At 35.0% G+C, this 122289-nt stretch overlaps 1 protein-coding gene across 3 annotated transcripts; it reads right to left on the bottom strand.

The window, feature by feature from the left end:
• Window positions 1-50350: 50350 nt before the first annotated feature.
• LOC141494885 (uncharacterized) lies at window positions 50351-100545 on the bottom strand. Of its 3 annotated transcripts, none has more exons than XM_074196025.1 (3): window positions 100420-100545; window positions 77110-77250; window positions 50351-52824 (listed from the first exon to the last, which is right to left on the bottom strand). In XM_074196025.1, the coding sequence occupies exon 3, from the start codon at window positions 52742-52744 to the stop codon at window positions 50468-50470; it is 2277 nt and encodes a 758-aa protein (XP_074052126.1). In that variant the 5' UTR covers window positions 52745-52824; window positions 77110-77250; window positions 100420-100545; the 3' UTR covers window positions 50351-50467. The 3 variants fall into 3 exon arrangements, with proteins under 3 accessions (XP_074052126.1, XP_074052128.1, XP_074052127.1); XM_074196027.1 differs by lacking the exon at window positions 100420-100545 and adding an exon at window positions 88956-89017; XM_074196026.1 differs by lacking the exons at window positions 77110-77250; window positions 100420-100545 and adding an exon at window positions 53620-53712.
• Between the last annotated feature and the right edge of the window lie 21744 nt (window positions 100546-122289).

Here is a 122289-nt window from a genome sequence, read left to right as displayed (position 1 = left end):
TGTCAGGAAAACTTCATACTAATTCACAAAGTGCTAGCACAACTGAACAACAAACTGGGAAGGGGAGGACAAACAAGAAGAGGTAAAAATTAATTATATTTGGAAGATATTGACACATGTGCCTAAATGCAAACAGCATAGGTCTTTTCCCTAAAAAGAGTTTCACCTTGTCTATAGACAGAGAAGGGTGGGTATCCAAGAACTACCTCTTCATTTCTTTGTTTATTCAACAACTTCATTTTTTTATCCTTGTCCGAAAATAGTTCCAAAGATTTACTAGTCCCAGTCAAGGAATGATTAAATACAGTCAATTTCATTTGAGAGATTAATGAAAAGAATAATTCTCCTTTCTCATCTAGGACTCAAATTACATTCAGTTAAACAAGTATGCTGAGTACTTAAGTGGAAGACAGATGCTGGGAATACAAAGACAAACTACCTATCTATATCTCTGTCTCTCTGTCTCTCAGTTTATCTGTCTATTTATCAATTGTTAGGTTCCCTGCTTTTGAAAAATTTACTATGGGGATAGAATGTCTACAGAAATAAAGTATATTCAAGTAATATATACAATGTATATTTATTATTGTTCTTTGCTTTAATTTATTGATTAATTATCTGATAACTCAGTCACTTGTATTATTAATTATTTATATGTTTGTATTATTATTTTGAGTATATTAATATATAAAGTAATTCTAGATATACAAATTGCAAATTATATTAAATTTATATGACACTTTGAGATTTGTAAAACACTTTGCAAACATTATTTAATTTTTTACTCAGAATAAACCTCAGAAGTCAGTACCATTATTATTCCCATTTTAAAGCTCAGGAGAAAGATACAGAAGTTAAGTGACTTGGCCAGCTAGCAAGTATCTGAGGCTAGATTTGCACCTATTTCTTCTAACTCTTGGTCCAGTGTTTTCAAAGGAAGAGAATGCTAATAAATCTAGAAAGCAGCAAAGTTCTACATGAAATGTAGAAATTCAATAAGGAAAATGTAAAGAGCTATACATTTTGGACATAATAAAACTGCTTATACAAATGGATGGAGCTGAGAGATTAAAAAAAACCCTAACAGTATAGGATGGCAGAGTTGGGTGAACAGAAATGGGAATAATGTGAATTGTGAAATGTTGCTGAGTTTTAGATCATATCATGCTTAGAGTGTTAGCCTAAGGAGATTATATTTTTTTGAGGAAATAAGTAGCTATTAAACTTTTTTGAAGAAGAGTACTAATCAGTTCCATTTTAGGCATATTAATTTGGATTAATTTGGAGGATGATTTGGAGAAAGGAAATTCTGAATTCCAGGGAACCAGTTCCTTGCTGACTAGAATGATCTAAGTAAGAGGTGATGGAAATCCAAATTAGCAGACCAGCTTGTGAGTAGAGAAAAAAGAATGGATCTAAGAAATGTTCAAAGTCAGATGACTTCATTGGAAGGAGTGACATAAACCACTTAGTATAACTATTTATCTCACTTAATCTTCACAATGCTTCTGTGAACTCTGAAAGGAAATCAAAAAAAGATGACAAACTAATGAAGTATGCTTCAAATTTTTGTCAAAGCATATTTATCAATCTTGTGAACATAGCTATAGATTAGACAGAGATGGGGTGGACATAGAGATATATTTAAGCAATTATTTTGTAATGGAAGAAATAAGTAATTTCCATATAGAAGATTTATATTTTATACTGAGTATAGGTCTTGATTATCCATTTTGAGGAGTTCCTTGATATGAGTCAATTCTAAAGTTACAAATTATTTTCTTTTTCTTCCCCAAAATTTCTGAGGTTTGGCATACTAAGTTAGAGTATGAGAAGAATTTGATCTCTTTGCTTTATGATCAAGTTCTTACAGAATATAACTCATTTTCCAAAGGTCCAAAATTGATGTTTTACAGTAAGAGATGGCGCCTCTATGTCCTGTGTGTTACATAAAACGTTTAATAGTCAACAAGAAAGATTTTATATGTCTCCTTCCCTAGTGCAGAGACTTGAGGTAGAAAGAGAGCCCCCCCCCACCCAAAGAAAAGATATTTATCCCCTAGACTGGCTCCCTCATTCCCTACCTGCTAGTCCTCTGAAACACTCCTCTGTCTTTGCCCCTTCTCCTTCTGATTTTCCAGAGTTACAACTGATTCCCTGAGGGAGCTGTTGCAATCTTCATTAAATTAACTGGAAATCTGCTTATAAGAACATGCTCTCTATGTGATGCAGTAAAGCAACCCCATAAGCCCTGACCTGTCTCACTGCAGAGAAAAGTCATTCTGAAACAGTTTGCCATTTTCTTATACTGCTAGAATTGAAAACTTTGACTTAGAGAGAAAATCCATTATAAAATATTGATATGGTTGGAGCCAAATGACATAAATGGGAACATCATAAGTGGAAAACTACTTGTAACTGTCATTCATACACTTTGCAGGGTAATGCATGGCAGTGGATTTGAAAAACATATGACAAGGTACTAAGCAGATGCCAAACAATGCGGCTAATGACTAAATAGCCCGCTTATTTTCCTCTGTAAAATAGAAACTGTTTTGAAGCTTAATTACAATGCAGAAAAAGATATAGGGTTTATATATGTGCTGGACTTTTTCAGTTAGCAATGCTTTGGGCTAGAGAAACTATAATGAAACTTTTATATAGTGGTGAACTTTATAGTACTATGTATAATGATGAGCTTGGAAACAAACAAAAATAAATTATCCGCCCCCCCCCAAAAAGATTCAGTAATTCTGGGTTTTTGCTCTAGCCAAGTATGCTACCATTTACAGTTCTTTTTCTTTTCTTACTGTGATTTTAATTATTGAATACTTAGCTATTTTTCATTTATGCCCTTTTTCCTATGAGAAATTGACAGGATAGAACTACTGAATACAACATGAATGGCTCCTTTGAGGCATCAGCAATGGAGAGGTAGATGAAAGGAAATTTGTTTTCCCCAACCAGTTGCTGGAAAGCAGTTATTCATTTTCTTTCTGCCCTGAGACTACTAGTCTCCTCTGTCTTTCTTCTTAAAAGAACACCTTGTAGACTCTTCCTTTGTTCAGCTGTACAAGCTGTTCAGTTCTAGCTATGCCATTGCTTAAGAGATCCAACACAAATTTTAGTCCTTTAAATGACTCAAACAGAGCCATGTTCTCCTAGTTTTGGGAGTTCTCTATTGGAATGCAATTTGTGACTTGGGCATGCCCACCCATTCAGTGAGATGCTTACCCATGTTCATGAGAACCCCTGAATATGCTAATAATAATTTTCCTCACTTTCTTCCAACATCTCAAGTGTACCAGTGGGGAACTAGAGCTGTCCAGTTATCATCTCTCACTCTTGTCATATAACCAGGTCATCTTTTCTTATTAGCATCAATGTTCTTGGTGATGTTTTTCTCCCAATTTGCTTCCTTCCTTTCTCCTGTCATCATGAGAAAACCAGTGAAGAATTCTAGATATCTTTCAATAATGCCTTACTCTTCCAAGATAGTCGAACCAACTTCTCTTTCTGTAATATAATTCCATAATGGTTTTCTTTATTCCTATTATTTTTTGGATCTCCTTGATGGCTAGATATTGCAGTCTACTCAAACTCCCCACTTACCTCTGCCTTGTCCACTATGTGATATTCATCATTAGATCTTTTGGAGCAGAAGCATTCCCACTGCCAAATAATAAGTTGTTATTCTTGGGACGGCTAGGTATCCTAGTGGTAGGTGGCGTAGTGGATAAAGCACCAGCCCTGGAACCAGGAGTACCTGGGTTCAAATCTGGTCTCAGACACTTAATAATTACCTAGCTGTGTGGCCTTGGGCAAACTACTTAACTCCATTTGCCTTGCAAAAAAAACCCCTAAAAAAACAAAGATGTTATTCTTGAAAAAATAGACCTTTGCTTTCAAGAGGAGTATGAAAATTACAAGGTTAATAAATGAGCTCCACTAATTCTTAAAAATAATCTAGCCTCCTTTTGTTTAAATTCATTTCCCACTTCCAAGTGAAATAAAGACTGTCCCATTTTAGAAATAGAGTTTTAGAGGTAACCTCCAATGTCCCAAGTTGAGGACTTGGGCTGGGGTTGGGGAGAGAGGGGCTGCAAGCCTGCATACAATGAAAATGGAGTATTGAGACCATCCCTTGAGATTAAAAAAGCTGGAGAAAGACAGTGGCTGTGGAGAAATGCAGAAAATGGCAAATATTGTGGAGAATGTATAACAAGCATGTGACTTTGGTTACAACCATGTATTGATGATATGTGCAGTTCTGAAAGTTGCTTGAAGTTTCTCCTCAACAGTGTTCTGGTGAACTGTCTCCTAGGCTCTTTATACCTTAACCCCTAAAACCAGTCTGGGTTAGGGTAAAAGTTCTTAACTTCAAGTCTATCAAATTATTTTTAATATCTTGATAGCTAATGTTTCAATAAAATCAGTTTCATTATCAAATTTTATTTTTTCTTTTACTGTTATACTAATTTTTTTCATTTATTTTTTTAATTTATTGAATAAAACAAGCATTTCTATAACTCAGTAAAATAAAAAAGAAGATTGCATATGAAACAACAAATTCACTATGTACAACTTACTATTCCTTTTAAATAGATTACAAAATTGTCATATTTTTCCCTTTTCCCTGTTTTATCTTCCCTTCCACCACTTCAAAAATGGCTAACATTAGATAAAAATAAGTAAAATTATCTAAAGTTATTCTATATGTACTGATATTTATCAGTTCTTCCTCTGGAAGCAGATTATATCTTTCTTCATTTTGATCTTAATATTTGAGTATTTATAATAGTCAAAATGATTTATTTGCACAGTCATTCTTTGTTGTTTGTTTTTGCAAGGCAATGGGGTTAAGTGATTTGCCCAAGGTCATATAGCTAAGTAATTATTAAGTGTCTGAGGTCTGATTTGAACTAAGGTCCTCCTGATTCCAAGGCTGGTGTTGTATCCACTGTGCCACCTAGCTGCCCCCATAAAGTCATTCTTAAAACAATATTGCTTGGTAAATGAATACTATGGAATACTATTGTTCTATAAGAAACTATAAATGGTTGGACTCTAGAGAAGCATGGAATGACTTATGGGATCTGATGCTGATGGAAGGGAGTAGAACCAAGAGAACAATGTACGTACACATTAGCAACAATATTATGAGATGAACAACATGGTTGGAAGCAGCTGCTCTTAGCAGTTGATAGAGCTAGGACAAGTGTATTAGACCAGCTATGGACAATATTACTCCCATCTAGAGGAAAAACAAAACAACACACATACACACACACACACACACACACACACACACACACCCCTTCAGAATCTGATGAACACTTTATAAAAATATAAAAATTATCTCTTTCCCGTAATACTTTCCCCCATACTGAAAATAATTAATCTGTAAACATATTTATCAAAAATATGTATGTACAATGCTAACCTGACTGTTCCCTGCTGGGGGCGGGGGTGGGTGGGAAGGGAGAGTAGAAGGAAATTTTGTAACTTAAAAATATGCTTGTGCATATGAATGAAAATAAATAAATAAAACAATATTGCTTTTACTGCATACAATATTCTCTTGATTCTGCTCATTTTGCTTTTCATTATTTCATGCAAGCCTTTCCATGTTTTTCCTAATATCACTGCACTCATCATTTTTCATTGGGCATTTATTTTATAAATTGTTCTGAAAACATATCCTATAAGCTTCACCTGCCAAAAGGTTCAATCAAATATAGACTTTAAAAAAGAGGAAGTGATAAAAATCACAGATAGATGAATGGAGAATACAGAAATGAATGCAACAGAGACTGGACAACAGAGTCCTCCTATATTCAAGAGCAGGATGATGAACAGCCAAAAAATGAACTATTTCAGATAATAATGAAAGACTAAGAAATTGTATGTGTATTTACCTATAAACAAAACTAGAAAAGAGTGTGCATGAATGGGTGGTCAAGACTATTTACAAAACAGAGCAACAAAGGCAAAAACATTCTAATTGCCAAAGATATAATGGGAAACGGGATGAATTTTGAAGGACAAAATAATCTCATTACCTCTTTTGCAAATCAAAATTATAGGTAATAGGAAAACACAGAGGAGATCCTTCTCAGAAGAAGAGAGCATGATATGGAGAAAACCAGAAAATAGATGGGAAGAAACAGGGAAGATAAAGAAGGACAAAAGTCTTTTAGATTTTTCCTTTAAATTGGTGGGAAGGTAAGGATAGAGTCTGAAGGAAATATGTCAAAGAGATGAATGTGAACTAGATTCCCCCAAGCAAAAAGGAAATACCCCTGAAGCAGAGGATAATGCAGCATTATCTTCCAGGGAGAAGCTCTTCAGAGGAAAAAAAAAGGATGTAAAGAGGTAGAAGATAATCCTAATCTCAGGAAAGAGAAAAAGTGTGGGCAGAGGGGGAGGAGGGAAAGATGAATGAGAAGCATTTGAATGAATGTGCCACAGAAGGAAATTTTAAACTAGCAATTTGAATTTTTAGTATCTGAAATTATGTGAAGGCCTGAGAGAGTTGGCTTACCTTTGAGAGACAAGGGTTGGTTAGCTGTTATCAAAAATCTTCAAGACTGTGATTTGGAAAGAGATTAGTTTTTTTTTAACTGTTGTTCCTAGGGGCAGAACTAGGAGCAGCAGTGGGCACAAATCACAAAGAAGCTTCATGAAAGCACATGTGTAACAACCAGCTCTCTGGCAGAAAAGAATGTTATAATTTAAATTTGCATTATTCATATTGTCTCCAGGACTTTCTTAAAAGTAGACAAAAAAAATAACTCAAACCCTGTTTTGTAGCATTTACTCATTTTCAAGGTTTAAATACTCACACTGAAAACTGAACAGTCACCTCTTTGGTGTCAGCAGTGCTGATTCAAGCACAATTGTAAAGAAAAACAACTTTGAAATAATTGGAACCGTCTAAAATTGCAATGAGAGACAGCTAGGTAGTACAGTGGATAGAACACCAGTCCTGGGGTCAGAAGGACCTGAATTCAAATTCAACTTCAAATACTTTACATTTACTTATCTGTGTGATCTTGCACAAGTCACTTAACCCCATTGCCTTGCAAAAACAAATAAAATAAAAAAATAAGATTGCAATGATTACCTTTGAAACACAGAGAACAATGGACCATTGGGATTGTTGAGATTACTTGGAGCCAAGTTTTGTAAATCTTTTGTTTGCATTGTTAAAGCCTGACCTTCAACCTGATCTGGATTGCATTCTTTTTTTGGTAAAACAGCTAGAGAATACAGGCACTGGAAACATGCTCAAGACCACCCACAAGAGACCCCTCCCCAAAAGGCAAAAAGCAGGACTTGAGTCACTCCCAGGTCACCACCCCTCCCATGGACCCTGAGAGAAGAGGAAGGAACTCACTCTCTTGATCTCTCCAAACTGCTGTTGAACTCTGAGCAGCCCATTTGCCCAGTTCAATTAGCCATCCACATCCACATCTTTTTCTTTTAAGTCTTCTTAACTTTCTTATCACTTTGTTTTGTGTTGCAACATTTTTTTTTGCAAGGCAATGGGGTTAAGTGACTTCCCCAACATCACACAGATAGGTAATTATTAAATGTCTGAGGTCATATTTGAACTCAAGTCCTCCTGAGTCCAGGGCCATTGCTCTATCTACTGCAGCACCTAGCTCCTTTGTGTTGTAACTTCTTTTAATACATCTCTATTTTCTTTCTATACCTACATTCCTGGGTCTGAATTGTAATTTGTCACAGGCTGATAATGAAACCTAAACAGCAATATTTGGATATGGTGAATTCTCTCTCTCTTTTTTTCATTTTTGCCTAGATTTTATTAAATTTTTTTGAATTTTACAATTTTCCCCCATCTTGCTTCCCTCCCCCCGACAGAAGGTAGTCTGATAGTCTTTACATTGTTTCCATGCTATACATTGATCAAAATAGAATGTGTTGAAAGAAAAATCATATCCTAATAGGAAAAATAGTAAGAGCAAAATTACATAAAACATAAAATAACTTTTCACATAATATAGAAGATAGCATTTTAAGATTCTGTTTTGATAAAGGTCTTTAACCAGTATATTGATATATACATAGCAGGATCTCTTTTGGGTTGAACTAGTTGATAGGAGTGTTTTCCAATTCTGAAACCATGTGAATCTATAATTCTAATCCCAAGAAGATGCAGCATCTTGTGATCTAAAGTATAATAATATTAATCCACTGATGGGATCCTTTAATAATCTAAGTCATTAGGAATAAAGAATGACTTCCTTTTACTGAGAATTCTAGTTTACATTTTTAATTTTAATATACACACAATCACGAGGTCTGCTACCTTTCTAGTGCATACATTTCTTACAAGAAAGAAAATCACTCATTATTTCTGATTCTACCCTTCTGTTTGAGAGGAGATATAAAACAGTTGATAGGTCATTTACTTTTTTGTCAGAAAACCTTAGGGTAAAATCCATCTCAAAAACTTAATAGCTGGGTGTTATAAATGGTCCATAATTATAAATACTTAGTCCAGAGTGATTAAAATAGCTTATTATTAATTAATTTTTTTTGCAGAAAAGGACCATTTTCCCTAACAGGAAAAAGACCCCAAATTGCAACAATTTCTAGTCTTATATGCAGTTTGGAAGATTTGCTTCTCCCTTTAGATCCAGTTGTTGGTCTAAATCATCAGGGTTGCAAGCTAATTAATATGCTCACTTCATACCATGAGGGGCAAAAGTGCTGACTTTTCAAAAACATAGTGCTAAATAAGTCTAAGCCATAGGCCTCAGTTTCTATTTCTCAAGAATCAGGTGAGTGTGAGAACCCAGATCTCTGGCTAGAAAAATTATGTCACCCTAGCCTTACAAAATGCAAACAAAGGTAGACCCTCCTGGGAAAGCTTAGGTACACCTCCCTTCTCTTCAGACCATCAAGTTTGACCAATTGTTATAAGAGTCAGCAGAAAAGAGGAGGGGGGAATGGGTTGTGGCTTTTGTGGTTTTTTAACCCTGCTTCAGCTTCTGTAATTTGGCTTTTCCTGCTCTCTCTCTCTCATAGAGACTTAGGAACTGCCCTGCTTCTTGCAAGAACCGAATTAAATTTTAACTCTTTGCTGCCACTTTGAGAGGACTCCGAGTAGTCATTTAAATTCCCTGCACAATACCATTCTCCAATATGCTTTCCCTGCCCTGGTCATTATTCTAATAAACACAGGGAAGTGTATAGTAATATGTATGAACTTCATTGAGCAAGCATACTTGCAAAGGTCACACACCCTAGGACAATTCTTGACCAGTTTGAGCTAGTTTTCAGCCTCCCCCCAAGTACGGTGACTTGATGTCAGATGAGGCAGTTTCACTCAGCTCAATGATGGGTCAGGATTATTTCTTTGATCACCTTTCCTTTTGTCTAACATCCCCCTTCCTGTAAATAGGTTTGCATCTTTTGGTTTACACAAAGACTAGACATTCCTGCATTTGGAATGTATTATTCTTCACAGGTATCTGTGAGAGCCTGACAATATTCTCCCTTATTCTGTGGAAAACAAAAACACTCAATACTTTCTCGAAAGGGTTGAAACTAGACTTATCTTCTATATCTCAGTTTTCTCATGTGTAAAATAAGAAGATTAGACTTGAAGGCTTTTATAATCTTTCTGGTTCTAAATTTATGATCCAATGAATTGTCCTACAGGATGACCATTTTCAGAACTAAATAGGGATAAATAAGAGTAACAGACAGAACTAGTAAACATTGCTAAGAAAAGTTGAGTGGAGTTTTAGGCAAAAAACCTGAAAAACTTATGCCTGCTTTTTCATCACTACTGTTATTTGAAGATTGGAAGTTGTGGAAAATAAGTTGGACTGCGAAATGAACAGTTAACCACAAAGATGTTTCTTTAGAAGAGGGTATAAAATTATGAAACAAAGGTAAAAATATAGGAATGAAAGATTGTTATCCAAGGAGAGAATGAATATATATAAAACAGTAAAGAAAAGACTTTCTTGGAGTCTTGGGAAATTGTTCAATAATTAAAGTCTAAAGAGAGTGTGAGGAGGGGGAAAAATCCTACCCATCCAGATATGTTAAATCTGATTGTTAAGGTCCTAGAGAGATGTCCCCAATTACAGAACAGAGTCACTCGACACGATGGAGATGCAATAGCAAAGGTTTATTAAACTAGCTCGAGCTAGGGTTCTGTCCTAGGTCAGGGCTAGGATCCTGGAACCCCGAGTAAAGTGAAGAGAAACCTTATATATAGTTTGGTAGGGGAGTTTCAAGCATCTGCCTGCAGATTGTCTTGAGATGGTGTGTCGTGGTCTTGTTGGATGCAGGCCCTTGGAGAAGGCCCCTGCTACATGGTCCTAGGGCTGACCAGGCTGAATCTTCAGGAGCTGATCTGGCAGAAACTCAGCTAGCTGACCAAGCAGGGACTTAGGGGCAGAATTTAGGCAAAAGTTCATAGGTTTCGACATTCAGGGTCTTACAGGCATTCAGGCTATTGTTTACAGATTTTGACATTCAGGATCTTACAAGCATTCAGACTAAAGTTCACAGATTTCGAGACTCAGGGTCTTACATGATACCACAGAAAATAGCACATACAAACTGAAGAGAAAAAAGTTGTATGAAGAACAATTCACAAGAAATAATATGCAGAGAGAAACATATAAACAAATGTACAAAATATGGCTATAAATAGGTTGAACTAATGTTTCTAATATCCTCACGTTGACTGATGATCTCATGTCTTCAGTTTGTTACCAGTAATAATCTATGCATTCTTATTTAAATTGCACCACTTCTGTCTCAAAAGTACACTACAGAAGATTCTCCAACACGTTAGAGATCTTTCTTTATGCAGAAAATGCAAATATGCAGGTGGAAAACTTTGGTTGTATAGCCATTGTTCCTCTTGTCAATGTCTTGTTAAGTGATTAACTGGTCTTTTTTTCTGTCATGCAATTCCTCATTGTTTTCCTTTAGATTTATTTTTTAGAGATCTCCATTGGTTACACATTGTAGACATAATATCCCTCTTCAATATTCTATGTAATATATCTCATTATCTTTTTAAGGCAGTTCTATATCACATCTCATTGACACATAATATAAGGAAATAAATTTAACTATATGTCATTTTAATTTTAAGGAATAAAACATTGGATTGTGCCTATGAAAGACAATATATTATTGAAAAGAAACAAAATACATAGAGAATTAGGGATTTTGTTTTATATTAATAAGATATTCAAGTTTAAGGAAATTCAAGTAATGAGAGAGGGCACTTAGTAGTGGAAGTCATCTGAATAGGGCTCAACAGAAGGAGAAGACATAATACTGTCATGAAAATGTACTTAAGAGGACCTGGAGAAAAGGGGAATTACATGGGGAATTTGGAAAATATCACAAGTCAGCCATGGAGACATGATTTGGTAGCAATGAGGGTTTTTCAGTTCTCTGTACATCTGTTGGAGTTCTCTATTTAAATGTTGATAAAAGGCAAGACTTATCTTACTTTAGAAAAGGTTTGTTAAATGAAAGAATTATTATTAAATTCTTCAAGAAGACTTAATCCTTTCAGGCTAAGACAAGGATCCATTGTTTTGTTGATAGAGGTTTGTTTTGTGCCTTGTAAAGCTATTTGCAAGTCTTTGCCTGGGAAAGGAAATGTATTTTACTAAAACTTCATTGACCTGAAAAAAAATGTAAAGGAAGATGCCTAGCTCTATGGGATCTAAAACTATATTTTAAAGTAGTAGTCATCCAAACTGCCTGGTACTGGTTGAGAAATAGAGTAATGGATCAGTGGATTAGGATAGTTCAAAAGAAACTGCAGTAAATGACTACAGCAATCTACTATTTGACAAACCCAAAGATACCAGCCTCTGGGGTAAGAACTCACTATTTGACAAAAACTGTTGGGAAAATGAGAATGGTATGGCAAAAACTAGGCATAGAACCACATCTCACACTCTATACCAAAATAGGGTCAAAATGGGTATAGGATTTAGACATAGTGATACCATAGATAAATTAATAGACCAAAAAACATTCTATCTGATCTATGGAAAAAGGATAACTTTATGTCCAGACAAGAATTAGAGCACATTAGAAACTGCAAAATGAATGATTTTGACTATATTAAAATATTTTTGCATTAATAAAATCAATGCTGCCAAAATTAGAAGAAAAGCAGAAAGCTGGGGAACAAGCTTCACAAACCTTGAGTTCTGGTAAAGGTCTCATTTCTAAAATATATAGAGAATTGAATCAAATTTATAAGAATACAAGTCATTCCCCATTTGATAAATGGTCAGAGGATATGAACAGACAGTTTTCAAATGAAGAAATTAAAGCTGTATATAATCATATGAAAAAATGTTCCAAATCAAGGATCCAACCTTTCTGGAAAGCAATATGAAACTATGCTCAAAGAGTAATAAAACTGTTCGTACCCTTTGAACTAGCAATTCCAATTCTAGATCTATATGCAGAAAAAATTAATTAAAAAAAATGGGAAAAGTACTTTATGTTCCAAAATAGTCATAGCAGCTCTTTTAGTAGTGGCAAAGAATTGGAAATTGAGGGAATGCCCATCAATTGGGGAATAACTAAACAAGTTATTGAATATTATTGTTCTATAAGAAACCATAAATAGTCAGACTCTAGAGAAGTATGGAGTGACTTATGGGATCTGATGCTGAGTGACGGGAGTAGAATCAATAGAACAGTGTACACATCAACAACATTATGAGATGAACAACCTTGATGGAAGCAGCTCCTCTCCATAGTCCAGAGAGCTAGGACAACTGTATTTGACTGGTTATAGACTATATTATTCCCAACCAGAGAAAGAAAAACAAAACAAAATGAAATACACAGAAAAAAAAATCCTTTCCCTATCTGATGAACACTTTATAAAAAACAGGTCATGTATCTCTTTCCCTTAATACTAATTCCTCATTCCAAATTACTAATTTGTAAATATGTTTAACAAAATGTCCATAAAATGCTAACCTGACTGTTCCTTGCTGAGGGGAGGGGGGTGAGAAATGATAGTGGAGGGAAATTTTGTTACTTGGAAATATGCATGTAGACATGGATTAAATTAATTAATAAAATTTAAAATTAGACAGTTCATTGATTTTATCTCATTTCTTGGACAATAGCATAGAGAGGGGACGGGAGATCAGTGTTAATGTAAGTTACATGGTCAGTGCAGATGGAGCTCATTAATTATAGAACATAATTCTCTTAATATTTCCCCTACTTCACTAGTAACTGCCTCACTGGGGATGCAACTTGTCAGTTCCAGTTGAGCAATATTTTCCTGTTTCCCTTCCTCCCTCTCTCCTTCTCTCCCTTCCTCTTCCTCCCTTCCTCCCTGCCTCCCTCCCTCCCTGCCTCCCTCCCTTTCTCCCTTCCTTCCTTCCTTCCTTCCTTCCTTCCTTCCTTCCTTCCTTCCTTCCTTCCTTCCTTCCTTCCTTCCTTCCTTCCTCTTACCTTCTCTTCTTTTATCCTCATAGGGAATCTTATACTAACATGTGGGTGCCATGTTCAAAGGAATATATATCTCCCCTCACTCCTTCACTTCTTTCCTCCCTCCCTTCCTCTGTCCCTTCCTTGCTGTTAGGGCCGAAAAGCCCCTCAGGAGCGACAGAGACCCCCAATCACCACAGAAGGCCAGACTTGATGCAAAAGCAGGAGGATTTATTAACCAGCGCTGGGGCTCAGTCAAGAACTGGCCTCGAGCTGCTCTCAGCACAGTCTTATTATGTCTGAAAACCACAAGGGGGATTTTGCTTTGTGGTTTAACGAGTTCCTGGGGGAGCTGAGTGGGGACGCGTTCTCAGCAGCTGAGTTCCTCGTGGTTTAGAGTTGTTTGTCTAACAGGATGTTTCCCAATGAGGAAGCGATACTTGGTCCTTAGGTTTCGTTTACCAAGAACTGACACTGTTATAGAAAATCGAAACTTAGGGAGACTTAGGGTGGGGGAGGAAGGTGGGCCTAGGAGAGCCGGTTCATGGCCGCTTCACTTGCTCCACAATGGGAATCTTGCATTTTTATGTGGGTGCTATGACAGAAGGAATAAAGATTTCTGGAATAGAACTCTGTTAGACCATACTTTGATAAGGCCCATCTGGATTCAAATGAAGCTACTTGACTATGTTTTATGAAAACCAATACGTACCATAATTCCCATGTATAAAATACTCTCCAGTAGAAGATGCACCTTAATTTGCGGGCCCAAAATTTGGAAAAAAAAAATCGTATTATATAAAGTTATTGAACTCAAGTTTTATTCATCATAAAATTCATACAACTCTTCATCACTGTCAAAACTCCCATCCATTAACTCATCCTCATCTGTGTTTGATGATGAATCACTATCTTAGGAGAGGCTCTGGCTGCTCTCCTGACTGTGCTGTGGTCTCTGGTCGACCACAAGCACTCCCTGGGGAAGTACCAGTTGTGTCCTCCTTTGAAATCAGTCAATTTTTTTTAAGGATTTTGCAAGGCAAATGGGGTTAAGTGGCTTACCCAAGGCCGCACAGCTAGGTAATTAGGTTATTATCAAGTGTCTGAGACCAGATTTGAACCCAGGTACTCCTGACTCCAGGGCCAGTAAATTATTTTTTATCAGAAATTCTTCTTGCCTCCTGTTGAACCATCGTTATGGACACAGGAATTGCCCTTTGCTCTTCAATTCATCTCTTCAATTCCCTCCCTTAACTCAGGCCATTTGATTTACAGTACGGTTTCTTCTTTCCATAGCCAATCTCTGATTGTTTTCTCTGTTGGAGGACCAAACTTATGTCCAGCAGCATGATTTCCAATCACTTTTGCAAATTGGATCACTTTGAATTTGAATTCAGCACTGAGCCATTTCTGGGCAGAACATGGCAAAAAAGTAGCCTAATATACCAGTAACAAATGAGAAACAATGAGCACAAAGACAAGTGCCAAAGAACAGGAAATGCAAGTGAAAAAGAATCTACAATCACACTATAAGACTTTTCCAATTTTTAGACCTCAAATTTTTCAAAAAAGGGGGATACAGTATATTGTGAGATCCAAGACCTAGTTTTCACTCTTGCTAAGTTTGAAGTCTATTGAGTATCACTTCTGGGCAGCTAGATAATGAAGTGGATAGAGCCCTGATCTTGGAGTCAGGAGGACAGAGGTTCAAATAGAGTCTCAGATATTTACTAGGTGTGTTACTTTGGGCAAGTCACTTAACCCTGATGGTTTTGCAACAGGGCTGTCTCCAGTCATCCTGATTCATATCTGGTCACTGGATCCAGATGGCTCCAGAGGAGAAAATAAGGCTAGTGACTTAGCATAGCCCCTCCCCCCCCCAAATCCAATTCATATCCTTGTCATGATATCATTTCCCTGATGTTATAGTCTTCTTGAATGAAAGACAAACATTCATTGCTTCTGGGGAAGTGAATCGTATTTGTGCAAATGAATCCTAACCTCCATTATGAACCCTAAAGAATCCATAACCTCCATGTAGACACCAAACTACTTTCAATTTCTCTGAAACACCACAACACCCTGCTTCTTTATCAGACACCCTACAAAAAGCAGCAACCAGCCCCTGCTGGAGTTTGTTCAGACCCAGTCTGCTTTTACTTCCTTCAATAAATAGCTTTGTATTCCCTTCCATTTGTATTACTGTCCTCCTTATACTAAGAGCCAACTTTTCATATTTGAAGTGAAGAGAGATATATTGATAGAAGGGTAGATTTTGGAAGGAGGTGTACCATTGTTTTTTCTTACTCTGCTTTTTAATTAAAAGTCTTTTCTCTGTCCTCTGTTCATATATTTTAGTCCAAGCCAATCCAGAAAGCATTTAAGACTGTAATACACTGTGTATGGCACAAAGATACAAAGATAAATAGAAAAACTGATGAGTTTTATGTTACCTTGCCGTATACTGAATAGTAAAATATAAAAGCAGACAAATACATACAGTCTCATTTGTGACAGAAAAGAACATCAGTAAGAACCAAGGCTATCAGAAAAACAAAAAAAAAACTTCTCTTCAGAGATGGTACATAAGTTGAGGCTTGAAGAAAGCTAGGTTTTCTGAGAGGAGGAGATAAGAGGCAGATAGAAAACAACCTCAAGAAAAGTACAGAGTTGAAAGATGGCATTCCACATTCAAGAAACAACACATAGAACAAAAAGGTGATGATGAAGAGTATGTAAAGGTTAATGTGCAATTTTTGTTGCTGTTGTTCATCCTTCATTTTCAATGTTGGGGTCATGGTACAGTGTGTCTGATTGTGACTCATCAAACCAATATGAGTTCAGAAGAGTCAGTCACTGGTTGGGCAAAAATATTCCATAAGAACATCTGGAATGGAGATAACTATATATTTGTGCAGCTCACATTCCTTTGGGCTGCTCCAGTTCTGCTTTGCTCATGGAGTACAGCACCTTGTTTAATGCAGGCACTCCATGATGTGTGGTCCTGTACCAGCACCTCCTATGTATCACAATCAATTATAAAGTTATTTTTTTTAGGATTTTGCAAGGCAAATGGGGTTAAGTGGCTTGCCCAAGGCCACACAGCTAGGTAATTATTAAGTGTCTGAGACCGGATTTGAACCCAGGTACTCCTGACTCCAGGCCCGGTGCTCTATCCACTGAGCCACCTAGCCTCCCCAATTATAAAGTTATTTAAACAAACTTTGAGAGTGTCCTTGTCTCTCTTATGAACATTTGCCCTATGCAAGTTCTCCATGAAATAATCTTATAGGTAAGCATACATTTGAAATTTGAATGAAATGGTCAGCGCATTGGAGTTGCTTTTGATTGAGTTAAATACTGTCTTCTTGATAATAAATGATCTACTTTGTTTTAAAAAATCATGTGTAGTTCTCGTTCATTAAAATAATAGTTTTTGAATTTTCCCATCATTCTGATGTTTGAAAATGTTCTTATTCAAATGATCTAGGTGATGCTGTACTATACCAAATCTCTGAAAGCCACCTACTCCTTTTCTGTTCCATTGTTGCTATGTTCTGAGTCAGCTTTCCTTCCAGATCATTTAAACCTGTTCATGCATGAACTGTTCATGCATGGAGAAAGAGTTTAATCTGTTGATGATAAGTCTCCTGATAGTTTTCTTGCCTTGAGATCACCACTTTTTTTATCTTTATAAAAAATGACTCAGCAGTCATGAGGTTGAAAGCAAATATATTTTTATGCAAAGGAAACAAGATGTACAAACATATCCTGAGCTGATTTTTTTTCTCTCATAATCTAATCCAATCCATTTCAATTAAAAAAACTCATTAAGCTATTTTTATTTGCTTTTATTTGCTTGACAACATAACTGATATGTCCTAAGCACTGTGAGCAGTTTTGGACCTGGAGTCAAGAAGACATGATTAAAATTTGATCTCAGACTCAATAATCTTGGGCAAGTCCCTTGACCCTGCTTGCCTCATTTCCTTTGCTGTGAAGTGAATTGGAGAAGAGAATGGCAAATTACTCCAATATGGGGTGGGGCTACCACCTTTGTTGAAGGAATATATTTAGCCTGGAGATGATGACTCTGTGATTGGTTCAGCACTCTGCACCACACATCATCTTTATCATTCTGTTATCCTGTCTCTTTAGTAGATTAGATAATCTACTAAAATATCAGAGCCTTTTGTCAGTATACAATCACAGTGTTTTTTTGCATTTAGGTAAGTGAAAGATAGTGTTGGTGATGAGAAGGTTGTAAGATACACATTTGCTTCTTTAACTGTTCCTGCCAAGGACTACATGTCAAGTCTGAGTGCCTGTGTCCTGGCTTTAAAGTCACTCAAAATTACAACTTCATACTCTTTCAGAACATTAAAAATGAGGGCCTCCAGGCCTTCAAAATGTTTTCCTTTGACATCATCGAGGGTTCATCATGGTGGAAACATATGTACTGATAATGGTGACAAGGTTCTTCCCCCAAAATGGCAAGAAAAATTACATGAAAATTTCACTCATTTTGGGAAGCATAAAGAAATGCTGAATTGATTAAATCAGATTATAAAAACTACACTAGCTTCAATGCACTCCTCATCATAGCAGCCATGTTGGAAAAAACATATCCAACTCTGACTTCAGTAAGTTGTTCTTTATTTGGCAACCTTATTTCATTCATGGTTGCTATTTGAATGCAGTCCCTGCTAAGGTTTCTCACAAAAGTTGTACAATTTGTTCCTGTTGTTTGTCTTTTGTTTTTTAGCAGTACAGTGATATTGTGGGGTGATATCTTGACTTGCACATGAATTAGATTTAAATGAGGCAGAATTGCACAAAACCACCGGCCTCTCTCTCTCTCACCACCTGCTCTCTTCCAGAATCATCAAAGTCCAGTTGCAAGATAAAAGTCAACAAGACTGGTGATGTCCTGGGATTCAGTGGATGACCATGGCAGCTTTGAAATGTAATTTAATATGTAATTAAAATAAGAAAATTGGTTGGAGTGAAATTGTAAAGGGTTATCTATATTAAGCTATGTAGTTCATATTTCTACTTTATGTTGTTGTTCTTTAATATTTTATTTTTCTCAAAATAACATGTACAAATAATTTTAACGTTTTATTTTCAAATTTTGAGTTCCAAATTCTCTCTCTTTCTCTCTCTCTCTCTCTCTCTCTCTCTCTCTCTCTCTCTCTCTCTCTCCTTCTCCTTTCCCAGTTGAAAACGCAAGCAATTTGAAGGGGGTGGAGCCAAGATGGTGACAGGAGAAGAGCCTGTCTTAGGTGCTCTCTATAATATTTCAAAACTTATAAAATAAGGACTCTAACTAAATTTTCAAGAGACAGAACCAACAGAGGGATCCAGTGAGGCAATTCTCCAACCCAAGGTAAGCTGGAAAACAGTGGAAAGGCTCTGCTCCATTGGGTTAGAAGGGTGGCCTTCCAGAGTGAAGGAACTTCAGCCTCCTGAAGGCAGCCCCAGGGTTCCTGGGATCCATGGCTCACAGCAGCGGGGACAGTTTCCTGACCTACATCCCAGGGAGCACCAGGTAGAACCTGGAAGATCAGAGGGAGGACCTCTGCCAGAGTGAGCCTGTGAAGCCCAGCCCTCAGAGCAGTGTGGCCCTGGCAGCCTGGATCCAGGAAACAGAAGCAGGCAGAGCATTAAGAAAGAGCCCTCAGCCCTGAGCCTTGAGTACTCAGCATACCTAAATTAGGGTAGTGGAGAGAGACTTCTGACGTCTGTCCTCTATACCTGGAACAAGACTCTGGGACTCTGACCACATTCAGATCCTGATCCCAGTCTAGGGAACTATAGAACAGCAGCCCCTCCACCTCAGCCCCATGGCAGAGGGGTACACTTGTGGTCATTCACAGACCAAAAGGGAAGACAGAGCCTAACACACTGAGATCCTTGTGGGGGGATGTCCCAATAATAATCAAAAGCTCAGGTAGCACCCCAAAACCAGATGCAGGATGGGGAAATGAGTAAACAGAGAAAAAAGAGGGACACCATTGAGAAATACATTGTCTATGATTCCAAGAAGGATCAAAATACTCAATCTGAAGATGAGGAAGTACAGTAAGCACTCTAACTAAATTTTCAAGAGACAGAACCCACAGAGGAATCCAGTGAGGCAATTCTCCAACCCAAGGTAAGCTGGAAAATAGTGGAAAGGCTCCACTCCACTGGGTTAGAAGGGTGGCCTGCCATAGGGAAAGAACTTCAGCCCCCTGGAGGCAGCCCCAGGGTGCCTAGGATAAAGACTGCAAGAAAAACAGAAATTAGGTTCAGGCTGTGACAGAGCTCAAAAAAGATTTTGAAAATCAAGTAAGGGGGGCAGCTAGGTGGCGTAGTGGATAAAGCACCAGCCCTGGAGTCAGGAGTATCTGGGTTCAAATCTGGTCTCAGACACTTAATAATTACCTAGCTGTGTGGCCTTGAGCAAGCCACTTTAACCCCATTTGCCTTGTAAAAACCTAAAAAAAAAAAAAAAGAAAGAAAATCAAGTGAGGGACACAAAAGAAAAAGTGGGAAAAGAAATGAGAAAGAAATGCAGGAAAAACATGAAAAAGAAGTCAGCAGCTTAGTCAAGGAGATCCAAAAAAATGCTGAAGAAAATAACATGTTAAAAACCAGCAAAGATCAAATGGATAAAGCAGTTCAAAAAGTTATTGGGGAGAAGAATGCTTTAAAAAGCAGAATTGGCCACATGGAAAAAGAGGTAAGAAAGCTCTCTGAGTAAAACAATTAAAAAAATATATTCTTATTTTGTACAAATGATGTTGTTTTTACACATTACTAAAGTATTCTTGTTTAAGAGTAAACATAATACCCCCTCCCCCAAAAAATATAGACCCACATGAGCGATAAAGGAAAGAGAAAAAAATTAAAGTTAAAATTACAAATAACAATAATAAAAATAATACTAGGTACAGCCAAAATAAAATAAAATAATAATAATAATCATAGTGGGGGGCAGGTGGCACAGTGGACAGAGCACCAGTCCTGGAGTCAGGAGAAACCGGATCCAAATCTGACCTCAGACACCCAACAATCATCAAGCTGTGTGGCCCCAAGCAAGCCACCCAGTCTCATTTGCCCTGCAAACCTCTCCCCCAATAATAATAATAATAATGATGATGATAATAATAATAATAATAATAATAATAATAATACAAAATGTGCTTCAGTCTATGTTCCAACACCTCCAGGTCTGTCACGGATCACATTCTTTATGATAAGTCAATCACTAAAGCTACTTCCATAGTTTTTGACTGTTGCCATTGCTGATCACAACTCCCTCCATTCATATTTCCCCACTGCTATATAGTATATTTTCTCTCTCCTTTCACTCTGTCCATTTTCTTAAATGTGCTGTAGGGTAGCTGAGTGGTGCAGCAGACAGATCCCTGGCTCTGGGGCCAAGAGGCCCCAAGCCCACCTACCCCTCCTTAGGCACAGCATCCACCTGGACCCTATGGTCCCAGACAGGACATCCAATCCCAGCCCCTTGCAAGAAGTAAAAAAAATGTGCTATATCTGACCACTCTCCCCCCACTGTCCATCCACTCCTCCATCTCTCACTTTTACCCCCCTTCCCCATGGCCCCTTTCTCTCTTTATTCTAGATGTCTATAACCCATTGAGTATATATGCTGTTTCCTCTCCTAGCCACCTCTGATGACAGCAAAGTTTCCCTCATTCCCGCCTTGCCTTCCCCCCTTCTATATCATTGCAATAGCTCATTCTAATAAAAAAAAAAGTTTTTAATATGAAATATCTTAGCCTATTACACCTCTCCTTTCTCTTACTGTCATATTTTTCTTTTAGCCATTGGATCCATTTTTACAATATACTATATCTTCAAAGTCAGCTCTCTCCTGTGCTTCATCTATAAAAGCTCCTTCTGCCTGCTCTATTAAATGAGAAGTTTCATAAGAGTATTAGTTTCATTTTTCTATTCAGGAATACATGTAGTTCATCATCATTAAGTTCCTCATATTTTCCTCTTCTCCTCCACTCTCTATGCTTCACCTGAGTCCTGTATTTGAAGATCAAACCTTCTGTTCAGCTCTGGCCATTCCAGCATGAACATTTGAAACTCCCCTGGTTGATTGAAAGTCCATCTTTTTCCTTGGAAGAGGACATTCAGTTTTGCTGGGTGGTTGATTTTTGGTTGCATTCTGAGCTCTTTTGCCTTCAGGAATATTATATTCCAAGCCCTATGAGCTTTTAATGTAGTTGCTACTAAGTCCTGTGTGATCTTGACTGCAGCTCCACAATATTTGAATTGTGTCCTTCTGGCTGCTTGCAATATTTTCTCTCTTTTTTTTAAGGTTTTTGCAAGGCAAATAGGGTTAAGTGGCTTGCCCAAGGCCACACAGCTAGGTAATTATTAACTGTCTGAGACTGGATTTGAACCCAGGTACTCCTGGCTCCAAGGCCTGTGCTTTTGCCCCAATATTTTCTCTTTGACTTAGGAGTTCTGGAACTTGACTATAATATTCCTGGGGGTTGGCTGTTTTTTGAATCTCTTTCTGGTGGAGATTGGTGGATTCTCTCAATTTCTATTTTGCCCTCTGCTTCTAGGATATCTGGGCAATTTTCCTTAGAATTTCTTTGAAAGTGATGTCAAGGTTCTTTTCCTGATCATGACTTTCAGGTATACTAATAATTTTTAAATTATCTTTTCTCAATCTGTTTTCCATATGAGTTGTTTTTTCAATGATAGGTTTCACATTTTCTTCTAACATTTCAATCTTTTGGTTTTGAAGTATTATGTCCTGACTTCTTGTAAAATCAGTAGCCTACCTCAGTTCCATTCTACATCTGAAGGATTTGGTTTCCTCAGAGAGATTTTTTATCTCCTTTTCCATCTGGGCAATTCTGCTTTTTAAATCATTCTTCTCCTCAATAACTTTTTGAAACATCTTATCCATTTGACCTATGTTGGTTTTTAATTTCTTCAACATTTTTTGGATCACCTTGACTAAGATACTGACATTTTTTTCATGTTTTTCCTGTATCTCATTTCTTTTCCTAATTTTTCTTCTATCTCCCTCACTTGATTTCCAAAATCTTTTTTGAGATCTGTCATAGCCTGAGCCCAATTTCTGTTTTTCTTGCAGTCTTTAGATGCAGGAGTTTATACTTCCTCATGTCCAGAATGAGTATTTTGATCCTTCTTGGGATCACAAAGTATTTCTCAATGGTGTTGCTCTTTTTTTCTTCTGCTTACTCATTTCTCCAGCCTGTGCCTTGTTTGGGGGTGCTTCCTGAGCTTTTGAGTATTATTGTGACACCCCCCCCCCAAACAAGGATCTCAGTGTGAGACTCTGTCTTCCCTTTTGGTCTGTGAATGACCACAAGCGCATCCCTCTGCTACAGGGCTGAGGTGGGGGGGGGGGGCTGCTGTTCTATGGGGGGGCCCTAGCCTGCGATTAGGATCTCAATATGGTCAGAACCCCAGAGTCCTTTTCCAGGGACAGAGGACAGACCTCAGCAGTCTCTCTCCACTCCCCTCCCTAGGCTCAGCACTCATGCCTGGGGGCCTGCTTGCCAGTTCCACCTGCTGCCGGTTCAACCGGCTACTGGTTCCACCTGCTTCTGGTTCCTGGATCTGGGCTGCCACAGCCACACTGCTCACTGAATGCTATGAGGGCTGGGCTTCACGTGCTCACTCTGGCAGAGGTACCCCTGCTGAATTCCCCAAGTTGTGCCTGGTGCACCTCAGGGTTTAGATCAGGAAACTGCCCCCGCTGCCGTGAGCCATGGCTCCCAGCCCCCTGGGGCTGCCTCTGGGAGGCTGAAGTTCCTTCACTCTGGCAGACCACTCCTCTAACTCCATGGAGCCAAGCCTTTCTGCTCTTTTCCAGGTTACCTTGGGCTGGAGAACTGCCTCACTGGATCCCTCTATGGATTCTGTCTCTTGAAAATCTAGTTAGAGTCCTTAGTTTATAAGTTTGGAAATATCGGAGAGAGATCACCTAAGAGATGATCCTCTCCTGTGGCCGTCTTGGCTCTACCCCAGGGAAACAAATCCTTCAGAAGTAGAATGGAACTAAAGGAAGCTGATCACTTTACCAGAAGTCAAGACAATACTTCAAAACCAAAAGATTGAAAAATTAGGAGAAAATGTGAAACATCTCAATGAAAAAACAACTGATCTGGAAAACAGATTCTCAGGAAAGATAATTTAAAAATTATTGGGATACCTGAAAGTCGTGACCAGGAAAAGACCTGTGACATCATTTTTAAAGAATTCCTATAGGAAAATTTCCCAGGTATCCTAAAAGCAGAAGGCAAAATAGAAATTGAGAGAATCCACCTATCTCCCCCAGAAAGAGATAAAAAAAATCATCCCCCAGAAATATTATAGCCAAGTTCCAGAACTCCCAAGTCAAAGAGAAAATATTACAAGCAGCCAGAAGGACACAATTCAAGTATTGTGGAGCTGCAGTCACGATCACACAGGACTTAGCAGCAACTGCATTAAAATCTCGTAGGGCTTGGAATATAATATACCAGAAGGCAAAAGAGGTTAGAATGCAACCGAGAATCAACTACCCAGCAAAACTGAATGTTCTCTTCCAGAGAAAAAGATGAACTTTCAACGAACCAGGGGAACTTCAAATGTTCCTGTTGGAATGGCCAGAGTTGAACAAAAAGTTTGATCTTCAAATACAGTATTCAGGTGCAACACAGGGAATGGAGGAGAAGGGTATAACATGAGGGACTTAATGATGATGAACTACATGTATTCCTGAATAGAAAAATGATACTGATAATACTCATAAGAAACTTCTCATTTAATAGAGCAGGCAGAAAGAGCTTTTATAGATGAAGCACATGAGAAAGCTGAATGTGAAGATATAATATATTGTAAAAATGGAGTCAATGGTTAAAAGGTAAATATAATGGGAGTAAGAGAAAGGAGAGGTAAATAGGCTAAGATATTTCTTATAGTAAGTTTTTTCTATTACAATGAGCTGTTGCAATGATATGGAAGGGGGGAAGGCAAGGGGGAATGAGGGAACCTTTGCTCTCATCAGAGGTGGCTAGGAGAGGAAATAGCATATATATTCAATGGGGTATAGACATCCAGACTAAGAAGGAGAGAAGGGGGACGGGGGAAGGGGGGGGTTATGTGAGTGATGGAGGAGAGGATGGACCATGGGGGGAAAGTAGTCAGATATAACACATTTTCTTTTTTTTACTTCTTGCAAGGGGCTGGGATTGGAAGTCTTTTCTGGGACATAGGGCCCAGCTGGATGCGGGGTCTAAGGTGGGGGAGGTATGTGGGTTCATGGTCTCTTGGCCCCAGGGCCAGCTACCCTACAGCACATTTAAGAAGAGGGACATATGGTAGTGGGGAAGTACAAATGGAGGGAATTGCAATCAGCAATGGCAACAGTAGAAAAATATGGAAGTAGATTTTGATGGACTTATTCCAAAGAATATGATCTACCTGCAACAGAGCTGGTCATGTTGGAACACAGACTGAAGCACATTTATTTTTATTTATATTATTATTATTATTATTACTATTACTATTACTATTACTAATATTATTATGTGGGGGTTGGTTGGAGGGGCAGATGGGGTTGTGGGTACCTTGTCAGGGTCACACAGATGGATGATTGTTGGATGTCTGGGGCCAGATTTGAGCTTGGGAGCTCCTGACTCCAGGGCCGGTGCTCTGTCCACTGTGTCACTTAACTGCCTCTATTATTATTATTATTATTTTAAATTTAAATTTTTCCTCTTACTTTATTGCTCATAAGGGTCTATATTTTTGGGTGGAGGGGGTATCATGTTTACTCTTAAACAAGAATATTTTAGTAATGTATAAAAAATCATTTGTACAAAAATAAAATAAATATAATAAAAGGAATGAGCTTTAAAAAAAGAGAGAAAGCAAGCAATTTGATATAGGTTATAATGTGTAGTCATGGAAAGTACATTTCCATTTAAGTCATATTGTGAAAGAAAACAGAAAAACCCCTAAGAAAATACAGTAAAATATCTGCAGTTAGACTCAATCTATTCTTTCTATGGAGATGGACAATATCTTTATTATAAATCTTTCAGAATTTTCTTAGATCATTGAATTGCTGAAAAATAGCTAAGTTTTTCACAATAGATTTCTTATAATATTGCTGTTCCTAAGTGCAATGCTCTATTTCTATTCCTTTATTTTTCATCACTTCATATGCCATATTTTTTCATTCTTTCCAATTTCATTCAGATAATTTATAACATTTATCTTTTCGCAAGCTTTTGAGTTCAATATTTTTTTCCACATTCCTTCCCTCCCCATAGTAGTGAAAAATCTGATATAGATCGTGCATGTACAATTGTGTTTAACATATGTCCATATTAGACTTAATCATGAAAGAAGAATTGGAACTAATGGGAAAAAAGATCAGGAGTGGGAAACAAGAATTTTTTTTTTTATTTTCCTCCATCTTGACTTCCCCCATTTGAGCGCTTCTTTCTACTTGCCGCTTATTCCTCATCATAGTTTTGCTTTTGATGGCTGCTTGCCTCACACCTTTTTCCTCCTACCTTGTTGTAGGGTAGGGTAAATTCCTAAACCCAATGGGGATGTACATCATTCCCTCTTTGAGCCAAATCTGTTAAATAAGATTTAGTCAGTGTTTACACTTTCCCTTCTTTCCTCTACTATAATAGGTCCTTTCAACCCTTCATGTGTTATTAATTATCCTGTAATGCTTCCAGTTTTTCCCAGTATAATCCTTTTTTTCACATCTTAATTGTTTTGTACATGTCTTGTATCCACACCCTCTGTCAAAGTATACTCCTTTCAACAACATAATAGAAGTACAATTCTCAAGAGTCATAAACATTATCACCATCAAGATCAATTTTCACACACACACTCTGTCCATATACCTCCCCTCCAACTGTTCTAATAGAAATGCAACTATCATGGGTTATATAATCATCACATCATGATGAATTAAAATTCACAACCTCTAATTATTTTTCTTTCAACTCTCCTAAAAGAAATGCAATTCTCAAGAATTATAGGTATTGTCTTTCCATTAGTATATATTCAATGTTTTTCTTTTTCATCTTGTTGACTGTTTTTCTTTCCATTCATCTTTTTACACATTCTTAAGTCTTGCTTCTGAAGAGCAAATTTTCTGTTCACTTCTGTTTTTTTTTTTTTTTTTAGGTTTTTGCAAGGCAATGGGGTTAAGTGGCTTGCCCAAGGCCACACAGCTTATGTAATTATTAAGTGTCTGAGGCCGGATTTGAACTCAGGTACTCCTGACTCCAGGCCCAGTGCTCTATCCACTGAGCCACCCAGCTGCCCCTCACTTCTGGTTTTTTTTTTATCAGGTAAATTAGAAAATCTTCTATTTTGTTGAAGATCTAGCTTTTCCCCTGAAATAATGTTCTGAATTTACAGGGTAGTTGTTTCTTGGTTATAATCCAAGCTCCTTGCCTTTAGGATTATCATATTCTAGGTTCTCTGATCCTTTAAGCTACTAAGTACTGTGTAATCATAACTGTGGTTCCCTGGTATTAAAATTGCTTCTTTTTGTCAGCTTGAAATATAATTCTGCTTTAGCTGAGAATTCTGAAATTTGTCTACAATATTCCTTGGAGTTTTTATTTTGGAATCTTTTTCTGGGGATGATTGATTATTTCAAGGACTATTTTATCTTCTTATTCTAGGATATTAAGCCAATTTTTCCCATGATAATCCCTGTATAACATCATCAAGGCTCTTTTTTCTTTTTTTCTATACATTGATAAATTCATAAATTATCTCTTCTGGATTAATTCAGGTCACTTATTTTAGCCTTTTAGTTTTCGTTGATGGAATCTTGGAGTCTCATAGAGTGTACAATTCTAATTTTTAGGGTTTTGTTTTTTCAATCAACTTTTGTGTTTCCTTTGCCAGTTGATTAATTTTACTTTTATAAAAGTTGATTTCTTTTTTTCATTTGACTAATTTTACTTTTAGAGTTATTGTTTCTTCAATCCATTTTTCATAATTCTAATGCATGACCCTCATTTCTTGTCTCCATTTTTCTTCTTTCCTTTTTCCTTGGTTTTTAAAATTCTTTTTGAGCTCTTCCAAGAAGTCTTTTTGGATTTGAGACAAATTCAAAAACTTCTTTGAGGCTTCATATAGGGGCATTTTGTCATTGTTTTTCTCTTCTGAGGTGATGTTTTTGTACCTATAAGAGTAGTATCTTTTTTTATGGTTAGCACTATTTTTGTAGTGTTTACTCATTTTGATAAATGAGCTCTGCTCCTGGGGCAAAGGGGATGGGGAACAGTACTAAATTCTTTGTGTTGGGGGTGGGGGGGCTGTTTCCTGGCTTGCCACTTGCCAATGGAATTTGAGGCCTTAGCAATTTGTTCTCTGTGTTAGGGTAGCTCAATGCAGTTCTCTCTGTTGCACCAGCATTCCCGGGACTTGAACTTTGCCTTTCAAGCTGTGATTGGGTCCCTCACTGCTAGCCTGCTATACCTAAGAACCTCCTACTGATTTTCCAGTTCTCCTGCCTATACTGGGCTATACTCCCCTTTCACCCACATGAAACAGACCTTTACTGAAGTTCCTCCATTTTATCTTTTTCTTTTTTTTAGGTTTTTCCAAGGCAAATGGGGTTAAGTGGCTTGCCCAAGGCCACACAGCTAGGTAATTATTAAGTGTCTGACACTGGATTTGAACCCAGGTACTCCTGACTCCAAGGCCAGTGCTTTATCCACTACACCACCTAGCTGCCCCTCCTCCACTTTATCTTGAATGAGAACTTGTTATCTTTTTGTTTCATGGGTTCTGTTACTTTGGAAACTATTTAGAAGCTTCATTTAAAGTTGTTTCAGGAAAAGCTCCAAAGTTTCCTAGCTTTGTGCCACCATCTTGGCTCTATTGCCAGAAGTCAAAATAAACTCTTGCTTATATCATCAGTGTTCTCCAGTCCTGGTCCACCAGGCATATTGCTATCTGCAAGGTCACTAGTTTCAAAAACATGAAATTTCAAGCTAGGCCCTGGACATCTGGCCCTGTTTTAGCGAAGCAACAAGCAGGTCAGATTTCTGTGTTGCGAAAGAATAATGGCAAATGAATCAGTAGTTAATATTTCAATAGGCAATAGGGAGGCACACAAAGACCTGAGGATGATGTGGTCAGACATATTTAAAACACAACTGTGACATGACAGTTGTGTGGGAAGATGAATCAAAAAGAGGAAAGATGACATTACCAGTCATTAGAAAAGGCAGAATGGTGTAATAGAGATATGGCTACAGAATCAGGTAGACCTAAGTTCAAATATGAGATACAGCATTTAATATCTATATGACCCTAGGCAATTCAATTAAACTTCCCTGAACTTCAGCTTCCATACCTTTAAAATAAGGGGCTTGAAAAATATGATCTCATATTCCTTCTATATTCATACTGTGATATTTATGTTTCTATGTACACATTTTATCCTCATATTTCTCATCTCTAAAATCAAGATGAAAGTACCTTATTCCACAGAGCTATTGTGGATCAATTGACATAGGTAAAGTGTTTTGCAAACTTTAAATCATTAAATTAATATCAATAATTATGATTATGATTATCATCAGCAACAGTTCAAGCAAGAAGTGATGTGTCTGAATGAATTTGATGTCCATGAGAGTGAAAAGGACAGATGTAAGAGCTGTTGGGGAGTTAGAATGGGCATAACTTGACAACTGCAACATCCCTAAAGCTTCCTTTTAATTGAAATAGTTTCCTTCTTCAGAACAATCTGACCCCAATTACTCTTAATTATTTTCTGTTGGGGAGTTTTAAGTATGTTGACTTAGTTAAAGCTGCTTTGAAGTAATGAGGGAAAAGTGCCTCTTATCTGCTTATTATAATACAGTACTGTGATAAATGTCTCCATAGCCACTTTGAAAGAGCTTCCTGAGGGTTTTTTGCCTGATAATTCAATTCTAGTGGAATATAAGCAGGCACTCCTGCTGGGTTGTCTTAGACCTGTGACCATCTGGAGGCCAGAGGCTAAGGAGTATAGCAACACCTCAGCTATTAACTCCCTGAATAACACTTTCATGGGTGACAGTTTTATTGGATTGTGGGAGAGAAGGTAGTTTGAAGACTCACTTTGATATAGTCTTTCAGTAGTACATTTAAAATAAAATTTAAAACACAAAATTTCTTTTGAGTTTTATTGAGGGCTGGCCAGTTGTACTTATTTGTACAATGAAGTGTTTTACTGGCAAAGTTCTGCAAAGGCACAAAGCCACTCATGCCATGCTGTAACACAGTTTACACTTCCCATGAACTCTCTCCAATAAACACTTCATTTAAATTTAATAAAGCAGTTAATAAAGCCATAAAGGTTAATTACTAGTTGAGAAAAAATATGACTTCACTTTGGTAAGCATGTGAGAAATGAATTGACTTGGTTTTGCAGTTAACCCCAGATGATACAGGCAATAAAACTAGATTATGTTTTTAACATACTAATTCTCAAAAAGCAGAATGGTAACCTTCTGAAATATGTAATCTATCACTAATCCATTTGACATGGCTCCAGACAGCACTAATCAAGATTAAATCACTTGGTCATAATGTGGATGTGATCTATCATTCTAAATGAGATGGATGCAATTTTTCATTGAGGTAGGAGCATAAACGCCCTACTGTAGGATGAAAATTTGGGTAGAGGAATTTGAGGGATTCAATTAATCCATGTTCTGATTCTGACAAAATAAATAGATCCTCACTTCACCTGATGATTCTGTCAAAAGTTAATCTTTATTTATGTTCTTATCTCAAAGTTTTTCTCTAATATTATAATACAACTTTTCTCAAAAATCATGAGATTCCAGTCAAAATAAGGAACCTCAGAAGTCATCTAATTTTAACCATAAGTGAATCAAAATCCCCTCTCCAAAGGAATCTCTGAGCAGTGATCATCTATCCCCCTGTTGAAGACCTTTAAAGAAGAAGCCATGACCTCGAGGCATATAGACTTTGTAGAGTATTGTTAGGAAATTTTATGTATATTGAGTAATAAACACTGTTACTCCAATTTTTGCCAATTATTCCTATTTCTTCATTCCGCTCACAAGCATATCTAATTTGCTCTGCCACATGACAATCCTTTAAATAACTGATACTCAAGTTAGATCTTCTCTAGACTGAATATCATCTGTTATTTCTATTGACCCAAGAGCCCCCTCACCACTCTAATCTTCCTCTTTTGGTCACACTGTAGTTTAATGAGATTACTATTATATGGCACTGAGCAAATAGTGAAGTTAAATGATTACTTCTTATTCCATTTGTGGAATTAGACAAATAACTACGTTCTTTGACTCTTATAAAGTATAGAGTCTGCTTATTTCATCCAGTTACATGTTTACTATTTTTTTTTAGCATTACCTTAATTAAAGAGCTTCATTTGGGAGTGTGCATTATGCTTGATAAGGAACTAAAGCTCAATGAATTCTCATTGCTTATTTTCCATTTCATTATAGGAAAAAAAGTAAGAAAAAAATTTTAAAAGCACCTTTGCTTTTCATGAAATCCTGTGACTGCCTCCTTCCTATCAGCATGATTTTTTAAAATTGATCTTTTATTTTTCCAAATACATGTTATGAAAGTTTTTCAGCTTTCATCTTTTTGTCTCTGTATATTTTTAAGTTACATAGTTTCCTTTTACATTCCCTTCCTCTCAGTAGTGAATAGTTAGGTGAATATTGTACATGCACATTTGTATTAAACATGTTTACAAATTAGTCTTTCTGTATGAAGAATTAGGATTAAGGGAAAAGAAATATATTAGAGAGATTTTTTAAAAAGTGAATTAGTGTTCTTCAGATTTTGAAGGGTTTTTGTTTTGTTTTGTTTTTCATCCTCTGGATGGGGATAACATTGCCCAAAGCTGTTCTAATAGGGTGTCCTAGCTCTCTGAACTGCTGAAATGAGCTGCATCCATCAAGGTTCATCAACTCACAATGTTGTTAATGTGTAGAATGTTCTCTTAGTTCTTCTCCCTTAGCTCAGCATCAGGTCCTGTAATTTATTCCATGCTTCTTTAGAGTCTGACTATTTATGATTTCTTTTGCAATAATAGTATTCCAGGGTGGCTAGGTGGCGCAGTGGATAGAGTACCAGCCCTGGAGTCAGGAGCACCTGAGTTCAAATGTGTCCTCGGACACAATAATTACCTAATTGTGTGGCCTTGGGCAAGTCACTTAACCCCATTGCCTTGCAAAAACATAAAAAAAAAATAACAACCTTAATATACCATGGGCAAACCCTCAATTTCCAATTCTTTGCCACTACAAAAAGATTTTTAGAACATATGAGACATTTCCCATTTTTAAAACTTGTTCTTGATATTGAGCTAGTATTGGAATTGTTGGGTATAAGAGTATGTTCAGTTTTATTACTCTTTGGGAACAATTCTATATTGTTCTCCAGAATAGTTGAAGCAGTTCACAACTGCATCAGCAATGCAATAAAATTCTAGTCTTCTCATAATCCCTCTAAAATTGATCATTTTCCCTTTTGGAATTTGATATGTATGAGGTGATACTTCTCAGTTGTTTAAATTGCATTTCTCTAATCAATAATGATTTGGAGGATTTTTATATGATCATCTGTAGCTTTAATTTCTTCATTTGAAAACTGTCTATTCATATCCTTTGACCATTTATCAATTGGGGAATGACTTGTAACCTTATAAATTTGGTATAATTCTCTATATTGTAGAAATGAGACCTTTATCAGAAACCCAGATGGTGAAGTTTCTTTCCCAGCTTTCTGCTTTCCTCCAAACTTTGGCAGCATTGATTTTATTAGTGGAAAAACATTTTAAATTTAATATAGTCAAAATCATTCATTTTGCAATTTACAATGTAATCTATTTCTTGGCTGATCATAAGTTTTCCCCTTTCCATAGATCTGATTATAGATAGAGTATTTCTCTATCTATTAATTTATCTATGAACTCAACTTTATGTCTAAATTCTGTACCCATTTTGACCTTATTTTGCCTAGTTTTTGCCATACTATTTTTTACAACCATTTCCCTCAATCATTGGGTTCTTATCCCAGAAGCTAAAGTCTTTGGGTTTGTCAAATACTAGATTACTGTAGTCATTTTACTACTGTTTCTTTTGAACCTATTCTAATCCAGTCATCCATTACTTTATTTCTTAACCAGTACTAGGTAGTTTTGATGACTGTCACTATATAGTATAGTTTTAGATCTTATAGAGGTAGGTCACCTTCCTTTACAAGTTTTTCCCATCAGTTCCCAATATATTCTTGACCTTTTGTTGGTAAAGATGAATTTTGTTACTATTTTTTTCTAGATCAGTAAAATAATTATTTGATAGTTCGATTGCTATGGCACTGAATAAGTAATTTACTTTGGGTAAAATTGTCATTTTTATTATATTAGTTTGACCTAACCATGTGTAATTGACATTTTTTTTCCAGTTATTTAGATTTGACGATATTTGGGTGAGAAATTACCTTGTAATTGTGTTCAAGCAGTTTCTGGGTTTACCTTGGGAGGTAGATTCCCAAGTATTTAATGTAGTCTGCAGTTAATTTAAAAGGAATTTCTCTTTCTGTTTCTTGGTCTTGGACCTTGTTGTTCCTGTGTAGAAATACTGAAAATTTATATGGTCTTATTTTGTATGCAGCTACTTTGCTGAATTTGGTAATTGTTTCAAGTAGTTTTTTTAGATGATTTTCTTGGGTTTTTCTAAGTATATCATCCTTTCATAATCAAAGAGTGAAAGCTTAGCTTCTTCATTGACAATTCTGATTCCTTCAATTTATTTTTCTTCTCTTATTTCTCAAGGTAACATCACTAATAATATATAGAATTTAATGGTGATAGTGGGAATCCTTATATCACCCTTGATCTTATTGAAAATACTCCTATTTAAAACTTTTTATATATAATATTTGTTGATGGTTTAGATAGATGTTACATATTATTTTAAGGAAACCTTCATTTATTTCTATACTTTCTAATGTTTTAATAGGAATGGATGTTGTATTTTATCAAAGGCTTTTTCTGCATCTATTGAGATAATTTTATGATTTCTGTTGGTTTTGCTATTGATATTTTCAATTATGTTGAGTGTTTTCCTAATAGTGAATCATCCCTGCCTATCTGATATAAATCCTACCTGATCTGGATATATTATCCTAATAATAACTTGTTGTAATCCCTTTGCTATAATTTTATTTAAGATTTTTGCATCAATGCTCAAAAGGGGATTGGTCTTTAATTTTCTTTGGTTTTTCCTGGTTATCAGCAAAATATTCATGCCATAAAAGGAATTTGGCAGAATCTTAATTCTATTTTTTTTGTTAAGTTTATATAGAGGAAATATTATTCCTTAAATGTTTGGTAGAATTTAGTTGTAAATCCATCTGGAACAGGAGACATTTTATTAGGAATTTTATTGATGGTTTCTTCAATTTCTTTTCTTGAAATGGGGTTATTTCCTCCTCTTTTAATATGGTCAGTTTGAATTTTATAAATATTCATCCATTGCACTTAGGTTATCCAATTTATTGGCATACAGTTCAGCAAAGTAGCTCCAAATTATCTCTTTAATTTCCTCTTCATTGGTCATTAGTTCACTTTTTTCCATTTTTGATAGTGTCAATTTGGTTATCTTCTTTCTTTTTTTTTAAAATCAGACTAATCAAAGGTTTATCCATTTTATTGGTTTTTCATAAAATCTATTCTTAATTTTATTAGAACAATGACTTTCTTCCTTTAGATTTTATTAATCTCTCCCTTGATTTTCAGGTTTTCTAACTTGTATTTCATTAGGGATCTTTATTTTTGTTTTTTTCCTAGCTTTTTAAGTTGCATACCAAATTCATTGATCTCTTCTTTCTCTATTGCATTCATATAAGCATTTAGAGATATACAATTTCCCCCAAAACTGCCTGGGCTTAAACCCATATGTTTTGGTATGCTATTATATTGTTATAATTTTTCTTGGATATAATTATTATTTCTATGATTTGCTGTTTGATGTATTCATTATTCAAAATTAAATTATTTAGTTTCAAATTTTTGATTTATCTTTCCATGACGCCATGACCCTTTATTACACGTAATTTTTATTGCATCATGATTTGAGAAATATGTATTAACTATTTCTGCCTTTCGGCATTGATTTTAAGGTATTCATGACCCTAGTACATGGACAATTTTGGCATAGGTTCTACGGACTTCAAAAAAAAGGTATATTCTTTTCTATCCCTATTCAGTTTTCTCCTGATGTCTATCATATTTAAGTAGGGGCACTTAGATGTTTCAGTGGATAGAATGGAATCAGGAGAAACAGGAATTTGAATCCAGTCTCTGACATTTACTAGCTATGTGTCTTTGGACAACTCACTTAACCCTGACTGCCCCACATTCAGTAACATCTTCAGTCATCCTCATTCATATCTGGCCACTGGACCCAGATGCTTCTGGAGGAGAAAGTGAGACTGGTGACTTAGCACAGCATCCCTCATTCAAATACAGTTCATGTGCTTATCATGGTTTCTCCTCCCTGCTTCGAAAATGAAGATTTTCGAAGGAAATTAACTTCCTTCTTGTTTATTTTGTGTTTAGATTTATCTAATTCTGAGAGAGGGAGATTGAGGTCCCCAATTATTAAATTTTTGCTGTTTATGTCCCTTTGTAATTCACTCAATTTCACTCTAGGAATTTGAATGGTATACCACTAAGTGTATACTTATTTAATAATGATATGGTATCTTTTAAGAAGTTGTTGTTTTCTTCCTTATCCCTTTTAATGAGATCTATTTTTGCTTTTGCTTTCCCTGAGATTAGGATCACTACGCCTGATTTTTTTTTACTTCAGCTAAAGCATAATATATTTTGTTCCATCCTTTTACCTTTACCTGGTGTGTATCTTTCTGCTTCAAATGTGTTTCTTTTAAACAACTTTATTACAGAATTCTGGTTTTTAATCCATTCTGCTATCAACTTCTGCTTTATAGGACAGTTCATTCCATTCGTATTTACAGTTAAGAACTATTTCTGTACTCCCCTCCATGCTATCTTTCCCTATTAAAATTTTTCTCTTTCCTTTCCTCTTAATCTTCCTAATCAAAGTTTTATTCCCTTTCCCCTTTAACTTTTCTTTTAAAATTTAATTTCCAGTTTATTTTACTTTTACCTTTGCCTTTCCTTTTATCAATCCCTTCTTCCCTTTTCTTTCTCTTCCCCCTTCCCCTTCCCTGTAAAGTAGGACTGATTTTTAAACTCAAGTGGGAATGTATCTTATTGCCTCTCTGGGCCAAATCTATTGAATATAATTTACTCAGTGCTCTCCCTCCCTTCTTCCACTCTAAAATTATAGATTTTTTATGCCTCTTTACTTGTTATTATTTATTAATTACTATTATTCAGGTACCATCAATCACAGCTTGATTAATTCATTACTTGATAAGCTTAAAATACTATCAAAGTACAATCACAGATTGATCAACTAATTGTTTGATAAGCAGCATTGCCTCAGGGTCAGTACATACCCTCCCTCTTCTATCACATTAGAAGTATACTTCTTAAGAGTCTTGAATCACATCAAAGTATAATCATTTTATATCTTACCTCCTTTTTAAGTACCCTCCAGGGATGCACTATCATCATGAGCCAAAGAATCATCCAAAGTCAAATCATTTCATGAACCATGTGTACACCTCCCCCATGCATGCTTTCTCCCACATTTCCCCCTTTAGCTCCCCAGGGTACTTAAACCCTTGTTAACTAAAGTATGATTTAAATCCAATTTTTCTAGGTTGATTCTCACCTTCTGCTCCTAAAGTCACTTCTGATTTAATTAACTATAGAATCTCAAAGTACTGGGACACTGAAAGTCTCTCTTAAGAACTTTACAATTGATTTTAATATATGGGAGACACTGGTTCAGGATGGTCCAGTATATGATGCTTTCATCAGAAAAAGTACTAAGCTTTTTGAGTAAAGCATAATTTAAGTAGATCAAAGGAATCTGGGACACCTAAGGTTAGAATAAACACCCCTGCTATTCATCAGGGTTTCTTGTCTCAAATGTAGTGATATCATCTTGATTCTTCAAGGGAGAGACAAGACTCAACCATACCCACATCCTCTAAGGCCAATCTCTTTGGCTATATTTAACCCTTTGATTTAGCTTAGAGAAATACACTTCTCAAGAACTATAAGTGTTATATCTTCCCTTATAGTGTTGAATACAATTTAATGATATTAATATTTGTTTTGTTTATTTTTTATGCATCTCTTGAATCATGTATTTAATGACTGGAGTCTGTTCAGTTCTGCTCTTTTTATTAGAATATTTTGAAATTCTTCTCTTTCATTAAGCATAGAACTTTTTCTCTGACAGGATATGCTGAGTTTTCCAGTATAATAAATTCTTGGTTGTAATCCCAAATCCTTTTACCTCCAGTATATGTTATCACAGGTCCTTTGGTCCTTCAATGTTGAGTCTGATTAAGTCCTGTATAAGTTTGTGCTTCCTTTGTTTTTAAATTGTTTTCTTTCTTATGCTTACAGCATTTTCCCCTTTATTTGATAATTTTGGAATTTGGTTATAATAGACCTTGGAGTTTTTATCCTGGGGCCTCATTCTGGAGGAGTTCTGTGTATTCCTTATTTTTTTGGAGGGGGGGGGTTGGTTTTTGCAAAGCACTAGAGTTAAGTGACTTGCCCATGAACACAGAGCTAGATAATTTTTTTAAATTCTCTGAGGTCTGATTTGAATTCAGGTCCTCCTGACTTCAGGGTTGGTACTCTATCCACTACACTACCTAGCTGATCCTCTGTTCATTCTTTCAATGAATATTTTGTCTTCTTGTTATAGTAGATTTGGACATATATGTGTGTGTGTGTGTGTGTGTGTGTGTATATATGATTCATATTTTCCCAGGTTGCTTGTTTTTCCTAAAAGATACATTTTCTTCAATTTTTTCAGCCTTTTCAATGATGTTTCATGGAATCTTATAGTCTCAGAGATTCATTGGTTTGTATTTGTTCGATTCTAATTTTTACTATTTTATTTTCTTCTATTAACTTTTGTGTGTCCTTTTCCAGTTAGTCAATTATTTTTTGAATTACATTCTTTTTTCCAGTGGGTTATTTTTACTTTTAAATTATTTGCTTTCTTTGATCAATTTTTCATAATCTTCTTACACAACTCTCATTTCTTTTTTTCCAATTTTCTTTTTCCTCTCAGGTTTTTAATTTTTTTTTAAATTCATGAACTTTTGGATTTGAATCCAATTCATAGATTCCTTTTGAGACTACATCTGTGGGTAATTTTTCAGTTTTCTTCTTAGGTGGCATTTGTATCATTATCTGCATGAAAGCTTTCTATAGTGAGTGCTCTTTTCTCTTTTTTGTTCACCTTGAGATGTCTGCTTGCTAATGCTGGAGTATAAGGAGTATAGACCCAAACTTTTTCTGCTGGGGCTGGGATCTGCTCCCTGGTTTATCATTGGCCAAGGTGTTGCCTATGAAGTCCAGACCTTGCCTTTGCAAAGATTTATTTCCTCCCTTATATTGAGGTTCTGACTATGCAGTGATTTGTTCACAATCTGATCCTGTCTTTTGCCCCACTGTTCCCAGGGTTCAGACTTTATTTGGGTTTGGGACCTTCCCTGCTGATTTACTATCTAGCTGCCAGAAGCTATGCTATTATCAAGTTGTTGGGACCTGGACTGCACTGTAGTTAAAAGACTCCCACTGGTTTTCCCACTCTCCTACTTTGCTGGGCTTTACTTCCCCTTTCCCCCCCAAAGAGACAGAGCTTCACTGAAGATTCTCCATGATTTCTATGTTGAAAATTTCTTTGGGTCTTCTCTTTTTCTTGGTGGGATCTGTAGCTTTAATGTCTATGCAGAGGTTTCATTTAGTTTTAGCAGGGAAAAGCTCTGGGTCACCTTCATGCTGTTGGGAACCATTGTGTATTGGGAATATTGTAAATTTTCACCTGATGCCTTTGAGCATCAGAACCTTGTTTGGCTAAATAGGGAGTGGGAGTAGATTAGAGACTGGAAAGGTATGTAAGCACTTATTCTGGTAAATAAATTGAGCACTTGGAAATCTTGGAGTACTTGTCTCCTTTGTAATAATTGTCTCCTGCCCCTCCAACACTTGCCTGGGGAAGATTGAAAGAGTCCAAGCATTGGAACGTAGCTATCTTGGCTCTGCCCTCAGAAGTCTCATGTTTACTTTCTAAAAAACAAGGAAAACTGTGCTGAGCTTTTCATAAGAGCTATCCTTATGCTGACTGGTATCAAAAAAATGTATTTGATAACTTTTGATTTGTCAAGTCTTTTACATGGTAATTATCCTGAGAGAAAGAATAACACTGCATGAGAAACTAGATGCTCCTCTGATCAGATTGGCATTTCAGACTACAGATAGATCATTGATAGATTTATTTAGTGTGAATTTATTAGGGTTCTGCTACCTGATTGCCCTTGGGGTAACTGATTAAATCTTGTGAGCATCCACTTCTTCCAACCCCATTAAACTTGAGAATAAAAAAAAAAGCTCCTTGAGAGCAGGAACATTCTTTTTCCTTTTTCTGAAATCTACTTCTTAGTATGATAACTTACAGTGGAAATTTTAATAAAACTTTATTAATTGATTTGAGTAGGCCTGAGAAATTGTGAATCTGGAGAGATCCCACAAAGGTAATGTTTCCCCTAAGGCCCATATTGAATAGCTAGTAAGAGATGCATCTGCCTTTTAATTTCTTTTTTCTTCCTTTTCTTTTTTAAGATCATCTTAATGACCAAGTTATCTTTTAAAACAACTGCAAGCAATTCCCAAGAAATGCCCTGTAAATTGCTGCAACTTGAACACAAAGTGAGGAATTCATGAAAAGGATTTGGTCCTCTGCTGTTTTTGTTTGACTATATCAGCACTTTAGTTATCACTTAAAGGTCTCAGCAGCCAAAATCAATTGATTAACAAATATAGAACCAGAGAATGTCAGGGCTGGCAGGAACCTTAGAAATCATCTATTTTATTTCACTCCTAGGATCCTACATTTAGAGCTGAATGGATCATTTCAAGCTATCTTTTCAAACCGTTTCATTTTACAGAGGATCTGAAACATAAGGAGACAAAATGACTTGCCTAAGGTCAAACAAGTAATAAATGGAAGAAACAAGTAATAAATGGAAGAAACAAGTAATCAATGGAAGATTAAGAATTTGAATCTCATCCTCTGACAGCAAATACAGCATACTTGCCACAGAACAATACTATCTCATTTGTTAAGATAAGGACATTGAAATGCAAAGAATGGAAGAGGCATGTCACATCTCATTCTGTTCTTTTATTAAAGATATTTTGGAGTAGAAATGGAAAGAGGAGGCAGTAGACATGATAAGAGGAAGGAATTGCCTAATTGAAGATATGGCACAATGAAGTACATTTGGTTATAGGGTTCTCAATCTATATGACTAACCAACCTCCACAACAGGAAAGTAGAAGGGAGAAAGGAAGGAGGAAAGGAAGAATCTTAGCTTCAATGAGATTACATTCTCAAGGAGGAGGAGACCACTCACAAAATAGAAAGTGATAGGTGAAGGTACCTGATGCAAAGACATTCTTCTGAAGTCCAGAAAGTCAAGGTCTTAAGAATCTTCTCACTCAAGAGTAGAAGGTGGAATTGGGTCCTTGACAGCAGGATGCTTAGAAAATACAAATCAAGCTACCAAACATTACTCAGTCCTTTCTCTTACAATTCAGTTTGTGAGGCATGAAGTGGACAGAAATAATAGTTGATATTTATAAAACATTTTCATGATTAAAATTGCTCTACACATTATCTCATTTTTTTCTTTCTAACAGATCAGAGAGGTAGGTACAATACCCTATTAATTTCACTTTGCAGATAAAGAAATCAAGACATAAAAATAAGCTTAATTTTCTATAATATTTTGTCACTGAATGGTCTGGGGGAATTAATTAAATTGTACAAAATGTGAAGATGTAAGCATGGTCTAGTCAAAAGAGTGCTAAAGTTGGTTCAAAAAGGTCATTTACAATTGATCTCATTGATCCACAATGGCCTCATTGGTTGAATGGAAATTATAATATGCGTACTATCTACCTCACTAAGATATCATGAGGAAAATATGTGCATAAAGTATTATGCAGGTATTAAAATGCTATATAACTATCAGCTATTTATTAATACTCATATCTAATAGGAGAGACAGTGGATGGAAAATTATAAAAGACCAAGGTCCAAGTCTTGTCTCTGGTCCATGCTAGCATGGTAACCATTGGGTTAACTCCTTAACCTCTCTGTGCTTTAGGAAATTAGACTCCGAGTTACAAATGAGTTAACTATTCATGGTAGTGGGATAATTTTCTACACTAATAGTTCCATCCAGCAATGAAATCATAAGGTTTAGAAGGGTAGAGGTGACCAGAATTTAACATAAAATTCTACTACCTAAGAATTTCCCAGATTTTTTATCATTTTACTTATCTTTATCTGCTCATTTAATATCTAAGCTGAGTCAGTCACAAGAAGTTTGTCAATTACCTAAGGTGCCCCCATAGTCTCAAGGTCAAAGCTGAAAAGATAATTTGGGTTTTTGACTCCTTGTCTTCAGCTTCATTTTTCACATCATTCTTAAAGGGGGAAAAATGTGTGTACCGCAGAATAGACTGAAAATCAGTCACCTACTTGCTCCCAGCTGGCACAGATGAGTCCCATCCTTATTGAAAGAGTAATTCAGGGTGAATATGTAAATAAGAAATTGTCTCCCCCCCCTTTTAAATAACAAAACTATTCCTTAACACATTATCTTTTATGGTTTTGCATCCTTACTTGGAAATTCATAACACTATCATAGCACCATCAGTCAACAGAAGATGAACTAGCTTGACAATTAAGAACACGGAAGACATTTCAATTAGATAAGAAAAATTTCTTAAAGCCAGAGCATGCTGTATACCTGTATCACATTGGACTCAAATTCAGCAAATTTCTGTTGAACTTCAAAGAATCATAAAATTTCATATGGATCATATAATCCAGTTGCTATTGGGCAAAATATAAGAATACTTCCATACCTCCAGGAAAGAAGATGCAATCTCTACCTTGAAATATGTTGTATTGAATAGTAGAGAAATTCAAGAGAAGAAAAGCACTGACCTTGAAACAGGGATTGAAGAGAGACTGGAGAAAGCAATACAAAGTACTAATTGAGATAGAAAGAAAGTTAGGAATTCAGCAAAGAGAATAAAAATATGGATGAAAAATAGTAGAAGAGAAGAAAGAGAAGGGTGAAATTAGAGGAAAAACATATTTTTATTTATGAATGCATATATTTGACAGAGGGCTGGAACTAGGGTCAGAAAGACAAGGGTTCAAATTTGCCCCCAAAATAGCTATATGACCATGGGTAATTCATATAATATCTGTCTGCTTCTGTATCATCTGCATAATAGGAGTAAATAATTGTAACTATATCCCATGGAGGATAAAAATGCCATATTATCTCCTCAGACAGACGGAGCAACTTATTCAAATTTACATAGATAATATTAACAGTTAAAAATGGTATGGGTAAAACTTTGAGTGACATAGCTTCGAGGAAATAAAGGAGAAGGTAGTTACAATATAATCCTCTCTGATAACAGAGCTATGGTATTATGTTCAGTTGTGGTCACCATTATTTTATGACAGTCATTGATGAGAGCTAGAAGGTAAATGGTAAAGGATCTCATTTCATATTAGGATACTTAAAGGAATTGAGGATAATTACTCTGAAGTAGAGAAGCCTGGGGAAAGGGGGGAGTGTTTAGAAATACAACTATCTTCAAGGATATGAAAAGCTTTTTTTTAAAAGAGGGATCAGGCTTATTTTTTGAACCAGAGTAGAGAACTAAGAACAAAAGATGACAATTTAAAAAAAAAGGCAAATTTATGCTTGATATTTGAATAGGGAAATTGTTAGAAATTAAAGCTATTCAGTGAAATCATCTTCTTACTGGAGATTTTTTTAAAAAAAGAGGTGAGATGACACTTTGCTTGGTGTGTCATATCATGGATTTTTTTTCAGATATGTTTTGGACTAAATTACAGCAGGAAATTTTAACTCTGAAATTCTGTTATTCTATGAATAATAAGAATTACAAATTACTATTAAGAGAAACTGTTATGACCCAGATTTTCAAAGATAATACTGAGGATAATCATGCCCTTTCTCAGAGGGCCTTAATATTAAATTCTTGGAAACTGACTGGTGGTTCAAATTGACTTTATTCTGACCTGTGTTCTTATTTACCTGCTTTTTATTGAAAATGAATTATCTTCCTGGGAATGGAGGTTACATAGGATGAAATGATTAAATCCCAGCTTTGCTGATCATTACCTGGGTGACCTTGGGCAACCACTTAACCTTGGTTATCCTTCATTTCCTTTCTTTTCTTTATTCCCATTCCCTTCTTCCCAGAAACTCAAACTCACTTAAACCCTGTCTGTCTTAATCTTATCTAATCTCTCATTTTCTATCCTCTAATCTTTAAACTCATAGATTCATTGAGAAGGGATTATTTTCCCACTAAAAATACTATTGTCTTGATCATATATTCTAGAAGTAGGGAAGAAATTTATTTTCATTGGCTAATTAAGAGAAGTAGCCTCAGTCAAGACACATGAACAAGAAAATTCAATGTATGAATATATGTTTAAACTTTTTTTAATATAAAATTTTAATATTGGAAAGTAATAAAGCTATTTCAAATGGAAAATGAGAACACACTCAAGAGGGGCTTGTACCATTACCAGGGAAATTACTTCAACTGCTCTCTAGCCAATTTATAGGTGTTTTATCTCCCTGACCTGGAATATTCTGGGGTTTTAGAATGAGAGCTCTGTAGAAGATAGATGAGTTTCCATGCTGTGTGTGCTGCTATTCTTTGAAAGTTTCATTTGTAAACTCTCCCTATAGGATCTCCAAATTTATTGGAGTCCTCCAATAAATGGTCCTCCAAATTTATTATTGTTCAGAAATTTGAAAGGAATCTCTATGGGAAGGGAACCAACTGAAAGAAGGACATACTTTTATATTTTTTCGTTCAAGAGAAAGTTTCTCATATCTTAGCTAAGAAATAACTTGTAATATCCTATAGTCCAATCTTCCAACTTGTCCAATAACCCTCTAAGAATCTGAGTGGGTGATTAATCATAGAAGTAGATGCCAAGTTAGAATGAAATGAAAAGAAACAAAAACATTCTATAGCTTGTGGCTGTGCCCAACAGTAGTGAGTACATACTGTATGCTGAGGGGAATAATTATTGTTTCTAAAGAGAAAAAAAACTTTATATAAGACAGAGACCATTGCTCCATAGTTCAAAATAATGATTTTTAATAATCTCATGTTTCAACCAAAAGATATTTAATTCATTCATACACATACACAACTTAATAACAAAATTTCTTATTTCTGAAAAGCCTTTGAAAGATAAGTTTCATAAAGATAAGCATCAAGCTTTCAGTATTTTTTTTTGCTATGCTGAGTGTGCTGGCCCCCACTAAATATCTCTGATGCCTCATCAGAGTTTGGTAATGACCTTATATTCTTGAAGGTTGTAAGACCAAGCTAGAAATATTTTGATCAAGGACTGTGGAGAAATGATGTCAATTGTCTGAGAATCTGTCTAGCTAATTTCATGGATTGTCATCAGCAGAAATTCATATTCTAGCTGACTAATTTATTTTTTACTTTAGTAATACATGTCATACTACTTCCTATTGATAAGTGATAGGAAATAGTTATCAATCTGTTAAGAATATTTAAGTGAGAGATGCTGGACGACAGCAGAAGGTAGAAGGGGTATGTTCCACATTAGTAAACTTTAGGTTCAAAAATAACAATTTATATTTGCCTCTACCATAAATGGTTATAAGAATGACCTGGGCTTTTTAGTTTTAACCATTTGGTATAAATCTAATGTAAATTGTTCTATAAATTCTGTAATGCTAGGGAGGCAATATTGATCATCCCTTAAATTGTGTATATTTTTATATATTTACAATATTCATCTCAAGCCATACTTCACATCCCATCCAAATCATCCAGCCAGCATCTAATCATCTTACCTATGCTTGCCTTCTTTCTGTATACAGGGGAAATACTGCCTTCTAGCTTCATATTCCAGAAATCTTGCCTTTTTTTTTTCTTACATCTAACAAAGTTAATATACTCAGTTTGGGGATTTTGCTGTGCAGCTGAGTTGTACTTTTTGAGTTAGTGAAAACTCACTAAATCCACTGTATCTAGCCAGCACCAAACCATACTTCCATGCATCATTTATTAGGACATCAAAGCTAAGCTAGTGAGAGCATCTTGCCATTTGCCCTCCATTTGCCCTCCGAAGTGCTCCCCTGCACTATACCTCATATATATTGCATTTCTTGTACTTGATCTGAAAAAGTAATTAAAATAATATGAATATTTTTATGGGAAGAACATGACAGTCTACTATGCCCTTTATTTCCAGTCACAATCTATCTTTATGGCCACATCCAAAACTCCCTTCTCAGTTCACTATTTGCCTTTATGTGTTTTTTCTTCCTTTTAGATACAATTTCAGCTCCACAAGGGTAGAGAGTATCTCAGTCCTGTAATTTAATCTCCTGATACATATTAGAGAGTTACAAAGATTTTTTGAATTATTGGCTTGAAGAAAAAAAGGCATTGTACTTCATAGGAGATATAGATTCAAATCTTATCTCTGATCCTTTCTCTGTAAACTTTAGTGTGACTTTAAAAATCTGTTTTCTAATTTGTTAAATGAGAATGATAATTCTTGTTCCACCTTTCAAAAAAGGTAGTGCTTGGGAAAGGATATTGTAAATCTTCCTTAAAATGCTATGTAAATATGAATTGTTGAGTATAGAATATATAGCTGTGTGGCTTTGGACAATTTGCTTCCTTTTTTTATGCCCCAGTCTTCACATCTGTGAAATGATCTCTGAGATCTCTTCTAGCCATAAATCCAATTGTTTTAATATTGCAATTGCCATTGTAGTTATTGTATATAATCACTGATATAAATATCCTTCTTCAATCACTAAGTCCCAATCATAGAGTCACTGATTTCATCTTCTAGTTTTGAGTTTACATCCTTAACTACATTTAATAAACCATTTAATAATTCCAAGTTCAAGGTTTTTTTTTTTCACAAACGCACAGGTACTCTTATATTTATTAAGGTCTCTCCTTCATTTCCAATAATCTGAATTTCCCTTTGTCAAAAAAATAACATGATAAAAGAATTTAAAATATACCTACCCCTCATAAAAAACTAAATATGTATATAATACGTAAAGGTATAAAGGGAATATCATATATGTATAGCTTTATAAATTGGTTTTATGAATCCCTGTGTATATGTCTCTTAGTCGTAATCCTTATCCTGTCACTCTGGACCTTTTTGAATTTGTTTAATTTTGTCTTTCAATTCTGTAATGTCCTATAGCACCAAAAAGGGTCTAGTTTTGACTTTTACTGAATAACCTAACTTAAGTAAAATATGACTTCATTGGTGAACTTTAGTTTCCACTTTTCATAAAGAGCAACTTTTTCTTCAATCATGGATCCTGCCTCAACTCCCAGTTAAAATAAATGAAAAATTCCTGGATGCTGATGTATTTTCAGGATAGCATTTTTCTTTAATTTTCTAAGTTTGCAGAGTAAAGGATCAGAGGTAAGAATGTTGTTTGTAACAATAGCAATTTTGGTTTGAGTAATTATGAATGACTAAGCTATTATGAGAAATAAGAATATTCAAATAAAATACAAAGGAGTATGAAGATGCAATCCATTTTGAGTAAAAGAACTGAAAAATGAATGGATATATTTTTATTATTTTACATATATTGTTAAATGTTGACCTCCGGTGTAAGGTTGGGAAGAAGGCAAGGAGGGAGCTTAAACACATGATGTAACCAAAAAAAAATGATTTTTTAAAATAAATTTGTCCAGTTAGAGAGCTTTTTAGTCTTATGGGAGTTTTTGTTTTTCTCTGTGTTACACAGATTTTTAGAAAGGCTGCTTTTGTGTATTAAAATCTGGTCCACCAGCGTCTACATTTTAAGGCTGATTGGTTTTTGTCTCCATTTTCAGAGAAGCAAGGAGACTAAACCAAATTCCAGCTTATATAATAAAACACCCAGCAAAATTTTATTTGTACCATTCTGGAAAGTCTCAATTAATAGGTTTACAATGCACTGAGAACTTTATTCAACTTCTGTATAATTCCTTTTTACGACTCATGTTAAGAGGACTGGCATCCAGCCATCCAGAGTGATCAGGGTATGTTAGGGTATTATTTGAAGGCCTATAATTTTCTATAATACAGAAAATTATGTTCTATTAAGAAATGCCTGTCTACAGATTCTTAGTATTGAAGTAAAAAATATTTTTTACTTTTTGCTAGCAACTTCAAGAAAACTTTCTTAAAATTAACTATTGAGGGAACCCAAGGAGGATGGCAAAGTGGAATCCTGTGAGATGGCAGTAGTGGTTGCTGTTACAGGTGCTACTGTAGCCAGGTGAGTAAAGGCAAACCAACTGGTGACCCTCTGCAGTACATGTGACTGTGAAGCTTGGGTCCTTTGAGGAAGAGGCCAGCAGCACCAGAACTATGTATAAGACCTAGCTAGCTGCTATTTAGAAATTGCCAATGGGAGAAATAGTCAGGAAACACTTTGATGCTTTTTTTTGGTGGAAGGTAAATGGGGTTAAGTGGCTTGCCCAAGGCCTCACAGCTAGATAATTATTAAGTATCTGAGTCCGGGTTTGAACCCAGGTACTCCTGACTCCAAGACTGGTGCTCTATACACTGTACCACCTAGCTGCCCGCCCCCACTTTGATGCTTTTTATGTGGAAACAAACACCCAGCAGGACGTATATGCTGGTTTGTCCAGTCTATCCCATGCTACTCGCTGAATGTACAGAATGCCAGTGTGCTTACGAAGCCTGATATTAAGCCCTGGGTCAACAATAGATTTCCTGCTGCTTACCTGGGAGAAACATGTTGAAGGGCAACTCTCGACCATTGCTGTCTCCATGTCCAATATGGAAATATTATCAAGAGAAGTTCTTGGACCTGCTTGTTCCAGCTTCAAAGTATTGAAGGAGAAATATTACAGAAATATTTGTCTAGCCTTTACTATAATGTTGAGGAATTATCTGTGTTTGTCTGATATTTCATGCAAGCCTCTGACTCCCTCTACATAGTTCAAATTTTTTTCCATAGTTCAACTTAACTCTCTCAAATTTGATTCACCAATAGAAAGCAATATCAACCTCTTCCTCCTACTCCTCCACCTCTCTGACTCTTAACCTGTCAAGGTGGATGACTGACTCTAGTCATGTTCAGGTGTGTCACTCTTTGACCCCTCCCCAAATTCTTCCAGCTCAGGAGATGGACTAGGCTCCCTATAAAGTTTTGGCCAACCTCCTCCATGCTGGATCCACATCCAACCCAGTCATGACTTGTGGCTATTTCCTTTCCCCTACCTCTTTTCCCTTAACTATACTTGTATTTTTGGATTTTTTAAAGTAACTTAATGAACATTATGTTCTAACTTATATATTTTTGTGCAAACTGTGAATTAAAATCTAAGTATTTCTTACTTCTCTGAGTTAAGAGAGTTGGTAAGTCTTCACAAAAATGACCCCACATAAATCCGTTCTGATGGTCATCTTCCTGAGCTTCACAGAGGAGTGTTTCAGTGTGTTACGTTGGAAGGATCTCAGTCACAGGCAGCCGTGGGACCACTGTCTTTTGGCCAGAGGGGGTCCCTGAAATGTCTGGGTTTCATGGGGGAGAGGGGAAGGGTTTTGTAAATAGAGTCTCCTATCGAATTAAAAAAAAACTAAATATGATTCTTTACTTTGACTTTCAGCTGTCGGAATCATAATTCATATTAAGTTTGGAGGAGAAATATTGAAAATGGTTTCTTTATTATCTATTTTATCTATTTTTATTAGTGCTTGAAAACACTGGGAATAGACTATTTCTAGATTGCATTAGGATTTACTACTTTTTTTCATGAAAATATCAATATTTTTTAATTTTGTTCATGTGATTTTATGCTTTTTTCATCCATCAGTCAAATGCATGCTTTCTAAAGAAGTATACCAATTATCTTTTTAATGGTAATATCTTGGAGAAATGATCTTTTAGAAACAAGCTCCTTTAAGTAGATAAATTTTAAAAAATACATATCCCTCTCCAGGTGGGGAGGGATCACACTTTAAGCTATGTCTGCTAAATGCTTGAAAGGCATCTCAACACAAGAATGGAGCACAAAATGGAAATAAGACTTTAGAGTATCAGGAACAAAGGGTGACATTATTTTGAAAGGTCCAAGGATAACAAGAAAAAGTTTTAACTATTTCACAAAATAAGTTCCAGGATTAATGTTGCCAAACAGTTTGACCATGACCACCTTTTTTGGGGCACTTTTGATAAATCAGAGGTCATCATTTACTATCTGTTTCAGATTAAATAAAACTACTGACAAGTGCCTCTCCTTAGAAATACCAGGGCAGTTGTTTTGCTGGATCCTTAACCATGCCCTTAGTAGTAAAATAAGATGAATGAGCAGGCACATCCTTTCTGTGTCCTAAAGTACCACTTATTATAGAAATGTCATGTTTGAAAGGAGTTTGATAAATAAGGCATCATCCTTTAGTGGACCTAATGTTTTCCTTACAGTTAGGAAGACAGAGGTTCAAATCCTATCTTTGGCAATGAATATATTGTCACAGGGCAACTAGATGTCAGTGTATGGAGAACTAGCCTTGTAATGAGGACTGGAATTTGAATCCAGCTTTTGACACTTATTAGCTGTGTGAACTTGGGCAAGTTACTTGATTGGTTGGCATCCAGGGCCATCCCCTGTTATCCTTATTCATATCTAACCACTGGACCCAGATGTCTATGGAGGAAAAAGTGAGACTGGTGACTTAGTACAGCATCCCTCTCTTAAGTCTAATTCATGTGCTTGTCATGGCACTTCTCCCTAATGTTGTGATCTTTGAGAATGAAGGATAAACATTATTATTATTATATATTACCATATTGTCACAATATTATGTCACTGAAATTTCCTGAACTTTGAGGAGCATGAAGATGAGGACATTTGTGAAAAAATAAATTGAGGTATTTATAGAAGTGGTTTTCAAAAATTGAAGTTTTTTAATATATCAATGATCAATCATAACAATGATAATGATGAGGAGATCCTGCAAAATAAAAATGGTTCTAGCTGTAAAAAAAAATGAACCATTTATGCTCAGGATTAAATTTACTCTTAACGAATCATTATCTGCTCCAATCTCTCATAGGATCTACCTATCTCATTACCTTGTGAGAAAAATTATTTTATAAAATTTAAAATATTATATAATTGTGAATTAATATTCTCCTGATCAATATACTTTTACTTTTTCCTTCCTTTGGGGTTCAGATAGAAATAGTTCTAGGATAAAATTTTCTCTGGCTTGCCTTAATCATAACCATCCCCACCTCTCATAATCATGTACTTCTCATTTGTTATTACATAAATGAATATGATTGAGCCATGTAGTAACAATTCTTATTTTAATAGCCATATGTAATTTCTTGTTATAGTTCCTCTGGCTTTCTGTTTGGTCAAGCCAATATTCTTATTAAATGCTCAGGCAATATATATTATTTAATCTTCTAAAAATTGTTTGACCAACTGAAGATTTAAATGTCACATAGTTTAAGGATAATTTTAAAACAAAATGCGAGTTATATATCTTTTATTCTATTAATATAACAAAATGAACTTATTTCCAATGATAAAAATAATGAAACAAGTCACTTCAGTCATTCGTACTTTGTTGGTTCATATGTTTTCTCTCAAAGAACTACCTATACTCACAGATTCTGCTGCCTTCAGCTTCTGGTCACATTTTTCCTGCTTTTTGATATGATTCAAGGAATCCTTGGGGGCTTGGGTTGTAGGGCTGATACATTTAGGGAGCCCTGATCTACAGTAGAAAGAAGACTGTTGGATCTGGTACATCTGAGCTGGAGTAGGAAATGAGTTAGGCATTATTTCATTATTTTCCTTCTCTGAATGTTGACTTTTGAATCTTCTTTTCTTTCCCATTATTTCATGTCGTGATGAGATGATTCCTGCACACAATGTCCCTGACTTCTTCAAGCACTGACAATTTGGTATATGATTCTCAGGATGGAGGCAGACATTGGGACTTTTTACTCTAAATGCTTTTTCTCTGTTGCAAAGATGTTGGTCTCTTAACCTAGGAGTAATAAGCTCTCTTGTACTAGCTAAAACAGTTCTCCTAAAAGGTTGATAGCCACCATCACTTTTATCACCTTCCTGAGCTTCACAGGATATAGTCAATAAAGGTTCACTTGTATAGCGTTCTCTCAAGCCCTTATCACTGTGATCTCTGATTGGTGACCTTCTCTTTTTATGGTGATGTGACAAAACGGGCTTGTCTTCAGTGCTTTGACGTAGACCTTTTTTAAGACAATTTTTGGGATCCCTGAACAATGAACTTTTCAACCTTCTGAGGGGTCGTGAATTTAGTTCTCTACCTTGACAGAATGGTTGATAATTTAACATCTCCTTCCTCAAGGCATTTTTTCTCTGGTCTTTCTGATTGAGCCTCCTATATGAATAGGCATTTTCTGAAAAGCAGCTCAGAGTCTGATCTTTCTTTTGTGATGTGTTTCCTAATAAGGGTTGTTGTGCTTCCTTTATCATGGAAGAGCTTCTTCGAAAGATCTTACCAAAGGAATCAGGATTTTTGTTCTTTTCTCGTTCTTTCTCCTGAGTCTTCAATGTCTGACAAATGTCCAATAAATTTTTTTCTCTTGGGTTAAAATTTGAAGTGGTTGAATTATCTGATATGGAGTAATTAGCTCTATTTTCTCCTAAAAACCTGTCTTCTTCAAACTGCAGCTTCCTCCCCTCTGTTTTTTCTTCAGAGGTGTATCTCTGGCTGCCAGATTCTAACAAACCTATAGCATCTCCACCCATTGATTTAAGATGAGAAATGTGGGTACAGCTCTGTGATGAAATCACACCTTTGCTATCTCCTGACTCAGACATGATTTGGGTTCTAAGGTGATGTTTATTTCTGGTCCTAGTAGACTCTCCTAGATTTTCTTCAGATAACTCAGATGCCATGTAATGCTTTGAGCTTGAGAGAGGCAATACTTCTTTATTCCATGGATCATGGACAGTTTTGGCCATCTCTGCATAATTTTCCAATGTTGGTAAAGTCAACTTGTCGTTAGTAGGTGAAATGGTGAATAGATTTCCTCTTCCATTTGAAGGAGAAGGACACTCATAAATGGCTCGCTGGTCATATGTTTTCATGTTGAAAGGTGACCGAGCAAAACTGATGAACTCATGTAAGAAGTGTTCAGTGAATTGCAAGAGATAGGGTCCCAAAATTTCAGTAAAGGTCTGGCTGTTTAGATCATGCTCAGTCATGTTCTGGAGGATGATAGTAAGGATATTTTTTGCTGTGTATCCATAGTCACCATAAATAGCTATCAGCTCACGTTTCAACCATGGGATTAGTCGCTGTAGACAGTTTGGGTTTCTCAGGAAATAGTCTGCTGAAATATGCCTATAGAATCCACCACCCCTGACATATAATACCCAAAGCCCAGAAAAATAAAGAGCTCTTCTGAATTTTATAACCACCTGTTCTTTAAAATATCCTGAAGACACTTCATGGGACTGATCTTGAATGTTCCCAGAACAATGTTTCAGAAGTTCTTGGATGGCTTGATATCTCAGAGGACTGGTCTGATTAGAGGCATTATCAGACAATACATTCTTGGAGCCAGGAGGATAATGTGAAAAAGAATCCACATAAATGTTCTTCTCTTCAGGAAGTACAGTAATGTCATTACCCAAAAGACACAATTCTTGCTTCTTGGTGTCACTCCCAAATCTAGAGGTTTGGGAAAGTGAATGACAACTTTGTCTACAGAAGGGATTTCTGATTTTCTTTGAAAATCTTTCATGAAAACTGTCACTAATGAAAGTGTTTGAGGTGGGATTAAAATCATTCCCATTCTGAGTTCCATTCACATAGATGGGATATTGACAAATAGGTAAAGGTCCTAATGACATTGTCCTCCAAAAAATCCTTCATTTAGTTCTCTATAAGAATGACTGATCAGTGGTTTCTTCTCACTTGTTAAGTCCTGAATCTATTGAAAGCAACCAACAAAAATCTATATATCACATAACACATTTCCGGAGTACATATAAAGGAAATAAAGGTTTATCAAATTTAAAGCAATAGACTAAACTCTAAAATTATTATATTATATAATCTTTTAGTCTGCTATGTATTCTATGTAAACATTAAAAACATTAATAAGTGTGAGTACTTTTATAAAATTTCCCAACAGATCACCATAGCCTGGGTTATATTTCTTTAGATTCATAGATTTATGCTTTCTTAACCATCTAGAACTATTCTTCTAACTGCCTTTTGAATCTTCTCTTAAACATTCTGTGACTGTTAGTCAACTTCTTTTTGCTTGATAGCTACCAGCAACAAAAACAAACAAAACAAAATAAGCATCACATTACATAGTTCAAATAATTCTACTCTAGTTGTTGGAAAGTATTCCCTTGTTTAAACTGAACCAAAATCCTCTTCTCTACAACTTCAACCCATCAACTCCATTGATCCTATTTATGCACAGAGCTACATAGAATAGTTACTTTTTCTGTATAACAACCCTTCAGATACTAGAAGACAGCTATCAATAAGATAAAAATTTCTTTCAACATTACATTGTCTTCAATTCTAAGAGCATATTAAATGTTTGGTAAAACATTTTTGAATTCATATTTAATCTGCAAATCATTGACATTGAAAGACATTAGTCTAACTCATAAAATAGGTTTTAAATCATTTCTCTTTTCTTCTGACCTTCCCTGCCTCTATTTTTAGGATATATTTAATTACTATAAACAAATATTTTGTAATTTACCAGGATCATGGAAGCATTTATCCCTCATGGGCAATAAAGCTACTGGAGCATTTAAGTTGTGTTAGTTTCTGTCCCTTATGTCTTCCATAGCGATGGAATCTAGAACATGCCATATTCTGGAGTTTTTTTTTTTCCTAGAAAGAGAAACCTCCTGACTGACACATTGCCCTCCATCTTAACAAATGCTTTCAAAGAGACATGAAATTTTAGAAATTTAAAATTCAGAATTAGATGACCTTTTTTTAATGGTTGATGCCATCTCATTACATTTTAAAAATAAATCACTATATTACCAAATTTATCTGGATTTGAATAATATTTTAGTTATATATAATGGAATATATATCATAGATGGTGGTGATGATGTTATAAAATCATTTCACTTGTGTCTGACTATTCATGATCCCATTTTGTATATTCATCACAAAGATACTGAAATGCTTTGTGATTTCCTTCTCCAGCTCATTTTATACATGAAGAATTAAGGATAACAGGATTAAGTGACTTGCCCAGGATCACACAGCTAGTAATCTGTCTTCAGCTGCCTTCCACCCAAGGAAGTATAAAAATTATTTGAGGACCAGAAAGATAAAGAAATCATAGCATATATATCTTCAGTGAAAATAAAGGAAATGAAAAATTGTGATTTAAGAATAAACAAAAGGATATTTCAAATCTATAATAAATTAGAAGTGATAATTCCCAATAGGACCTCAGAAATGCTATTAAAGCTACTCCACAAACTAATTCTAGTTTGCATTTCCTATTATGGTAACTAAATGGTTACTAGTTACTATGGCAACTAGGAAGTTTGCTTTCTTGTACAATGCAATGGGTGTGTACAAAACTCTGATGTTGTATGTCACTGATTAATGAGAGTTAAAAACAAGATAGTTGAAGACTCTTCCTTCTCCTCCATCCATAATCAATTAGATGTCATCTTGTCATCCTTCCTATCTATTATGTTGCACAATTTTTTACTGAAGAGAGAATGTATTTATGATATTAACTGAAATACCTCTCTTCCTTAGAATACTCTTGATTTCCTTTAAAATTTAACACAAACACCATCTTCTCCATGTAGTCTTTCCTCATACTTTCAGTTGCTGGCATACTCTCCTAGAAAAATGTTTTAATATTTATTATGCATAAATTTAAATATGTTTCGTCTTTCCCCAACTAGAAAGTAAATTCCTTGAGGACAGAAACTTTTATTAATTAATTTATTTATTTATTGTATTTTCAGTGTCAAGAAGAAAGTCTAATACAAATAAGGCCTAAATAATTGTTTATTGATAGTTTGATAGTTCAGAGTCTTCATCTATCACCTCTTGCCTAGATTATTATAATGACTGATTAGTCTCTCCCTACTTCTAGTCCCTTCCCTTTCTAATGATTTTTTAAAACAAAAAAACTGCAAATATTTCTAAAACAAGTCTTTTCATGCCATATTATTGATCAGAAATCTTACAAGTCTCCCTATCATTTCTATTTTTAAAAATACTAACTCTTAAGTCTAGTATTTAAAACACTTTATCATCAAGCATTTACCTACCTCTTCCAGGCTTATTTCTTTCTTATCTTCATGGAATTTATTTTTCAATCAAACTAGACCAATTTGATTTTCCCCATCATTAACATTTCATTTCTCACCATTGTAGTTTTGTATAGGTTGTTCCCCCATTAATGAAATGTATCACCCTTATCTTTCAGAATCCCTAGTGTATTTGTTTTGAAAAAAAATTTCTGCTTTATTTTATTTTCAGTTTCACCCCCTCCCTTTTTTCTTTCTCCTCCAAACCATTGAGAAGATGAGAATAAAACGTTTATTAAAAATTTGTAGTTTAAAAAAATTCCCATGTTATCTATATTGGAAAAAAAATAAACCAAGCAAACAAAGGTACAAAGAAAGTGCCTCAAATTATACTTTGCATCCATCATTTCTTTTTAAATAGAGATGGATACATGTTTCCTTATAAGTGTTTCGGAATTTTGGTTAGTCATTGATTAAAGTTTCTAAGTATTTCAAAGTTTATTATCTTTATAATGTGGTTACTATCGAATATTTTTTCTCCCAGTTCTTTTCACTTTTTTACATCAGTTCATAAAAATCTTCACAGCTTTTTCTGAAACCTTTCCATCCTCATTTTGTTGTACCCAAAGAGTGAGACGGAGACCAAAATTTGATAAGGTTGGAGATCTTTAATATTCCCGAGGACTGTCTGGGGATTGAGTACCCAGATCAGATAGTCCCTAAGTGTTCAGGGGACAGGGTTTTTATAGTGTTTTGAGGGGGGGGGGAGGAATTAGAGCAAGCAGGATACAGAAGCAAAGTCAGCAGTTAGATATATTATCTTGTTATACTAATACAAACATGTAAACATATGACTCAGTATAGATAGGGGTGAGAAAGGGTCAGGGTCTTTGTGTAATGATTGTCTGAGATGGGGGGAGTCAGGAATTTACTATCTTATGGTTCCAGTCGCATCTGGGGAAGGGGGAGGTAGTCCTGGAATTTAACAGATACAGCAAGACAATTAGGCTAACAAGGGTGCTTTGTAAATCTTTAGATAATTTTATGGTATATCCATGACCCCTTGTGTCCTATCAGACTATTTTCAGACCCAAAGGTGCCTAGCCAAAGTTATATTTCTAAGGAATTTCTCAGGGCCCAGAAGGATGTCAGGGACCCCTTTCTATACAGGAATTTCACAAACATTGATATTGTACTTCATTTCCTACTTTTTTTTTCAAAATAACTCAAACCCTTGAGTTATCATCTTCATAACCTGGATAAGCATGAACTACAAACATCTTTACAAAGGATCCAGGTATCATCATTACATCTCAATCCACCTATCGCTTTAAGTTGTCCAGGCCAGTTACATCAGAGATGAGACTCTCCTTAGATAGGATATAAACATACCACCCAATAGTCTTCCTCCTTTTCTTTCACTGGAGAACATCTGCACCCTGCCTCTCCTCCTTTTCACAGGGAGAAGGGCATAAGTAGGGGTGTCACACTTACATTATCAAGGGGAGGTTACAAAAACAGATCCCTAGGCTATACAATGTAGATATTGGTGAGAAATGGTAGAGATGAACTGGTCCAGTGTCTTTCCTTTCTTCTCTTCTCTCCTGGAGACCTCTGATGTCCTTCTGCATCTTCTGAATCTTTTCCAAAAAGTCCTTTCCAGCTCAGGTCACTAGTTGAGATTTTGTCTTCTGGTAAAGAATCTGCTTAACATTTTACTTAGATCAAAACACATGTATTCATCACAAGACAATGAGATTTTGGGGCTTATTGCAATTTACATTTTGCCTTATTGCCATATTGATGCACATACTTAATTTTAACACAATAAGCTTTCATTAGTGTTTTACTATATGAGCAAACTCCCAATGAGAATTGTCATACTGTCTTAAGCATGTAACATACATTCAACAATCATCTTAGTTCAGAGTACCCAGCATATGGTTTAAAAATAAAACAATCTTAGCCTTTGCTCTTATTACAATAATGGCTCAAACATCCTTAACCAAAATGAAATTTTTCAAAATATTCTCAAATATACCATTGATTTTCCTTTTCCTGATATACTTATCTGACTCACATTCCTTTCCTTAAGCTAGGCCTTAAAACTATAACTATCCTAAGAATTTCCCATTCTTCTTCTTACCTAAATATCCCTTCTAAAAATTAAAGAAACTTAATTCCTATCTTAACATGTAGCTGTTAGCAGATGTCAGAGCCACACACCTAACACACCTAACCTATCTCTGGCTAGTAGATCCAATTCACCTAAAATTTCTTTTTCTAGTTTGCTTAGTAACTAACTATGAAGATCCAGGATATTAAAGGGAAATTCCTTTATAGATATAAGTATTACATGTCAGTGTCCAGGCAGAGCCCACATGGGTAAGTCAAATGTCTTAGGCCAGATTTATTCTTCCAGGTGAGATATTATCCAAATGTCATTTTGGGGAAATCAAGTTAAAGGGGTCCAACCTCAGTCATACTGAGAAGCTGCCCCTTCAGCTGCCCATCCCAGTCACCTGACATCTTGGCTTCCTTGGCTGCAAGAACATGACATTTATCCAGTGGCATTTCCTTTTTGTTGACCATCCTGGTATCTGACATAAGAGAAAATCAATTAAAAGTCCCGTGATCTAAAACGGTTGTTTTACCTAGTTAGAACTTCCAGTGAATACAATTAGCTAAATTCCAATTATAATCTTAATGGAGTCCCAATTAATGAAACCCCCTACCTAAAGCCTGCATTATCCTTCCTGGGTCTTTGCCTAAAACCAGGTATTCTAAATATGACTGGTCCTACAGTCCTGTCTCCTACCTCTTACTAGAGACATCCCTTTGTCTGAAATCATATCTACTCTATCTTTATATAAAGATGGTATATCAGATTTCCCCTTGGCTACAGAAACCTCCATCTAGCCTGTTGTATCTTACCTCCTTTGTCCAGGAGATTGCACAGAGAAATATCAAATTATCTTGTGTTTATCTTTCCTATATTATATAGTGCTTTTACTTCAAAGCAAACAACCACCGCTTTGGAATATACATATATAGATCCAAAATATTCCCAATTCACATACATAGCTAGAAATTTCTATACATAAACTTGTTTACCTACTACCCATCCTCAACATACAAATGGTTATTTTTCCCAAAGCAATTGGGTTAAGTGACTTGACCAAGGTCACACAGCTAAGCAATCACTAAGTATCTGAAGCCTGACCTGAATCCAGGTCTCCTGACTCTGGGGCCAGTGCTCTATCCACTGAGCCACCTAGCCACCCCCTAACATATAATTTACTTTTCAGAATTCTTTAAAACCATTAAAACATCTTAGGTAGCCTTAAGTTTCCAGCATGTGTTATTAATTTCTGTGAGTAACAGAGTAACACACAAATTACTAGATTGTACAAAGCAATTCCTCCATTATTACATTATTCATGAACCCACAGATCTATTCCAGAAAGGGTCATACTTTTTCATATTTTCCTTCAAAGCAATCACCTTAAGCCCAGGATTTAATAATACAGTATTTTAAAAAAACATCCACAATAGATACCTAAATATTGTAAATATTATCTCTTTGCAGTTACAAAAGAACATCACATAACTGATAAAAACATCTTATTCATCAAGTTACTTTACAATAGGGCCCACAACTTCAATTTGTTCAGAAACCCCCATCAGCTGTCTGCAGTTACCAAGAGAGAAGTTCACATTCTTGACTTCTTTAAAATTAAACCTACATTGTTAATATACATTAAACATTAAGATTCTTATTTAAACATCTCATTTCCTTTAGAACAAAAGCAGAATGAATATCCCATGTTCTTTACACTTTTGTCTCTACCCAAATTCTCAGAATCCAATCTCATACATGACACATTTAAAACCCCAATGTAATTACAATTCAACTAACTTCCCAACAGCTTAGCTTGAGAAAAACTTTACCATACCTTATACAGAGAATCCAGCACTCACATTCCAAAAGCTCTATCCAAAATAAAAATACAATCGTTAGCATTATTAAACAACATTAAAGCCAATTAGAGCTTTTCCCCAGAAGATATAAGTAAACATCCCTGATAACCTAGGTATTTATCTTCTTAGTAACCCAATACCAATTTTCTTTAACCCAAAGGTGTTACAATAGTTTAAAATCCCAAATCATATAAGTCCTTGCAAAAGTTACAATAGTGTTAAAATAGTTTTAAAATAGTTTAATCCCAAACTAATTTAACCATCTAGGTTATTTTATTCCTCCCATTCTATACAAACTTTGTCAGAATGTTACAACGCTGATATCCTTTTTTTTTTAAACCATCAGAGTGCTTTCCAAAACTAGTTCAGAAACTTTAGAAACAATGAGAATCATCACTCAGGCCACATGGCCCACAGATAGTCATTAAACGTGATTTCCTTTCAATAAAGGAGTCTCTTAACCCCTGGATTTTAGATATTTTTTTTTCTTCTTTTCCAATCACATATGCCACCTGTGGAGGGGTCTTTCCCTTTAAGGCTTAAGTAGATGAGGATTTTTCTACCAGTTCCCCCACCATCCCCCTGCTACCCTCTTCTCCCGTTTTTATTCAGGGAAGGAATCTCCCGAGAGGGGAGTAGACTGCTTCAGGGGGAAGGGGAGCCAGGTCTAGGAATGTTCATTACCTTCCCTGCTATTGTATTCCCCCCCTTTTGATCTAGCAAAGGAATCTTCCAAGGGGGAACAGACTGGATGGGTGTGGGGGGTGGGGTATGGAAATTCAGGGGCTGAGGGCTCTAAATTTATCAAAACAGTAATAAGTGTAACACATCAAGTACTAGATTTCACAAAATAATCTTTCCATGATTACATTTATACCTGGACCTACGGATCTAGAGCAAGGTTCCACACATCATTTAAAATTTTCAGGGAACCCAGAGGATCATGCTTTGATAATTTCCCTCATTAACAATCATTAATTCCAGGTTTGACATCATTACAGTAAAATAATTTATATTTTCAAAAGCAGATCACATGCTTGACAGCACCTTTCAGCCTTATTGATGTCATCTAATTAGGGTTACATAATTTTTAATTTCCTAATCATTTCCCAAAGTCCCTCACATTTATTCAATATCATTGAAAAGGGTATCTGGCAGTTAAGATATAATGAAAACATTAAATTTTTAACCTACATGAAACAGAACATGCTGACATTTCATTCTCTTAAAGTAACCTAAAACAACAGGTTCTCTTAAAGCTAACCTTATAATTAATATCTTTTACTTGCAAACATCTTCTGAATTTTTGGTTTATACTTTATTTTATCTCTTCTTTCATGTACACTTCTATTTTCAAAGATAATAAGATATTCTATCAAAGTTAGTTTTACACAATAATTTCAAAAGCCCAATGTACACTTATTACCTATAACAGTGTTACATTTATATGTATAATTTCCTCTTTTTAACAGATAATAAACTACACTGATCTCACATATCAATTCCCTTTCATAAACATCAGGTGAAAAACAAAGCCTTTCACAAATTTTCTGGGCCAAAAGGACCTTGAGAATTATAACCCATTGGCAAGGTATTCTCTAGTTTTTTCCATAACAAAATCTTTACAAATGTGATAGGTGAAACTTCAATTCATTTATTATTACAAAACAATTTTAAAATCTCAAAAAGTATAGTTTAAATTGTTCTTATACAAAGCTTACTAATTGTACACATATTTCAATTGCATGTATGTTTTCTTTATTCTATAAAACTTTAAAATACAAAGAATTCTTAAGACCAATTGTTGCTAAAAAATTCCTTTTTATGACTACAAGATTTTCTCCATACTTCTTTTAAATCCCAAAAGTCATATTCAAATTAGCCTTAAATCATTTTCTTTTCAAAAGCCTAAAAAGTTTGCAAATTTTTCTTATCTTCATCAGTGCAATTAACAAAATCTTTACAAATGTGATAGGTGAAAGTTCAATTCATTTATTATTACAAAACCAATTTTAAAATCTCAAAAAGTATAGTTTAAATTGTTATTATACAAAGCTTACTAATTGTACACACATTTCAATTGCATGTATGTTTTCTTTATTCTATAAAACTTTAAAATACAAAGAATTCTTAAGACCAATTGTTGCTAAAAAATTCCTTTTTATGACTACAAGATTTTCTCCATACTTCTTTTAAATCCCAAAAGTCATATTCAAATTAGCCTTAAATCATTTTCTTTTCAAAAGCCTAAAATGTTTGCAAATTTTTCTTATCTTCATCAGTGCAATTAACAAAATCTTTACAAATGTGATAGGTGAAAGTTCAATTCATTTATTATTACAAAACCAATTTTAAAATCTCAAAAAGTATAGTTTAAATTGTTATTATACAAAGCTTACTAATTGTACACACATTTCAATTGCATGTATGTTTTCTTTATTCCCTAAAACTTTAAAATACAAAGAATTCTTAAGACCAATTGTTGCTAAAAAAATCCCTTTTTATGACTACAAGATTTTCTCCATACTTCTTTTAAATCCCAAAAGTCATATTCAAATTAGCCTTAAATCATTTTCTTTTCAAAAGCCTAAAAAAGTTTGCAAATTTTTCTTATCTTCATCAGTGCAATTCTAACTTCTCAGTGCTCTCACTTATAAGATCTTTCTATCCTCACTGACAATATTTCTTAATATTAGAACATTCTATTTTCTGGAAATTGGAGATCCCCTACATTTTGAGATATCAAAGTGATATGTACCAATTCTTTACCTTTACTGTTTATAATTATTCACTCCAGATTCTTCCCAAATACATGATCCACATTCCAATCAGTGTAAAATATTAATTTCCTCTTGTTTCGTTATTCTAAAGCTAACTCACAAGTCTGTCCTGACTCCTATGACTCTGGAGAGGCCATAAATCATCAGAATCCAAACTGGAACATACTCTTTTCAAACCCCTTAATTCAATTTACATGTATGTTTAGATTAGCACATTATAGGATCAATAAAAACATAATAAAATTAACATTTACCCAGCAATTCCTTTCATATCAAACTTTTCACTTTATAGGGTTTATTATTTTTCTAATCAATTTATTGCCAAACATTGCAAAAAGTACCAATTTAATGCAATTTTTAAATCACCCCAACCTCATCTAAACACATATCTCCCTATAGACTTACAGTTCTAATACTTTCTTCTTTTCTTACAATGATTTGTAAACCATTTTCCAAAGTTCCCAAAATACATCTTTAGTGTACAATGTCAACCCTGCTCAAACCTTCTGTCTACATACTTTTACCACTTTCTATACTTAACAAATATTTCAAAAGAAACCCCAATTATCTCTAAGTCTGGATTTTCTTTCCAGTACTTTCAGAATCTCTTACTCAAACTATACAACTCACATTTTCTACCATTCCTTTTCATTAGCTCTTCTTGACTTTAACTCATACTATTCCAAACTAGAGTCACATAGCTTATACAACTAAATCACAGATATGATTCCACTTTTCACAATGCATTTTCCATTCTAAGGTTTTAATATTTAACATTTCTGGATCACAACTGCTAAAATCCTGGAGAAGGTAGTCATTCAAAAATCCCTTAACCTAATTAGAATATTCCCTGACCCCTTCTTAAAATAGAGTAAATTGAATAACTTTTATAGAGAGACCATTTTAGATTCTTTCTGGGGGGGGGGGAGTTGTCTTCTATTCTTCAACCATTACATGTCCCATAATTTTTTGTAATAACTAACAATATCTGAATCTATATTGATAAACTCTTGAAGCTCTACTCTAATGATGCCATATCATTCTGGAAAAAGATTAATTATTTAGTTTCCCTATACGGGCATCTAGGTAACCACATTATGCACTTTAGGATTAACCTGACTCTCTTGTCTTTCTGAAATTTATTTTCCCTATTTTCAAATTAAAATAGCATTTCTTTCTATGATTTCTTTGTTTAACATATTTGGTAATATTTGCTGTTTCTTGTATGTCATGAAACTTCCCTGATGTCATGGCCTTCAAGGGGGAGGGACAAAACAACAAGAAAAAAGGGGAGAAAAAATTAAGGAGAGCAGAAAATGTGGAAGTAATGATAAAGTCCTATTGATTAATTAAAGAGAGGGATATAGAAATAGAGACTGCTGTTTGTAGTTTCTAATGCTGAGTGTCTCAAATTTTAAAATTTTTTACAATTTTTCTGCAATTGATCAGTGATCCGTACCCTGTATGGGAAATGTTAGTCTATTAAGACTAAAGATCAAAATGGATGCTGACCATTCCCTAGGAAGAGGCATACTTTACCCTATAATGGATTGGCAAATCTGTACAATAAATATTGGAGATTTATATCTTCAGAGATGGAAAAAAAGTCACACAATTCAAAGGAAGGTTGAATGATGATTCTTTTCCTGAAGGTTTGAAGTGTATATTTATGTGCATATTGGTGTATCTCTCTCTCTCTCTCTTTCTCTAAATATATGTATATACTTGCATACACTTTTCCTATGCAAGTGTGCATATATTTAGAGAGAGAGAGAGAGAGAGAGAGAGAGAGAGAGAGAGAGAGAGAGAAAGAATAAAAGTCAGACAGACAACAGTATACAAAAAGGAGACAGAAGACAGATAGCTAGGATGCTGGACATGGAATCAAGAAGACTCAAGTTAAAATTTGTACTAAGACATTTCCTAGCTGTGTGACCCTAAGAATGTCTTTGTGTTTACCATAGCTTCTTCATCTGTAAAGATACACTCATACCTTCCTTCAAGGTTGGATCAGTCTATATCACATTCATTCATTAGACATTTATTGAATATTTCTTACTAACTTGTGCTGATCAGTTGACCTTTTTGAGACTCACTCTTCTATAAAATGAACTAGATTATATGGTTTCTAAGCCCTTTTTTCAGCTCTAAATCTTTGATTCAAAGATTGAACCAAAATCTCTTCTGGTTAAATCTCCAACAATAGTCATCAATATCAAGATGCTTTATGGCCCTTTTTGTAGTTGGGTTACACTAAAGTTATGGATGCAAGATTCATATTTTGAGAGGAATCATATAATAGATGTAAAAAGCAAAAACAAAAAATAAAAATCCAGGAAATCCTGAATTCAAAAGTTCTGCTTTTGCTTCCACTGCCTGGTGGAGGTGGAACTAAGTAAGTCTTCACATCAATAAAATGAGGAGTTGGAAAGCTATGATCTCTAAAATCCTTTCCAGTGCTAAAATTCTATAACTGTTCCTACTGGAATCTCTTGTGGATTAAAATTTGACTCTTACAAACTTCTCCATGAGAATGAAGGCCTCAAAGTTCCTTAATGGTGGTAAGGACACTTTAGTTCTGTTCACACTAAGCCAAGATATTTAGTCTCATTTTCATCTTGATTATGGTCATTTAAAATAATTTTCTAACAACTCAAATTTTGAAGAGCTATCTGCCTATAGAAAAAAATATATATCTTAACTCCTGTGTAGAAATATGGAAAGAGAGAGATCTGGCACAGATTTTATAACATAATTTCTGTAATTACTAAGTCAAGTTATTATAACCATAAAAATGTTCCTTCAATTCCAAATTGTGGCAGTAATTAGTGCTTGATAACTTGGATAAAGCCATCTCCTGTTCTAGAAAATATGTGAAATTGAACCCAAATAGGGTTACTTTAGAAATCATTAAAGTTTTGGGCCAACACAAGCACTGAGAGCCCTTTAAGCAAAGGGAATATCCTTCCTGACTATGATGGATGGTCCTAGTTGCAGATTATGCCCTTGTCACACTTAAACTAATCTGTCTTCCTATTGCTAGACGCTCTTCATTTTCTGGGGCAGCAGTCATCAATTTACATGAAGGGGCACCAAGAGAAATACATAGTGCATTTATCAACCTTGTTCATAGTGTACAAACTACTCCTTCAAACTGAGTGTAGAGTCACATTTCAATTGCCCTTCAACCCTTCAGAACAATAAAGGACTTCAATATAAATCTTCTCCATTACACATCTCATTAAGGAGGGGTGGATCCAAGATGGTGGAGAAAAGGCAGTAATTCACATGAATTCTCCCCAAAAAACTTTTCTTTTTTACATTTAAATTTCTTTATTATTCCAAATACATTCAAAGGTAGTTTTCAGCATTCACTTTTTTTTGTGAAAGATTTTGAATTTACAATTTTTCCCCTAATCTTGCTTCCTTCTTCCCACCCCTTCCACAGAAGGCAGTCTGTTAGTCTTTATAATGTTTCCATGCTATACATTGATCTAAATTGAATGTGTTGAGAGAGAAATCATATCCTTAAGAAGAAAATAAAATATAAGAGATAGCAAGAGTACATAATAAGATAACATTTTTTTTTTTTAAATTAAAGGTCTTTGGTCTGTGTTCAAACTCCACAATTCTTTCTCTGGATACGTATGTCAACATTCACATTTTTGTAAGATTTTGGGTTGCACATGTTTCTCCCTCTCTCTTTTCTCTCCCCCACCTTAACAGCAAACACAATCTGATATAGATGTATATATCATACACATAAAAATCATATACATTTACATAGTTATTCATGTATAATTATGTTAAACACATTTCTATATTAATCATATTTGGAAGAGGAATACAAACAAAAAGGAGCAAAAAACCATGAGAAGTCAAATAAAAAGCAAAAACCAAATTTTTTTAAATGAATTCTTTCTCTGGATATGGATGACATTTCAATCATAAATCTTTTAGAATTGTCTTCAATAATTGTATTGTGAGGAGAGCTAACTAAGTCCATCATATTTGATTATCACACTATGTTGCTGTTAATGTGTACAGTGTTCTCCTGGTTCTGCTCACTTCTCTTGGTACTAGTTCATGTAAATTTCGAGATTTCTAAAGCCCTTCTAAAGATATTAATGGCATAAAACAACTCCTGGAGGAAAGAAACCAGGGGAAATAATTTTCCAATAAAAGACAATTTAGAATGTCAACAGGGAAAATCTGTCCCATCTGGGTGAGAGCAGAGCATAATCCAGTACAGGCCATGCCAGCACAGACCCATTCCAAACAAGGGAGCTACAGAATCAGAGACAGAAGCAATATCAGCTTTTCCTGGAGATCTCAGTCCACAGACAGTAATAGTGCTGAACAAGTGGTCTAAAGAAAATTGCAGGGGTGTCTTTGCTGGCAGTGAGACAGGACTCTGTTGTTTTGGTCATATTCAAATCTAGATCTCAGGCTTAGTTGGTCCCAGAATGAAAAGGAGTACTAGCACAATGAAGCTTATGGCCACAGTGGAATAGTCCCTCCTTACACATACATACATACTCCCCCCCACACACACATATATGCCTATGAATTGATCTTAGAGAATTAAAAGAAAAATTGGGAAACAAAATGAGAGTGGTACAAGGAAAACAAGTCAACAGCTTGATAAAGGATACACATACACACATACACACACACATACAAACACACAAACACATAGATATAATCCTAAAGAAAATAACACTTAAAAACAAAAGATTGGGCAAAATGATAAAAGAGGTACAAGAAGCTATTGAGAAAAAGGATGTCTTAAAAAGTAGAATTGACCAAAAGTGTAAAGAATTACAAAAGTTCACTCAAGAAAATAATTCTTCAAAAACAAGAATTGAGCAAATGTAAGTTAATGACTTTATGAGAGATCAAGAAGCAATAAAACAAAACCAAAAGATAGGAATAAAATAGAAGACAAATGAAATACCTCAATGGAAAAACTTAGAAAATAGATTCAGAAGGGATAGTTTTTAAATTACTGAATTATCTGAAAGTCATGATTAAAAAATAGCCTAGGCATCATCTTTCAAAATATTAATAAGAATATGCTTAGAGGGACTGGCAATCAAAACAACATGAAAAGATTTTTTTTTAGCTTGACAATTTAGCTACAATTCGGAGTATAGGACCATGGAAGGATAAACCAAAAATTAATTGAAAACTAAATAACTTAATTTTATAGGACAAGTAGGTCAAACAACAAATCATAGAAATAATCAACCATTTCATCCAAAAGAAATGATAATACAGAAGCTTCATTAAAAATCTTTATGGGGTGCAGTCAAAGCAGTTTTGTGAGGAATTTTCTTTTATCTTTAAATGCTTATATGAATAAAATAGAGAAATGGGAGATCAATGAATTGAGCATGCAAATAAAAAACCTAAAAAAAGAACAAATAAAAGATCCCCAATTACATACCAAATTAGAAATTCTGAAAGTAAAGGAAGAGAGATTAATAAAATTAAAAGCAAGAAAACCATTGATACAATTAATAAAAGTAAGATTTGGTTTTATGAGAAAACCAATATATTTAGATAAACTTGGTTAATCTGATTAAAAAAGAGAAGAAAACAAATTAAGAGTATTAAAAGTGAAAAGGGTGAACTCACTACCAATGAGGAGGAAATTAAAGAGATAATTCAGGGCTATTTTGCCCAAACATATGCTATAAATTTGAAAATATCAGTGAAATGAATATTTACAAAAATGTCAACTTCTCAGATAAACAGAAAAGAAAATAAAATAATTGAATAACCCCATTTTAGAATAAGAAATTGAAGAAACCATCAATAAACTCCCTAAGAATAAGTCTCTAGGTCCAGATGGGTTTACAATTGAATTCTACCAAACATTTAAGTAACAATTCATTCCATTCTAAATTTTATTTTAAAATAATAGAAGAAAAAGAAGTTCTCTCAAATTCCTTTTATAATATCAATACATTGCTGATTCCTAACACAGGAAAAACCAAGCCAAAATAAGTTATAGATTAATTTCCCTAATGAACACTGATGAAAAGAGATTATAGCAAGTTATTTGTAGGATTATTCACCATGATCAGTAAGTATTTGTACCAGGTGGGCAGTGATGGTTCAATATCACAAAAACACTCATCATAATTGTATATATCAATAACAGAACAAACAGAAATCATATGAATATCTCTGAAGATGCTGAAAAAACCTTTGAAAAATTCAGTATTCATTGCTATTAAAAGCAATACAGTATAGCAATAAATGGAGTTTCCATTAAAAATAATTAGTATCTATGTAAAGCCACGAACAAATAATATTTGTAATGGGGAAAAACTAGGAGCATTTTCCATAAGATTAAGGGTGAAACAAGGATACCCATTATCACCATTATTATTCAATATAGTATTAGAAATCCTTGCATTGGGGGCAGCTAGGTGGTACAGTGAATAGAGTAGCAGCACTGGAGTCAAGAGGACCTATGTTCAAATCTGTCCTCAGATGCTTAATAATTAACCCCATTGCCTTGCAAAAACTAAAATTAATAAACAAACAAATAAAAAATGTTAGCTTTAGCAATAAGAGAAGAAAAAGAAATTGAAGGAATTAGAATTGTCAATGATGACACCAAACTTTCACTTTTTGCAGATGATAGGATGGTATACTTAGAAAACTTAGAAAATCATCTTAAAAACTCTTGAAACAATTAATAAATTCAGCAAAAAATCAGGATATAAAATAAAACCACAGCAACCCTCAGTATTTTAATATATGAACAGCCATGCCCAAGAACAAAAGATAGAAAGAGAAATTCAATTTACAGTAACTGCAGACAACAATAAATACTTGGGAATATATCTCTGAAGACAAATCCAGAAATTGTATGAACACAATTACAAAGCACTTTTCACACAAATAAAGTCAGAGTTAAAAATGGGAAAAATCTCAAGCTAACATAATAAAAATGACAATTCTACCCAAATTAAATGACTTATTTAATGTGAAACAATCAAACTACCAATTAACTATTTTATAGAGCTAGAAAAAAATAGAAACAAAATTCATGTGAAGCAACAAAAGGTCACGATTATCAAGGGAATGATAAAAAAATGTAAATAAAGGTAACCTTGCTCTATCAGTTCTAAAACTGTATTATAAAGTGGCAGTCACCAAAACTACCTGGTACTGGTTAAGAAATAGAATAATGGACCTGTAAATAAGGATAAGTTCAAAAGAAACAGCAGCAAATGACTCCAGAAATCTAGAGTTTGACAAACTCAAAGGATTAGTTACTGGGATAAGACCTCACTATTTGAAAAAATTGTTGGTAAAACTGGAAAATCGTATGGCAAAAACTAGGCTTGGACCCATATCTCACACTCTATACCAAAATAAGGTCAAACTGGGAACAGAATTTAGAGATAAAAGGTGACGCCATAAACCAATTAAGAGATCAAGAAATAACCTATTTGTCAGATCCATGAAAAGAGAAAAAATTTGTGACTAAAGAAGAAATAGAATACATTATAAATTGGAAAATGGCTGATTTTGATTATTAAAAATTAAATAGTTTTCACTAATAAAATCAAGGCTGCTAGGGTTAGAATGAAAACAGAAAGCTGGGAGATAATTTTCAAAGCTAAATGTTCTAATGAAGATCTAAATTCTAAAATATATAGAGAATTGAATCAAATTTATTAGGTTATATATCTTTCTTCAACTGATAAATTGGTCAATGGATGTTTTCAAATGAATCAGTTAATCATATGAAAAAATGCTACAAATCATTACTGATTAGAGAAATGCAAATTAAATATAATGTAACACTTCATATCTATCAGCTTGACTAAGATGACAAAAAGTGAAATGAGCAATGTTGGAGAGATTGCAGTAGAATTGAGATATTAATGTACTGCTGGTGAAGTTGTGAACTGATCTAACCATTCTGGAGAGCAATATGGAATTATGTCCAGAAAGCAACAAAACTAAATATATCAGCAATACAAATACTAGACCTATAATGCAGAAGGAATCATAAAAAATGGGAAATGTTCTACATGCTTCAAAATATTCAACAAAGAATGGGAAATTGAGGAGATGCTCCTCAATTAGGGAATGGCTAAACAAATCACAGTATATAAATGTTTTGGTGTACTATTGTTCTGTAGGAAATTGTGAGTGGTCAGACTCTAAAGAAACATAGAATAAATTTCAGGAAATGATGCTGAGTGAAGAGAGCAAATCCAAAAGAACATTATATACCTTAACCACAACATTGTGAGTTTATCAACTCTGATAGCTGCAGCTCCTCTTAGTAGTTTAGAGAGCTAGGACAACCCTGTGAGACCTGTTATAGACAATGCTATCTACCATCCAGAGAAAGAAAACCAAACCAAACCAAAACAAAAAAACAAACAAAAAAACACAGAATCTGAATTAACACTATACTACATCCACTTTTTAAGACTTTTTCTTTCCTATCTCATAGTTTTCTTTTTTTCCCTTCCGTTCTAATTCCTCACACAGAAAATGACTAATATGAAAACATTATAAATACAAATGTACACATACAATTTTAACCATTTTTGCTACTGTGGAAAGGGGGGGCAAGGAAGGGAGGGTGGAAGGAAATTATGTAATTTATAAATATGCATATGTATATGGATGAATATTGAAAAACTCATAACATGTAATTGGAAAAATGAAATAAAGTACAAATTGGGGGGAAAGTAAATAAATTTACTTAAAAAGTGCAACAATGGCTTATACCAAAAAAACTCCTTGAAATTTAGATTTGGGCAAATAGAAGCTAATGCAACATCAAGAATCCATCAAACAAATGTAAAATACTTTATTGGAAAAATAGCTGACTTACAAAATCAATCCAGAAAAGACACTATCTACCTCATTGGACTAACTGAAAATTGTAATGAAAGAATGGCTTGTCAGCCTCTTCAAGAATTTATCAAGGTAAACTGCCTTGATATCCTGGAACCAAAGAATAAAATAGACATTGAAAGAATCCACCAATCACTTCAAAAAAGAGCTATCAAAAGAGACACTCCAAGGAATATTGTAATCAAATTCTAGAACTATCAGGTCAAGGAAAAATACTTCCAGTTACCCTAAAGAAAGAATTCATATATCAGGGAGCTAAAATCAGAATTACACAGGCCTTAGAAGTGGCAACATTAAAGGATCAGGTCATGGAATATGATATTCTTCAATGCTAGCATTAGACTCACCAACCTGATGAAATTAAGCAAAATATTTCAAGGAAAAAAATGTTCATGCATTGAAATAGAAGAATTTCAAGCTTCTAAAAGGTAATCAGAAATGAACAAAAAAATTTGATCTCCAGGGTGGAGTCAAGAAAATGAGTGAAGGCAGGAATTCCTGGAAACTCCTTCCCCCCAAAAAACTTCAAAATCCCTCAATTTATGACTCTAGCCAAGATTTAGAGGGACAGAACCCACAGAAAGATGGAGTGATACAATTTCCCAGTCCAAGACAAATTAGAAGTTCTGCGGGAAACATCTGTTCTATGGGAAACATCTGTTCTACCAGGATCGGGGGCTAGAAAAAGTCACTGCAAGTGCAGCTGCATGAAGCCAGGCTGAGTGCCTATATCCCTGGGGGCACCTGGGTGTGTAGCAGAGGGGGTGGTTTCCAGACCTTCTGGCACAGGGATCATCTGGGAACAGGTTGAAGAGAACTCTGCTGCACCAGAGTGAGTGGGGAGCAACCCCAAGCCTCACGGCAGCCCTGCAGTGAGAACCTGTAGCAAGAATCAGGGAAACCAGTCTGTGCTGCCAGAACACAGCCGACTGATATAAGGGGCTCAGGGAGGAGAATGCAGAGGTCTCTCTGCTCTCCCTGGGGCAGGACTCTGCTGTTTGCCACACTAAGATTCAGGTTGCAGTTTGGGCTACCATGTTACCATAGCTGAGCAGGGACTCTCCTTACAACTCCAGGGTAGAGGGGAGGGTCTGTGGTCATCCACATACCAAAGCACAGGCAAGAGAGCAGTCAGAGCCTCTCATAAAACCTTGGAGCAATTAAAGTCTCTTTGGATTGTGCCCCAAAGCCCCAAAGCCTTGGAATTACAGTAAATCAGTCCTAGGCTGAGGAAATGAGCAAACAAAAGAAAAAGAAGAATCTGACTATAGAAAATTACCTTTGGTCCCATGGAAGATTCAGAAGATGACAAAACTGAAGCTTCTGTACCCAAAACCTCCAAGAGAAATAGAAAATGAGTTCAGGCTATGGATGAGCTTAAACAAGACTTTAAAAAGCAATTATGGGAGGTAGAGGAAAATTTGGGAGGAGAGAGTGATGCAGATAAATCATGAAAACCAAATCAGCAGCATGGTGAAAGAAATAAAAAAATATACTGAAGAAAATAATATGTTAAAAACCAGTTTAGGCCAAATGGAAAAAGCAACACAAAAGGCAAATGCAGAGAAAGCAGAATTGGCCAGCTGGAAAAGGAGATAAAAATCTCTGTGAAGAAAAAAAACTCCTTCAATGCAGAATATAACTAAAGGAAGCTGATGACTTTAGTCATTAGGAAGAAATAAAAATATTTGAAAAAATATAGAAGAAAATATGAAATATCTCTTTGGAAAAACAACCAACCTTGAAAACAGATCCAAGAGAGATAATTTAAAAATTAGGCTACCTGAAAGTCACAAATAGGAAAAGACCCTAGACTTTATTTTCCAAGAAACAATACATCAAAATTGCCCTAAGATCCTAGAAGCAGAGGGTAAAATAGAATTTGAGGGAATTCATTGATCACCTCCTGAAAAAGATCCCTAAAGATAAATTTCCAGGAATATTATAGCCAAATTCCAAAACTCCCAAGTCAAAGAGAAAATATTAAAAGCTGCCAGAAACACACAATTCAACTACCATGACTCCATAGTCAGGATTATTCAGGATTTGGCAGTGTCTACTTTAAGGACTCATAGGACTTCGAATATGATATTCTGGTAGGCCAAAAGATCATGATTTACAACCAAGAATCAACTACCCAGAAAAACTGAAAATTCTCTTTCAGGGGGAAAAGATGAACTTTCAATGAAACAGGGGACTTTCAAACTTTCCTATTGAAACAACCAGAGGTGAACAGGAAGTTTGATCTACAAGTACATGACTCTGGTGAACCATAGAGACGGTGGAGAAGAAGGATTAACTATGAGGACCTTAATGATGTTGAACTGCTTGTATTCCTGCATGGGAAGAAGACACTGATAACTCATATGAATTTCTCATTTATAAGATCATTTAGAAGGAGCATATTTAGACATGTCACAGGAAGGAACTGCCTATAATGGTATAATGTAGTAAAAAGATGGAGTCAATGGGTGATAAAGAAAAGTACTGGAAGGAAGAGAAAGGAGAGGAAGAAGGGGCTAAGATGATTTACATAAGAGTCAAGAAAAAGCTTTTTTCAATGGAGTGGAATGGGGGAAAGGCGAGGAGGAATGAGTTACTCTTCATTCTCATTAGAAATAGCTCAGAGAGGAAATAACATACACACTTAATCATTTTATTAATAGGGTATAGAAATCTATCTTACCCTAGAGAAAAATGAGAGGAAAGGGATGGAATAAGGAGGAATGGGGGGAGGGAAGGGGGAACAGGTGATAGAAGGGAGGGAAAATCATCTGAGAGGATACTCAGATATAACATGCTTTTGAACAGGGACAGGGTGAAAGGAGAGAGAGAGAATAGAATAAAAGAGAGTAGTAAGGAACAGAGTGGAGGGAAATACAGCTATTAATAGCAACTGTGGGAAAAATATTAAAGCATCTTTTTTGGTGGACTCATGATACAGAATGCAATTCATCCCAGAGACAGAGTCATTGGAATATGAACACAGACTGAAGTACATTTTTTTCTCTCTCACTATTCTTAAGGTTTCTCATATTTTGGGGGTGGAGGGGAGTTTACTTTTGCTCTCACAAGAAGATTATTGTAATAATATAAAATGAATAAACTAAAAAAATTGTTCTCTAACATCAAGATCCAAAGAAACTTTAAAATGTAAAATAAAAATATTAGTAATTTAATGGAGTTGAATTATTTACATCTCTACATGAAAAAAATGATACCTATAAGTCTTAAAAATTGTACCACTAATAGTACAGCTAGAAGTAATGTACACAGATTGACAGTATGGAAATAAGGTAAATTTAAAGAATGACATAAAAATAGAGAAAGGGAACTAAAGTGGGAGAGGTAGAATGGAGTAAATTACTTCATATGAAGAAATCAGAAAAACTTATACTGGAAGTTAAGATGAAAAGTAGATGATGGACACTGGTTGAAACTTTCTTCAGTATTGTCTCAAAGGGAGAATAACAAATACAGTCAGTTGAATATAGAGATATATCTTATCCAACAAGAAAGTAGGCAGGGAAGAAATGAGGGTTGGTGACAGAATGGAGGGAAGATTAAGATAAATAATAGACTGAAGCAAAACATTGATGAGGAGGGAAGGGGTGAAAGGAAAGAGGACAAACAAGAGGAAAACTAGTTAGTGATCATAATTATGAATGTGAAAGAGATGAATTCTCCATAAAATAGAAGCAGATAGTAGAGCTGTTCAAAAACCGGAATCCTATAATATGTTGTTATCAAAAAACACACTTGAAGTAGATACATACACATAGAGTAAAGTAGGGATTGGAGCAGAAAGTATTGTTCTTTAGTTGAAGATGGAAAAAATGGGTAGCAATTCTGATCTCAGAAAAAAGTACAAAAACAAAAACAGAGCTAATCAAGAGAGATAAGGAAGGAAACTACATCTTGCTAAAGAGATACCATAGATAATGAGGAAATATCAATAGTAAAAATATATGCATCAAGGTGTATAGTATCTAAATGCTTAAAAGAGAAGTTAATTGACTTACAGATTCATGACCATAAGAGAGAGAATATTAGAAAATGTAAAATAAATTTCTATTAAATTAATTTTTTGATTACGTTAAACAACTTTTACACAAACAAAACTAATGCAGCAAAAATTAGAAGGAAAGCAAAAAACTGGGAAACAAAGTTATCTGATAAAGGTTTTATTTCTTAAATATGAAAAGAAATGAATCAAATTTATAAGAATACAAACTGTTCCCCAAATGAGAAATCCTCAAAGAATATGCACAAGAAGTTCTCAGATGAAGAACTCAAAGCTATTTTAGGCATATGAAGAAGTGCCCTAAATCACTTTTGATTAGAGAAATATAAATTAAAACAATTCTGAGTAATTGTGTAAAAAAAGGAGAATGATAAATGTAAAGACAGAATGTAACAAAACTAGAATACTGATGCATTGTTGTTGGAGTTGTAAAGTGATTCAACCATTCTGGAGAGCAATTTGCAACTATGGCCTAAGGGCAATCAAACTATACCCTTTGACCTAGCAAAACACTATTAGATTTTTATCCAAAAATATCATTAAAAAAAGGAAAAGGACCTACAAGTGAAATAATTTTTTTCAGGTGGGCAAAATATTGGAAATTGAGAGTATACCTCTGTGGAAATGAATTTAATGAATTACATTCAATTACATTCAATGGATTACATCAAAGAAATGATGATTAGGCAGATTTCAGAAAAAAACCTGGAATGTCTTATATTGACTGATGCAAAGTCAAATGAACAAACCAGTAAAACATTTAATCAGCAACATTGTATCAGCAACATTGTATGATGATCATATTTGAATGGCTCAACTCTTCTCAGCAACACAATAATCCAAGATTAATTACAAAGCACTAACAAAAGAAATTGCTGTTCACATCCAGATAAAAAAATTGGTGGGCTCTGAATGTAGAAATAAGCATACTGTTTACTCTTACTTTATTCTCATGTTTTTTTTTTTAATCTGTCTCTTCTTTCACAACTATGAATTTCTTACCATTTTATGAAGAGGGAAGGGGAGGGAAAAAATTGGAACTCAAAATCTTATAAAATGAATGTTAAAAATTTTCTTAATGTGTAATTTGGAAACAAAAGCTATTAATATTGTGTTTTAAATTCAATTGTGGAAAATAAAATACTACTTTTTTAAAAGGACATCTCATTAAGGTTTTAACATATGCCTCTCTCTAAGGGATAACAAGATTGTTTTTTGGCCCAGGTTTTGATTCCTTTCAGAGAAAACGACATAATGGTGATGCAAACACCGGCAGTAAATTTGAGCAAATAATTTGGGATCTATTCAGTTTTGTGTGTGTACACAATGTCCAGGATAGAATCAAGGGGCATCAGCTGATATCAGGAAGGTGCCTTAAAGCATCAATTCTTAACCTGAGCTTTGTGAACGTGCATTTTTTCTTAATAAAATTGGATAAGTGTATTTCAATATAATTGGTATTTATAATTCAATATAATACATATGCACATGGATGAATGTTGAAAAACTTTCATAACATGTATTTGGAAAAATAAAATATAATTTTAAAATTAAGTAGAATGACTTGCAAAAAATAAAATAAAATGAAATATTAATCTTAGACGAGCAACATAAACTTTGCCAGACTACCAAAGAATTAATGACATTTTTTTAAAAAGTTGAGAATTATTGTCTTTAAGGTATAAGAACAAAAAGAATAAACAAGGAGGAAAAACCAGGTTTTCATTCTTCTTGAACCAAAGAGATACTAAAGAAAAGATAATTCAGAAAAAACAAAGGAATGATTTTTGTATTGTTGACTGGAATTATCAGATCTCATTCTCACATCTAATCAAATGGCTCATCTCCAGAAACACATTCTCCAATTTAAAAATCAGCTCAGAAACTGAAAAGTCTTCAGAGTCCCCTCCCCCAAGATCCCCTCCTTCTCTTTGATTGGAGGCGTTGGAAAGTGGGCATTGGATATTTTCCCCATAGTATTTAAATATGGTACCCAGGAAATTTTCCTCTTTATTTTCCACTTCAATTTTTTTTTTATTTTTGTATTTTAAGTACCTACTCACTACAAGTACTGAGTATACTTTCTAGCATAAATTGGTGATTTAAAAATTGTTAAAGGATCTATTGATAAAACTGAACTTTGAGTCAGAAGACCTCATATCTTATGCTTGTTCTGCCACTTTCACCTATATGTCCCTGGACAAAGTTGTTTCATTTCTTGGATTCAAATTCTTCATCTATAAAACTTGGGGCACTTTTTCTTACATTACCCATTCTCCATAAAGCTGTTCTTAGTAAGGAGTTTTATAAACTTCAAAGTATGAATCATCATCATCATCAGCATCAGCATCAGCATCAGCAACAGCAGCAGCAGCAGCATCAGCAGCATCATCAGCGTCATCATCAGTTTCCTAAATAAAACAAACCATCACAGAAGGTTGAATTTAATCTTATCACAGGTTAGATGTTCTCCATTATTGGTGGAGGGGTTTTTTTGTTTGCTTGCTTGCTTAATTTTTAAGGAGCATTATCAAATTCCAGGATATGACTGACATATCTTTGTTTTGAATTTTTTTTGATGATTGACATGTCTTTCAGAAGGCCCATCTTTTCCACCTCTGTTGTCCCCAATGTCATTTTCACACAAGAATTCTTTTCTGTTAAAGCAATCTATAATTAGATTCAAAAAGAAAAATCAGGGAAAGCAACCAGTTGATTTAAAAAGTAACATTAGTCTTCCTCTAGAATGGTTCCTGAGATCTCTCACTTCATTAATTAGAAGACTATCAACTTCAAAAATAATCCTGATATGAAATTTCTTCTGACAGTAGAAACTCCCACTTATTATTACACTATTGATATTATGTGCCTGAAAGTAAAAGGAATTCTTTGCTCTTGCCAATCATGTTTAATTTACTTGAAAACTTTCCTAAGCCTATTAAATCATCTTACAAATTGAAAAGACTAGGAAAGCAATCTTTTCTCTCATGTCACAATAGCAGACATTCAGAAAAAGAGCCAACTTGTTCTCCTGCTTGTGGAAACAAGTAATTGAAAATTTTTATTTTATTGAAAATTTTTTTTTAAAACTATCTCATTGAGAAATGGAATGCATTTAGATTTGGCATCAGGAGTGACCTGTATTTGACTCTTGCTTTGGACACATTACAGAAATTTAGACAGTGCTTTAAAGTTTGCAAAGTACTATAGAGAAGTAAAATTTTGCATTTCAGCCTTAATTGGTTTGAATTCATGTGAAATCATTATTGTTATTTTTTCTAGTAAAACTGGAACTCAGAGAATCTAAGTATTTTGATTAACGCCACACAGCTAGTAAATTTCATTTGTACTGGAACCTATTATACTGATGTTTAGTATTGCTGTATTTGTCATTTTATTAACAAAAGATAACTTTTATAGCTCAGAAGTTTTTGCCATGAGACAATTGTAATTTTATGGAGAAGGGCAGGTTAAGAGAAAACTTTTTCCTTCCCTTAGTATCTTGGCACCCTCCTTCAGCTATGGTCCAAAGGAAAGTATTTATGTAAGAGTATATGCTGATCAACACTACTTGCAGATTCCACCTACATTATTTATTCCTATTCTTATACTTAAACATTTAATATTGAGGTGGGTACTCTCTCAAAATGGACAGATTTCAAAACATGCAGAGTATATCTTCGTATTCCTGCAATGAGAGGCTAAACATCAGATACTTTATTCCTTTCATTTTAGAACATAGAAGACCAAAGCCAGAAGGTGATTCACTGTCTGTTAGTTTTGTGACAGAGTAGAATATAGGTCTTCTATTAGTCAAATTAATCTTCTCTAAAATATTCTCTTCCTCAAGACTTAACTTCTTTACTAAAGAAAGTCATAAAAGCAGTCAGTTGCTATGGGAGGTTAGAGACAATGAGATTAGATAAGACTATCAATTCATTTCACTAAAGCAAATAAAGTATTTGAAAATAGAACAAATTCTGAGGGTTAGAGTTAAGGAAGTGATTTCTTAGTCATGTTGAGAATGGAAAAAAGTCACACATGTCTTGGATTATATGATAGGAATGAGGAATTCAGTTAATATAACCTGGTTTTCATCTCCCACCACTTTCCCTCTGACTAAACTGTTTCCAAAGTCTGGAATGCACTCATTCCTCACTTCTACTTTAAAGCTCAGCTTTAAATATAAGCTCAACTGCCAATTTTTGCACATGATCTTTTCTGATACCCCTAGGTCCTAGTGTTCTTTTCACTTCAAATTCCTTCATATTACTTTGTATAAATTCTACATATCCTCAACTGTGTATTTATTGTGTATCTCAAGTTAAATGTAAATTCCTTAAAGGCAGACTCCATTAAAAAAAATGTGTATTTGTATTTGTAGTAATATGTGTGTGTTGGATTTGGATTTGTTGAACTTGAGATTATACATTAGAAAAATTATTAGAAAACAGTTGTGGGGCAGTTAGGTGGCACAGTAGGGACAACTAGGTGGCACAGTGGATAGAGCACTAGCCTTGGAGTCAGGAAGACCTGAGTTCAAATCCATCCTCAGACACTTAATAATTGCCTAGCTGTGTGACCTTGGGCAAGTCACTGTTAACCCATTGCCTTAAATAAAAATTAAAAAAAGAAACCAGTTGTGATCTCTCTATTTGGAATGAATGTCCCCCAACTGAACCAAAGTTTGCAAAGGTATCTTTCTCATATTTTCTTACAAAGACTATGAAATTCTAGCCTGGCTGAAAAATTTCTCACTTCAAGTTTTCATTTTTTGAGAGACATTTTTCAGCAGTGAACCAATAAGTAAGAGGTTAGTGCATTACTTTCTTCCAGAATACTACATCAAGCCCTAAATCCTAGCAGTGAGACCACTATTTGGGAATCTCCTCATCCCCTACAATAGAAAAGGGAAAACCTCATGTCTCTTTCCCATTATGTATCTTCAGGAATTGCTCTCAGAGACTGGGTAGAAACTTTTCTTCCTCTTTTAGGTAGAATAGGAGCTAATAACCCTGCATGGAAACTTAGAGTATTCTTATTTTGAATATGTTCCTTCTAAAAAGGATTCAGAATCATGGTTGTCATCCTGATTCATATCTGGACACTGAATCCAGATGACTCTTGAGGAGAAAGTGAGGTTGGTGATTTAGCGTAGGCCCCACACTCAAATCCAATTCATGTGCTTGTCATGTCATCACCTTCCTGATGTCATGGTTGTCTTTGAGAATGAAGGACAAGCATCATACATATATACATAATATATACATATTTAAACACATAAATAAATGTGTGCATATGTACATATGTGTACAACTATATTGTGCATATATACATACACATATGTATTGTATGAATGCCTATGTGTGGGTATATATACATATATGTCTATGAATATAAACACATGCATATGATTTTCTGGGGAAAGAATCTATTATTTCATCATATTGGCAAATTTCTTTCTGGTGTGAAAACTCACTCTATTGTCAATTAGACTACAATTTTGAATCTTAAATATATATTCAATATCCTGAATATTTACGTGACTTGTCCATTTTCTTGTAACTCATAAGTTCATATGAAGGACTTAAACCTAGATCTTAATCTATATATTCCATTCTGACTCTAATAAATTATATACAATATACTCTTTGTAATTATAGATGTATATATTTGTCAAAACTTGAACCACAAGGGAATGTTTTGGTTTCTTTAATTTTAGCAGTGCTATTCTACTTGACTGTAACCTAAACTGCAATTGTTTGATTATTCTGATCAAAGGTATCATATAAAAAAAGTGGCTATATAGAGAGAACAGAAGGGGATGACTATTCCTTTTAGATATATGAGTTTTGTATCTCAGAAAGTTATGATTTTTAGTTTTGGGGATGATTAAGAAACTGTTAAGCATCAAAGTTTTACTCATGCTAAATGAGGTTAGTCCTAGGGTCCTATTTTAGAGTCATCTGTAAGTAGCCAGAACTATACTAAAGTATCTTCCTTTGTTCCTACCATTTCCTGTACTCAAATCAGGTTTTGGTTCATGTAGTCAGTAATGGTGTATATCAGTTTTTACTCAAGGGCAGCAAAGTAATCCAGGGTGATTATTTTGTAAAAATGGACACTTTTGAAAATGTTTGAACAGAGCCCTATTTAAGAGGAAAGGACAGCAGCAGATCCCCAAAATAATAACGATAATGATGCCAGCATTCACATCAAGCTAATTAACAGCTTGAAATGTCTAACATTGAAAGCATCACATTATTATCTCAGTCCAAAGTCTCGACCATCAACAGTTTTGTAATGAAGTTGGCATGAAAACAGGCATGCATATAACTTCAGGCAAAAGGCTAATTGAGAAAGACACAAATACCACCAGACCAGCTTGAAAATGGCCATTGAAAACAAACGTAATTAGACCTTTCATTATGAAAAAAAAAGAGAGTAGCTGTGTCCATTCAAGAGTGAAACAATTAAGACATTTTGTTTGTGCTTTGGAATAAATATGCTCACTGCTTTCTAGTTTGTTTCCATTTACTTACTTTTAGGTTCAAGTTTTATCCAGTCAAAACATGTCTAAAAGCTTGGAAAGGAAGAAAATAAACTTTTAGGAAACAACTCCTAGTGCCAGCACTTTAGAAATATTATTACATTTGATTCTCACAAAAGTCCTGGGGCATCAGTGTTATGTCAGTGTTATTATTTTTATCCTCATTTTATAATTGAGGAAAGTTAGGAAGACAGAGATTAAGTGACTTGCCTAGGATCTTACTACTAAATACTTATCTGAGGTCATCTATGAACTCAAATGATTACAGATCCAGGTCTTTATCCACTAGTCAAAAGACTGTCTGTGGGATGCCAATAAGGATTTGTAAGTGAAAAAATATTGGCAACCAGTTATTTGGCTTACATGTTCCCCACCTATCCAGCTTGGGATTCTTTATAGAATCTATTTTCAAGAGAAAAGAAGGCTATTTTAGTTGGAGCCATAACCACTAGCAGTTCTGTGGCAGAGAGACATAAGTGAAGTCAAGGTTTGTGTTTAAAGGAGAAGCATACACAGAGATTGGTATTTAGGCTTAGAAGTAACTTTGAGGATTTCCTTTGTATTTTGGGTGAAGGCTGCTTTTTCACTCATTTCTTGTTTTCCTTGGAAATATTTTGTGTCATATTTTTGTAAGAAATAACAATTTATAGGTTCATACCCTATATACATATTCAGAGATGTTCACAGTTGAAGCTAAGAGTAGGGAGAGAACTTCTGACTTATGGGATGGTTGTACTTACATAAAGAATCTGGTATACAACTGGTAGTGGACTTGAAATTTGAAGAGGTAAAAGAAACTCTTTTTCTTAGAGAGGCCTTTTATTTCATCACACATTTATTTTATCACAAGCAAACATATATATTTATATATGTCCTGTCCTTTTTCTCCCCATATCCAGAAGACTATTACATACTCTGAAGATAGAATTGCCATTATTTTTTTTCAGATTTATACCTTTGGTTCCCAGCAAAATATGCTACATTTGAAATAGTAGGTGCTTGAAACATTACCGAGGTGAATTGATTTTTTTTTCTATGATGAGTTTGTTTTGGTAAGGACATTATAGCCTGACTAAACAGAGTTCCTATTCCTTTCCTGGAGGTAACAGGAAGTTTATTTTTACAAAGTAAGATGTGGTTGGGCAGGTGGGTTTTTACCATGCTAACCAACTGTAATATCATTCCTCTCCACTGTGTTTAAACAAAACATTCATATCTGGGAGTGATATTTTAGACCCAGGCCATGAAGTCTCACTTAAGAGTCTCAGAGTGAAGAAATCAATCATACTCAGTTTTGACTAATATGCTGACTGATGTGACATCACCTAGCTTTATCATGAGCACAGCACAAGGACAGTCTTAGTCAAGAATTACTCTTTTTAAAATTTTTTTAGTTAGGTTTTTTTAATTTTTTTTTTTTGCAAGGCAATGGGGTTAAGTGGCTTGCCCAAGGTCACACAGCTAGGTAATTATTAAGTGTCTGAGACCGGATTTGAACCCAGGTATTCCTGACTCCAGGGCCGGTGCTTTATCCACTGCGCCACCTAGCTGTCCCTCTTTTTTAATTTTTAAGAAAGATTTTATTTATTTTGAGTTTTACAATTTTTCCCTTATTCTTGCTTCCTTCCCCCCACCCCCCACAGAAGGTGGTCTGTAAGTCTTTACATTGTTTCCATGGTATACATTGATCTAAGTTCAATGTGATGAGAAAGAAATCATATCATTAAGGAAGAAAAATAAAATATAAGAAATAGCAAAATTACATAATGAGATAATGTGTCTTTTTCCTCCAGAATTGAAGGTAATAGTCTTTGGTCTTTGTTCAAACTCCACATTTCTTTCTCTGTATATAGATGATATTTTCCATTGCAGATAGCCCAAAATTGTCCCTGATTGTCACACTGATGAAATGAACAAATACATCAAAGTTGATCATCACCCTCATGTTGCTGTTACAAATGTTTTTCTGGTTCTGCTGATCTTGTTCAGCATCAGTTCATGCAAATCCTTCCATGCTTCCCTGAATTCCCATCCTTCCTGGTTTCTAATAGAAGAATAGTGTCCCATGACATACATATACCACAATTAGTTAAGCTATTCCCCAATTGAAGGACATTCACTTAATTTCCAATTCTTTGCCACCACAAACAAGGCTGCTATGAATCTTTTTGTACAAGTGATGTTTTTACCCTTTTTCATAATCTCTTCAGGGTATAGACCCAGTAGCGCTATTGCTGGATCAAAGGGTATGCACATTTTTGTTGCCCCTTGGGTGTAATTCCAAATTGCTCTCCAGAAAGGTTGGATGATTCACAGTTCCACCAACAATGTATTAGCGTCCCAGATTTCCCACATCTCTTCCAACATTGATCATTGTCCTTTATGGTCATATTGGCCAGTCTGAGAGGCATGAGGTTGTACCTCAGAGATGCTTTAATTTGTATTTCTTTAATAGGTAATGATTTAGAGCAAATGTTCACATGACTATGGATTGTTTTGATTTCCTCATCTGTAAATTGCCTTTGCATATCCTTTGACCATTTGTCAATTGGGGAATGGCTTGTTTGTTTTGAAAATTTGACTCACTTTTCTGTATATTTTAGAAATGAGTTCAAAGGTTACTCTTTATTGAATTGGTTGGGGAGGGATTGGGAATAGAGAATAGGTACACTCTGTATTCTAAAGAAAGATGTGGAGATCCCAAAGAAAGACTTAATTACATAGTTCCTTTGAGATACTTAGTTATTGTTCCCCCCAATTCTCTAATTAAGAGACAATGCTGGATAATGGAAAGCTAAATGGGACAATGAATATAGAATATAGAATATAGAATTGGGATTAAAATCAGGGAGACATCTTTCTGACTTCACATCTGTCTTCAGATTTGTGACCCTGGGCAAGTCACTTTAACCTTGTTTTTCTCAATTTCTCTTCTGTAAAAATGAGCAGGGAAAGGAAATGGTAAAATCATCCTGCTAACTTTGCCAAAAAACCCTAAATGGGGACATAAAGAGTCAGATATGCCTGAAGCAACTGAAAAACAACAAGCAGAATAATTGATAGTATAAATCAGCCTTGGATTGAGGGACACTGATTCAAATTTTGCCTCTGACACATACTGATAGTATATTCATAGAATTCTCTAGGACTACTTTTTAGAAATAGCTATAAAACTGCCTTATTTAAGAACATATCCACACTAAGAGCTGCCCACTTGAATGAGATTATACATATTAAAAATTCCTATAGTAATAAGTTATAGTGATTTGTAGAGTGGATTTTCTTCAGTATAATTGTTATAGCAATAAATTAACCCTAAAATGAAGGACTTACCTGTTAGAAATTCAGACACAGCCCAGGACAACAAATTATAGCTACTTTATTTTTTTTTTGTCCCAAGACTGTCCCTAAGGAAGTCTTACAAACTATTCTGGAAGATAGTAAATATGAGAGACTATAGTTTTCATTCAACTATGAGCTCCTCCAAAACAAGAAGTATCTTTTGTCTTATCAAAAAATTAATCTCTGAAACCTGGAAAAATGTTTAACATCTAATAAGCAATGTACAGTATGACCTGACTGATTGGAAAGGTCAACCATTTCCAGATTAGACACATTTGAAGAGTCCCTCTTTTAAATCACATAATATTTGTAAAGCTTTCCTTACCTGTGTATTCTACATAACTTTCCCCATACCTCAATATCTTAAGGTCTTTCTGAATGACTGACAAATCAACATATTTTATTTTCCCTTTCCATTTCCTCATTTTTTTCTTGATATGGAAAGTTTTATTACATTTTCTCCTTCTAATGTTTTAACATAATATTTCCTGAGTAAACTTTTTACTCTTTTCTAGGTTTACCCCAAGGTATGAAATTTTTTAATCATTATTTTGAATTATTATAAATGCAACATCCTCAATTTATGAAGTTGATGGAAGCCAAAGAATCTTCTATGCCATTCTTTTAACTACACAAAATTGTCACTGAAATATTCTTTAATTCTCATCCATATAAAGCAACTTTAATATAAAACCATTTGGAATTATCTACATCCTTTTTCTCAACTTAAGAGCCATCTCCTAAACAAGACCTTGCTTAATCTTGCTAGTTCAATTAATTTCAGTTTAATAGCCACTTTTTCATTTCCGACTAGGTGATGGGTACTATGTTCTCATTTTACACAAAATGACTTTGCAATATTAGCATCTCTTAGGGTTGTTTGGTCAGGGAGTTCCAAGAAGAACAACATGGGTCCCAAGAAAGAATAGAATCTTAGTGGGTATCAAGAATAGTGTGAGAGTACTTCAGATGCAACATATATATATATTTAAAAAAGAGGAGGGATTGAGTGGAATATTCCCAATAAAACCACTTCAGGGTTAATATTCCTCGTGAAGTCCTCTCAGGGTTATGAAACTTTTGAGAAAGAACGAACTATTATTCTTAAACTATCTAGAAGAAAGCCCCTTGTATTTCAAATTGGAGGGTCACGCTCCTAACTTTTAATAAGACTTATTTTACTCATTACTAGAAGGAGAGTAGATTTTTTTCTCATGAGAAAGATTTTGTCATTCCAAATGACACTTGTAATGTCACCTGTTTTCTCGATAAGGAACTGGGAGGATAATTTACTGTTTCTAGGCCTTGCATTCCAAGACAAGTTACATTACTTCTATAAGATAGTTATAATCCTGAAGGTTTATTCTCACCATCTGGATGGTGACGTAATGTTTTATAAAAACCTTTCATTATTTTTTTTGTTGTTGGGGTAGATTTTCCACAAGTAGAATGTAACTCTGAAGACTAACCAATGAATCAACAGAGAGAGAGAGGATAGGAAGGAGGAGAGGATTGTGTTAGGCCATATGATCTTGCTTAACGGTCAATTCAATTCAGGGCAGCCCCTTGCTCTTCACTACCTTTGTGAGACTTGGAGTGTTCCCTTTTTTGCTCAGAGGAGTCTCTCTATATTTTTTAAGTGGATTTTTATCCCACACATCTCTAACCAAGTAGAAGCTATACTTTTCCTAGACTGGCCTTCCTTTTTTTCTCTTTCTCTCCTGTTTGTCTTCATTTCCCACTCTTTCCCTCTTCATCTTTTTTCCTTCTCTCTCTTTCTTCTACTCCCCCACTTCTCTTTCTTTCCCTTCCTTTCCCTCCCTCTAAAGCATTTTTGTATATATTTAGCCTTCTCATTTAGTAAGTTCAGGTCTATTTCACATGTCTGCTTCTTCATTTTCCCGTCTTGAATTTTCTTTGCAAAGATACTGGAGTGGTTTGCCATTTCTATCTCCAGCTCATTTTCTAGATGAAAAAATGGAAGCAAATAGGGTAAGTGACTTACATACAGAGTTGCACAGCCAGTGAGTGTCTGGGACCAGATGAATCTTCCTAATTCCATACTTGACACTCTAGCCACTGTGTCACTTTTGTATTCTCACCATCTAGCAAAATGTCTGGCACAGATTTTGTTTGTTTTGGAATTAGAGCTGTAATTTCAATGGCAGCAAAAATTCCCATTGAGGACAGATCCCTTACCAAGACAGATGACTACCAACTCTGCCATGGAGTTTCTTAAGGCATTTAGAGGTATAATGAAACTTCTTCAAAGCCATGATCAGTGTATGTCAGAGACAGGACGCAACTCATTTCATAACTGGAGTTATATACACATATGTACACATACATGCACACATATGAACATAGATATCATTTAATCTATACCTTTGAATGGAATCAAATAACTTGAGGCCTATTATTTTAATCAGCTGAAGACAAAAGTAGTCTTAGAGGAAGAAACTAATGATATGACATAAACAGATTCTAAGTCTTCAAAGTAAGGAAACCTCTGTGCTAAGATTAATGTTTGTACAAAATAGTGTTAAAGATGGATAGTAAAAATGTCATTATCTTCATTTTACAGATGGGGAAACTGAAGCTCAGAAAGGAAAAGTTACTTGTTCAAGATCATCCATTCTTAAATATTAGAATCTGGATTAAAACTTTAATCTCTTGCCTATAGGATCAAGGGTCTTTTCTTGACAAGAAACCACTTTTGCTCCTTAAAATTTTTTAAAAAGGTTATATATAAATAAATAAGTAAATACTCATTTGCCTTACTGAAAGAGATTTTAGTATTAATTACATTCAGGTACTTTTTTCCTTCCTATAAGCACAGCTAATGATAGAATGCTGACATCAGGAAAATCTGAACTCAATGTCAATTTAAAAGAGATGATATCAATTGCCAAACCTGGAGACACTTGTAAGCTCATCATACAATAATGGAGCTGGTTAACAGCATCCATTTTTTTTTGTTGGAAATAACTGAACCAAGGAGCCTGGGGCAAAGCAATTATTTGGAAGTTTTCATTTTTTGAAATTTTAATTACCAAAAGAAACCACACTAACATTATGTCTACATTGTGCTGTGAATTTAATTTAAAGGGATGCATGAGTACTGGTCTAGAATAACAATCACAAAAGCATAAGAGAAATGGAAAAAAAAGACAAATTTTCCTTTGTGATCAAGCATATAAATATTTTACAACAAACAAATAAAAAACTGTATTTTATCTATATCACATATGAAAAGCACTTCCATAGAAAGAGTCCAATGGGTTCAAACTTAGAAGAGTTGGATTTGATTTAAAGCAAAGCTCTGCTATTTTTTACTGTGTGGAAATAGACAATTAGTTTCAACTCCCCTATCATAATTTTCTTATATATAAATTATATTAATCATGGCTCATATTTATGGAACAATTCAATGTTTCTAAAGGGTTTTATGTATTTTAGTTTTGTCTGAATAGCCAATTTTCAAAAAGATATCAGGTATTTTTTTCAAAAAGTTAACCATTCTACTGATAAAGGAACAAAGACATAGATTAAATTTTTGTCATGAATCAAAAAGTGTCATTAAGTGTCAAGGAAATTAGCTGTCATAGTAGAAAGAATATCAACCCTGGTGTCAGTAAGACATGGACTCAAATGTGATTTCAGGCAATTATACTAGCTCTGTGATCCTGGAAAATTTACTAAATCATATTTGTCTCGGTTTCTTCATATGTAAAATGACCTGGAGTAAATGGCAAACCATTATCTCTTCTAGCAAAACCCTAAGTGGGAACATGAAGAGTTGGACAAGATTGAAAAATAACTGGACAACAGCAACAAATTTGCTGTTGCTACATCCTTTTCTACCTATTATGCAATACTACATGAAGGAACTGGACAGAATCAGTGCTTTGCAATCTGAGCGTCTCAGAGGCATTAATGTAAGAAGTTTGTGAATTCTTATGCATATCAGAATTAATGCAATATATATGTTAACAATATTTTGAGAAGAGCTGTCCCTTCAAAATAAAAAAAAAAATTGTTCCATCTAAAACATCTTTATCCAGCTCACAGAAATTCTAGCCTTCGCTGTATTCTCATCTGTCTCCTTACTTTAACTTTTCAATCCAGACACAACCCATTTGGATTTTTTCTGTAAATAATAACAACAAAATAGCTCTGCAAATAATTGAACTAAAAGAATGAAGACTTAATACTTTGTTTTACCTTGTCAATGCTCCCCAGCTGCATATAAAAAGTCATCATGATGCAGTTTCTTGAATCCTGAATTTCAAGTGAATAAAGCCTGGGTTCAAACCTGACTAATCAAAGCTATCTGTAGTCAAATAAAAAAAAAAACATACTCTAAATCACAACTGATTAGAGAAATACAAACGAAAAGGAGCCTGAGGTACTACCTCAAACTCATCAGATTGACTAAAATTACAGACAAGTAAAATGACAAATGTCGCAGGAGAAAGAGGGAAAAAATGAATCTAATGCACTCTTGTGAACTGCTCCACTCAACTTGGGAGAACAATTTGGAACTATGCCCAAAGGGCTTATAAAATTGTACATACTCTGACCAATGATACCATTACTAGGACTTTTTCCAAAAGAGATGAAAGAAAAAGGGAAAAGATCTGTATGTACAAAAATATTTATTGCAGCACTTTTTGTGGTGGTTAACTCAGAATCGGAAAATAAAGGGATGCCCATAAAGTGAAGAATGGATGAACAAATTGTGGTTTATGATTAAGATGGCATATTATGATGCCATAAAAATTGATAAGATTCAGAAAAACCTGGAAAGATATATTATCTGATTCAAAATGGAGTAAACAGATCAAGGAGAAAATTGCACATAGTAATAGCAGATTTATAATGATTATCAAATGTGAATGATTTAGCAATTCTGAATAATTCAGTGATCCAAGAGAATTCTAGAGGACTCATGATGAAAAGTAAAAGTACTAGGCACTCAGAGAGAGAGAAATGATGACATCTTTTCAATCCATTTTTCTTGCTATTTTTTTTTGCAATTGACTAATATGGAAATATGTTTTACATGATTTCACATGTATAATTGGTATCATATTGCTTTCTTTCTCAGTGGGTGGGAAAACTGGAATTTAGATTTTTTAAAAAATGGACATTCATAACAAAAAATAATACATTTATTTAAAAATACCTATCTCTATCTTATGATAGTTATTCTGGATAATTCACTTAATCTCTCTTAGTCTCAGTTCCCTCATCAGTAAAATAGTATCTGTAATATTATTTCATGGGTTGTTAAGAGAATTTTAAAACCACCATATATTATGATTTGTATTTATTAAAGTGCTATAGAAATCTCTATTTTCATCATCATTATCATCATAATCATCAATAGAAAAAATGCCATATTGAAATGATTCTTTTTTTAATTAAATGAGTAGAAACTTCTTTTCAAATTTAACTGCCTGTTTTGTATTTGATATCCATAGCATTTATCAATTCAATTTCAGTAATGCTTATAGAGTATCATCTTATATCATTATTGGCACATATGTACTAAGAGTTCCATCATCTCACCTTTTAAAGAACTTCTTGCTAGGCTAGTAATCTAATTCTGTCTGTTTGTCAGTCAATCAGGTTTCGTTAAATATTTACTGTGTGCCAAGGACCATATAGGTATTATGTTCTCTGGATATAAAAACACCTCTCACCTCCTGAAGGGAAAAAAATAATAAAAAACACAACAAAAACCGGTCCAAGTTCTCAAGGAGATAATATTTAAATGACCAAATGATTACTTTTAAAATGGTCAAATGAAAGGAAGATTATACATAAAAAGGAAGTCATTGAGTATTTTTTCCCCTTTATTTCTTTTTTTTTGGGGGGGTGGATATTCCTGCTCAGATTATGGTGGCTAAATTTAAAGACTGAGAAAGGACTTATTTGGGCCCCTCCTCCTTTTCATTATCCCTTCTTCAAGGCTAGAATTTATTTTGCTTCTGATTAATCCTTGGTTCTGTGTCTATCTTTACAAGCTTCCTCTATCCCTGTTGAGTTGAATACATTCCTACAGGAGACTCTGCATGTGAATTCTGCTCTCTTTCAACCAATTTAAATCAAAGTGAAGTTCAAGTGATGCCTGTTCCATGCATTCCTTTTATGTTTTCATATACTTCTTCTTGTGCCCCTCAATTATGTATGATCTTGCCTCTTCCTTTCCATTTCTCCCTAATGTAGCCTTTCCTCCTTTTATTTCTTTTTACAGTTTTATCAAAAAAAACTAAAATTATTTATGTCTTCTATCTAATTTAACTATGTTTTACCCCCCTATGTCAATAGGATTCTGAAAGAACCTCCATCCCACCTTAAGCAGCAGTTTATCATTATATGGTCTTTATAAGGTTATTTTTTATATTGATTTTTTCATGTTTCTTTTGTCTCCCATATCTATATTTCAAAGATCCTTTTAAGTTCTAATCTTTCAAAAGAAAGGTTTGAAGCCTCTTATTCATTGAACTTTCTCTTTTTTAAATTGTAAGATAATATCCAGTTTTGTCGGGTTTGTTGTAGATAGCTTTTGCCTTTTAAAATATGATAATATTTGTCCTCATTTTCAAAGACCACCATGATATCAGCGAGGTGATGTTAAAACATGCACATGAATTGGATGTGAATGAGGGGAGGTTGTACTAAGTCACCAGCCTCACATTCTCCTCCAGTCATCTGAACCCATAGACCAGATATGAATTAGGAAGACTGGAGATAACCTTGAATCTAGGAAATCAGGGTGAAGTGACTTTCCCAAGGTCACACAGGTAGCAAAAGCATCTGAGGTCACATTTGAACTCAGATCCCTCTGACTTCAGAGCCAGTTCTCTACCCACTGCACTGTCTTGCTGCCCTATGTTTATAGTAATCACTGCTAAATATTATACAGTCATTACTATTCTTCTTAGATATTTGAATTCTTTTCTCTTGGATGATTGCTGCATTTTTTTTCTTTTCTGGAGATGATAAGTAGATCATCTCTGTTTTCCCACTGAACTATTTTTATATCTGGACAATTTTCTTTAAAGACATCTTAAAGTAGGATGTACTATTGTGAGGATTTCAAATATTTCATAGATTCTTAAGATAATTTTTGTTGATCTATTTTCTAAATCACTTGTTTTTGATATATATATATATATATATATTAAGATATCCTCTTTTTGCTCAATCATTTGACTTTGTATTATAATTCTTATTGATGTTTGTCCTTCAGTCTCAAAGAAGACATGATCAGGGAGGTGATGCCATGACAAGCATATGAACTGGATCTGAGTGAAGGGGCACTGTGCTAAGTCACCAGTCTCACTTTTTCCTCTATCTCAGGATGACTGGAGATGGCACTGAATTTGAGGCAATCAGGGTTAAGTCACTTGCACAAGGTCACTCAGTAAATGTTGGATTCGAACTCTCATCCTCTTGACTCCAAGATCATCTAGCTATCCTATATAATTCTTATTATCTAATTTTTAACAAAGTCTGGTACTTAATGGAAGATTTTTGTACCTATTGTGTTGATGTTGATTCTTTTTTTCTAAGTCTCTTCTTCATAGTTCTCATTTAATTTTGAATCATTTCAAATAATTCTAAATTTTCTTTTGGACAAGCTAGGGTTTTTAGTTCTTGTGCTTTGAATATAAGTGCTATTGATTTATTTTCCTCTTCTGACTTTGTGTCATTCTGGCACCCTAGAAGTCCTTTTTTGACTTTTTTATTCATTTTTATTGCTAAGGCCTCAGATGTGAATCTGACCCTTCCTGTGTCCCAGACCTTACTGAACCCAGACTCTAGCTTTCCTTGAGAATCAGACTAAATTAAGATTTTGAATTGTGCCATTTTCTTCATTACAAACATGAAGATTCTCATCTGCTGTGACTGTCCTTAGTTTAAATCCTTTTCTTTAGAAGAGGAAAGAGAAAAAGACTGTTTTTTTTTTTTTTTAGAAGTTCATTTCTTCTACAACCAGGTAATTTATCCTATTCTCTCTCTCTCTCTCTCTCTCTCTCTCTCTCTCTCTCTCTCTCTCTCTCTATACTGTGACTTTTTTTTTATCTTTTCACTGAAGATTTTCCTCCCCATCCTGAAGCTTTGTTTCTTAGTTTCAGACTTGAAACTTTTATTTTCACTTGTGTTCTTTAGAGGATCTGGATTCATATGATTATTTAGGGGGTGGGGATGTTGATAAAGATGGTTTGTGTGGTAATCAGATTATTGGTTATCTATGAACTCTACTCTGCCACCTTGATAGGACTTTCTATCCATGTCTACCTAAGGACCTGATATTATGAAGACTTATTCTTCCTGCTAGGGAGAAATAATCCAATTTTCTTACATTTCTGGACCCCACTTTCAACATTAAGTAGGATGAGAATCAAAATTCCCAGTATTGTGGAAATTTGTTCTTCTTATAATTCTGAATACTGATTTGAGAGTTAAATGATCAGGTTCAAGTGGGATATTTCAGAAGGTGAAGTGGACTTGAATTTCAAATTCTGACCGCCGTACTTGCTTAACCATACGCAAGACATTTCATCTCTTTGAATTTCTATTTTGTCATCTATAATTTAGGGAAAATAACATTTCTACTTCTTACCTCTCTGAAACTTTGTTAACTTGTGAGGCAAATACTTCATAAACCTTCAAGTGCTAATAGAAATGGGTCTTATCAGCCAACTATGGTTATCGTGATTATACAATATAGTGATTATACAATCCAGATTTTTTCCTCTAATTTTTTCTGCCATCATTTCCATGAAATACCAAAATATTTTGGAAATTTCATTATTTGGAGAAATTGGAGAATGAATGAAATCAATAAATGTTGCAGTAAAAGTTTATATAGCAAAAGGGGGAAAAAGATGGGGTCTCACTTAAACAACAACTGCTTAAAAATACACTGATAATGGCTTATATTAAATAGCTATGATTTCTAATATGTAAAAGGAGTTCTCTTTATGATATAATTATACAAATGATATTCTTTGTTTATGACTTTTGCTAATTGCATAAGGTTTCAGATTAAAACAGAATCGCCTCCTTGAAGTTCAAAAATGACTGACCCAGTCATCCACCCATACAGGTTTCATGAAAAGTAAGTGAAAAATATATACTGTTCAGAAAATATTATGACATAAAGATGGATGGGAAAACCACTGAGTTAGACTCAAAATTAGCAGGAAACACTGAAATCTGTATAGGGGACTTTTAATGATTTAAGGCCCTCTGTGTCAAATAATCCTATTTTTTCCACCATAATTCCACAACTATATGGCTACAAATTACTTTGTGCCACAGTCCCTGAAGATTCAGAATTCTGAGGAATCCAAAAGGAAATGAAATATCATATGGTGGGTCTAAACTGACAACAGTGTTTTCTCAATGATGATTTGTATTTAAGTTGAGTAATATTGTCGAACATATAATTAAAGAAAAAATGCCACTTAGTGAGAATGAAGGGCTATTGGGGGATAGTCAAAATGCCTCATATGCATACACATAGACATATATATATATATATATATATATATATATATATTATAATATATGCATATATACCAAATACAGCACATTAAAAAGAACTAGTGGAATCCTCCAGAAAATTTATGGAAGGACATGGGCACATGGGCCAGAGTCACACAAGAAGAGAAGTTGTAGCAATTCAATTCAATAAACATTTACTAAGCATAAAATTAGAAAAATAGTACTGTGTCAGGTTCTAATCCTTTAAAGAGAATAAACTAAATAGTACCTATTCTCTAGAATAATCCTTGCATTTTCCCATGGGATAAAATATATAAGAGACAAATATATGCAAGGTACTTAAATGTAAAGATAAATTAATTTAAAGATTAAAGAGAGCACTAATGGCTAGGGAAGTCAGGAATACTTTATTGAATTATATATATATATATATAAAATTGAAAAATAATATATATATATATATATATATTATTTGGAATAATATAAAATTTATAGCCTGAACTGAACTTTGCCAAAAAGCTGGGAATTCTAAGAGCCAGACATTGAGGTGGGAGTTCATCAAAGGCATGAGGAATAACTTGCACAAAGTTGTGGAAGATAAAATGTCCTTAATTGAACTTTTTGGCATAAAAATAGGATATATGAAGAAGTATTCTACAGACATAGAAGGAAAGCATCTAAATGTCAAATTGAGGAATTTCTGTCTTGTCCTAGAATCTTTTGGGAGCCACTAGAGATAATAATAATAATAATAATAATAATAATAATAATAATAATAATAATAACAATTGACATTTTATTTGAAGAACACCATGATATCAGAGTGATGAAGTCATGAAAAGCCTGAGAAATGGATTTCAGTGATGGGGTACTTTGCTAAGGGGTCACCAGCCTCACGTTCTCCTCCAGAGTCATCTGGATCCAGTGGCTAGATATGGATCAGGATGACTGGAGATAGACCTAGATGTGAGGTCATCAGGATTAAGTGACTTGCCCAAGGTCATACAGCTAATAAGTGTCTGAGATCAGATTTGAACTCAGGTCTTCCTGACTTCTGTGCCAGTACTCTAATCAAAGTTCCATCTGTCTGGATAGTTGAATGTTGCAGTAGATAGATCACCAGACTTGGACTCTCAGGAGGACCTGAGTTCAAATGTGACCTCAGTTCTTTCTCCATTATAGTATAGATTATAAACTCATTATTTTCATCCCTAAACCCTTCCTCTTTCTAGCTTCTTGAGTTGAATTAGTCAAACCCTCTTTCTAGCCATAGAGGTTGGCAACCTTAGAATCATCCTCGACTCTTTTCTTTTCCTCCCCCCACCAGGTCAAATCAGTTATAAAATGCTGCTAATTCTACTTGCAGAGTAAATCTCAAGATTATTACCTGACTCTATAGTACAATTTATCCACCATCCTAGAGAGGTTCCTCATCTCTTCCCTAGACCTAATTAATTCATTAATATCTAGATTGGTGTCTCTGCTTCAAGTCTTTTTTTCTACATAACTGCCAAAATACTTTTCCTAAAGCATAGACCTGACTACAGTATTCACCTGTTCATTAATCTCTAGTAATTTTAATAAGCATTTCTTTTTGTGGGGCAATGGAGTAAAGTGTCTTGCTCACAATTACAGTTAGAAGTTTCTGAGGTCAAATTTGAACTCAGGTCCTCCTGAGACTCCAGGGTATAGAGAATGTATTGTGACTGATACGACATTGAGAATTGATCAGTATATTTCTAGTGGTCAAACTTGATCCACAAGTATTCAGAACTTCAAATCCATCTGAAAGCCAGCATTACTGGAACAACAGAGCTAACTTTACTGCCTATGATATTAGGCGAGCACCATTAGTAATTAGAAATGTTTTTTAATTATTATATTTCAATATTTTTGTCAAAAATGAATGCAGGGGGAGCAGCTAGGTGGCACAGTAAATAGAGCCCTGACAGTGGAATTAGGAGGACCTGAATTCAAATGTGGCCCTGGACACTTAATTACTTAGCTGTGTGACCTCGAGCGAGTCATTTAACACCATTGCCTTGCAAAAAATAAAATGAATGCAGGGAACTGAATGTTCTTCCATATAAATTCATATATGAGAAACTTTAAAAATCCTTTATTCCTAATTTGGTTAATAATTATTTGGAAAATAGGTTACAGTAAATTCTATAGTGTTAATTGGAAGATTGAAAATATTAATGGTAAAGGAAGGGAAAAGACAGTTTCAAGGATCTTTGTTCTCTCTTTTATCAAGGAAATCTGTATGAACAGGTTATAAACACCTGGAGTTATGGGAGGTTTAATGGAAAGGAAAACACTGATGGGCCATTAAATCTAGCAGCCAATATAGCTCAGTTTAAGTATCTGATATTAAAAGTAAAGAGTATTCAGAAAAGAAACTCAGGAGTTAGCCTTGCAGAATTGCCACATGGGTCCTTGCTATAAATCATTAGTTTGTAAACCTCCTAGGACAGTCTGGATCTCTTTTCTGCTGTTTTATAGACAATCTGGAGGAAGCAGAGTAAACATGTCATTATTCAAATTCTCTTTTTAAACCTAAATAGAGGGACAAAGTAAGAGAGTGGAAAGAATGCCAGATTGAGTTTCCAAAGCTTTAGAGTCTACTCCAGATTCTGCCCTTGATTCAAGGGTTGATATCAGAGAAGTTAGTAGACCTCACTAGTCTTTTCCTTTCATGCAAAAATGATTGGAGGTGGTGGTGGTGGTCCTTGAAGGGGACCCTGACAACAGGGATGTGGTGCCATGGCATACACGTATGTGTGTGTGTGTGTGTGTGTGTGTGTGTGTGTGTGAGAGAGAGAGAGAGAGAGAGAGAGAGAGAGAGAGAGAGAGAGAGAGAGAGAGAGAGAGAGAGAGATAGAGAGAGAGAACTGTCTAAAATCACCATCCTCATTTTCTCTTCTCATGTTATATGAGCATAGTGGTCAGATATGGATCAGTGATGACAAATCTAGGTGGTGCCACCCCATAGGTTCTTAGTGAAGAACTCAAGACTGACTCTGGAGCTATGAAAGCTCAGGTGTTTTTTTTTTTTTTTTAAATTCACAGACCTACAAAGTTCATCACAGGTCTGTAAAGCACAAACAGTTCACAGAATAACTTCATTAAGAAGAGACAATTATGTAAAGACAGAATGAATAACAAAGGTTGAGGAAAAAGAGGGAAAGAGAGAAAGGGGAGCAGTCATAAGAGATGACTGGGCTTGAACCAAGTGAGTCTAGTGTGGATGGGAATGGGGGACAAACATTTATAGTCTTGCTCACTTCCTGTGCAAGGAAGAATTAGGAAAAGGGGATCAAAGGGTGACTCACCTTCTCTATCAGACTTGGGTCAAGGACCCCCACTTTGCAAGCCTGAGAGGCAGGAAGCTGGAGGAGCAGTAGAGGGATGGAATGGGATTGCTCTTATTTTGGAGAATTTACATTTAACAATGAAATTATATTGAACAATTGGAGAGAACTTGCATCTGATAGGGCTTATACTGAACAATCTGGACCAGAGGAACCTCTGAAAAAATACGATACAGGTACAAATAATATTTTCTTAATATCAAAAAAAAAAAACCTGGACAGAGATTTCTCCTTCAACAAATGAACAAAAGGAAATAGCCCTGGAAGAAATGGGACACCTTGGTCTTTATAAGCTGGGGTCTTTAAAAGGTCTTAGTGCCCATTCAATGATTCAGGCTAGTAGGAAAAAAAGAAACAAAGAATGACCTCTTTAATTTAGTCAGGAAAAAGGAAAATCAATCTGGGAGAGGAAAGACCCTCAGGGTTTTTGCCCAAACCAGAAACAGTTGCTATTTACATTCACTATATGGCAATCTGAGCCCAAATAATTTCCTAGTGGGACTTGGCCTGCGACCTTCTGTTGGCAAGTCTATGAGAACCAGGGGGATTTGAGACCTATAAACCCTTAGATATCTGGCTAGGTTTCAGCTATCAAAATTTACATTCTTTTGGTCAGAGTACCAGGCATGTGGACAGAAAGAAGGGAAAAGAGAGAAGAGGAGGGAAGGAGGGGGAAAGTACCTTAACTACGATAAATTCTATGATTGTACTTTGTGCGTGCATTCTACAATCAAAGTAAAATATGGGCTTTCTCATATGTAGAGAAATATTTACATACATTTTTTTCACCAATTTATTTTTAACAACAGTTTTTTTGTGAAAAAACTGAATCTTTAATTTATTTATGTGTTTAGCAGTAGGCATTCCTTTAATTATAAAGGGGTTTTAGATTGATTTGTTTGTTTTTCCCCCTGAAAGTAAGATAGGCAGTCTCTCTCAGACTCCAGACATTTATAATCATGAATTTCCCAAACCTTATTTATCAAAAACACAATTGAATTAAAGTAATCAAATAAATAACTAGAATTTGGATTCAAAGTTACTATTTTTAAATAACTTAAAGTCAATAAACAATTGAGGTACATATTAGCCAATTTAACACCAATCCTTAAGGATTTTTTTTTCTTCTTTATCCATTCATACTTAATCTAGTAATCAAAAGTACATTCTAGAAGAGTACCTTCACACTGACTGATCTAACTTAATTATTAGCCCACAAGAAAATTCTGCCTTGATATATACAGATACTGGTTTTGATGATTTTGTTTAATATGAAGGGGAAATTCATTTTGTTGTTATTCAGTGAAAATGTACTGAGTTTAAATTTCTCAAAATTATCATGTAGATAAGACTTCAAAATTTTAAGTCCTAAGAGAATCAGGGTTCATCAAGTCTAACCTGTGGCTCATCAGGTTAACTCTTCTACAATATAGCACTGATGCTATCATGCAACCTCATTCTCACACTTCTGATCTCTGTAGCTCTCCTTGTCATATCCCTATTCAAATTGCCTAACACTAAGAGTATCATAGCTGTATATTCTAGGAGTTTGTCTGTATTTAACAAATAGAAAACAATGTCCCTGAAAAAATCATAATTTGGTTAAATATAGAAGACATACAGACCAAAATCAACTAAGAATAAAATGAGGCAACATCACTATAGGATTTTAGAGTTGAAAGGATAGGATCTCATCTAACCTTTTGTGTGGGACCCACAGTCTTTCCCTTTGCTTTAGCCCCACAGAAAAGAACGTTCAATTATGTAATAATATTATCCTGTGCACTGTGAACAGTGAAGTGTACTGCATTTACAGTCTTTATATATGGAAGCAGCACTGTTCTGAGGGGGTGATGGAGGGTGAGGGGAGGTAATTACAATGAAATATAATGAATTATAACTTTTTGAAGAAAGCAGGCTGATGCTAATCTAATGATCAATGGCCACATTTGGTAATTACTTCTGCACATTATAACTCAAATTTCCATTTACCTTTCTTAACTAAAGCAATTTATGGGTTACTGTAGTGGATGCACATGAAATATGTAGCTATTCTAGATAGTACTGGTAGACTGTTTACTTCCTCAGATGTCAACGAGCCATTACTCAAGACTTTCCCAGTCACATTCAATTAGATTACACTTCATTTTCACATTTATCTTCAGTTTCTTCACAGACACTTAAACTAATTTACTTCATAGTCTGGAAAAAAATTTAAAAGTACTGTTTGATACCATTAAAATTATTGACTTTTGCTCAAAGTCATTTGGTATAATTTTTATAATGGAAAATTATTGCCATTATGATTTGCTTATTCTATGATATTTATCAAATTTCTTTTGTATAGCATTCAATTCAGTGAAAATATACACATAACCAAAAAAAACCCCATGTCTTTATAAACATTCTGTTTTTATTCACTTTTAAATTTGTCTGTCTTTATACTTCTGCTTCATTCCTTTTCAAATAATGAATGTTCAGATCTCAGAAATGGAATCACTGAATCTCAGTAAATTTTGGAAAGGGCAGTTAGGTGATGCAGTGGATAGAGTACTAGTCCTGAAGTTGGAAAGACCTGAGTTCAAATTTGGCCTCAGAAATTTACTAGCTGGGCAAGTCACTGAATCTCAATTGTCTTCGAAAAAAAAAAAACAGTGGGGGAAATTTGTTTAGGCAGATTATATCTATCAATATTTATCATTAAAATTAAAATGTCTATGAGATATGATAATAGTTTTGACTGTAAAGCTCATCTAGAATCCCTCTACCATACTTCAGGAATAACTCACCTTAAATATTGAGAAGTTAAGTGACTCAATCATAGTTCATAAGACAGTCTGGACCAGGACTCAAGCACAAAACTTCCTGGTTTCAAAGCAGGGCCTCTCCCCATTATGACCCGTTGCCTCCTTAACCACTTGCATGCCACAAACAGATAAAACAAAGGTCTATGATTTCATACTTTTGGAAACTCCCTCCACTTATGAAGATTGTACCTGTCCATATCTTGTGGTAGAATTAAAGCTTCCCTTGATCTTCCCCATAGTCATACAGCTAATAAGGAGCCAGAGGTAGATTTCGAAATTTGGTTTCACTTGGTAAACAATTAGCAGTTATCCACTATAACATACCGTCTCTTAACAGTTATAATGAAAGGAATTTTGAGAAAGGCTAACCCCAGTCCAACAAGAAAAACTGATGCACTTGGTTTGTCTCTTGGCACAACAAAATAAATAAGAGAAATCCCATTTTCTGATCCAATGCTCAAGTTCTAATATTTAGTAGCCAGCAATCTTTGATCCCTAGGCTGGATGACAGATGAATTATTTGGCAGTTAATGAGACTGGAGAACTAAACCAGAGGGAGTGTTAATTGGGAATCTGTGTAAATGCTTCCCTGCTAACAAGTCAATAGGTTCTACTGCTCTGAATTGGTATTGAGATCAATGCTTCCTAAAGGAAGTCATAAGCACTGTTGCTTTAGTTTTTTAAAGATTTGGATAGTTTACACTCTCAGGTTGGCAGATCACTGGTAAGCCAAAGTGACTTCAATACAGAAAGTAAAACAGCCAAGAAGGGAGGTTGGCCAACAGCAAGGATGATGACTTTCTTTGCTGTTGATCTGAATTCATCTTTGGTGGGGAATTGGTGTTTATTTCTCAACAACACAATACTGTGCATGTAGTTAATTGCAAAAGAGGTTTTCCTTGGATGACATGTATGTTGATAGAATTGTCTCAACAATGACAATGACAAAAAACTGTTGAAAAAAATTTATTGTTCTACAATAAGGTAATTTTTGTAAAGATGTGTAACAAAATTCCAAGAGGTCTTGGTCTGAACTGCATTCTAGGGAACTTAAGTTTCTAAAGATCCTAGGAGTTGTATAGTGGGGGGAATATGAGATGAAGACTTTGAGAGTTTTTCCCTACATCATGAATTTTTGAGGTTACAAAGAGGCAGATAGATGGTATAGTGGACAGAATACTGGATCTTTAGAATCAGGAGTATTTAAAGTAAAAAATCTAGTCTCAGATACTTATAGGCTGTACGATCCTGGGCAAATCATTTAACATCTGTTTGTCTCCAGTTTTCTCAACTATAAAATGGGGATAATAATATTTCCATTTCAGGATTATTATAAAGATAAAATTGAGAAATTATTTGTAAAACCCTTTGCAAAGTAGAATATAAATATTATCTATAAGATAGGTGGTAGGATCTTCTCCATGCCTATAATATGTGCAATTACCTTCCTCAAAACACAAATCTCCAAGGGAAATCATGACAAATAAAAATGAAACAAATGGGAGGTATGTGATTGTGACTTTTATTTTCATCATAGATGCTTGCTTGGGTGGTGGGAACGCTGATAGAAAAATAGTCAGCAAGGACCTGTCTACCCTTAACTTATTTCTGCTCACCAACCACCCCCCCCCCTTTACTTCAGAGGAGATGGATGAGGACCTGTTACAAGTTATATATTTTTTATTGTTAAGTTACTTCATATTACTATTCTAGACTTATTTCCCCAAAGCATGTAAGGTTAACTATGTGCATTGCATTTTTCTGCATACCTTGTTAGCAACATGATGGTTCAAGACAGTTCTAGGAGCTACATATCAATCATCATTGTCATTATAAGGGCAGCAAGGTGGTGCAGTGGCTGTAGCACTAGTCCTAAAGTCAGGAGGATATGAGTTCCAATCCAGACTCAGACATTTGATATTTACTGTGTGACCTTTGGCAAGTCATGTAACCCTGACTGCCTTGAATCCAGGATCATCTCTAGTTGTCCTGATTCATATGTAGTTATTGGACCCAGATGACTCTCGGGGAGAAAGTGAGGCTGGTGATTTAGCATAACACCCCCTGACTAAAATCCAATTCATCTACTTGCCATGTCATCACCTCCCTGATATCATAGTCATCTTTGAGAACAAAGGACAAACATCACCACCACCACCACCACCACCACCACCCTCATCATCATCATCATCAGGAGCCACAGGGGAAAATCCTTTGTATTCCTCGGGAGTTGGCATTCCAAACCTTAGATAACTGTTAAAGAATTTTTCTGTTTCTTATTTGGAAATTTTTTCAGTCATTCATTATTTTCCCAAACTACAATTCTAAGAGAAGAATTACTACTAAGGGAGAAGGGGAAACTTTTAAGTCTGCTTCATCAGACAGGAGCCTAACTTAACAACCCTGAGTTTTACACATGTAAAAAAAAATGATTTTACATGACAATAGCTTTTTAATTAATTTGTATGAGAAAGGCAAGTCAGCATAATTCAATAGCAGTGGTTCATGAGTCTGAAAACCAAAGTTCAACTCCTATTTCTACTCATTACTAGTTTGGGAACCTTGGGCAAGTCTTTTAACTCTGGAAAACTCAGATTCCTTATGTAATTATGAGGGGCTTGATTCTTAGAGTTCCTTTTATCCTTAAGTCACAATTGGACATAATTGAAAAAACATTGGAATTACAAGGCATGAGTTTGAAGGTGGGAGAGTGGTGGCTAGTGGGATCAGGAAAGGGCTGGTGGAGGGGTAGGCAGTTCAGCAGAGATATGAAGAGAACCAGGGATTGTGAGAGGAGAAGATAAAGAGGCTGTTACAGGCTTATGTACAACCTATTTAAAGTCAGAGTGATTAAGTGTCTGATATGAATAATAAAATGGCAAGTGTGACTGGAATGTAAAATACATTATAGGTAGTAATTCCTAGTCCTATGTCCAATAGCTTGACATCCAAAAGAATTCAGGGAGAAGAACAATATAATATGCAAAACTATGTCTCCCAGGCCAAAGACATTAAATTCAAGAAACATTTACTAAATCCCTACTGTAAACAAGAATATTCTAGGTATTGGGCTAGAATTGTGAATGATTTAAATTCTTTTTGAAAGGTTTGTTTGTTGATTAATTGATTAATCAGGAATTTTAGAAACTGGGATAATTTTCTCCACTTATAAGAACCATAATACTGTGGATATATTATGATTTCTTTGAATAGAAGTGTTTTTTATGATAAAATATTTAAGACTTCATGCTCAAATCCTACTTTAATGGATTTTCAGAGTTATTTAAAAAAGAATAAAAACCTAGATTCAGCAATGTTCAAGTTTTGTAGGTTCAAACCATTTCCCTTTTTCATATTAGTAAATTTAACAACAGATTTTTGGTTTTCACTATGTACCACTCAGTGAACTCATATAAATCAAAATTTGAAGGTGTTGTTTTAGAGTTAGAAACCCCTATTTATAACATGTCATTAAGATTTAAACTCCTGCTGAACACAGTAAAAAATGTAAAAATTTACTATTTTTCAATATCTGGAAATTATATTCCATGGAGGTCACCTTGTGAAAGTTATTAACAAACCACAACAAAGACTAATAATACTTAAATTTCTGTTGTGCTTTGCAATTTAAAAAGCATGTCAGTATACATTATCAATCACATTTGTTCCTCATAGAACCCTATATGATAGAGATCTACAGAGGACCTCAAAATGACTAAATAACCAAAACAAGCACATAATACATATAAATCTGAACTAAAATGTAAGACTTCTCTTTCCAAATCTGGTATTACTATTGTGTTGCTGCTGTTGCTGCTACTGCTACTACTACAGCATGTTCTTCTGCTAATTCTATAATAATGAGGCATCAGGGTTCTTTTAATTAGGAAAGTAATTTTTATACTCATTAGATGACATCACTTCCTACTTTACTCAGAAAAGCAAGGCCCTTGACATCAACTTCCTTAACTTCCACCCATAAACATCTGTATTTCTTGCCATCTGAAACTATCTTCTCCTCTTTTATCCTTTTTTTCTAACAAAAAAATTAGCCTGTCCCTTTATCAGATGTGAGCTCTCTGCATGAGCTACCTGAACCAATTTCTATCATCTTCTCTATTTTGTGTTTTTATGTATGAGTGATTCTCACATGATGGGAAAGGTCAAACTATGGGACTTCCTTGAACTCTCTATAGACTTTGACATTGATCAGTCCCAACTACTGAATATTCTCTCCCCCCTTTGTTTTTGAAAAACTCAAATTTTCCTGAGAGAAAGGAGATAATAAACAAATTGCAAACCTAACATGGAGGCATGGTAAACCAATGAGAAGTAAATTCAATTATCCATGTATCTACTATGCTAAATGCCCCAGACTAAGTTTCTAGGAATTTCTTAATATTTCTTGATGATAATTTTATCCTTCAAAAGTTAGAACCAAGGGCATAAATTTCTCTTCTAAATCGTTCTTACTAATAAGAAATTGCTTACTGAAAGTGGAAAATATGGGAATCTTGGAGGTGGAAAGATGGGGGAAAAGTAGCCACTCCATCTTTGTTTTTAATGATACTAAAGATTGCCATTGTCTCAAGATTCCCAGGTTAAAACTTGTATTCATCTTAATTCTGATTTCTCAAAGCATCTACCCATTATCATAAGGCTTTTGGTGATATTTAATGTGCTGTTAAATAAAGACTTGCTATTTATTCTCTGACTAGTAAATCAGTATACTTATGACATTTATATTATCAGACTTCACTTTAGGTAAACTTCTTTGGGTCAGTAAATGTTTTTTAATGTTTTCCTTATTTATTTCCTTTGGTGACTTCTCATTGATAAATATATGAAATAAGCTAAATAATATATATACAAGAGATGCATATGACCAAATGGCATATTTAAAATATGAACTTCCAAGATTCCATCTTGCTACAAGAATTTGTGCTGTTATCAAAAGATGCAAGGCTGCTCCTATCAAACAAATCCTTCATCCACACCAAACTTATTATTTGGTTGATGATATTAAACTTATTATTCTGTTGAGAACTATTAGAAATGGACCTATAGGCCACTTGCAGCCTTTAACCTTTCCAAGTGAAGTCTAAATGAGATTAAAATGTAATTGGGAAATAACAAAATAAATAAACATAAAAATATAGATATTAATTTAAAAGCAATATATGGTCCACAAGGGATCCCTACTCCTCTTTTCTATTTGAATTTGATGCCAGTGCTTTAAAAAGCAATGAATCTAGTGGCAATAGGAAGGTGACAGAGGAGTAATAAAGACAATAATTTCTACAGTAATTTTGTGAAGGAAAGGAATGATGACTGATAGACTTGAAAGTCTTCATAGCAGACATGGGAAATGAGCTCAAGCTTGTAGAAAGAGGTAAAAATTAGAAGAGCAGAGGGGAGTAAGGAGAACATTTCAGAAAAGAAAAAGGAAAAGGAAACACAAAGCCTAACAGTGAAAATGTGTCTGACACAGTATGAGAACAATGAAGAAAGCAATTAGGCTAGAGGTTATTGTCTAATTGAGTGGAGGGAAATGGGCTTGCAAAGGGAGTTTGCCTCCAGATTGCACACACATGTACATGTGTGTATAAAGATAGGGGAAGGAATTAAATGCCAGATTAAAACATATGGCCTTTAATCTGTAGGCAAAGGGGAGTCATTGTCAGAATTTGATCTTTGAGAAGGGTTTGAAATTATTCACATAAATGACTGATAATCTTTTAAAAGTATTTTCTATTCCTAGAGGCATACATGCTTTTTAGGATTTAAGTAGCTTGCCCAAGGCCACCCAGCTAGGTTATTATTAAATGTCTGAGGTCAGATTTGAACTCAGGGACTCCTGACTTCAGGGCTGGTTCTCTATCCACTGTGCAACCTAGCCGCCCCAAGGCGTACATTTTTTATTTTTATTTTTATTTATTTTTTTAGATTTTTCAAGGCAATGGGGTTAAGTAGCTCGCCCAAGGCCACACAGCTAGGTAAACTATTAAGTGTCTGAGACTGGATTTGAACCAAGGTACTCCTGACTCCAGGGCTGGTGATTTATCCACTGCACCACCTAGCCACCCCAGTATACATTTTTCAATAGGTGGGCAAAATAATATGGCAAAAGCATAGATTTCTAGCTATAGAAGCAGATCTTTGTTCAGTCCTTTATCAATTTTGTTTGTGGCCCCCCCATTTAGGGTTTTCTTAGAAAAATACTAAAGTGGTTTGGCATTTCCTTCTCCAGTTCTATTTGCAGATGAGGAAACTTAAGCAAACAAGGTTAAATGGTCATATAGTTAGTAAGTATAAGGTTGGATTTTAACTCATATTTTCCTGACTCTTGGCCTAGAATTCTATCTGCTACTCCATCTAATTGCTCCTCATAGAATCAGATAGAAGTATATAATTTAGTTTTGGGATAAGGAGTTTCTTTTCTGCCTGTGTTCAACACCAGGCCTTCCTCAGCATGTCCCATGTGGAAGCAACAGTTTGTGATGGATACAGCAATGAATTTGTCATTTCATGTACTGATTTCTAATTTTGATTTCTATATGATCTTGAACAAGTCACATAATATGTAAAAAATGGTAATTGGATGAGATTAATTCTAATGTATTTCCACTGTCTAGTTAGAATACTCCTGATCTTTTGGGACATATTAATCTGAAAGGTTATGTTAAAATCTTCAGGGTTATTAAAAAAATTCTGTTCACATATAGAAAATAACCTGCCTATGCTCAGATATACAGACAAAAGGAAAGGGTAAGCACACTAGTTATCAGACATTGTGTGGTATATCTATCAATGTACATTAATTTACCAAAACATTCTTGAATCCTGCCAATTATTCATTAGAAGCAGCCATTAATATGCATTTCTTGGGTTCCTTTTATAGGCACAAACTAAAATAGTAAAGAAATGAAGTTTGCATATTTAAAGATTTTAAGTTTCTTGGGGAGATATAATACAATGAGATAGAATAGCTTAGTGATGATCACGAGCAAGATACTTTATACTTGAAATTAAATGATTCTTTTTTCAGATGAAAGGAATCATCTAAATAAGTTATAAAACATTTTCCCCCTCAGCTTTTCTTCTTTCATTTTTTTAATACAAAGACTTACATTTGAAAGGAAATTTTAATTAATATATCCTCTCTTTTTTTAAATTTATTTTTTATTCTCATTTTGTACAAATGTTTTTCTTTACATTAATAAAATATACTTGTTTACAAGTAAACAAAATACCCCTCCCCCATGAATATAGATAAACTTGCTTGGGCAAAAAAGTAAAGGGGGGGAGAAAAAAATTAAAATTAAGAAAAATAATAGTAATAATTGTAGGTATGGCCAGGTTGTGCAATGGACAAAGCGCCAGCCCTGGAGCCATGAGCACCTGAGTCCATATCCAGCGAGTCCATATCCAGCCTCGTAAACCCAATAATCACCCAGCCATGTGACATGCAAGCCACCCGATCCCCACTACCCTGCAAAAACCAAAAAGAAGAAAAAAAAAGACCCAAAATAAAATAAAATAGTAATAATAGTAGGGGTGGTTGGGTGGCAGACAGAGCATTGGCCCTTGAGCCAGGAGCACCTGGGTCCGAATCCGGCCCCAGACACCCAATGATCACCCTGCTATGCGGCCCCAGGCAGGCCACCCAGCCCCATTTGCCCTGCACCCTCCACCAAATAATAATAACAAAAAAATGTGTTTCAGTCTTTGTTCCAACACCATCAACTCTGTCGTGAGTAGATCACATTCTTTATGATAAGTCCATCACAAAAGTTAATTCCATATTTTTCCAACGTTGCCATTGCTGATTGCAACTCCCTTCTTTCTTATTTCTCCACTACCATGTACTATATTTTCTCTCTTCTTTCACTCTGACTCTGTTGTAGGGTTGCTGAGTGGCGCAACAGACAGATCCCTGGTCCTGGGGCCAAGAAGCCCTGAGCCCCCATACCACCCCTTAGGCCCAGAATCCACCTGGCCCTATGGTCCTGGGCAGGCCATCCAATCCCAGCCCCTTGCAAGAAGTAAAAAAAGAAAATGTGTTATATCTGACCACTGTCCCCCCATGTTCCATCCTCTCCTCCTTTATTCACATCCCCACCCCTTCCCCCTGCTCCCCCCTCCTTCTTACTCCAGATGTCTATACCCCATTGAGTATATTTGCTGTTTCCTCTCCTAGCCATCTCTGATGAGAGCAAAGGTTCCCTCATTCCCCCTTGCCTCCCCCCTTCCATATCATTGCAATAGCTCATTGTAATAAAAAAAAATCTTATTATGTGAAATAGCTTGGACTATTGCCCCTCTCCTTTTTCTTTCTCCCATTCCATTTCCCTTTTTTTCTTATTGACTCCATTTTTACACCATATTTTATCTTCGAATTCAGCTTTCTCCTGTGCTTCAACTATAAAAGCTCCCTCTACCTGCTCTATTAACTGAGAAGGTTCATATGAGTATTATCAGTGTCATTTTTCTATGCAGGAATACATGCAGTTCATCCTTATTAAGTCCCTCATATTTCCCCCCTCTCCTCCAATCTCCATGCTTCACCTGAGTCCTGTATCTGAAGATCAAACCTTCTGTTCAGCTCTGGCCATTCCAAAAGGAACCTTTGAAATTCCCCTGGTTCATTGAAAGTCTATCTTTTTCCCTGGAAGAGGACATTCAGCCTTGCTGGGTAGTTCATTCTTGGATGCATTCTAAGCTCTTTTGCCTTCCGGTTTATTGTATTCCAAGCCCTAAGAGCTTCCAGTGTAGCTGCTGCTAAGTCCTGTGTGATCCTGACTGCTGCTTGTAATATTTTCTCTTTGACTTGGGAGTTCTGGAACTTGGCTATAATATTCCTAGGGGTTGGTTTTTTGGGATCTCTTTCTCGGGGGGGTCTGTGGATTCTCTCCATTTCTATTTTGCCCTCTGCTTCTAGAATATCAGGGCAATTTTCCTGTAGTAATTCTTTGAAAATGATGTCAAGGCTCTTTTCCTGATCATGACTTTCAGGTATTCCAATAATTTTCAAATTATCTTTCCTAAGTCTGTTTTCCATATCAGTTGTTTTTTCAATGAGATATTTCACATTTTCTTCTAATTTTTCATTTTTTTTTTTGATTTTGAAGTATTGATTCCTGATTTCTGGTAAATTCATCAATCTCCCTGAATTCTGTTCTTTCTCTGAAGGATTTATTCTCCTCAGAGAGTTTTCTTATCTCTTTTTCCATCTGGACAATTTTGCTTTTTAAAGCATTCTTCTCCTCCATAACTTTTTGAACTGTTTTAACCATTTGACCTAAGCTGTTTTTTAGCATGCTATTTTCTTCAGCATTTTTTTGGATTTCCTTGACTAAGCTGCTGACTTCATTTTCATGTTTTCCCTGCATCTCTTTCCTTTCTTTTCCCAGTTTTTCTTCCAACTCCCTCATTTGATTTTCAAAGTCTTTTTTTAGCTCTATCATAGCCTGAGCCCAATTTCTTGTTTTTCTTGGAGTCTTTAGATGCAGGAGCTTGTGCTTCCTCATCTTCAGACTGAGTATTTTGATCCTTCTTGGGCTCATTTGCAAAATATTTCTCAATGGTCTTCCTCTTGTTTCTTTGTTTGTTCATTTTCCCAGCCTAAGCCTGTTTTTTGGGGGTGCTTCCAGAGCTTTTGGGACACTCCCACAAGGGTCTCAGTGTGTGAGGTTCTGTCCTCCCTCCTGGTCTGTGAATGACCATAAACGCCCCCCTCTCCACGGGGCTGAGGTGGGTGGGGGGGCTGCTGTTCTCTGGGGGGGTCTAGACTGGGATCAGGATCTGAATGTGGTCAGAGCCCCAGAGTCCTGTTCCAAGGGCAGAGCACAGAGCTCTGCAGTCTCTCTCTCTTCACTCCCCTCCCTCAGCTCAATGGGCTCATGCCCTGGGGGCTCCTGCTTAGGGGCTCCACCTGCTTCTGTTTCTGGGTCTAGGCTGCAGAAAGACCAGGCTGCTTGCTGTGTGCCCTGAGGGCTGGGGTCCACGTGCTCACTCTGGCAGAGGTCCCCCGCTGTTCCCCCACTTTGTGCCGGTGCTCCCCGGGGTGCAGCTCAGGAGACTCCCCCGCTGCTGTGAGCTGAGGCTTCCAGCTCCCTGGGGCTGCCTCTGGGAGGCTGAAGTTCTTTGGCTCTGGCGGGCCGCCCCTCCAACCCCGGGGAGCAGAGCTTTTCTGCTCTTTTCCAGGTTACCTTGAGTAGGAGAACTGCCTCACTGGGTCCCTTTGTGGGTTCTGTCTCTCAAAAGTTTAGTTAGAGTCCTCAGTTTATGAGTTTTTATCAGAGAACTCCTAAGACTTGATCCCTTCTTGTCTCCATCTTGGCTCCGCCCCCCATATCCTCTCTCTTTTTATCCTGATGACTAATTGAACTATTTTTTAAATGAAAATATCTATTTAACTTATCTTGAATTCACAACTTGTACTGATGGGTTAAAGACGGATTTTTCTTCCTGGGCTGTTTTGTAATTAGAGAAGAAAATGGAAAATAACATATCTTTAGCCTAGGTTTTTATCCCTGGTACCTTTACAATTACATTGTACATGGATTGTTGCTGCTCATATTTAAAAACAATAAATGGTCTGATCATATATTGAAAGTAAAGTACTTTCTCTCAGACAACCAAAAAAAATTTTTAAAAGGACAAGGTAAATGTGGTAGTTATGGCCCAAGGGGATTGATTTTGCAGAATAACAGTTAATTTATTTGAGGATTTGCTGCTTAAGTACTATGCTGCCTATTCTCAAGTTTCCCAGGATTGCTTATTTGCAATTAAATGAGCATATTTGTTCCTCAAATTCTTGAAGTTTATTGCAAATTACCTTAAAGTTTCCTACAGTGAGTTCAAAGTTTTACAGTTTTTTTTTTTTGTTCCTACTGATTTGAAAGTCTTCCCTCTTCTAGGCACAACTTCAGATCAAAAGCATTGTACCCTGAAAGCTACTTCCAAAATCAACATGTTATCTGATAATAAATATAAGACCTGGGATATCTTTAGAGATAATGCCAGGAATTTATAGCAGAAGCATCCAATAGGTGGTTGGCAAGAACTCGAACCCTGGAACTTGGAGAGTTAATTTTGCTTAGGCAAAAACATCAATTTTATTAATTTAAAATGTCTGACAAATATTTGCTTTCTGTATTTAAGTTACAAGTTAAGGCAAGGAGAAGAATCATTCGGTTCATAGAGAAGTATATCCCTAATAGACCAATCAAGCATCTGAATATGAGTCATTTTTCACAGATTATTATAATAAACAGAAAATACATAATCATAGTAGGTTGAATATGCCTTGAGGCTGTTTATTGTGTATTAAGTCAGGGGAGACTGACTGGTTAATATGCTAGACATTCATTGGCTTGGGAGTTTGAAGACAGCAAATGATTCTTTTTGTCTTTGGTTGTCCTAAGACTAGAAATGATATAAAGAAAAACAAAGTCTAAGATTTGGCAGTCTATTTAACTCTAATAGGGAAACATCCTAAAATATCATTACTCATATCAAGAAATTAAATATCTTATTCCTTCTTCACTCTGACACTATAACCTCCTAGAAATCACAGTAAAATCCATATAGGTAAATGAGATAGCCAGTTTTTGTTTATTTATTTTAATATCCCTGGCACTTACTGCCAATTCACATTGTAGATATCCAGCATTAACCCCTAATAACAAATTTCACTGTATCAAGGGTCACTTGGTTTGCCCACATCCTGCAGGGGAAAGATTCATTTTTGTGGAGGTATTGCCATAACTGAAAAGACACAAAGATCCTGGATTTCAGAGGAACCCTCCCTCCTGTTATGTCCTCCTTGACAGCCCTCTGAATAGGTATATCTGATATCCAGCCCCATCCTAAATTGAGGGCCACTCCCTTCCTTTGATGGATAAGTTAGAAGTATTTTTTTTTCAGATCCCCCCTTCTGATAGTAAAATTGTATCTAAAAAACAAAAACCAAAAAACTTTTCAAAGCTGTATCTTTGGAGATCTGGTTCTCTAGCAAGATTGCCCATGTATACCTGCATAATCTACAAACTTAGAAAAATATTAATAAACATTTATGTTGACCCAATTTTTTTTGTCCTTTTTTGAGGCCAAACTCTTGAGGTTAATATTTGTCCTTTCTTAGGACAAGCTCTGAAGCTTAACAGATATTTAATTTAATTATTATTTTTAAGACCAAACTCAAGGAATTGCTCAGCAGTAAACACTTCCTGTATAAATGAATGATTCTTATTATAGCTATAGTTTCACCCTAATTTGTTAAGTTTCAAAGCTTATAAGGGAGGAAAGAATTTGGAGAACTTATTTTCAGTACCTTGAAAATAGGAAAAAGTAATTACAAGCTGAGATTTTTAGATGAAAAGCAACTATTATAACTTTATAAAATATTAACCCATGGAAGCTTAATTTTACCCTGTAGCTGCTAATTACTTTTTCAGTAAGCACACCTGCTTTTCTTTTTCAAAAATCACCTTCAGATTCCCTCTGAGCAGGAGCTTGGAAGGGAACACCTCCCAAAGTGTTAATGAGGTACTTTGCTATTTCATTACTTGATTCATTTTCAAGGGATAGCATTCCATTAGCAGATAAACTGTTGTTCTCTGAACTAGTGACTCAGTGTTTTTTTCAAATAGGGCTGGGGAAAATTGCAACATTAATAACTATTTAAATTTCAAAAATAAAACTCTCCAGGTTAAAGAAAAATGGCCTTTATTAGATAGAAATTAAAATCTAGGTTAGTGTATTAGAGACTGACAGATGCATATTCCTATTTATTATTATTGATAGGAAGATTCCACCAAGTCCTTTTCCATCCTATCTTTCTTTTGGTTTATAGCGAACCCTGGATTCTAAAAGACTTTGCCAGTAGAGAAGCTCAGACATTTTTAGACTTATTAGAAAGGTTTTGAGTATTTCCCTAACAATAGATTGTTTAAATTCAGGGTCCAATCTGTCCAAATGACTTAGCCTGGGATGTAAGGAGAGAGAGTGATTTGGGGAGAGCACCCAAGGAGAAAGAAAGAAAGAAAGAAAGAAAGAAAGAAAGGAAGGAAGGAAGGAAGGAAGGAAGGAAGGAAGGAAGGAAGGAAGGAAGGAAGAAAGAAAGAAAGAAAGAAAGAAAGAAAGAAAGAAGGAAGAGAGAGAGAAAGAGAGAGAAAGAGAAAGACAGAGACAGAAAGAGTAAGAGACAGAGAGGGAAGGAAGGAAGAGAGGGAGGGAGAGAGGAAGGAAGGGAGGGAGGGAGGAAGGAATGGAGGAAGGGAAGATGGGAAGAAGAGAGGGAGAGAGGAAGGGAGGGAGGGAGGAAGGAAGATGAAGTGTGTTTATATTATATATTCTATAATTAGATTGATTTATTTTATCCCCACAACATCTCCTCATCATCCACCTTCCACTCAGACATGAGATCACAATCTGGAAGACTTTATTATTTTATCTCCAGACGTACAAACCTAGAGCCCCATTATCCTGCTTAGAGAGTACTTCTCTCTCTAAGAGAGAACCCACTATTTCTGGCTAGGTCAACTCTAATCATTCTTCACTACCAACTTTCCATTCCTCCATCTCCTAGGTAACTGCATTATGGAGGTACCAGTTACTTTCAGTCATTCAATAAATCAAAAATTTTTTATTAACCATAGACTATTTGCCAACTTTGTCCTAAGCTCTAAAGATAAGAAGAAAGACAAAAGCATTCCTATAAGGCTAATAACCATCCTTTTTCTTTGCACACAGAACCTCATCTTTCCAGTTATACAATTATAATCAAATCAATTTTATTTATATTGGAAATGATATATCAATTTATTCCTCTGTGACTTCATTTACTGTAATTTACCAAGCAACAATGGGGGATGGAGGCACCGATTCTCTTTATATGTCATCATCTCTAGTAGAATGTGATGCTTTGGGGGCATTGAAACTGTTTTAGTTTTATCCATAATGCCTAATAAATTGACAGTCCTTTATAAGATCTTTTTTTATTTATTCATTCAAATCACTTATTTAGAACCAATTGACTTGAAAAGCAACTTTACAGAAGTCTCTAGCAAAGTTGCTCTGGGGTCTGTGTCTATCCATTTATCCTGTGTTACTCATCATTTTTTTCATTAAATCAATAACTTGGATAAAGATATCAATGTAGCTTAAAATTTTATTAACTTTTTCCTTTGCCACCAAATCTTACAATTCACTGATTTTGAATGTATGGTCAATTAAATCCTAATGATCTTTTTTTTACCAAGGGTCATAAAAACAGAACCTTCTGAAATGTACAGTTGAAGTTTTGTAAAGCATGAGTTCCTGAGTTTTCACTCATTCTCCCCCTTCTCCAAGTAGTCCTAAAATGAACCATCCTTCCCTATTTTCAACATCTATTCCCAATTAGGTAAATTCCTAGATATTTGTATTATTATATCTTTACTTTAAATTACATCAAATATAAGTTCATATCACTCGATCACCATGGTTTTTTTTAATAAATAGATTAAATAGTGATGAATTTCATTTTAGAAATAGGTGTTTGGAAGCAGCTGGATGGTGACAAAGTGGATAGAACACTTGACTAGACCTCAGGAGGACCCGAGTTCAAATTCGAGGTCAAGCACATAACAAGCCTTAGGCAAGTCACTTTACCTGATGGCCTTGCAAGAAAAAAAAAAAGAAAGAAATGTGTGTATACATGTTAAAGTTTGCAAGAATGAACACTTTGATAATATTAAGCCAGTGTGATTTATATAATGACAAAAACATCTTGAAATGCTATTCAGAGTTTAAAATGAGAGATTCTTCTAATCAAGGATTATACCTTGATAAATTAAAGAAATAGTTTTTATCTTTTTTTGAAACTGAAGAATATTTTCTGAAATCTCTGAGTTGCAAATGAATGAAGACATTCAACAAGTAAAACTCTAGGAGTTCTAAATTTGATTTCTAACAATGAATTTTTAAACCCAGATGCAATAGTTATTTTCCTGGGTGTAGTGCAATCTGTTTAATTTACCCACATCTACATCCCACAAGTTGTACCTTGAGAAGAAATTACACATTCTTCCTTCCACTGGGAAATCAGAGTAATTCTTTTTTATAATATTAGTAGGTAAAACTTTGGCAAATAAATTTTTAAGTGATTGGATCTTATTCTCTTTTCTGTAGATCAGGATAGTAAAGATGATTCCTCTCTGGCCATCTTATTTCATTTGACTACAAATTAAAATAAATTAGCATCTGGGCTAATGATAGACAACAAAATCACCTGTTAAACTCTGATTTCTTTCTGTATGCTACAGTAATACTAGAGGCATCTTTTAAATCTATGATCTAGATTGGTTCATTCAAACAAGGAAAGGCATCTCAGACAAATAAAGCAAACTGACAGCAGGGTATTCCAGCTTAGCACTTTGTAGCAGACTGAAAGGTTATGCTGCTTACCTCTATCATGCGGTGGGCAGCAGGGAAGAGTTCTGAACAGTAGGACAGGATGGAGAAGCTCATCAGCTCTCTGATTTTCTGGGTTAATACTTCCAGGCCTTCTAACATTACTCTGTGTGAAGTATTCTCCTTCCTTCCTTTTTCTCCCCTCCCCAATTCAATTATAAAAACCAAAAATTCATCCTAAAGCCCAATAAATGAATTTTGGATTATGAGCCTCATTCCAAAAACTCATCCTAAAGCCCAATAAATGAATTTTGGATTATGAGCCTCATTGCTTTTTCTTCATTATAGAAGGAAGCAAAAATAGAATTAACTATTATAATCTACTTTAGCCTCAGCTACTTATTTTAGACAAAGAAAGTCTATCATTTAGATCCCAAAATTTTGGAACTGTTAGGGATATTGGAGATAATAGCTCTAACTATCTTGTCTTACAAGAATGGACAGGTAATAGAGGCAATGTGGTGAATGGGCCAAATCTGTTCAAGTGCATTTCACTGAAATACTGACACACAAGGTGAGTACCTTGGCTTCCTTTTCTGGGCCAGTTACATCTGAGGAATTAGATGTCTCTCTCCTAAAGTCTCCATTCCACTGTATTTCTCCCACAATGCTTTGCCCTAATTCCATTTAACCAATTAATATAAACCAACTTTTACAAAAAGAATATTTACTTCTAAGATATAGTAAGAATAACAATATCAACATTTCTTCCCATTACCTTGAATGATACACTTTACTCTCTACTACTTTGGCCTCTGGGAAGAGGGAGGTCACTTATTACAGTTTCTATACAACATTGGTTCCACCCAGTTAATATCTAAAATCAATACTGCTTTGAGATAAGACTTTGCCTTATATAACACTGGACTGGGCCTCAAATATTGTTCTTCAAAACTGTGCCTGTTGCTCACAAATATCAGCAAAATACTAAAGTAGTGAACCATCTGTCTTTGCAAAACTTGCACAATTGTACCTTCCAATCTCCTTTATTTAAATTGACGGAACAAGCAAAAGGGCAAAGAACTGGCTGGGATGAAGAAGAATAAAGTCCTTTTCCCTTAAAGCTTTGTTTCTCAGCAGATTGTTGAGAGATTGGAAGAAATAGAACCAAGAAAAAGGATGAGGCTAACTAGTGCCTTCTAAGTTCAGCCATTTTTGGCAAAGTGTTCCGGTCAAAATGGTCTCTATTTACCATATGGTTAGGAGTCTTGAAACTAGAATGTCTTTGAAAATTCCAATTTCCCATGGGAATCTGACCAAACACTATGCACATGAGCACAGACAAACACACACACACACACACACACACACACACACACACACAGGCACTCATAGATTCAAATATATATATATATATATGTATATTACATATATATATATATGTATATTACATATATATATATATATATATGCATCCATATCTGTCTGTCTGTCTATCTATCTATTTTCTATCTATGGACTGGTCTAGGTTCCTATTATCCTCACCATGGACTCTCAGCTTCATGTCAATGCAGAATGCTCATATACCATTGTTATTCATCTGTCACACAAGTCTCAACTATGACTCCAAGAAGCTATAAAATGTCTGCTCTGGCATCCAAATACAATCTTTTACATTAAGCTTTTTCTGATTGTCCCAGCTTTTAATGTCCTTTTTTTCAAATTACTCTATAGTTAACCACTTTGTATGTGTGTGTGTATATATATATATGTATATATAGTTGTATTTTTTCTATTTATGCTGTACATATGTATGTGTGTTTGTATGTGTGCATGTTTATATAATATTTTTGTTGTCTCCCGCAATAGAATATAAATGCCTAGTAAAGAGATATTGTTTAATTATTTGTTCTTGTACCCCAGTACTCAATACAGTGCCTGCTACATAGCTCTCAATAATTATTTGTTGTGTTTTGCTTACCTTAACTTTTTCTCTCATACTTAAGGCTCTATTTAAAAGATGTTTTTGTTCTTTTAATTAATGGATCTTACAAGTGAAAGTAAGGTTATTTCCTCACTATTTCCAATATTTGTGTGATATGGGTGTTTAAGAATGACTAGTGTCCCTGGTGCGCCAAACCATTTTCAGTGCTACTCATCCATCTTTAGTATCCACCTGGTACTCAACTCTCTCACCTATGACTCCAGGAAACTGTAGCATGAGCTAGAATCACACTCTGGCAAACTCTCTCAGTAGATGATAAAAGCAGATTGAGGGTATCTAATGAGTCACAAACCTGTTGGTGAGTTAGGAGGGTGTCTATCCCAAGTATATTAACATTTGCCCCAGCGGAATTGGAGGAGGAAAGCAATGTCTTTCAATGAAACAAATTCTTAGAGATTAGTTAGACATCAGAGATGCCAAAGTCATCCACACTGAATCTTGGTCATTGGCAGTTCTACTGACTTTGTCCTGCCCCTGGATTTTGGATGATTCTGGAAAAGAGAGTGAGGCTGGCAATTTTGTGCAACTCTACGTCACTTAAATTCATATCCCAAGACATCATCCTGTGATGTCATTGGTTCTCTTTCTAAATGAAGGACAAATAACAACAATTGCATGTGTTTATTCCTGAACTTATTTTATTCCTATGTATTTCCTGTATATCATTTAAGACGTAATTATTTCTGATAAACTTATTCCAAAATATACTTACAAACTAGGGGAGCTCTTGTCCAGGAACAAAAGTGAATTTGGAATACAAATGAAGAAATCATATTGGATCATAGGCAGAAGGCTTGTTTTGGTTTATGAAATTTAACTGAAAGATTTTTTTGGGGGGAGAATCACATATAGAGATATTCAGATATCTTTTTCATTTGATTTCATGTCCACAAGTTCATCTACTGAGGATCATTTTTGTTATTGATTTTTGTTTTGAGCTCCATGCTCCAAGATGTAAAGGGTCTAGGGTATTCATTAGTTGACTATCACTTTCACTGATGCAGCTTATAATCAGGCCCCCTAAGTCTAGCTTGGAAAGTTCCTGTGACTATCCACCAATAGGCAATGAGATGATGAAAATCTCTGAATTGATCTGGTCTGGAATATACATGGCAGCCTGTAAATCTGTCATCAGAACACACCCTACACAAAACCTTTTCAGTATGGTAGGATCTGCCAATGCATGTATGCCACTGTTTTAAATCTGAGTTCTCAATTACTTTCCACAAATACCTTTTATGAAGTCAAAGCATTTTCCTTGGTTGAATCTGGCATAATTGAAACAATGCAGGCTTTGGAGTCAGGGTACAGCCTTTGATGCTTAACAACTATGTAACTATGGTCAACTAACAACTATTGGAGTTTCAGTTTCCTCACTTATATGGTGAAGATGATCATAATTTTAGTACATGCCTTACCAGGTTGTTTTGAAGATGAAACAAGATAATATATGTAAATTGCTTGGCAAATCTTAATTTCTATAAAAATCATAGTTTAGAATTAAAACATGTATTCCTGAAAAGCAAGGATTGTCTTTTCTATTTGTATCCCCTTAATACTGTTGTTTGTAAATTATAAGCAATTAATAAATAAATTCATTATTCAAAATTGATTAATTTAGATGGATATTCAAATGATGTTCACTAGAAACAGCTCACATCACATCAATCTATTCAAACCAGTAAAATAAGCATTTATTAAGCACCACTGATATAAAAACACTAGAATAAAATAGAATAAAAACACTGATAAGGACATAAAATCTAGACTTTTCCAAGACTATAAGTATCAGTTCTGGGAATTGAATGCTAGTGCTCTGACTCCAATAAATTGCTTTTTCCTCTATGTCAGGTCTCCTCCCCCAGGAGGAGTGGTATTTATAATAGCCAACAGACAGTAATTTAAAGACTGTTTAAAAATTATCATTTTAATTTGCAAATTATAAAAACATTCATTAGCGTAATTAGTTGGCAAGCTTCATGAGAGTTAATGTATTTTTTTCAAAATATTAAAAAGTAGCAATGTAACTAAAATGAATTATGGCAGAGGTTCATGTTGGCCTCTTACCAAGAATTCCTCATTGTTTTCCTTTTTATGCAAAATAACCCTGTTTTTATTGCTGCTTCCCTGTTTCTCTAAAGTACCAAGTGTTCTATGTCAAATAAATGTTTCATCAGGAATGGCTCAGAGTGACTGCATCCTAGTAATGGTGTGCATTCATTCATTCATTCATTCATTCACTCATTCATGTAACAAACTTTATTATTAAACACCTTTTGTTTCCATTGTGTTAGACACAATGCTTTTATTGAAGAGGACAGAAAGAAACACAGAGTTATACTGTCTTTTGTTGGGTGGGAGGAGAGAAATAGATAACTATACTACACTGATAATTTCATTAATAAAGTATAGACACACACACACAAAATACAAACACATACACACACAAACACATACCACAGCACTTTTCTGAAAAAAGTTTGAACATAAATGATTCAGGGATATCTTAATGGATGAGGTAGCACTTGTGTATAACTTTAAAGTGATGAGTAGAAATTATAAAAGGAATTGAGGGAAATATTGATTATTCCAAGTATAAGGAATAACCTGATCTAATGCACCAAAAATATCAGAATATATGAATATCTGAAGACTCCAAGGAGTAGTTTGGAATACTTTGAAATCAGAAGAGAGGTAGTAGAGAGAGTCCAAGGAAGAACAGAATGAAATGAAGTCAGAATAATAATAAATAACTAGTTTAGGAAGCAGAATGATTGCTAGAAATTCTTTCATCTATGGTAAAAACAGCAAGGCAGGAAGAGAGGAAGAGTTGCGGATAGTCTGACTTTAGGTAAAACTCAAGAGTAGAGGTAGAGCATTCTGTCATTCCCTGAATTCGACCTGAACCTCTGAAGGAGGTGGTTAGAGGAGAGTTACACCTTGGGAGAGGAAAACAATGTGATTGAACTTAGGGTACCTGAATGGTGGAGGGGAGGGGGTGGTGATGATGGTGGCCTCGATTTGGGTGAATAAATGATGCTGTTTTATAGTTTGCTGTAGACTAACATAGGGCATTGAAGCAAGAAAGCAGAAGTTTCCAGACTGTCAAGGTGAGGAAATCTAAATTTCCCAACTCTCAATGAGGAAGTATATTCTCTTGAATGTTGATGGTCTGGAGCAAGGACCTAATCACTTTACCTTAGTTATTGATCTGTTTAGGAAAAATTCATCATCACAGGGAAAGAAAGCAAGCTAGGAACCTATGATCAGAGACTAAAATTTCAGAATCCAGAATCATGGAATATGGTAGCAATATCCTAACCTCTGCCAACATTCTTCTCAGACTATTTTTTTGTTTATTTTCTTTTGTTTAAAAATTATTGAGATCTTACTCAATCTCTAGTATGCTTACGGGACTGAAGATTCATACTGTTAATGTCATTTTTTATTTATCTGAGTATAAAACAGTCAAGGTGTTGAGGCCTGATTGATAAAAAATGATAAACAACTGAATCAAGTTGAGAAATCCTCAATACCCACCTTTGTTGATCAGCTTTGAGAAAGAAAATCACCTCTATCTAGTTAACTATTGAGTGATCTCTGAATATCAAGTCCCTCAAGGGTGCAGTTTAAGGTTTATGGATGCCAGAGTCATTCCCCTTCATATTGAAGTTAAAACTATAGGGGTTAACCTGAGCCAGATCAAGCCCAGAAAATGAAGGAATAAAATAATAGGTTGTCACATGATTTAATATATAGTTTGTATTTTATCCATTTCATTGTTGTGGTAGACTAAAAATATAAATTACAGGAGATGAGAGGGTTGATGAGGTGTGATTTTTCAAAGAAGCTAACAATATGTCTATTGAAATATATTAACAGGGACTTGGGTAAAGAAATCTGTCTGTGAGCCAGGTATTGTACAATTTGAGAAAGAAGACTTTGACAGAGAAAAGTAGATGAAAGTGATAAGGGCCTGGAGTGGATAATATAGATAGATATGATGAGCCACTGAAGGAAAGTGTCTGAATGAATGGAACAGAAAGGGCATCTAGAAGGGGCAATTAGGTACATCTATTATTCTGGATAATGTGTTCTGAGAAAAATGAATACCCTATATTTTTTAAAAATGTCAAAAATTTAATGTCTCTTTGAAATTTCTAAGAGTGAATGAAACTGAAAAGTACGTGAGAGGAAAAGATCTAGAATGAATAACCTTGCTAATGATCTAGTAGGAGTTATGAAGAGCAAAGCGGAAAATGAACACAGAGATGGATGGTACCTAGAGAGGAGTAGGAGTGAGATCTTTGGAGATGAGAATCCTGGATATGTATAAAGGGGACAATTTTGTTTGTTTGTTTGTTTGTAACAATATCTCTGAATCATACAGATTAGAGAAGATGAGATGGCTATTTGCTCTCCATAGGAGGCAGAAACATAGGTGATTA

The sequence above is a fragment of the Macrotis lagotis genome, chromosome 8 (genome assembly GCF_037893015.1).
Source record: "Macrotis lagotis isolate mMagLag1 chromosome 8, bilby.v1.9.chrom.fasta, whole genome shotgun sequence".
In the NCBI taxonomy this organism is placed as follows: domain Eukaryota; kingdom Metazoa; phylum Chordata; class Mammalia; order Peramelemorphia; family Peramelidae; genus Macrotis; species Macrotis lagotis.
This window is presented reverse-complemented; position numbering and strand designations above follow the sequence as displayed.

What these genes read in the sequence shown, in the direction of transcription:
- LOC141494885 (XM_074196025.1), bottom strand. Translation starts at nt 52,744, where the DNA reads ATGTCATTAGGACCTTTACCTATTTGTCAATATCCCATCTATGTGAAT.